The sequence below is a fragment of the Ochotona curzoniae genome, unplaced genomic scaffold (assembly GCF_017591425.1).
Source record: "Ochotona curzoniae isolate NIBS_2020 unplaced genomic scaffold, NIBS_Ocur_1.0 contig_4064, whole genome shotgun sequence".
NCBI lineage: Eukaryota > Metazoa > Chordata > Mammalia > Lagomorpha > Ochotonidae > Ochotona > Ochotona curzoniae.
The window spans coordinates 6091914-6230746 of NW_024466107.1; the positions used below are offsets into that span (position 1 = coordinate 6091914).

Sequence of the window (138833 nt, forward strand, 5' to 3'; positions counted from 1 at the left end):
AGGGTCAGCAGGTAGAAGGTGAGGACCACCATAAAGATGATGAGCTCCAGGCGGGGGCGGTCAGAGAAGCCCACCAGGATGAAGCCCTCGAAGGAGGATGTGTTGGTGCTCCCCATCAGCAATGAGCATGTGGTACCTGTGGAGAGAGAGATGAGCATCCCTGAAGGGCACAAATAACTCCATCAGAGTGGAGGGAAGCTTCCTTGTGAATACCGGATGCTTGATCCAAAATGTCAATGACTACTGATTAAATCGTCATGCGGTCTGAGAAGCACAGTGTTTGGAGAGTTAAAATCCCACTTCAGAGAATATGTCATCCACACTGGGAAGCCCAGAATCAAGTTCAAACCCAACTGGGAACTTAGCGACTGAACAATATTTTTGGAAGATGATTATCTCCTTGCTCCTTGTATCCACTCCTCTGATCCCATCATTTCCATTCACTCACTGGAGGTTGGTCCTGAGAGGCAGGTGTCAGAGACGACAGAGAAGCCCAGCCCAGGAAGAGACTTCTTTCACACTGCCAACGTGTGTCTTAACCCTAAGACTATGTGCCATTTCTAAAGTTGGGAATGTTTCAATATAAAGATGGAACAGACAGGAACAAAACAATTCCCAGGGCCCTCGCGCAATGGCCTAGCACTTTAAGTCCTTGCCTAGAACACACCAGGATCCCATATGGGCCCTGCTTCCCATCCAGCTCCCTGCTTGTGGCCTGGGAAAACAGTCGAGGATGGCCCAAAACCTTAGGACTCTGCACTTGCATGGGAGACCCAGAAGAGGTTCCTGGCTCTTGGCTTCGGATCGGCTCAGCTCCAGCTGTTGTAGCCACTTGGGGAGTGGTGAATCAACAGATGGAAGATCTTCCTCTCTGTATCTCTTCCTGTCTGTATATCTGCCTTTCAAATAAAAATAAATAGATCTTTTAAAGAAGGAAAGAAAAACAAATCCCAGACTAAATCTCAATGGATTAGAGTTCAGCACTCTTCTTTCTCCTCCCTCAATAATATTTTATTCTTAAAGAGAGCTCTACTGTTAGTAATCCTAGGATGACCGCTTTATTTATGGTTTTTATGATCCCATAGAACCAAGAGACTTTGCATCTAGTAAAATACTCAACATTTTCAATTCTTTGGGACTGATTCTAGGATAGATGCACTGTATAATGAAAGTTAACCAAAGGCAGAGCTACACTTATTCATGTTAATTCATATGAATAAGTAATTAATTAATAAAAGTAAGTCATTAATAAAAAGTAATGAAGTTGAGACTCACAACTAAAGTATGTGGTACAGTCTCCGGAAACGGCTTGAAGACTTTGAACTAAAACTTTGGCATGATTAGAAATTAAAGGATTGCCAAACTCATCACTTCGAGGGCTTCAACCAGTTTCTGTGTGGGTGAGAATAATATACCAAAGCAGCCAGAGAGCTTCTCGTGTAAAAGCCCAGGGCTGGTACTTACAATGAAGCCAGCTTTCCCACCACCTCTTGTGAGAGGAAAAACCTGCAACTGTATGATGCTTAAGAGCATGTAAGTGTGCATTTGTAAGTGAACTAGAAGGGTGGACGCCCATTGGATGGTAACAGGAGTGGAAGTTGGGATCAGAGGAGTGAACTTCCTCTATACTTACAATGCTTTATTTCTTTAAAAACAAAAGTAGCTGAAAGGAAGCATGACCATAAAGGAACAGGTATTTTGCATGGTAGCATGTATGCAGTTCCTCGTTGTCTTTATTTCTGTACAATTTCAATACCTCCTACTATAAAAGAGGAAATGAAAGCATGAGCTACAAATTATCCGGAAGTCAGCATCACTAACATTCTGTTCCTAGGAGTGAGGCATTAATGGTAGCTGCTTGAGGCAGTGTGCTCCACTTCACCCTAAAAGCAGCCCCTGGAGGTCAGGACTTTGGTTGCTGAACTTCTCACATCAAGCACTGAGTCTGCAGGAGTGAAGGAGCAGCCTGTCCAGACAATTAGTGCATGCCCTGCGGTTTCACTGCAAAGATCACCCGCTGTCATCAGAGCTCTCCCTGTGGATTGGACAGCACACACAGTAACCACATTAGGTCTGCATACAGAGAAGCTGAATAAGTTGTAAAACTGAGACTATGACCATATCTTGATTTGTGGTGCTGTCCTTGTTCCTATTGGCAAAAAAGTGTAAACAAAACAAACGAATACAATTTCTAATTTAGCAAATAAGAAGCACAGGGGGACACTGCCTACCACAATGTTAGCACCAAGGGCAGCGGACACATGGACTTCCAGAGTGTGCCATGCTTGTGCCAAACAGTTTGCATGGAAGTGCTGGAGGTTGTGGTTAACAGCATCTCAGCTCAGGTGGCCACACTCGGTTGTGACTGTCCCCCACTATACACAGAGCACAAACCAAGATCTTTTCCTTTCTGTCTTGCCTCTTGAATCACTGGGTGAACATTCTCCTCCAGAACTTTCACTCTGATTCGAATGTTTCAGGAGCATGGGTCATCTACTCACTGGCTGCCTTTCTTCTCAGCTTGCTACTCGTCATCTCCAAGGTTTCCCTTTGTGATCCCTGCAGCTCCTGCTTCTGGACTTTACAAAGCCGATAACTACTTCCTCTGTGTGCCGAGAATGTTTCTGAAACATGGAAGTGTGTCTGTCTTTATATGCTAAATACAGTGACACATTAATTATTTAACTACAGCATTTATAGACTGTGGAGTCTTGTTAAATTGTCCGTGATTTGGACAATTGTCTAAGTGTCTAAGGAAACAGATCATGGGTGAGTTTAGACAGCTCAGTCACATTTTTTCATACACAAGAGTATCAGCTTACCAAATTTGGCTGCAAAATTGGAAATGCCATCTTCATGACTCCTTCTCTGTCTTGGTACTTCGCTTGGAAATCCAAGTGGGGCAACCTGAAGGTAGATAAGGAAAAGAGAAAGAGGGCATTTAGGAGACCATAAGAAAGGACAAAGCACGGGCAATAGGTCCTAACAGAGCAGAATCCGCAGGAGCGAAAACTGTTGAAGAGCACATGACAGTCACATCCTCTGGGTGTGACTTGTAGGTCCATTGGAGAAGCCCATCTAAACCTCCAGAGGAGGGGAGAGCGGATGGGACCTCTGATGTGCACTGAGCAAGTTGAGAAACTTGGCTCAAGGTTGGGAAAGAAGAACTACTTATAGGTTTCAGAATTGCTCCACGACTAGACTTATGCTTTTCCATGTCACCCTGTGGAGTAAAATTTCTACTTCCAAAATTCCCTGAATTAATTATCTGTAACAAGGGCTGAGGGAGTGTGGTCTCAGAGGAAATGCTACTCCTCCCAACACATGCATGTGCACACACACTGCAGCTTTACTCAGAGGGAAAGAGAATTGAACGTAGTCAGCACTGAGCATCAGGTGTGGAAAGAGGCCACTCCCTGCTCAGTCCAGAACGGAACCAGGCACCAAGGAGAGATTGGATGAGCACAGATAAGTGCCTCAGTTTCCCCTTGTGTTACACATACTCCACTATCCACCTGGTGAATTGTGAATATATGTCACCATCTAAATGTCTGCACCATTTTGTTAAGACTCATTTCTAGGCAATTTTAAGCCATAATGATGTATCCATAACAATAAATCCTAATCTGAATGTTTTCCATTTAAGGTAGATATATTGAGAGAAGGAGGGCAAGTCTAAAAAGGTTGATTTTGACACTGACATTCATTTAAGCGTAGAAGCAAAAATAGTGGAACCAGCATGGTGGCTCAATTGGCTAATCCTCCATCTGCAAGTGCTGGCATTCCATATGGGTGCTGGTTCATATCCTGGTTGTTCTATTCCCCATCTAGCTTCCTGCTTGCAGCTTGGGAAAGCAGTAGAAGATGGCCTTTTCACCCCTACACCTGCATGGGAGACCCGAAAGAAGTTCCTAATTCCTGGTTTCAGAAGGCTCAGCTCCAGCTGTTGCAGCCACTTGGGGAGTGAATCAGCAGATGGAAGATCTTTCTCTCTGCTTCTCCTCTTGGTTAAAAAAAAAAAAAAAAAAAAGTCTGCCTTTCGACGCAGTTTGGGGGTGGACCAGGCTGAACCAGTTCACATCACCCACTGACGAATCTTAGCGCCAGAATAGTGTGTGGGTTGGACTGCACTTGGTCACAATGTTTACTAGTACACATAGGGCTGGAACTGGGTGCCAACTGGGTTGGGATTGGCTGTAACCCCAACTAGCATGAGCTGGAATTGGGGGTGAACCGGGCTGGGCCAGGCTGAGTACCCACTGGAAATGCAGAGGTGAGGGGGGGCCATGCCAGACTGGGCTGCAGGGCCCAATCAGCACGTGTGAGAATGGGCCGGGGGGAAGGAGACAAAGCAGGTAGGTGGAATGTGGAGGGCTCCCCTACTAGACCACCATTCCCACTGTAGAGCATGAGTTGGAATGGGGGCAGACCAGGCCAGGAAGGGCTACAACATCTGTGGACCTCATGTGAGCTAGATCAGGGAAAAGCCAGGCTGGGCTGACTGTTCCAAATAGTATCTGGACATTACTATGTAATGTATTGTATTATAAACATAAACATTGCTAAAGTTATATATTATAACCACCATCCACCATATTTGTACTGGTGGGCATGGAATATGTTAGCTAGAGACAGTGATAATATCATCTCCCTTAATTTATAACCAAATTATATAGTTTGTTCCTATTAATAGAGATGTTGAAATATGTAGATAGAAAGTCCAAATTGATCAATGTTAATTTTAGAATTCTTCCTGACAGTCAGATAAGCTATTCCTCTGAGTGTTAGTTCTTATAATTAGATCAAATTATTAGCTTGTCTTCTCTCTCTTAGCCTAATATTTTCTCATGAAAAGTGGAGAGAATACCTGGAAGGTTTGATGCTCTTCAGAATTTCCTATCTGGGATAATGAGCCCCACTGAGAAATCAAGGCGTTGAGATACTCAGGGGACAGTGAACTATGAAAAACGAAAAGTTGTTAGCCCAGGAGCATAAGCATCAATATTTGGCTTTTTGCCACCTCACTTCCACTCTTTTATTCACACTTGACTCATTAAAATTTCTAACTATATATAGGCACATTTATAAGTAACTGATGGAAATATCATAGCTGTGGAAGTTATTTCCTGTGAAAGAAGTTGTGATTGCAAGAACTGTTTTCCAGCATGCTTGCCATATGAATGAATGTACTGTGATTTGATGTCATTGAGTATCTTCAGAAAAGAAATGCACTTGACGTAAAAAAAATCTCTTCCATCAAATGCAATTACACTTAAATAAATCCTGTTTTGATTATTACATAATCTAATGATTGCTATAATTTTTGAAAATGTGAATAGACTTTTTACAATCATTTTTGTATGTATTCAGACATGTGACGTCAAATGCCCATCATTCCTTTGAAATAACCTGAAAGATTTGTGTTTCTTGACCTTGACTCTGTTTTCTTTCCATTGCTCTTGCTTTAGCCAGTACTTTAATAAACTCTCACCTTATTTCCTGCAAGGGACTACTCCTATGTTAATCTGTAGTGTCTCGCTCTACTTTCAATCATTTTTCACTTTGCTACCAACAGAACCTTTCTAAGATATAACTGTTGTCATGTCCCTTCTGAGAGTCCTGAAGTGATCTTCATTACACAGAGAAATATAAATATATATTCTTTCTTGCTAGTGTTGACTCTGGACCAACTCTTCTAAGAGTTCTCCCTTAGTTTATGCTTCAAATGCATTAAGTCGATGATTGTTTTCCATAAACATAACTTCTAAAATATTTAAGCTTAAATAAAGGAAAAGGAGATAAAACACCTCAACTCTGGCTCAGAAACAACAACTGCAAGCACAAAAGTGATTATCACTAGAGAGAAGTTGAGTTACTGTGAAAAGGTAAATAAGGCAAAATTTATATATATGTGTATATTTACATGCATGAATATTAAATTAATATTAAACATTTCTTACATACAGATCTGTGCCAACTGATGATATGATCTCCTAATGATATCTCCTTGCTTACCGTATTCTCTCAGAGGAAGGTGCTTGTCCTAAAATCATCAAGTCTGGTTGAAATATTCTTCTAGGACAGCATCCTCTATGCTTTCCCTGTGGTCACTGGTACTGGGCCTGGGAATAAGTGGGACATATCCAGGCTGCAGCACCCACATGAGCACCCTAAAACGGGGTGTGGTGCAGGCCAGGCCACACCAGCTCATACAAAGGTTGGGATGGACGGGGCAGTCCATGTTGGGTAAGGGCCAAGCACTCACTGGCGTGCGTGAGATCTGGGACTGAGAATGGCCCGGGTGGGGGAACCTAGGAAACACTCCAGGTGGGTCACAGCCCCTGCTGATGAGCATGTGGTCCAGGCCTGGATGTTGGGCAGGCTAGGCAGGGTAGCTGCATCTGTCAGCAAGTGTGTGAGTTAGTTTTGGAAGGCGGGGGTGGATCAGTCAGGGCCGAGCAAACTATAGTCCACGGTCAAGTGCATAAAAAAGGATGGAGTGCAGGTCATGCTGGGCTAGGCTGCCATACCTACTGGTTTGCACGAGCTGCCGATGAGAACAGACTTTGCAAGGTCAGGTCGCAGCACTCACCAGTGAGGATTAGGACCGGGGGCTGGCTGGGCCAGGGTAGGCTGCAGCATCCAAAGGCAAAGGCAAAGACAAGGGAGGGGCCATGCCAAGGCAGGTCAGAGCAACCACTGGCACACATAAGATATGAGGCTGGATTCAGGTCTGGCTGGAGAGCCAAGGGGACACCTGGCTGATTTGTGGGTCCCAATGATGAGTGCAGGGGCCAGAGGGAGGGCTGCATTCTGGTCTGGACATGGCTGCATTCTCCCTAGGCACAGGTGTGGACTGGGACTGGGCGCCCTTGACTGGGATAGATTCCAGCACCAACTGGTGCTCTGACGGATCAGGGTGGCATAGACCACGGGCTAGACTAGGTCTCTGCCCCTATTGAGCCATGAGTGAACTGAGTCTGGGAGTGGAACAGCTTTGGCTGGGCTGAAACATCCAATAGTAAAAACCGGAATGGATGAGGGTCAATGAGGAAAGGTCACTGTATGAAAGCTGAAAGGGATGTGGGACAAACAGGGCCTGGTGGGGGTTATTATGGGTTGCTGCAACTAGGCTTCAGCTCCCACTGGTTTGCTTGAGGGCCAAATGTGTGGTAGGCAGGATTGGGCTAGATTGCGTAGAAGACAGGGCTGGAGACAATTGACCCAGCAATTATAACTAATAGTGTGAGCATAGGCTGACTGAGTGACAGACTGTACCGGACTCTGTATTGGTAAGCACTCACAAGAATCAAGTCTGGGATCACCTCGGATGAAGTTTCTGTGGGAATCCGCCCAAATGAACCACTGGACTCAGAACTCCAACCATGATGAGAATTGCAGGTTCCATGGTCTGACCATGGAGTGCATGTGTCAGAGCTGGGCCTCCTCAGTGGCTTATACGGAACAGTGGACAGCATGTCCAGATGCACATGGAGGATATGGCAGTGCATTGGAACCTGCAGAGGACATCTGCTACCTTAAAAAGGATGGAGGACAGAATTGATTGACTACCCCAACGAAGAGTTGGGAGTGAATACCTAGGTAAACAGAGACTCTAAGGTAGACTATGTCAGCCAGTAGATTTTGGAGAGATTTCATTGTGCTTGGAATGGTGATATTGACAGTAATTCAGAACTGCTGAATCATGAAAACCTCATGAGCAGGACCCTCAGAGCATGCCCCACATTGGGGACCCTGGGGTGATTGGGAGGCTGGATGTGGTCTCTCCCCTTGTCTCTCCCCTCCCCCAGATACAGGAAGGAAAGAAGAGAATGTGAAAACAATGGCCTTACCCACTTTCCTCTAGCCCTAATCAAATATGTAAAAATTATTAAAAAAAAAAAACCTTACACAATACTTTTTAAAAAGAAAATAGGATACATGAACCAGGAGCCTAGCAGCTAAAGTCCTTGCCTCGAACATGTCCAGACCGCATATGGACGCCAGTTCTAATCCCATCCAGCTCCCTGTTTGTGGCCTGGGAAAGCAGTTGAGGACAGCCCAAAGCTTTGGGATCCTGCACCCATGTGGGAGACCTGGAGGAAGTTCGTGGCTCCTGGCTTCAGATCAGCGCAGCATCGGCCATTGTGGTCACTTTAGGAGTGAATCATCGGATGGAAGATCTTCCTCTCTGTTTCTCCTCCTCTCTGTATATCTGACTTTGCAATAAAAATAAATAAATCTTTACAAAAAAAAAGGGAATAATACATGAACCATTATTTACTACCAAGGTTACATCTGATAGCAGTAAGCATGTAAAAACATGTTCAACATCAGCTGCCATTAAGGATGTGCAACCAAAATCATAATATATCACTATGTATTTAGCAGAAGAGTCAAAACAGAGAGGAGTGATACAACCAAAACTAAAGAAAAGGCAGAGAAATGTTGCCTCTTGCCCTGCTGGTAGTAAAGCAAATGGCAGAACCACTCTGAAAAACATCTTTCTAAAAATTAAACATAGATATGCTTAAAAATACAGGATGCATTAATCATCTTTCTCTACATTTAGCCCAGAAAAAAACAGTGCAGCCTTTGGCATACACAAAATCTACACATTTTTGTTTATAGCATTTTCATCTGTGATACCAAAACACAGCAAAAACCTGAATTTCCTAAGCAGTCTGCTACATCTACATCACAGAACTCAACAATAAAAGAAAGAACAAACTACCAACACATGCCACAGCAAGGACAGATGTCAAAGGGGTTGAGCTCAGCGGGAGAAAGTCAAAGGCTACGTAGTATATGATTCCATTCACTGACATTCTTGTAACCAGTGATGGAACAGATGGAGAGGGTAGTGGCTTCTGGTAACTGGGATAAACATCAAAATCGTAAATGAATGTAACTACAGAGGAGAAACCCAGGGTCATCTGTGGTGATGGAGCAATTGTGTATCTTCATTGGTTACCAAAATCTGCATGGGACAGAGCAACATGGAAGTACACACATGTGTAGGTGAAAAAGCTAGTAAAAATTCACTCAGATCTATGGATTAAACAAAAGCCCATCTCCTAATTTTAATATTGTACTCTGGTGACCTAAGGTGTTCCATTGGATAAATCTTGGTGAACAATACATAGTAAATCTGCTTTTTTTTTTTTCAAAATAGAAAAAAATTTGTTCTTAATCTTTGAAAATAGAGTAAGCAGCCCTGGCTAGTGTAGGCATGTGGGAAATGAACCAGAAGATGGAAGATCTTTCATACTTTCTTTATGCTTTTCAAACAAAATAAGAATTATAAAAGAAAGAAAACAGAACAAGAAGGACCTGTACAAAACAATATAGAGTGATTTATTAGTTATATTAGTCAATGAAAAAAAAAGCAAAATGTATGAAGAAAAACAATCAAATTTTTGGTAAGAATCTATCATTTAGTGTCGGATGATCTGCACCAGTTTGTGAGGAAAAGAATAATCTTGTTCATGACCTTATCAAGCAGGATTGTCAAATAGGCAGCAGCAGAAACAACAGCCAGTACAGACATTTCAATTGGCTCAGCTGACACAATTATGATTGAAAAATTAAAGAGGAATAAGTTGCCTGCTCCATCAGTGCCAAAACCATGGTGTCTAGGTCAGCTGCAGGCAAGGGCAGAGCCTTCACAGGAAATTTCCAAGTGAGATCATGAGACTGAATCATTGCTCCAAAGCACTGGAACAGAAGATGAAACGTGGCTTGCCAGTACAATCCTGAAGACAATACACAGAGATGGAGATGGTCTGGTAGAAGCAGAAGCCACAGCAATAGTGTCTTGGAATGCTCGGGGCATTTCACTGGCTGAGTTCCTGGAGTGCCCCAGAATGATTGCACCTGCTTGCTATGAGAATGTTTTGAGAAACTCAAGGCTTTCCCAGAAAAATGGCCAGAAAAGCCTCAGCAGAGAGTCCTTCCCACCACAACAGCACTCCTGCTCACTCTTCTTAGTAAAGAAAGGGGAAAATCAAAACTGATCCACTTTCACATCAATATGCAAGATTGAGATGCCTTTCTTGATTTGGCTCTTCTCTCATTTCTTTTTTGTTTAAAGGACACCTGTTTTTATTCCATAATGATGTAAAAAGCACTTTATTGTCATGGCTAAATTCTCAGTTCCCCTGATATTTCAGGATGTACTCAACGGCTGGTATTATTGGCTACAAACTTGAAGGAGCTCCAATTGAGAAACAAAGTTCATATACTTTTTAGCGTTTAATTCTAGATTCCTGGACTCTTAGGATTCTTCTCATCTTACAAATGAGGAACATAACCAAGTTTTAAAAAGGTAAGGAAGAAAAAGTAACTTATTTCACTTTGAGAAAAGAGCATTTTTGACACTTCCGCTCAGCTCTCTATTTGTGGCCTGGAAAGATAACAGAAGAGAATGACCAAAGTCCTTGGGACCCTGTACCCACGTGGGAGATCCAGAAGAAGTTTGTGGCTCCTAGCTTTGGATTAGCTCAGCTCTGATCATTGTGGACATTTAGGGAGTGAACCAATGGATAAAAGACCTTATCTCTCTCTCTTTTTCTCTTTGTAAAATTATTTTTTAAATAAAAATAAGTAATTCTAGAGCCTGGCGTGGTAGCTTGGTGGATGAAGTCCTCGCTTTGCAAGCACCAGGATCCCATATGGGTACTGGTTTGTGTCCCAGGGACCCCAATTCCTATCCAGCTCCCTGCTTGTGGCCTGGGAAAGAATGACTCAAAGCCTTGGAATCCTGCACCCTTGTGGGAGACCCAGAAGAAACTCCTAGCTCCTGGCTTCAGATTGGTTTAGCTCTGGCCATTGCAGCCACTTGGGGAGTGAATCAATGGATAGAAAAATCTTTCTCTCTCTCTCTCTCTGTATATCTGATTTTCCAATAAAAATAAATAAATATTTTTAAAATAAACAAAAATAAATAATTCTTAAATAAATAAATATCCATGAGGTTATGCTAATTTAAATAAGTGATTGAGTGATGGCAATAAAGTTCCAATTAATAGAGAATGAGTCAAGGAAACAGAAAATTGATGTTACAGAAATAATTGGCACAGGCAAGAATTAGTGAGGAGTTGCAAGTGACAAAATATAGTAAGAAACAAGAAATTTAGAACTTCAAAGTATTCGTGCACAAGATAATTAACTAAAACAAAGTTGTTGTAAAATTTCAAAGTATTCTCTCACAAGGCTTGCTAACTACAAAAAGGAGAAAGCAGCGACTCTGTGGGGCTGGCACAGTGATGTAACAGGCTAATCCTCTACCTGTCAATACTAACACTCTATGTGGGTACCCGTTCCTATCCCAGCTGCTCCACTTCTGATGCACCTCCTGCTTATGGCCTGGGAGAGTAGCAGAGGATGGCTCAGGTCCTTGAGTCCTTGGACCCACATGTGAGAAGCTCCTGGCTCCTGGCTTTGGCTCGACCCAGCTCTGGACATTGCAGTCGTTTGGGGAGTGAACCAGCTGATGAAGACCTCTCTCTCTGTCCCTCTTGCTGTGTGACTCTGACTTTTTAAGTAAGATAAAATAAATCTTTTTAAAAAAAAAAAGAATGGCATCTCTGCCAGTGGACAAACATGGCAAAAAAAAAAATGTTTCTATGGCACAAACCAGTTAATACTACAATAAATAAATAAAATATCATACAGCTTGACATGATGCAAAGACAGCATTACCTCCATCTGCACAAAAAGTACACTACAGATAAATCCAGATTGAGGGCTTGTCCACAAATAACTGGCCAGCAGTCTTTTGTGGGGCCAAAACATCATGGAAGAGAAAGAGGGACTTAGGATGAATAGGAGGAGACACAACCCTGAATGCCCGTGGGTTCCAGCCATGGCCAGGAGCACCAAAACATCTCAGACAGAGAGTGGACAGAACTGCAATTTACAATGTATCGAGGACCACAGGCTGATCTTATGCACTGGTAATTGTACCGTGATTCTATAAGATGCAAACGTTAGGCAAAACTGGTTGAAGGACACGTAGAAACTGAATTACTTTAGCAACTTTGTTGGAAGTCTACAATGATTTCAAAATACAACCCTAATTTAAAAAGTTACATTCAGAACAACTCCTTTAAGGAATATCACACGCAAGCAAGTACGATCCAAATATCTGCGTGCATCTGTGTGTGCTCATCTATTATCTGTATGTAAGCTGAAAATGGAAGGTACTATTTTTAAAAACAAGCATTTAAGATGATCCACTTTTCCCTTTTCCTCAGTGGATCATTCCTTGACCTAGAAGCGCATGTCATTATTCCCAAACTCTGATGTCCTTCCATCTGGATTCACGTATTCCGTGCACCTGCTTCTGACACATCAAGTCTCTGGATTTGCTACAAAAGCAAAGAACCAGAGTTGCCTTCAGATGAACAAGCTGAAGAGTCTTCTTCCGCTTTGCTCCACAAAACGCATGCTTTTATGAATTAATTTATAGATGGATAAAAGCAGGGCACTTAATAGCTAATTTTTTTTCTCCAAAGTTGAAATAGTTCACTTAGTTAGCCATTCCCTGTGAGAGCTTTAACAAGTTGCTTTAAAAATGTAGTGGAATATAAAAAGCAATGTTATATGACAGTTCTGGGATCCAATTCGTTTCAGTGGACTCCGGTGAAGGTGTCCCTGACAAGTCAGCAGGTGTCAAGATGGTCAAACTGAAAAGGAACCGTCAAACCTTTTCCCCCTAAGACAGCATAAGCCAGTGCCAAAAATTAGAGCATTCCGCAAGGAACAGCATCAGGCAGAGAGCAGGAAGCTCAGCACGGAGGAGATCAGCTCATTGTCAAGGAGTGCTGGTGAAAAGGCTCCTCCTTCTGCAGACCTAGCAAGTAAAGAAGCGATGCAAGGGCTAGAAGAAGAAAAGCACCAAGTCAGGGTCGAGAAACAAGCCTTAGTCAAGTGGCCCATCCCCTACTCCACTTCCCAACAGGAGAGCAATGTAGACACGGTCAAGGGCAGCATAGTGACGCTCCGTTATCAGCCACAGGTTGCAGACAGCAGTCCTTTAGGACTATGAGGGAGCCAAGCAGTGGCTCGCTCCTGGCGACTTGTGTTCATTATAATGTTATAGGACAACGTGCTAAACATACACAATTATACAGCGCGTAATGGTTGATATGGTAATAAATGACTATGCTACTGACTTACGTATTTAGTATACCTGTCATTTTTTAGAGTGTATTCCTTCTATTTATTTAAAAAAAAATGTTTTACCGTGGATCAGTCTCTGTGTGATGGTTATGGAAGGCTTGTATACCCCCTAAAATCAAACGCCTGGTTGCATCAAGAGCCCACGGAGAGCGACCTTGGCACGCTGAAGTTGCCTGGGGATGCCTTGCTCCTTTGTGACGTGTGAGTGTACGTATGTGACGCTAGGGGGCAGCCCTGAACTCCAGTGGCCGCTCCCTCCGTGCAGCCGGCCTGGTGCTGACCGGCAGTGTCCTTCATGAAACCTGCCAGGGAGAGGGCATTGTGGATTTCCTCCTGGACCTGGACGAGTCAACAGAGCTGAGTGCTTTCTGGGTGCTCCGGAGGAGACTGCCTGTGCCTTCCCCGCTCTGCTTCAAAGGTGTAGGATTTTTCTCATTTATTTCAAAAACAGTATACCGAAGAGACAAAGAGAGAAATAAGTCTCCCATCTGCTGGGTCAGACCCTAAATAGCCACAAAGGCCAGAGCTGTACCAGGCCAAAGCAACCTGGGGCTCCATTGGATCTGCTACAGGACTGACAGGTGCACAAGGACCTGCACCACCTCCCTCTGCTTTGGCAGGATTCGAACCACAGCTGCATAATGGGACGTTGGCATTACAGGTAGCAGCTTAGCTTGTTGTATCAAGATGCTGACCTCCGTTTCTAGCTTCCTGGGCCCAATTACACTGCTTGGTCCATGGCCCCACCTTCCTTCTTAAAGCCAGCAGTCAGGATGCAAATCGCAACCTTTTGCCTTTCACTCTGGAAAGACTCAGTTACCTCCACCGCAGGACGTTTAAAAGTTTCACAGGTGACTGCTCCTCAGTTTTCCTACAAAAGATTTCTTACCATCTGCCAGACCACATTTCCTTGCCTTGGTGTCTAAGAAACCTGCAGCTTCTAAGGTCAGATACAAATATGTTCAAAAATGCCCCATGCAAGCACTTGCATCTCCAAGGCAGTGATACAACTCCAATACATCTCCCAAAAAAACATGAGGGTGTCAGCACCCCTTACAGGTGCAGCTTTGAGCCTTGGCTGCTCCACTTCTGAGTCAGCTCCCTGCTTGTAGCCTGGGAAGGCAACAGAGGTCAAGTCCTCCAGCTGCTGCATCCATGAGAAGACCCGAGGAAGCTCCAGGCTCCCTGCTTCAGTTCAGCTCAGCTCCAGTCAGTGAGGCAATTGGAAGACCAGCAAATGGAAAATATCTTTCTCTGTCTCTCCTTCTCTCTCTATGTGAATCAAACAAAAATAAAATATCTTTTTTTAAAAAAAAAAGCAGCAACAACATTCTTAGCAAGATAGGGTAGCAGACCGCATTTGGGATAAAATTGTCATACAGCAAACAGCTGAGAAAGGACTTGTAGCCAGGACATACATAAAAGTGTGATTACACATCAATTATCACAGATAATCCTATCTTAAGATTTATTTTATTTTCATTGGAAAGTGAAATATTCAGAGAGGAAGTTCTTGCGTCCATTGATTCACTGCCCAAGCTGCCGCAACAGCTGGAACTGAGCCTATCTGGAGCCAGGAGCCTGGAACCTCTTCCAGGTCTCCCACATGGGTGCAGGGTCCCAAGACTTTGGGCCATCCTCGGCTGCTTTCCCAGGCCACCAGCAGGGAGTTGGATGGGAAACAGGGCCACCAGGATACAACTCAGTACCTGTATGGGATCCCAGTGAGTGTAAGGCAAGGATTTTAGCTACTAGGCTACTGTACTGGGCCCATAATTCTATTTTTTTATGAAAAGATTTAAGCAGACACCAAGGAAGAATAAAGTCAATGATTATGAAGCAAGAGGAGACTGTATTAACTCATAATAAACAGTCTCTACAAACTCATCAGTTTACATAGAATTGAAAATACAATATCAGATGTTGGCAAGGATATAAAGCAGCCAGAACTCTCCAAACACAGGGTAATAAATATGGAAAAGTACTTATCCTTGGGAGGAAAATTATTTGGGAGATTTCTTTTTAAAGCAAGATTTTTAAAAGATTCATTTATTTATTTACTTGAAAGTCAGAGTACCAGAGAGGGAATGACACAGGAAAAAAAAGAAAAAAAGAAAAAAACAGCTGCTGGTTCACTCCTGATTATTCCTAATGCATAGGGCTGGACCAGGCCAAAGCCAGGATCCTCAAACTCCATCTAAGTCTCCCACACGGGTGGAAGGGGTCCCTGTGCTTGGACTGTCTCCTGCCGCTTTCCCAGGGGCATCAGCAGGAAGCTGGACTGGAAGTGCAACCACAGTGTCTCTTGTCTGCGATGACACTGTTGCAGGCCACCAATGAATCCTGCGAACCATGTCGGCTTCTGGAAGGTTCTTGTAGAGCAACATAAGTTGCTGTTTACACGAGAGGATGTAGGATATGTGTTCATAAAAGAGCTCTTGCAGCTTAACAAAAACCAGTTCTGAGAAAATCACTGTTCTTTCCCTTTTTTCTTTTTCTCTTTTTAACTCATTCATCAATATCGGGAAAATATTTCCAAGACATCGCTCAGGGCTAAATTCCACATTTTAACTGGAAATACATTGTTTCATCCAGTGAATGTATTAATTCAACACATTCTTTTCCTAAGGACTTACGCTTTTCTCCATTTGAAATCGTTTAAAATAGTCCTATAACCCACGATACTGTGGGTTAATGCTTGCCTTCTGCTGGTTTCCTTCCCATGGGGAAGTCGCTAGGGTGAGAGTGTGAGGTTGAAGCGATACATGTTGCTTCCCGGGAACTCTCTCCCTGCTTCTCTGCAGACTTCCCACGCATTCCACAGACACTGGTAAGATGGGAAGGACCTTTCTCTCCTTCTTCAGGAGCAATACAGTTATTTTGTTTCCACCCCAGCGAGTGTATTTTATCATTACATTACTATAGCCTTTCCTATTTGAAAATGTGATGATATCTGTAGGTCATTTGGATTTGCTGTTGTTTAAACGGCTAATTTATGGAATCTGTCATTTTCCTATGGGGTATTCGCAATTTTTCCCAAATTTGTTAAAACCTTGTACATTTGTTCATCAGTTTATGAACCCCAAATCATTTTTTTCATAGAATCATGTCTCCAGATGTATCCATCTAGAAAAAGAAATTGAAGCTGTCTTGCATATCATAGCATATGAAAGACTGAAGTCTGTTGTCTCCGGGTTTGGTTGAACACTGTGCTGTGACGGTTTTTAAGGTGGATGAGAGGCAGGGGACACACCCAGTCCTGCTCTGGATCCTCCCCGATAGCTTCACTTTGCATCAGTTTTATTTTCTTTTTAAGCTGTATTATATAAAGCTACCATAAACTGAGATGATGTTCTTAAGGTAAGTTAAAGGATGATCTGTTTTCTAGCATTGAAATCAAAGGTTTGCTGATTTTAGAAAATTGAAAAAGGGTAAAAGGATTGCTTCCTCGCAGAAGGAAGCAAATGGTTTTCCAGAACACACTGACCAGGCTATCGAAGACAACCAAACTCAGTTCAGTAGGACAACATCCTGTTTTCCCTGTGACCAGCTGGTCCGTCCTCATTGTCACTAAGAGCTCTTTCCCCAGGGAAAGGCTTTTGCCCAGTTAGTTGGTGATGAGAGAGGAGCTTGTTAGAAATCTCCTCCCTCCGTCCACTGAGCATGTGCGCCAACTTCTATAAAGCGTGCGAGAAGGAGCTTTGCAATGCAATGACTGAGGTCCCTGCCGGAGACCCCAGCGGACGCCGACAGGGACAGGGAAAATGACAGAAAATCTTTACAAATGCTCGCAGCATTTGATGTCCTAATTCCCAAGCAATGCTGTGCCAGTACCCTACTTTCTGTCGTTTGCAGTCCAACTGGCTCCTAGTGGAGATCCCACAACTTGCTATTTATTCACGGAATGGAGCGGACAGAAATTCAACGAATGTCATCAAACTGAGTGATGTCATGAGGAAGTCATCGTGCCTGTGAACCTGCAATCAGTCTTATCTGCATTCAAAGATCTTGCACATAAAGATCTACCTCTAATGCTTGAAGGTAAGTTGTGTGTACTTCTAAAAGATTACTGCATGAAACTGCATCAGTGGTGAATTTTGTCTGGATGTATTTGCAATCCCTATGGAAAACAGGAACTTTACAGTAAGCTGGTCTTTGGTTCAATCTTTAACTTACTTGCTCTAGAATCTTGGAAAAATAATTAAATGCCTCAGAGGACATAGATTCAAGTTTTTGTCTATAAACTTGACTTTTATGCACTGGATGTTGTTTTTGAAGAACTTCCTTGTATTGTTAAGACTATTTTCAAATTTACATTCAGCGCTTGCTTTGGCAGCACATATACTTAAATTGGAGCAAACTTACGTTTGTGAAAACCACCGTGTCTGGAACTCTATATTTTGGAACAAGAGATTCACAAGGACATTGAGATGCAAGAAGAAGCAGTTTTCATGATGAGAGGGGTACGCCAGCCTCGTGACATCACAGAAGATAAAACTGACCTCCGAGGCCGTTAACTGACTGGTCTGTTGTGCAATGACTTGCCGGAAGATTTGGGAATGACTCTTTGATTTTTCTTGTCTCAGTTTTCTCTCCGTGGTGCAGCTCTAAAAACACTCCAAGACTCTGCTGAACCTCATCATTCTGAAAGTTCAAGTTCAGACATGGAGCGAGCAAATTCCACAGGAAAATGACCCACGTCAGGTAAGCCAAAGCACAAGTGAAAGGGGGGGGGGCGGGTATAAGCAATATTCATTTAGGCGAGTATTATACACTTTGGGTCAGATACTCTAAGGTGATCACAGAGAAGCATTGTAAGGGTGCCAGCAGCGGCTTTTTGAAACGTCTCTTCTGTCAACTTTAGTTTAACCCAGAGGCCTTTCTGCCCTGCTCGGTATCTCACACAGTTCAAACGTTTCGCTTTGCTGAATGCCTGCTGTTGAAAATGAGGATCAGGTTATCTCGGAACGCCGGTAATGTAGTTTTCTTGAAAGCAGAGAATCCACTTGCTGCGTGGTTTTTAAGGAATTAGCCACAGTTTGGAGCAAGGAACCAGCAGCCAATCTGATGTAACTCAGATATGCAGATAAGGACATATGAGTTTTTGTTTTGCTTCCTAGTTGTTAACAAACATGTCCATTGCCGCAGTAGCAATATGAATTAGAATTCAAACTATTTAAGATGCAAAATGACAACACAGCTCCTGTATTTCAAGATTCACTGTCATGAGTGGATCAGTGTTTGGGGTTACTGTGTGTTTGGCAAATGGACACAAAGACTGAGTGAAGCAAGACTTGAGAATCTGGGACTCTGAAATCGGCCATCTCACCCTCATTGCTTTCCTGTCCCAGCACAGGTAGTCTGTTCTAGTGCTCCATGCTGGAGTGGGAAATCTTCGCCTTCCCCGAGTCCAGACAACACAATGTGAGAGGACGTGACATAACAGGAGACACTTAAACACAACAGCACGATACATTCCACTGGTGGAATAGAAGTTTATTTGCAAATACAAGTACCGAGTCAGAGTGAGGGCATCCACTGATGAAAGAATGTTAACTTTAATTCTTTCCCATTTCTGTGATCCTTAGCAGAAAGAACTCCTTGGACAGTCTTTGAGTCCTAAGCAGAGATGCCAGATGGAATGTCTGGCTTTGGAGGGGACAAAGCACCTCCAAATGTCCTCCATGGATGACAGACAGGCTGGGTAGTGGCACCAAGAGAGGCCTCAAAATTTACCCAAACAGCAACCCTGTCGGGTTGACAAGGATAAACTCACAGGTCTGAGTTAATGGAGGCCCTGCTGTCACCCGAGTGTGGGCTTGGAGGGTCTGTTCACACTGGAGCAGCTCACAGAGGCTCTGAAGCTGTGAGTCTCCACTCACGCCAATTGCCTGGTCCCTGCACTCTTCGGTTGTTATTTTTTTTTTTTTTTTGGCCCATTAGATGCAAAATGCTGCCACAATTCATCCTGCCAAGAAGTTCTTTGTGGATTCTGGCTGAACTTTTAGGAAGTATGTAGAACTGGAAAAATCTAAATCGTTCATTAATTCTCAGGCATTTTTTCAGTGTCTTGTAAAGATTTACAATTATATGAGGATCAAAGTTTCAACTAAAATAATGCTGATCTGAGGATAGAGTGCCCAGGCAAGATGGGAGAGTGGCATGATTTAAAAATGTATTACAAAACTAACGTCTGCCTATTGAAAAGTAGAACAAAAGACAAGTCAGTTTATGTCTGCTTTAATATTCCCCATTGCTGTTTCCTAAAAGCAAGGTTTTCTTCTGCAATGGGTAAAATAACATTTTTATTGACATATCACTATTATTATTACACATTATTTACATATTACATATATTACATATATATATAAAACACAGATTAGTAACATTCGGATGAGCATGCGTACAATGGGGAAATGCATATTTTGGTCATGATAAGATAATCCAGAGTGTTGCATTAGGCATCCTCTGGGATTGTAGCCGTGGACCCTACACCTGCTGGAAGTTTAGGGCTCTGCATGGCCTCTGCACCAAGTCACTGGGTTCTTGCTTCGCTGCTCCAGGTTCCTAGTTGTCTGTGCTTTCCTCTGCCAGGCACCGAGCCAAGGCAACCCCCAGGGAAGGTCTCATTCCTTCTTCACATCCCAAGGTAGCTGACTCTTCTGTTGTTGGGGTTGATGGTCTGAGGATGAAAGAGGGAAAAGCAAGCTGAGTTTCAAGAAACAGAGGCATGTCCATTGGTAGCCTGGGAAATGTAATGTCCCGGAAATCTTGAGTAAAATTCTTTTCTGAGCACCTTAGGCCTTGGATCACCGTGGTTGCTTTCACTGTCCTAGAGCCTGGATGGCATCCATGGATGAACGATTAGAATTTCACAAATGAGGAGCCTGAAGGCCATGGGCAGGAAACCTCAGGCAATGTAACCACTAAGAAAGGCAGGTATGCCAGCCCAGCCTGGTGACTCCGAGCAGCACACTGTGAAAGAATCCTATCCAAACTCTATGAGCTTCTAAAAGGGACAGGCCGTGTCTCCTGAACCGGTTCTTGATGACTTACCAGAGAGCTTTGCTGAGCTGGAGCTCTCAGGAGTTAAGAAAGAGAAATAGAACGTAAGCGGTTGTAACTGACTACTATAACCAGGAAATCTCCCTGGTGCCGAGGAGACACTGGGATCATTTCAAATAGCAGGAACGCTGCCTACATCTGCCTAACAAGAAAACATGCATTTGCAAAGCAAGCAAATGACAAAAGATAAATGCTGCCAATATAGAACCTGGGGATAGCTCTCAGAAATGTTGAAAATGAATCTGTTTACGCTGTTATAATTGAGCAGTTTGGAATATGTCTGTTTAATATTTGTATTTGGCAGCAAAACATTTTTCACATTTAAGATTAGGTGTTTATTTGAGAGGCAGAGGGTCCAACCTGGAGGGAGATGGATGGACGGGCAACTGTCAATCCTCCCCCGGAATGTTTGCTAAGGCTGAGCTCCACCAGATTGAAGCCAGAAGTCAGGAACGCAACCCAGGTCCCCCACATGGGTGACAGGCACCCAGGCTCCTGTGGAGTCACCTACATCAGCAGGGAGCTGCAGTTAAGAGCCGGAATGTGAGATCTGGGCTTCCCAACAGCTGACTTTAACAGCTGCACCGGAAGTCCACTCCATAGGAAGTCCACTCCATGGCTCAACCTTAAGTTCAAGCGAGTCACTAGGGGAAAAATGATTATAAGTAACTAACTTAGTACCTATATGTGTGTTAACTTACTGATGTTTTCTGTTTGAGGAAACCAAAAGTGAACCCACTGAACATGAATTGGGTCAACGAGAGCGCACCGCAAGAGTTCATTCTGTTGGGTTTCTCCGATCGACCATGGCTGGAATTGCCGCTGTTTGTGGTGTTTCTGGTCTCCTACATGCTGACTATCCTGGGCAACACGGCCATCATCATCCTCTCCCGCCTCGACTCCAGGCTCCACACCCCCATGTACTTCTTTCTCACCAACCTCTCGCTCTTGGATCTCTGCTACACCACCAGCACAGTCCCGCAGATGCTCGTGAACATTCGCAGCCCCCGCAAGGTCATCAGTTACGGCGGCTGCGTGGCCCAGCTCTTCATCTTCCTGGCACTGGGCTCCACCGAATGCCTGTTGCTGGGCGTCATGTCCCTGGACAGGTTTGTGGCTATTTGCCGGCCTCTTCACTACTCGGTCATCATGCACCGAAGGCTTTGCCTGCAGCTGGCCGCCGCATCCTGGGCGAGTGGCTTCAGCAATTCGGTGCTGCAGTCCACCTGGACCCTCCAGATGCCTCTGTGTGGTCACAAAGAAGTGGACCACTTCTTCTGTGAAGTGCCGGCACTGCTCCAGCTGTCCTGTGTGGACACCACCGCTAACGAGGCCGAGCTGTTCTTCATCAGCGTGCTTTTCCTTTTGATACCTGTGATGCTCATCCTCATATCCTATGCTTTTATTGTCCAAGCGGTGTTGAGGATCCAGTCTGCAGAAGGCCGGCGGAAGGCCTTCGGGACGTGTGGCTCCCATCTCATTGTGGTAACGCTGTTTTATGGGACGGCCATCTATATGTACCTGCAGCCACCGTCGCCTGCCTCCAAGGACCGGGGGAAGATGGTCTCCCTTTTCTACGGAATCATCACCCCCATGCTGAACCCCCTCATCTACACTCTCAGAAACAAGGAGGTCAAAGGTGCTTTTCAGAGGTTGGTTGCAAGGGTCTTAGCCAAGAAATAAGATGCCAGCACGAGTGATAGACCTTGTTAAAGACGCTGTTTGCTTTGTAGCATCATTTCATTCTCAGCAACTGGTTTCATTTGCATTGTTCTTAAAAAGAACCATGGGGGGGGAGGGGGCGATCTTCTTCAAATAACATGTCAATAAGATTCAAATAACATTTGTATCTGGTGCTGAAACATATTTGTGGCACAAGTCGTTCATGATCCCCCCCAAACAGCGTCCCCCTGAAATCATGAAGGTATCAAATTGTACTCCACTGCTTCGTGTATGTGGGGAAAAGTCTTCGTTTAGGAACTTTTTTTCTCAGAAAATCTTGATGCATGCACAGATGTGTCCATATTCTCTCTCTCTCTCTCTTTCACACACACATTTTTATAGCAGATAATCCAGTCTCCAAAAGAATCCGTAAAACCACCCTTGGCCCTCCCTTTTTGTTTATAGGTGTAAAGTCCACAGCTGGAATGTTCATATTCTTGCATAGAGCGTAGCATAAAGCACATGTCAGGGTTCTTTTTTTTTTTTGCATACTTCCACTCAGATCTTCCATTCTTTTGTCTCTGTAGTTCTAAGTGGGAGTTCTATTCCAGCCCTTCTTCCTCATAAAGCCATAGCTATGTTTTAGACCCGACTCAAACACATTTCTTGACCCTTTGAATGATTTCCTCACTATACATTTCATTCTGCATTATGAAGCACATCATATATTGGAGGCCCCTGCTTGCTGAATGCATTTTTCTCTTGCAAGGAAAGCTGATCAACTCTAGTCCGTCTGAGGCAACATAGGTCATGATTTATGCTTCTTTTGCTCTTCGTTCTGATAACGTGCAAGACTCAGAGGGCTGAAGAAAAACACTCAGACCCTGGGAATGGTTTTTTTGTTGTTGCTTGCTACACCACAGTTAACTAGTTCTTCAGCATCCTTCTTTTTCCTCAGTTTTTTTCTATCCAATACATCTTAAAAAAATAATAAGAAGAAGAAACAAAGAGTTGCAACTGAGAAATACAATCAAGAAATAATTCTTGGGGCTGAGGCAGCGGCATAAGAAGCTAACTCTCCAGCTGAGGTGCTCGCATCCCATCTGGGCACCTTTCAAGGGCCAACTGCTCCACTTCCAATCAGCTCCCTGCTGGGAAGGCAGTAGAGGACGGCCCAAGTCCTTGGGCCCCCTGCGCTCAAGTGAGAGACCTGAAGGTAACAGCTGGCTTCCAGCTTCAGAATAGCCCAGTTCTGGCCATTGTGGCCATTTGGGGAGTGAACCAGCGGACAGAGCGGCTCTCTTTCTCAGCCTCTCTCTGTAACTGACTTTCAAGTTAAAAAAAAAAAAAAAAACTTCAAAAATAGGAAAAAAACCACATCTGCTTAACTTAAAATTTCCCCAGAAAAGGATACATTTTGCTGCAGTATGATTCCAACACACCACGGTGAGGCAGAAAACTTGGAGCTACACAGTTACATTAGCATCCACCGGAGCCATTAGCACCAGAGCCCTGGTCTCCCTGCACCCTGCAGTGTCTAAGGCAGCAGGTGGGGTGGGGCTAGGGATCGACATTCCACCAGGGGAGGTTAGCACCGGGCTCTGGTCTCCCTGCACCCTGCAGTGTCTAAGGCAGCAGGTCGGGGTGCAGCCGGAGATCGGCATTTCTCTGAATTCCCAGAAAATGCTTTATCATCAAAAGAAGTGCTTTCCTGATTTCCTGTTCTTTTACGTCTACCGGTGAGAGAGCATTACAGGAAAAATAGGAGCAAAAGAATGAAAGAGTGTTTGAAACAGAGCATGCCCAATAATTGATGCTGAGTTAAGCAGACATTGATGTCATTCCAAAGTCAATGTCAATATCCTTTAAAGAAGTATCCATGGGCCTGACACAATGGCTCAATGGCTAAATCCTTGCTACTTACACACCACGATCCCATATGGGTGCTGGGTACGCCAAGTCCCATCCAGCTTCCTGGCCTGCAATAGCAGTAGAGGATGGCCCAAAGTCTTGAGACCTTGCGCACACATGGGAAACTCAGAAGATGTTTCTAGTTGCTGGCTTCAGATCAACTCAGCTCTAGTCGTTGTGGTCATTTGGGAGTGAACCAGTTGATGGACGATCTTTGTCTCTCCTTCTGTACGTAAATCTGCCATTCCAATAAAAATAAATAAATCTAAAAAAAGAAAAAGAATGATCCTTATAACAATGATGAAAATTAAGGTATTCCACATTAAAAAAAAAAAAAAAGATGGGTCAGGCACCCTAGTTTAGTAGGTTAAATCTCAGCCTGCAGGGCTATCATTTCATACAGGCACCAATTTCAGTCTCAGCTGCTCCTGTTTCTATCCAGCTCCCTGCTAACGTGCCTGGCAAAGCAGTGCCATTTGGGGAGAGAATCGGCAAGCAGATAGAAGATTCTATCTTTCTATTTCTATCTATTTATATTTCCTTCTTTCTATGTAACTGCATTTCAAATAAAAATATTTTTTTCTAGAAAAATGAGTCATTAATTGGTTTGATATATTTAAATTTTAAAGTGATTCATAATAACATTCTATTTATATGTTGCTTTTGTTTGTAAATCCATTTATTTATAGCCGTAAACTCATAATTGTCTTTGTCTAATGTAATGAGGGGGAGTTAAATATGTATAAAATATTTGGATTGTTTAGATTTTGCGATCATCTCTCATTACATAATATGGAGAAACAAAGATCAAGATTTTAACACAATTCTATTTGTTCTTATCTACTTGCAAAACATCACTGAAAAGGAGCTTGATAAAATACAGCCACGTTAGAAAGTGTCATTGTCACAGAACTTAAATGTTTTTACCCATTAGAGCACACACTTATCAACAGCTCTAAGGTGACGGCCTTCGTGAGTTAAAAATGACACTAAACTGAGAAAAACAATTTAGTTAGATGTCAGAAACAACATCTAAAAATAAAAATGATAGTTGACATTTAGCATAAATTAATAGAATTCTTTATATTATTTGCCTCAAAATAGTAGGAACACAATTGAGAGTAAATCCCATATCAATAGGGCACAAGTGCTGGTAAGAAAACACAGGTTTTTTGTTTTCGGTCTGGGATCTGCATCTTAAGAGACACATGCGGGGGCTAAAATACTTGTGCAGAGCAGTGACTAGGGAACTGGAGCAGAGCCCAGCGGCTCTGCAAGAATCGCTGGAGGCATCCATGTGTCCAACACAGAGCAGAAAAGGTTTTGTCTGGGCTGGTTGTGGTGCATCAGGTTAAACGGCTGGCAGCCCACATGCATGCCGATTGAGTCCACCTGTTGCCTTTCTTGGCCGACTCAGAAAGCGTCCCTAGCTTGACTCAGCCCTGCCTCTTGAGGTCATTGGAGGAGTGAAAGAGCGGATGAAAGATCCATTCCCCCCCCCCCACTCTCATTCTCTTCCTCTCTCTAACTCTGCCTTTCAAGTAAGCAAATTTTGTGTCACAGCAGGATGCAATAGCTCTCTGCACCTATTTATTTAAATTTATTTCTGCACCTGTTTAAAGAGCAGATGTGTACAGATTTTTTCTTTCTGGAAATGTTTCAATCCTTACCAATGTGTAAAGAAGCAGATTTTTAACGTGATGCAAGAAAATGCTCACAAGAAAATTGACACTGTAACAAATAGTTGACCATATCTGGCAGCGGGGAGAAGTGGAAATCTATATGGGGCGGAGATTGAATTAAGTAATATGTTTAATATCTTGCCTTTTTAAATCCTGCTTTAGGAATTTCTTCTCTTTAACAGCCGTTTCTGTTCACAACCCAAACCGGCAGAGAAAATGGAAGATGTGAACAAACCTTGGGGAAAATGTCTTGTGGAAGTTGATTCTTGTGACTTTCCAGAAAAGAGACAAGGAAAAGCTGTTGTTATTCAAGGCATGTGGAAATCAACACTGGAAACAGAAAGCGGTCTGAATTGATGAATGTCTATCTGGAGAATTCTCCAAACTGAAAGAAAACAGCAAGACAGGGCTTGTAAGGTTCCTTCCAATCCAAAAATCTATGTCTCTTATATACTTCCTTGTAATGGAAGTAGAGGAAGAATTTGGTTGGATATGAAATAATAATTTCCAGGTGCCAGCACTGTGGTGCAGCTGCCCAAGATGCTGCATCGCACGTGAACTCAAGTCAAACGACAACTAAACTCTTTTCCGTATGCAGCTGATCTCTCCCTTCCCTGGGGGTTGACGAATTTAACAACGTCCAAGCTGTTTTGGAGGATATTCTTGAACAATCTAACCTGCAATGTCTATTCTGAATCACACCCGGTTGAATTGTTATTCACACAGTGACGTTTCAAGAGCTGGCTCAGAAATCCAGAGGATGCAAGTGCTATGGGTAACTGGAAAGAGACACAGTGCAGATGCTGCTTGAGGGATCGGAGTTTTGGAGGAATTCAGTGTTTTGCGCATCGGGAACAGCAGGGAAGTGACAAGTGACGAAAGCTCACCCCAGGCTTTTGATGCCCACGAGGGCATTCCGGGTTTCAGCACGGCAGGACTAAGAACCCATGACCCCTCAGCTCCCTCCCAGCTTCCTTGGGTAAGGTGCCCTCTGTCTGGCTCACAATCCTCAGGGGGGCAGCTGGTTGAAGAGACTGAAGATAAAGAAGCTGGTGTCCACTGTGGGAGACCGCAGTGCCCAGCAGCCCAGTGTGTGGGAACTCCCTGTGCTGTCCGGCAGGTTCAACAGGCAGAGCAGAGGCGGCTGCTGGAAGGGAGTCCCCACGGAGTGGCCCTGCCTCTGGGGCTGGGCAGGTCCCAGCAGGTAACAGCAGGTAACATTCTCCACCTCCACAGTCAAGGTCAGAAGTTTTGAGAGTAAAACCAGCTTCACCGCCTTTCTTCATGGAAGTTAAGATTCACAGATGATGTGGTAATGCAACAAGATGGAAGAATCCACCATGGGAGGGTGGGGAAGCGGGGTTTGGGGAGGGGAGGGAGGAATCCCTGTAAAACTGTGTCTCATGATGCAATGTAATAAAAAAAAATAATAAATAGAGTCAAGATTTAAAAAAAAAAAAAAGATTCACAGATGAGTCCCCTAGCTTGCGGAAAACCAGAGGCCAAAGGTAGAAGGGGCTGAGAGAGAGGACTCCCAGGTTGAACAAAGTGCAATTTACTGGGAGACGGACTTTATGGATTTACCGGCAGGTGGACTGTGCCAGGAGAAGTCTGGCCTCCATCAGCAGTGACAGAGGTGTCCCTGAGGCCCAGGGCGGGAGAAGGAGGGTTTTGCAAAGAAAGGTGGCCCAAGGCTCGTTGGAGCACACCGGAACCTTTCTCAAGCAATACAAACATTCCAGAGACTAGATAAAGGACAGCTAACCAAGGCAGCAAAGCATAGAAGGGCCCATTGCAACTCCTACGGACCTCCCCCCACCCCCAGGCCCTCCTTCTGGGCACGCGGCGGGACCCTGGTTGGAGTGCGGTCCTTTTTCTCATCCAAATCCAGAAAGGTGAGGGCGTTTCTCATGCATGGCCACGTGGGGGGCGCAGCGCACCACGTTTTCAGGATCCGGTTGCTAAGAAGGGAAAGGTCAGTGAAGCAGCGACTAGGATAGTTGCGAAGGCATTTAGACAATCAGCCAAACGGAAACCTTCGTTAGCATTGGTGGTTCAGTGGTAGAATTCTCGCCTGCCACGCGGGAGGCCCGGGTTCGATTCCCGGCCAATGCACTAGCAACAAGTTCTTTTTTTCTCCGTGAAACACTTCCGAGTCATTCTTTTCTCCGGGTTTTGACCCATCCCTGCTTCCCTGCTTTTTTTTTTTTTTGGAGTTTTTTAGTCTTTCTGGCTGAAGGAGTACAAAGCAGGGATCGCCACTTGCAGAAGCTCGGCGCAGGCAGACGGCCTAACATAGCTAGGCGTCGATCGACTCGCAGGATATTTGAGGTCAGCGTTTCGGGAACTCATTTTCTTCGCTAAAGGCTTAAATGAAACTGATCGTCCTCAGGAAAACACGAGTTGTTTGAAATAGAAACCAAAAAGAAAGGTTGGAGTGAATTGTTTTAACAGGGTGATCTCAAACGGCCAACCTCGCGGTGCAGCAGAGTGGCGCAGCGGAAGCGTGCTGGGCCCATAACCCAGAGGTCGATGGATCGAAACCATCCTCTGCTATGTTTTTCTTTTTCTTCTTTTCTGGAGCAAGCACCATAAATGGAAATGTGTCTTGACCATAAAGCTTGTATCAAACCTGTCAGCTTAAGATCCTCTCCTCTGCTTCTGATGTTGAGAACCAGGATAAATCAGTCCACCCAAGGTATTTGGCTCAGCGCTAGTGTTCAAGACTTTGCTAAGTGCGTGAGGGAGCGACTTAACTCCCAGCCATCTCCACCTCTCCCCTTTTCCTCCTTAATTCTGTATGTAGCATGGAGTTCATTGTAGTTCTTCATTTAGTATTTTCGTCCCCAATGAAAAGAAAGTTCACAAGGACGGCGATTTTTATCTGGCTGCCGTGGTTGTCGGTATCCCTGGCGCTCAGTAGCTCCTAGGGATGTTGTGAATTTTTTGCTTTGTTTTGTTAAAAATCACAATTCCTCATTCACCAAACACGGGTGTTGGACATTCCTCACCTTCTTTTACATCTCTGTAAGTTACAGAAGAGTCCAAAAATCATGTTATTTTAACATCACATTGATTATAAATATTTTAAAACGTTATTTACTGTTAAAAATTTATTTTTTTTATTTCAAAAGCAGAATTACAAAGAGGGGGAGAGATAATGATCTTAAGATCTTACATCTGCTGGTTCACTACTCAAACAGCTGCCATGGTAGGAGCTGAGCCAGTTGGAAGCCAGAGGCCAGGAGCCTCCTCCAGGTGGTCCCTGTAGCCGCAGGAGCCTAAAGACCTGGACCATCTTCCACAGCTTTCCCAGGATGAAAGTGGGACTTGAGCTGAGCCCATATGGGGCTCTGGCACTGCTGCTTGGCCACTCCATGCCATGGCCCCTACAAATCTTTAATATATAAAAAAAAAAAAAAAAAAAAAGCAAAAAGAGCACACACATACACAAACACCCCGGCTAAATTCTCTGCAGTTTCGTCGCAGTCCTAGTCCACTGTCTTAGGGCAATCCTGCCGTGAATTTATGTCTGAAATGCATTTTAAAGCTGCATTTTTAGCAACTCCACAGATCACAAGGAAACACATGTCATTTCTACTAGAAAGATAAAAATCCCCCAAAACCACAGCACAACTTTCTATTTTTCCTGGGTCCTATTTAAAATACCGATTTTTCATTTTCCTTAGAATATTTTGTATTCAGAACTCCCTTTGTACGTGGAGAATTCGGGCTGGCTCTTAATACTTTACAAGGCAGAAATGCTTCTGTGTGACTTTCCAACGTCTGGCGAGCATTCAAGGGACAAGGGGAGTCACATGGATCTCTGGAAAAGAATTAGGACACTGGACACTGCAGGAACTGTTCTCACACCTTTTGTAGGGCAGGATTGCACTGTAGCCCCGCGGTGGAACGGGACACAGGCCGACCCACTCTCACTATGCATGAGGGGACCCTCGGACGGGGTGCTGCACGATGGTCCCGGGCCCGCCATCCCTCCCAGGAGAGGGCGAGGGGTGCAGGGCCGGACGGTCCCGCCTCGGGGTCCAGCAACCCTGCCGCCCGGGCAAAGCTAGGGGCAATGGAGCAAAGACCCGGGCTGGCCCTTAGGATACGAGCGGCAGCTTCCTGGCGGAAAGGCGTCCCCGGGGAAAGCGGAGACCGGAAAAAGCCAAGAATAGGCAGCTAGGAAGTAAACGCAAGTCGCTGGGGGTAGTGCTGCTGCAACAGAGCGACATACAGAAACCCACCTTCCCACCATCGGGCGTCATAGAACGCCAATAAAGCAGAGAGCCAAACACCGCGGGGTTCTCGAACACTCGTCCCTGCCAGAACAGGAAGGGGCGATTAGGAAACTGCCAACCTCACTTCAAGCCTACAACACCGACACATTCAACATCCCCAACCCCAGAGCTAAGTGCCAACAGCTCTTCCTCTGAAAGCGTGGTGGCTCTGAAAAGAGCCTTTGGGTCTGCAGCCGGCGTCTCCGGGTCTCCAGGAGCGTCTACTTGGAGCTGGTGTACTTGGTGACGGCCTTGGTGCCCTCGGACACGGCGTGCTTGGCCAGCTCGCCGGGCAGCAGCAGGCGCACGGCCGTCTGGATCTCGCGGGACGTGATGGTCGAGCGCTTGTTGTAGTGCGCCAGGCGCGACGCCTCGCCCGCGATGCGCTCGAAGATGTCGTTGACGAACGAGTTCATGATGCCCATGGCCTTGGACGAGATGCCCGTGTCCGGGTGCACCTGCTTCAGCACCTTGTACACGTACACCGAGTAGCTCTCCTTGCGGCTGCGCTTGCGCTTCTTGCCGTCCTTCTTCTGCGCCTTGGTCACCGCCTTCTTGGAGCCCTTCTTCGGGGCCGGGGCCGACTTCGCCGGTTCGGGCATGATGAGACACGCGCAGTTTGTCACAACACAAAACCGCGAGCCACCCGCTCCACGCCCGTTTTCATATAGCTTTCCTTATGCAAATAAGGTGCAGCGAGGGCGCTGTGTCTGATTGGCTGGTAGTCGCACATCAGTGTGGCCCAATCAGGACGCGGGAATGGCAACGTCGCGTTCCCATTGGTCCAAATGAAAAGGCGGCGGCAGCCAATGGGACGCCTTGTTTTTCGCGCCCCGCGGTGTGTATAAGGGCGGCTGTTGGCGGTTTGCTGCAGCACCGAGTGTGTGTCGTGCTGTTTCGTGGCGATGTCCGGACGCGGGAAGCAGGGCGGCAAGGCGCGCGCCAAGGCCAAGACTCGCTCCTCCAGGGCCGGGCTGCAGTTCCCCGTGGGCCGCGTGCACCGGCTGCTGCGCAAGGGCAACTACGCCGAGCGCGTGGGCGCCGGCGCGCCCGTCTACCTGGCGGCCGTGCTCGAGTACCTGACGGCCGAGATCCTCGAGCTGGCGGGCAACGCGGCGCGCGACAACAAGAAGACGCGCATCATCCCGCGACACCTGCAGCTCGCCATCCGCAACGACGAGGAGCTCAACAAGCTGCTGGGCAAGGTCACCATCGCGCAGGGCGGCGTGCTGCCCAACATCCAGGCCGTGCTGCTGCCCAAGAAGACCGAGAGCCACCACAAGGCCAAGGCCAAGTGAAGCGCACCTCCTACCGACCACCCCAAACCCAAAGGCTCTTTTCAGAGCCACCCACTGCTTCTGCGGGGGAACTGTGCACTGAACGAGAGGGCACAGCATAGCTTAGGGCACGCATTTCACATTAACAGTACACTTGAGTCGGCGTAGTGTCAATAGCTAACGGCGTCAGTTTTCTGACAGCCGGGCTGATATCAGACTTGTCAGGATTGTACACCGCTCACTTGCAGTCTAGTTAAACTCGAGTATGCCAGGATAGTATTACCCTTGAGTCAATCAACTTTCCTAAGCCACTCTTAACTCTGGGCAGGCTGGAAAGATGTCTACAGTGGGTAAGTAAACGTGGATTTTCATTTCAAAAGTGGAAACCAACCATGAAAGAAAGCACGAGAGTAATTATGTACAGACGAGGTAATTGGATGAGGTTTCTTATCGGGAAAGGATTCAGAGTAACCGAGTACATCAGCTACTTGAGTTACCGACGTGTAGACCGACCAAGACGCCGCACTCCCAGAGCCTGCGGCTCCCGTCCTCTGTGTGCGAGACCTGGGCTTTGCTTCTGCCGCTTGGCTGCAACCCAGCCTAGCTGCCGCTGTGGTAGGAACTGCAGGAGTAAACCAACGCAGGACAGCTCGCTCTGTTCTTTCTAGGTCTCTACCTCTCAAACACATTAAAAAAAAATTACAAATATAAACTTGTGGGGTGATAGTCTAAATTTCCCTTGCCAGCAAGGTTTGTTAAGAATGCGATGTTGAAAGTATTTTAGTTAAATGTAATAATCTATTTAATTGTAAAGCAGAATGGGAAGGAAGCATTTTTTAAAGTTATGTTTTATGACAGTTTCATAGGCTCTGGGCCTTCCCCCATCCCTCCATGCCCTCCCCCCATGTTGGATTCCTCCACATTGTTGCAAGGAAGCGTCTTTCAGCTAGGCCGGGGCCGGTCTATAGCTCAGAAACTCATCTGAGTCTCCCATGTGGGTTAAAGCCATGAAGTAATTTAGGATTTAGTCGGTCACCTTTGCAGGGGCATTGCCGGAAAACCGAAACAAAAAAAAAAGGCAGGAGCCAAGACGTGAACTGGCATTCTGATGTCTGATGTACCACTTCAATAATCACACTGCAACACTCATAATTAAATTGTTAATAATATTTTAAGTTTTAAGCAATAGTGTTTAACACTTAAGAAGGAAGCATACCAAGCTTGGGCTGTGATTAATATGGGGGCGAGCCAGGCTGTGGAGGAAGGCGAATAATTAAGCGTTTCAGGGTCTTTTGTCTTTTGTTTTCAATTCTCCTGTGTTCTGAAGTGAAGACTCCACTCCTTGCTGTCAAACGTACTTCTAAAATCCTTTTAGTGGGTCTTGGTACAGTCATTAAAGGCAAATAATAAAGCAGGTATGAGACCAAATTAATGAGACTAACGAGGGTGTTGCTGCAGTTCCCCTACAGTGAAAAGGCTCCGACGAAAATGCGTCTAAAGACGATTCGCGCCACTTTTCAAAATTCTCTGCGTGGGCGGGCGGAACTTGAACCCGATTGGCCGAAGGGTTCAAAGAAATTTAAAACCAGATGGGGCGGATAGGAGAGAAATACAGATTGGGTTCCGGGCCAATCCGGTGACGCCTGCCTGCAACCGCTCTAGCCAACCAGGCGCAGATGCTCAGTATAAATATTGGCCGCTGCGTTCGGCTCTCCACTCGCTCGAGTTAGCAAACAGCGTCAGCAATGGCTCGCACCAAGCAGACCGCTCGCAAGTCGACCGGCGGCAAGGCCCCGCGCAAGCAGCTGGCCACCAAGGCTGCCCGCAAGAGCGCGCCGGCCACGGGCGGCGTCAAGAAGCCGCACCGCTACCGGCCCGGCACGGTGGCGCTGCGCGAGATCCGGCGCTACCAGAAGTCGACGGAGCTGCTGATCCGCAAGCTGCCGTTCCAGCGGCTGGTGCGCGAGATCGCGCAGGACTTCAAGACGGACCTCCGGTTCCAGAGCTCGGCGGTGATGGCGCTGCAGGAGGCGTGCGAGGCGTACCTGGTGGGTCTGTTCGAGGACACGAACCTGTGCGCCATCCACGCCAAGCGCGTGACCATCATGCCCAAGGACATCCAGCTGGCGCGCCGCATCCGCGGCGAGAGGGCTTGAGCCCCGCGACTTTGTCACCGCTTCCCCCAAAGGCTCTTTTCAGAGCCGCCTTCATTTTCACAAAAGAGCCTGGTAACTACGTGGCATGTTCGTATTTCCCGGTTTAGGTGAGTAGTCAATTCCTGAGTCTCAGCTGCGCAAATGCGTTAATTGCCTTCAACCCCTAAGTGCCGCCACTCACCTGGGTCTACGAAGCCTGATTTACCAGGAAGGCCGACTTAACAGGAAGGGGAGCCTCAGTTTCTTTCGCTATTTCCGCGTCTCAAGTCTCCTTAAGGGCTAGGGCTGAGTTGACCCTTATCCAGGAACTTCCTGGTCTCGAGCGCAGGAACCCGAGGGACACCTGCTCTTCCAAGGAGCTGGAAGGAAAGTGGAGCTACTGGGACATAGGCACCTGTCCTGGATCCTAGTGCGTGGAAGGGGTTAACCAAGTGAGCCAGTGTGCCACGGCTGTTTGTAAGATTGTAAGTGGGGACGCAAGTGGACGGCAGCTATCCTAGAATAGCGCGCTAAGGGGAAAGGTCAAACGGGATTTTTGTAGTTGCAGTGCGTGTACAAGTCTTGCTACGGCACAACAGCAGGGTGGTTACTATTGGCAATTGCACTTCTAGAGAAATAACATCTCGAGCAGACAACACGGAAGTTGCCGAGATCAGCAGGCCCTCAAGCATGCCAGAGGCTCTGAGCCTTCCAAGGCCCTCACCTCAAATGACACCTTGCACAGTTCATGCTTGGTCCTATGGTTTGTTTTAGCTAATCCACATCACAACATCTAAATTATTTTCGTGTTTTTAAGTGAATCTGCAGCTTCTGTGTTCTAGGCAGGTCATGCATAACTGCTTAACTCTGAAAATATAGTGTTTTTTGTTTGTGTGTGTGTGTGTGTATGTGTGTGTTTTCAAATCATGGAGGCTGAAGTAAGTCAGCAGTTCACAGTTGAGAGTCCTTTGGGCAAGCTGGATGACGAGTTTGGGTGAGCCTTAAGCACCTGGAGAAAAGGAAGAAAAATAGTCATATGCATGTAATGTTTGGGTGTTACACACTGGTGAACCCTGCACGTTGGCAGCTGAAGTTAGCGGCTAGGAGAGAGGTCCCCAAGCTCTGACAGTCCCTTCAAAACGTGGAGTCCAGTTCTTTCCTTGAGCATTGACTAAATTCAGAAACTGCCTTCCAATTCACAGTAATCAAGTGACACAGAAGCCGACGGTGAGGGATTTTGGCGACCATGTCACACCAGGTCCTATGACCTGTTTCCCGGGAAGGGGCCGCTCTGGCAGCTCTGCCCGATGACAGTTAGCAGTAAGGGTCTAGTTTGTTTCAAAGCCATGATTTTACACTTAGAAACCATCTTGTAAATGCTACAAAATGACTGTACTCTCACACATATGAAGCTTGATATCTATAAATCGTAACTCCACGTTACTGAGTCGATCCGTTGAATCACAGTAATTGAAGTGAAACGTTGCACTTACTGTGTAATTTTAGAACTTACTAGCAAAGTTAGCTCCACTAATACTTGATACAGCTGGAACTGAGCAACTGAAACAAATGTGTGTGATGGAGACCAAACCCAGCATTCGGTTCATGCAGGTGTAGAGTGTTGTGCAGGCAGAGTCCTCCAGGGCTCTGCAGCAGGAGTAAAAGAGCTTTAAAACAGCCCAATTCCGTAATGGCTTAATTCTAGACCTGACTTTACATCGTTCTTAATTGTATTGATTTTGGACCTAATGTTTCCTGATTGACAGTGTGTTGGACTTGGGGGAGAATTCCAGCACTGGTTTTTGTTGTTTTTTACATAATTGAGGGAGATGCATGCCCCTTTGGGCCTCTGATTAAGGTGGAGAGGATCAGGCATGGGAGAAGGTGGGTGAGACAAGTATTTCAGATGTTTTTTTTCTCTTCTGTGTCCATGGGAGAGAAAGGCAAGAGGCCGTTCTTTGCTGTCAAACCACATCAGTTTCTGGTCATTTGATGACTTCTTAGAGACTTCAACGGGGGGAAAAATGTTCCGAGGGTGGTACTTACGTGATTTTGATAGTTCTGAGACGTTGTCAGCTTCATTGCACCAGGCTTGAGAAAGTCTTTCCAAGGTCTATCATTTGACAGTCTACCTTACTGCTTCCACAGACCCAGGAACAAGCTGTAAGACGTGGCCAGGAGTTTGGCTCTCCATCATCTGCCAAGACACTCGATGTCCTCTGCTGGCCTAGATGAACTAGCTGTCATGTCCCCCACATGCGTCTGGGCATGCTGTCCCCTGGTTTGGCATCAGCAACTGAGGAGGCACAGTCCTGACACATACACTCCAGAGTAGGACCACAAATCTTGTTATTTTTCCCCTGTGCCTGGAGTCTGAGTCCAGCAGTGTAACTGAGGAATCCTGCAAAAAATCCTTGCCTAGGGTGACCTCAGGTAGGCAACGCTTGTGTGTGCCAACCTGCAGAGGGTCAGGTTTGCTCTGCGTGCTGTGCCATGCAGCATATCCTGGTGGATTCCAGCAATGTTTTCAAGATTCAGGTCATGTAAAGCACCCCCATTCCTTCTTTGCATGGCACCCAATTGCAAAAGTATTTCAAGGAAAGGTTATTTTTTTCCCCCTTTAAACTGAAGCAGCTATTTCCTACTAAAAATGTATAACAGAAAATCATCAGGAGAGTTAAGGAAGGTTAAAACAATCATGTAAAAAACTCTCTTGAAGCAACTAGTCATTTTTCTCTGAAGTCTCTGGATTTGTGACTGTCATCAAAGAGTCACCCAGGAAAAGGGAAAAAACAGCAAGCAGCAAAACAGGGTTTTTGGGTCACAGTGTATGCCTGTAAGAGGAAAATCTGTTGTGAATGTGTTTACACTTTCATTTTTATGCCAACAGTATTTTTTAATAACTGCAAACTTTAGATCTGGAAGATGATTCATTTCATTGTTAGCTGTTCTTATGCTTGAAAGTAATTCCAGGCCAAAAAAAATAATAATAATTCATCTTCATAAAAAGATCTTTTTATGTCAATGTTTCAGTTCCACCCAACCATCCATCCATCCACCCATCCATCCATCCATCCATTTATTCATCCAGAAATTCAATGGAAAAATTTAGCCAATTAATTTACAATATTCAACTCTTCCTGCATTACCATGAGACATGTTTATTTTCATGAAGTTTCCTAAGCTTCTATTGATGTTTCTGGCTAACATAGAATAACCAAGCAGTTTGTAACTGAAGAGCTTTAAGAGTCCAAGATAATGAAATGACAAATGGCTGCAGTGTGGCCAGACACTGATCTAAAGTTAAGTGACACCAGTGCAAAACCCCAAAGTTTGTAAATGTTTGCGTGCCACAGGAGTAGACATCATTCAGGAAATGGCAAATGAAACATTGTCTCTCTGACTGGATGTTAGTACTGCTGAGAAACCTACACGGTCACCTTCAACTAAAACCTATGGGAAGAAAGTCTATTTGCTTTTCAATTGTCCACTCTGACCCATGCAGCTGGACGGAAGGCTGCAATATGATTCATTGAAGCTAACAGATAATTTTTACATTCCTATCTTTTTTTTTCTTTAAAGATTTATTTTTATTATTTTTTTATTGGAAAGGCGGATATACAGAGAGGAGAGACAGAGAGGAAGATCTTCCGTCTGATGATTCACTCCCCAAGTGAGCGCAACGGGTCGATACCTTTAACCACTTGCGCCACCGTGCCGGGCCCTACATTCCTATCTTTATAAGAGCTATATACTGGTATCTTTTTAGTAGTTTCTTTTTTTTTTTTTTTTTCTGTTTTTATTTGAAGAGTAGATTTACAGACAGGAGGAAACACAGAGAGATCTGGTTTACTCCACAAGTGGCCGCAATGGCTGGAGCTGAGCCCATCTGAAGCCAGGAGCCAGGAGCATCTTTCGGGTCTCCCAGCAGGTCCAGGGTCCCAGGGCTTTGGGCCGACCTCGACTGCTTTCCCGGGCCACAGGCAGGGAGCTGGATGGGAAGCGGGGCTGCTGGGATGTGAACAGGTGCTTATTTGGCAGAGGATTAGCATCTGCTGCCACCATGCAGACACCACTGCAGTATCTTTCTTTAATCAAAAGCAGAGTTTAAGCATTTTATCAAGTATATTTCTTTTGTAGGAGTTTGTGTCTTTAAACATATGTGATTGTACTGGCTACTTTTCCTGTTTAGAGGTAACTGCGGTAACAACTGCATGGCTCAAGTGATTTCCAACCATTCACTAGAAAAAGCAACAGCTTTTCAATCAGGTCAGAGCTAACAGAGTCACAACAAACTGCTGCCTATTTCCCATGTTTAAAATGTCAGCTCCCAGATCAGTGCCAGGAATCAGGAATCTTCACGATGCCAAGTGCTTTTCTCCCCAGAGAGCTGCTGGCTTCTGGAGCCTCAGCCTGCCTCCGGCCCAGTGCTGCCTCTCCTGAGGACAGCCGCAAGTGGGTGCTGCTCCACAGCGATGCCCTAAATATGCTTTCTTCAGTCCGCTCTGGGAGTGAGATAGATGCCCACAGATGCCTAGTCCCACCAACCAGGCCTTTCCACACTCCAGCGCAGCCTTGGGTGAGTACAGCCCCTTTGAGAGAGCATGGCCAGAGCCATATCAGGCAGCCACTCTAAAGGTCTGACCTCACAACCACGTGTGACATAGTACATTTGTTTAAACAAGCTGCTGGATTGCAGGGAAAATCGGATGTGCACCAGTTAACTAACATGAGCAAAAGAAAAATAAGTGGGGTGCCCTACAGACCCCACTGACCTAGAAGAGATAACCACACGCCCCAGCCCGACAGGGTGCTGTAGGGAAACCTGTGGCCGTGGAGAAAGCAGCAGGATTTATTTTTTTGGTGAGAGACACAGGAAATCACCTAGGAAAAGGATGCCACTAGTGAACTGACTAGTCAAGTTGTGCTTCTCCAGTATATCGGGACACGATCTCACTCCCTTTTTAATCCACCTGGCAGTAAGTCTCCATGGAAGCTCTGTCCAACCAAACAGATACCGATTCACAGACTAGCAGCTGCTCCCTGCCTGAGGCCTGCAAAAGCAGTCGAGGACAGGCCAAATCTTGGGATCCTGCACCCACATGGGAGACCAGGAAGAGGCTCCTGGTTCCTGGCTCCTGGCTTCGGATTGGCTCAGCTCCAGCATTTGTGCACCTGTGGAGTGAACCATTGGTCAGAAGATCTTCCTCTCTGACTCTCCTCTTCTCTGTATATCTGCTTTCCAATAAAAATAAATTTAAAAGATTATTTTAAAATTCCAAGTAAAATCGCTAACACACACGTGTAAAGGCTTTTCGCACTTATTATCAAGCATGATTAATTAAAAAAAATTGCGAGCCACGTGGAAACCGGAATGCTTAATAAGGGTCCACCTGTTGCACAAACAGGAATACCTGGCATAGGAACTTCGCAATTACTGCACAATGGGCAGGAGACAGGAGATGAATCCTTAATAAATTCTTGAAAAATTTTCCTACGTTTTCAAAGGTACCATCTCTAATACTCCCCCAACTCCACAGACAAGCACAACGCAGGTTAGACTCAGGAACTGCGCTGAGCCGAAGGCGCAGAAAACGCTCCAATCAGGAGGCTTCATGCTAAACAGGCGTATCAGCCCCGCCCCTTTCTTTCCCTGCCGCTGAAAGCAGAAGCTGAACAGGGAAAGGCGGCGCGCTGCTCTCAATCAGGTCCGCCGAGCGCTTATAAAGGCGCGGCTGGGCGCGAGGAAGGCCGTGTTGGCTGTGGGTGTGTGACTGTTGAAGATGTCTGGTCGTGGCAAAGGCGGCAAGGGCCTGGGCAAGGGCGGCGCCAAGCGCCACCGCAAGGTGCTGCGCGACAACATCCAGGGCATCACCAAGCCCGCCATCCGCCGCCTGGCGCGCCGCGGCGGCGTCAAGCGCATCTCGGGGCTCATCTACGAGGAGACGCGCGGCGTGCTCAAGGTCTTCCTGGAGAACGTCATCCGCGACGCCGTCACCTACACGGAGCACGCCAAGCGCAAGACGGTCACGGCCATGGACGTGGTCTACGCGCTCAAGCGCCAGGGACGCACGCTCTACGGCTTCGGCGGCTGAGCTGCTCCCTTCCTTCGCTGCCTTTAGAAGATTGTTCACAAAAAGGCCCTTTTCAGGGCCGCCCACCCACTCTTGGGAGAGCTAAACATTGTATGAATCCATGTTCTTGTATTGGCATTGTGAAATTCATGAGTTGGTTGTATTAGCAGGGCTCGCAGCTGAATCTTTATTTGAGAAGTCGCTTAAGGTTGCTTGGATATTCGAACTGCTGTATCAGCATTTTTAGCATCAGCAGTTTTTCCACGTTTAGTTTTCTAGGTTTTGACAACTTTGTCAACCACTAAAGCACAGAAGTCTGCTATGCAGCATCTTTTGTAAATGTGAACAAGCTAGCAGGCCCTTAACCCCCCAAGTAGGTTAAAAATCCTTATTTGCTGGAAACGATGACAGTTGAGATTATATCAGCCGCAGCGAGTCAGCCAAAACATTGTCATTCAAGAATTTGTGTTTGGGGACTTTGATCCTTGCTGGATGCTGACACCTGCCAAGCCAGATCCGACTCAGTGTGGTCCTGGTCACAGCCACGGCTGCCACAGCCAGTCCTGGGGTTTTGAGCAGCCACTGTGCCAATTGACGCCGGGCTCTAACCACAGGTGGTTTGCCAGCGAGCTCTGGGGCTTTGGGGTGTGGAACTGTCCGCTAGTGACATCCGTGGATAAGGTCATTGTGTGTGTAGGTAAGGAATAAGCCCTGAGGGACTCCCAATGACGGTCACTGTACTTGTAGGTAAGCGTGGGGACTGAGACCTGGTGGTTTGGAGGGGAGAGTCCGATACACCAGCCTACATGTGAGTCGTGAGTAACATTGCCGAGCACCACACGCCAGTCCTCATTAAAGCTAGGGCTGGGGCCTCTGTAGCAGGACTAGATCCTAGTACCTGACGGAAAGTCAACACAGGGACAGGTCACATCAGGCAGGGTCATGACACTAACCAGCGCATGAGAGAACCAGGCTCAGGGGTAGATTCCGTGGGAGATATGTGGGTCAAACCCTGTGGAAATGCAAGTCCCGCTCGTTAGTTCAAGAGATGAGCTGAGCTAGGTGTGACCATGAAATCTGCCATCACTCATGGGTACAGGAGCTAATAACAGTCCGAGTAAATCCAGGCTGCAGCACACACATGTGCGTCCTTAAGCAGGGTGTGTGTGTGGAGCCGGGCGTGTTGGGCCACCATGTTCACCAGCTCGTGCAAGGCCAAGATGGAAGGGCAGACAATGCTGGACAAGGCCCTAGCACCAGCTGGCATTTATGAGGCCTGGGTCTGGGAGTGGGTTGAGTGGCTGGGGGAATTAGACAAACTCCCCTAGGGGTCATAAACTCCCACAGGTGATCACATGGCCCAGGCCTGAGGGTCAGGCAAGCTGGGCAAAGTAGCTCTAACTATTGGCTAATGTGTGGGTTTGTTATGGAAGGGGGCACCCCAGGCAAGGTCGAGCAAACCTTAGCTCACCAGCAAGAACCGAAACCAGGCTGGAGCACAGGTCATGCTGAGCTAGGTTCTTAAACTACTGGTTTGCATGAGCCAAGGATGGTAATAGACTGAGCAGCGCCAGGTTCCATCACCAACCAGCGAGAATCGGGACTAGGGCAGTATGGGGGGGTGGGTAGAGGCAGGCCAGGTCAGACCAGGCTACAGCATCTAAGGCAAAGGCCAAGGCACAGGAGGGCCATGCCAAGCTGGGTCAGCCACTGGCACGCACAAGATCTATTATGGCTGGGGACCGAGCTGGTTGGGGAACTAAGAGGACACCCTGGCTGGGTTGAGGTTCACGCTGGTAAAAGCGGGGAGCTGTGTTCTGGTCTGGATATGGCTGCAGTCTCCCTCGGCACAAGTGTGGACTGAGGTTGGGAGCACCGAACTGGGCTAGAGTCCGCACCAATTGGTGCCCTGGAGAACCAGAGTGGGTGGAGGACAGGTTAGGCTAGGTCTCTGCCCCTATTGAGCCATGTGTGAGCTGTGTCTGGGTGTGGACGAGCCTTGGGCTGAAACATCCAACAGTAAGAACTGGAATGGAGTGAAGGTCAGTCAGGAAAGGCCATTGTTCCTGCCAGGACAGGAGGTGGACTAGGTAGGGCTGGCCCATGGACCCACAGGTATGCACATGATCTGGCACTGAGAGAGGTTCTGATGGAGGAGCTTGGGCAACTCCTCTGTTGGGACACAATCCCTGCAGGTGAGTGCAAGAACCACAATAGGGAGCAGTCCAGACCAGGCCAGGGAAAGGTACATCATACACTTGGCAGGGTCGGGGGTGGGAGGACCAGGCTGAACCAGTTCACATCACCCACTGGCGAATCAAGCACTAGAACAGAGTGTGGGTCATGCCAGGTTTGGACGCAACACATATCAGTGCACTTTACAGCTAGGACAGGGTGTCTTCTTGGCTGGGCTAGGTTGTGGTTGTCACCAGAATGAGCTGGAATTGGGGGTGGGCCAGGCAAGGCCAGGCTACAACACCCACTAGCAAGTGCTGAGGAGAGGCGGGCCATGCCAGACTGGGCCGCAGCACCCAACCTGCACACGTGAGAACAGAGGGAAGGGGGCAAAGCTGGTAGGGGAAATGTGGAGGTCTCCCCTGCTGGGCAGTCAGTCCCACTGGGGAGCATGAGTTGGAATGGGGGCAGATCAGACCAGGCAGGGGTATAACACCTACGTGCCTCATATGAGCCAGGTCAAGGAAGAGCCAGGCTGGGCTGACTGTTCTTCCTGGTGCAAACAAAAATTAGAGTGGGTGAGGGTTGTTTGGGCTTAGCTGCTCCCTGCTTATGGCCTGGGAAAGAGTAGGGGGGGCCCAAAGCCTTGGGACCCTGCACCCATGTCAGAGATCCAGAAATTCCTGACTCCTGTCTTTGGATCAGCTCAACTTCACCCATTGCTGCCACTTGAGCAATGAACCAGCAGATCTTTTTCTCTGCCTTTCCATCTCTCTGTAAATCTGCCTTTCCACCAAAAATAAATAAATCTTTTTAAAAAATTGGCCTCGGGCCCAGAGTGGTGGCCTAGCAGCTAAAGTCCTCATCTTGAATGTGCTGAGAGCCTATAATAGCCGCAGGTTCAAATCCCAGCAGCTCCACTTCTCATCCAGTTCCCTGCTTGCGGTTGGGGAAAGCAAGGGAGGATGGCCCAAGGCCTTGGGACCATGCACCCATGTGGGAGACCCAGAAGAGGCTACTGGCTCTTGGTTTCACATCAATGCAGCTCTGGCCATTGCGGCCGCTTGGCGTGTGAATCAACAAATGGAAGATCTCCTTCTCTGTCTCTTCTCCTCTCTGTATATATGACTTTCCAATAAAAATAAACCTTTTTTAAAAATCGACAAAGGCAGGCCCGGGGCAATAGCATAGTGGCTAAAGTCCTCGCCTTGAACGCACCCGGGATCCCATATGGGTGCCAGTTCTAATCCCGGCAGCTCCACTTCCCATCCAGCTCCCTGCTTGTGGCCTGGGAAAGCAGTCGAGGACAGCCCAAAGCCTTGGGATTCTACACCCACGTGGGAGGCCTGGAAAGAAGTTCCTGGCTTCAGATAGGTGCAGCACCGGCCATTGCAGCCACTTGGGGAGTGAATCATCAGATAGATGATCTTCCTCTCTGTCTCTCCTTCTCTCTGTACATCTGCCTTTCTAATAAAAATAAATGAATCTTAAACGAAAAAGTCGAAAAGGAAACATGTGGAGAGATGAGTCAGAGAACCAGGACAGTGCTGTCCAACAAGGAAGTGCCAAGGAGCCGGTGGAAAGGGCAGGCCCGGCGGGCACAGGCCTGCGAAGGGCAGCCGGGAAAAGCGCCTGTGGCTCAGACATTGCTAACTGGCAATAAGATATGGCAGGGTGGGAATTTTATACTTTTACTTTTTCCAGTTGTAAAAACTTAACAGGTTCTCTGTAGTCACTCATGGAATTGGGGAATGAGGCACAACAGGTTTTCCTCTGTGGGTGGATTCACCTGCCTTTGTAACTGCAGCCTAATCAGAGCAACCCACCAATAACCCTTGCCAGGCCTGCCCCCAGCCACGGTTGCTATGCTTGCCAGCATGTACAACAGACTGGTCCAGTCTGTCCCACATCCCATTCAGCTCTCATACATGTCAATGGGCATTGAAGCCTAGTTCAACCCAACCAGCCCTACTGTCCAGCCCACACTCATGCCTATGGGTCCCACCGTCTCTCTAGCCAGACCCTCCCGCAGTCCTGGTTCTCATGCTCACCAGTGGGAGTTGAAGCACATCAGGGAGGTGCCCACAGTTTCCCTTTCTGGGCCCACACCCAGTCCTTAATCTTGTACTCTCCAGATGGTTCTGCAGTCTAGCTTGACAGGATTTGACCCCTGTCCCAGCACTTGTTAGCTGATGCTGTGACAAGCCTGACCAGCCTGCGCTTACTTTGGCTCATGCATACACCAGTGGAGACAGTCGGTTCCTCTCCATAACCCAGTTCACATGCGAGCCAACAGGTGTTGCATCCCTGCCCAGACCTGGTCTGCACCCAGTGCAGTGGCCCAGCAGGAGAGCCAGTGCTGCCTCCCTACCAAGCTCACAGCCCTCCCACCCGGGTCTCATGTGCACTGGTGGGTGCTGCGGCCCAGTCTGGCATGGCCTCTCTCACCTCCGCATTTGCTGGTGGTGCTGTGGCCTGGCCCGGCGTATCCCCAGTTCCATTTCACACTGGTGGGAGCTGCAGCCTCACCAGGACCAGCCAGACCCCAGTCCCAGGCACAATGTGAACTGGCTGATGTTGCAGCCAGGCCTGTTTCGTCCTGCCCCCGTCCTGGTTCTCAGATCTGCCAGTGGGTGTTATGAACTGGCCCCTGGAACTGAGCCGCACATATGCCAGCAGGTAGTGTAACCTGGCCTGCTCCATACCTTCTTTCTTGTGCTCACTTGCAAGGAGTTAACTCTGTCCGAGATGCTGTCAAACATGACTGCACTCGCTGCAGAAATGTGACTGAAGCCAGGAGGAACATCCTTTCACCAGACTGGGCCTCTGAAATAACCCAAACGGCTGACTACTAACAATTTTGGTAATTAATACTTTTCCACTTAACATGTTAAGACACAAAACTTCTAAATGCTTTCTTTACACCACCTATCCAGCGCAGTAGCTTTTACCCACCACCTTGACTACGGAAAGCTACTGGGTCTGAATTAAAAAAACTTAAATAGCTAAGAGGTGGACCACATTAGGTCGCACCACAAGCCTGATAGCGAGCCCGACAGGAGAACTTTGGATCTGCCAACGTTAGCTGCAACAGACTGCTACAGGGAGGACCACGAGAATGGGAGCTGCACCAGACACTGCGCCTGTCTGGGCAGCAATGGAGCAGAGCAATAGAATGTGGGTCTGCCCCCTGACTTGACCCTCTCTTGCTCCACACTCGGAGGGGGTGAGCCACTGCTCGCCATGCAGCCTGCCGGGGCGCGACACTCAAGCGGCAGGGGAACTGTCAGGAAGGTATTTGAAAAACTTTGAGAAAGGAGTAGAACAAAGAACTTCAGGAAAGTTCTAAGGACCAATCACGACTAGGGTCAGAAATGTATGCACCCTACACATCAGCACAACTAAGGAAGCAACGTTCCATACACGGACGGAAATGGCCCTGGCAGATCAATGCGACCGAATGACCTATTTGCCATGGAGCAACAACAACCTAATCAGAAGGTTGTGGAGCCACAGAACTGACGTATGGCTTACAACCGCAGGGTTCCTACCAAAACAGTCGAAAAGAAGCAGTAACAAAGCAAGAACTTTCATGAAAAGCCCCAGTTAGAAGTGTGAACGGCTCTTTCACATGAAAACTTGGCAGGCCCTGAAAAGGGCCTTTGTGTGAACAATCTTCTAAAGGCAGTGAAGGAAGGGAGCAGCTCAGCCGCCGAAGCCGTAGAGCGTGCGTCCCTGGCGCTTGAGCGCGTAGACCACGTCCATGGCCGTGACCGTCTTGCGCTTGGCGTGCTCCGTGTAGGTGACGGCGTCGCGGATGACGTTCTCCAGGAAGACCTTGAGCACGCCGCGCGTCTCCTCGTAGATGAGCCCCGAGATGCGCTTGACGCCGCCGCGGCGCGCCAGGCGGCGGATGGCGGGCTTGGTGATGCCCTGGATGTTGTCGCGCAGCACCTTGCGGTGGCGCTTGGCGCCGCCCTTGCCCAGGCCCTTGCCGCCCTTGCCGCGACCAGACATCTTCAGCAGTCACACACCCACAGCCAACACGGCCTTCCTCGCGCCCAGCCGCGCCTTTATAAGCGCTCGGCGGACCTGAGTGAGAGCAGCACGGCGGACACGCCCCCAAGGGGCGGAGACAGCAGCAGGCGGGAGCGCCCAGCGCCGACCTCTCCCGCCTCGCTGGGAAGCTTGCTGGACCCGGGGGCGCTTCCCTCTCCTCATGCTGATCGCGTTCTGATCACTTCTGCTGCAGTCCTGAGTTTACGAGGTCATAGCACATGATACAATTTAACGCTTTCCTCATGGACCTACCAGATTTGCCCAACACTTCGTGTTTCCCCTGCTGAAGCACTGCCATTGCTTTTTAAATAACATTGTATCCTGGAAATCTATGTGTACAGTGTGGAAACAGAAAATAAAAATTGTGTGTATCCTCTAAGTCATTAAAAATCTTTGATGAAAAATCAACGAAATATATAACCGCAAGGCTTCACATTTTAACGACCAATTCACCCCGTCTTGCAGGAAACCCCACTGCTAGTTTGGTGAAACTACTGCAGTGCAACGGATACTTTCATATGTTAATACTTATACACTTTTACAAAAACAAACATCGAAGAGGCGATTAAATACAGAACTCAACCTGAGAAGTGTCTGGGAATCTTCAGCAATCCGCCTGTTCTGGACGGTTCCTTAATGCTGTCTCCCGTGAAGGGTTAGCACTAAATTCCTGGGGAAAACAGGGCTGCCAAGTAAAGCACCTTGGGCTTTTATTTCAACAGACAAAATATATCTGAAAACAGGACAACAAGAGAAAGGAAGTTCTATTGACGGCTTGACTAAATTCCCTGCTACCGTTATTGGACTACCTGTTAGCATTATTTATCCAACTTTTGCTCAGGGACATACGCAAAATAGAAACGAGTACATTTAAAACATTATGAAAGAATCACAACTCTTTTTGAGCGACATGTGGGTGGCTCTGAAAAGAGCCTTTGGGTTAGGGGTGGTCGGTAGGAGGTGCGCTTCACTTGGCCTTGGCCTTGTGGTGGCTCTCGGTCTTCTTGGGCAGCAGCACGGCCTGGATGTTGGGCAGCACGCCGCCCTGCGCGATGGTGACCTTGCCCAGCAGCTTGTTGAGCTCCTCGTCGTTGCGGATGGCGAGCTGCAGGTGTCGCGGGATGATGCGCGTCTTCTTGTTGTCGCGCGCCGCGTTGCCCGCCAGCTCGAGGATCTCGGCCGTCAGGTACTCGAGCACGGCCGCCAGGTAGACGGGCGCGCCGGCGCCCACGCGCTCGGCGTAGTTGCCCTTGCGCAGCAGCCGGTGCACGCGGCCCACGGGGAACTGCAGCCCGGCCCTGGAGGAGCGAGTCTTGGCCTTGGCGCGCGCCTTGCCGCCCTGCTTCCCGCGTCCGGACATCGCCACGAAACAGCACGACACACACTCGGTGCTGCAGCAAACCGCCAACAGCCGCCCTTATACACACCGCGGGGCGCGAAAAACAAGGCGTCCCATTGGCTGCCGCCGCCTTTTCATTTGGACCAATGGGAACGCGACGTTGCCATTCCCGCGTCCTGATTGGGCCACACTGATGTGCGACTACCAGCCAATCAGACACAGCGCCCTCGCTGCACCTTATTTGCATAAGGAAAGCTATATGAAAGCGGGCGTGAGGCAGGCGGCTCGCAGTCTTGTGTTGTGACGAACTGCGCGTGTCTCATCATGCCCGAACCGGCGAAGTCGGCCCCTGCCCCGAAGAAGGGCTCCAAGAAGGCGGTGACCAAGGCGCAGAAGAAGGACGGCAAGAAGCGCAAGCGCAGCCGCAAGGAGAGCTACTCGGTGTACGTGTACAAGGTGCTGAAGCAGGTGCACCCGGACACGGGCATCTCGTCCAAGGCCATGGGCATCATGAACTCGTTCGTCAACGACATCTTCGAGCGCATCGCGGGCGAGGCGTCGCGCCTGGCGCACTACAACAAGCGCTCGACCATCACGTCCCGCGAGATCCAGACGGCCGTGCGCCTGCTGCTGCCCGGCGAGCTGGCCAAGCACGCCGTGTCCGAGGGCACCAAGGCCGTCACCAAGTACACCAGCTCCAAGTAGACGCTCCTGGAGACCCGGAGACGCCGGCTGCAGACCCAAAGGCTCTTTTCAGAGCCACCACGCTTTCAGAGGAAGAGCTGTTGGCACTTAGCTCTGGGGTTGGGGATGTTGAATGTGTCGGTGTTGTCGGCTTGAAGTGAGGTTGGCAGTTTCCTAATCGCCCCTTACTGTTCTGGCAGGGATGAGTGTTCGAGAACCCCGAGGTGTCGGGCTCTGTTGCTTTGTTACCTAGCCGCGTTCTGTGCCGTCTGCTAGTGGAATGGGCAGGCGGTGTGCTATCCTGGACTAGCCCCTATGCCAGGCATTTGGGCTGCGGCTGCCTTGGGCGTTGGTGGTTATCAGCTAAATTGTAAAAACCGCTTTCGGTATTGCCGGAGCTGTTTTTCAGTTCCGGTTTGTTGGTTTTTTTTTTTTTTTTTTTAAGCGTTTGTGAATATTGCCGGCTTTCTGGGAATCTAGGCCTGTCAGTCGGCAGCGAACCTTCGCTTCCTGACACGGGAGTGCTGAAGAAGCCTGCGCTCGGCCAGCCGGACATTTGCTTTAGAGACTTAACAGCTTTTCAGAAGTAACGGGCGACGGGACGCTGTATGTTTGCGGCTACATGTTAAATATTAACAAGGTCTGCGGTGTTTTAGTCACAAAGATGCCCAGGCAATTCCTCAGAATCTTCCTCCGGTTTAGCGCCCGTTTCCCTGAATTCAGGCTTCCCTTGAATTCCCTAGCTGGGCGGGGCTGACAGAGACAGACGGGGAAACCAACCAATCAGAGCCGCACGCGCCGCTCGGGGTGCCCGCGAGTGGCCAATCGGGGCGCTCAACGCGGTTTGAAAACAGCCGGGCTTTTACCAAGAGAAAGCGCGCCTGACGGAAATGGAGGCGTTCTTTTGGGCGGCGCTGGTTCGTGCGCCTCCTGCAAACTCCTGCCCGGTCTCTTTCGGGGTCGCTTGCATTTAATCTTGGAAGAAACTTAAAAATCCAAACATACATATATATGTGTATGTGTATATATGTGATATATATATATTCTTTTCCCAGTGTCCTGTCAGTTCCACCACCTCAACTCTAAGCCTTTCGAAGGGGCGCGTTTAAAAATAATCATCTTGAGTCATTGTGAAACAGTTTTTCATAATGTGCTGTCCTGGATTTTTCTTTTCTTGCGGAGTGGTTGCTCTGAAAGGCACAGCTCCAGGTAGCCACAGCAGCCGGCGGCGAGCCGGGCTGAAGCCCAGAGCTTCCTCGGGGTCTCCCACGCGGGTGCGGGTCCCGAGCTCTTGGGTCATCCTCTACTGTCCCCTCAGGCCACAAGCAGGGTGCTGGAGCAGCTGAGTGACACGCAGAGTGGTCCCATCGCAGGTGGTGCCAGTACCCGCCGGGCCACAGTGCTGGCACACCCAGCACTGTGATATACATGGACTCCATTGTTGGTTTGGCTTTGTATTGATTTTTTGTTTTTCTTTTCTACCCGCCCATCCTTTCGGAGTCTCTCTTGCTTCACTAAAACTTCACTTCTTGCCCCGATTCTGTCAGGTCGCGTAAGCTGTGGACACCACGACACGACCCCAGACTCAGACCACCAGTTCTCCAGTAACACGGCTGGAGCTCAACCAGGTTCTCCTGTCCGAGCGATGAGTAAGAGGCCACCGTCGCGCCAGGCTCCTGTCTGTGTTCCTATCATCTCCGTCTTCCTTTCCAGACGGCAACCATGGACCTTAGGAAGTCCCTCTAGCTTCCCCAAGGGCGTTGACAAAAACGCCAGCCGCATTCCTGTGTGGCCACAACTCAGAATTCTGTCTCTGGCCCCTGTCTTCACGGCATCTTCAAGTCTCATACCTGCACTTAGGGTCTCTTATAAGTGTTTAGGCACAGTTGAGGCTTTCAGTTCCCAGGGGAGGAGAGTTTTTATCAGGAACTGTTGTCCCTAGTGTAAGTATGCCAGGAGGTTTCTAAGCAAAAATCCAGATATCTAGGGTTGGCTGCTGAATTCCCTCGTTTGCTGTCAATTCCGACAAACCACCTCTCCTCCAGAGAGGAAGAATAAAATCCTCAGGTTTTCAAGTTGAGCTAAGACCACCTTGGTCTCTTACCTACTGACTATATGGGATTCTTTAAATTTTTTTTAAAGATTTATTTTTTTTTTTCTTGCAAAGTCAGATTACAGAGAGGAGGAGTGACAGGAAGATCATCTGATGATTCACTCCCCAAGTGACCGCAACAGCTGGTGCTGCACAGATCCGAAGCCAGGAAGGAACTTCCTCCAGGTCTCCCACGTGGGTACAGGGTCCCGAGGCTTTGGGTCGTCCTCCACTGCTTTCCCAGGCCACAAACAGGGAGCTGGATAGGAAGCAGGGCCGCTGGGATTAGAACCGGAGCCCATATGAAATCCCGGTGTGTTCAAGGCAAGGACCTCAGCCGATAGGTCACCATGCCGGGCCCAACTTTGTTTTCATTGTTGTCTAGATAATTGAGGGGGATGCATGCCCATATGGGCCTCGGCTTAGAGTGCAGAGGGTCGAGGTTCAGATGGCCAGTGAGATAAATGTCTCAGGCTTCTTTCTCCTGTGTCCACACAGGAATGGGGAAGGCTGTGAAGGCAGCTTGTTGCTGTTAAACTACATCAGCACTGGGAGAGAAGGGGATGGTCATTTGATGATGCCTTTGAGCAAAGGATGTTCCCAGGTAAGAGGGTTCTTTAAGTCTGCACTCTCGGCTTACCATATTAGGCCCTCTCTAGACTGAAATGTTGGGCTCTTAAGCCAAGCTAACAGCATTGTGTCACCGCATTCTCCCTGGTGTCTAACTAACAGGATTATTAGGCAGTGAGTGGGCAGGCATATGTTTCAAAATATTCCTAAATCAAAGACATAGGGTCGTTAGGTAAGCTGGACATTGTAGGTTGTGCATGGAGGGAGAGGGGCTAGGCAGGGACACATGGGGCAGTGTGCAGTCTGTTTGACGAGTGTCACCTCCTGGAAAGCTCAGGATGGCAGCAGACATCCGCCGACCCTTTCCAGACTGAAGGCAACTTTAGGATGCCACAGCTGGTTCTTCTTCTTTGGCCCTGGGGCACCTTCCTGGGACATTCTCACCCTACTGAGATTCAGTGTAGGGGCTCCACAGCCCAAGGCTTGAATGATGATTCCAGAAAGGAAGGAGGCACCCACAATAGGCCGCCAGGACATCGAGCAGTACTTTGGCACTCAGACCTTGGTCTAAAGATTGATGCAGAGACATCCTAGAATTGAGTCTTGAGAAAATGACCTCTAGAAGCTGGAAAAGCTACCTTAATAATAAACTCAGTCTCTGGCCTTGAAACTTCAAAGTGGATACCTGGGACCCCTGGACTCCAACAAGACAGATAACTGACATATTTTCATAACCTAAAATCCGTCATCAATGGATTCTGTTGTGCTGGTAGAATGGCCAAAAGGGTTAAGTCCTACCCCTTGCTGCACCTGTTGTATTTGAAAAATAATTGTTCTGCCTGGTGACATGGCTCAATTGGCTAATTGTCTGCCTCCAAGGGTTGGGATGCCATATGAGCACAGGTTTGTTTCAGAGCTGCTCTGTTTCCCATCCAGTTCCCTGCTTGTGGCCTGGGAAAGCAGTAGAAGACAGCCCAAAGCCTTGGGACCCCGCACCCACATGGGAGACCCGGAAGAAGCTACTGGCTTCTGGCTTTGAATCTTCTCAGCTCTGCCCATTGTGATCACTGGAGGAGTAACCACAGATGGAAGATCTTTCTCCTTCACTCTGGAAATCTGCCTTTCCAATAAAAATAAATAAATCTTATCACCCCCCACCACCACCACCAAAAAAATAAAAAAGAAAGCAACAGAGAATAAGAAAGAAAAAAATAATTGTTTATGTTAGGGTCACTCTGCCTCTTTGCAATATGGATACATGAAGTCACTGCTTAATGTGTTCTGTCCACATATGTGTCACTGTTTACCAGTTAGAGCTGTATAAAAAAATTAAAGCATTGAATTCATAAAATCCTACCTATAGGAGCTTACATGCTGCTATAGGGAATCTATAATTTTGCATCAACCCAGATGGCTGTTGGCCCACATGGCTGTCATGGATCTTGGGTGATTTGCTTCAACTTGTTTTTTAGATGGATTAAGGTATGTGTTTGAAGATTAGGGAGTGTTATATTTACCTTATTAGCTAGTGAAAATTCTGAAAATGCAATCTGGGTCTAAAGATAAATAATTCAGATGAAGCTGAGGTATTCATTACCATCTCAATGTCTTAAGTCATTCAGATATGTTTGCACTTGTAATATCAAATATCTAACAATGGTAGACCTCCAACTTTCAGATCTGTTTTAAAAAACTATAAAATCTTATTTTAATAGGTGTTTAATTGGTGACTCTGAATTTTCTAACAAGCTCCAGTAAATTTCCAGTTCGGACACTTAAATTATTATAAGTTATGGGATGGATAATTTCATGAGCTAACTCTGAAATTCAAGATTTTAATTTCCCATCTTGGCAACTGACCAAGGAAACATGCCTTTTGCATTCTATAAAGGTCATCTTTCTACGTTTATCTCTTGCTAGAATCTAATTGCATAAAAACAGCTGGAGTTTAAGAGTTTGTTTGACTACCTACTTATTTTAAGTATTTGATCACCTTTTAACAAATTGGGTCTATGCTGTGTCCTGATGCTAGGGGATCTTATTTCAAACGGGTATTTTGAACCTTCTTGGCACCTTGAACAGGAATTCAGAAAGCCAACGTTCCAAATTTGATCTTTGATATTTCCAGCTAGGCTCCTAAGAATGTCGAGGGCTGTCTCGCAGCTTGTAGAGCTAATCACTACTTTGGCTATTTGGACTGTGCGGAAGTTACTGTCAACACGTGAAGGTAAAAGTTGTGCTAATATAAAATGTTGCTGGCACAAATATTCAAAAGTTACAGAAGTCTAATCACGTGTGTTGTTAATAGTCACAATGGTTATCTTAGCCCCAGAGGCCTAAGAGAGACAAGAGTGTCTAAGTCTCTTCTAGTTCTTTCTAAAACACCGTGTGGAGTAAGCAGGTGCCTCTTCTTGTGAAGTAAGTTTTATGGTTTTAACCATGGCTATTTAAAATGTTTCATCATTCACAGTTTTGTATTCTTCTTTAGAAACACGATTTATTACAAACAACTCTAACAAATTGTTTCTCAGCATAGGTTTTCTACTAACTTTAAAATTAGAGAACTAGATAAGAGATTTCAAAACTCTTCAAAACCTGCTCCTATGAATTAAAATACTGTTGGTTCTGTGTATCCATCTTTGATTGTTCCCTCTTCTAGGTTCCAAAGATGTTTGTTTGTTTGTTTTGTGACTTCCAGTGAATGTAATACTTTGAGACAACTTGGTAACAGTCTAAAGTTCAGCAATGGCGTACAGGTTCCAACTGAGAGCATATGGCCACTTCAGATTATTAACAGCAAGAAGTAATTCTAATCAACTGATGACAATTTTTAAAAGCAATTAAATATTTTAGAAAGTCGTTACCAAAACTGTTTTTATTGTTCTGCCTTGTAATGTAAGTTATGCATGTGTGTGTATGTTGTATTGTCTACATTCTGTGGTTGGTTGACCTATAGATTAAAAAAAAAAAGTACTCATATAAATTAAAACTATTAAGTTAACCAAAAAACTTTTTTTTTCATTCATGTAACTTAAATAAATATGATAGGTTGCTTTAAATCTGTTAGTAAAAAGAAATTAAAAATAGTTGTTTTTTAAGTCATTGACAGGTTTTTGCTTGAATTTTCTGATCAAGCAAATTGCATGTGTGTGGAATGTTGGTTATGGGTTGTAAAGACATTGCATTGTTCCAAAATATATATATATATATATAACGAGGTGCTAGAATACTCACTGCTTCCTACGAAGTCCAGTTTAACTTCCAGGATTCCTCATTGACAGACCATGACTTGAGACAATGGCCACACTTGTCCAATCTTTCTAGCCTGTTAGGTAAGTTAAGCCTAATTATTCAATAACAAGTTGGTAAATGTAAAAGATTGTTGCCAAGCGCATGCACTCTTGTCTTAAAATTTGCTGTAAGCTCTAGATCTTTCGGTTGTTGTTTTCGGAAGTGGCTGATATAGGACACTTGAAATGAGTAGGTTTCACTTGATGTTAGCAAGGAGAGTTAGTGACCTGCAGGTCGTGACTTGTTCCCTCGTTCTCCCTCAGTTTCAAGACAGGAAACTAATTCTACCCTGAAGGATTCTCAGGATGCACAGTTGTGTTTCCAGACCTCATAAAGGGGTTAATAATGTTATAAGAATGCCTGGCCACACCTAGAAGAAAAAATAGCATAGCCCAAAATGAAAGCTTAAATGATGACACAAATTCGCAGCTATGTTTGGACACAGTAGACATTTAAACCTCCCCTTTTTCAAGTCAAACTAAGGGAATAGTAAATATTTGTTAAAGACTTCAAAATGTATTTACGAGTTGAGTAAGGTGATTATGTTTCCTTTTACTTAGAAAAGACATGCCTTTCCTCGTGGACATGGTCTTACTCCCAGCAGAAACAACCAGAACATGCCTGTGACTTTAGATTTCTAGTGCAGGACACCAGTGATAAGGACTGAGACATCCTAAAGGCTGCCTCTGTGGTCTGCTTCAGCAGAGACCAGGGGAGAAAGAATGAGCAGAGCCACAAGCACAGGAAAGTACAGGTGGCAGGCCAACCCATAAGAGCCTTGAACGGTGATCTGTGGTCGCAGAGACTCAACGGGGACGCTCCACACTCAATGGAACTGGTTTTGCGGGTAGAAATCCAGAACGTTGGGCAAACAGCTGTCATGATTTCCAAGAATAGTGGGTCCTGCTAAGGAGCTGGGTCACTGCAAACACAACTGTCTTGGAATCAGAGACCTCCCAGGTCAGAGCTGCAGAACCTGTAGGCTCAAAGCTGAGAGACCCATCTCTGTGTCCCGCACTACTGGGGGGCACTGGACATTTCCTTTTAGAGATATCACCTATTCTATACTAACCTCCTTTTCAGGGAAGCCACATGATAGGAGTCAGTGGGATGTCTTTCCCAAGGAGATGCTCACACCTCCCTTACCGATTCCCTTCCGATACCCCATGCAAAGAGACTGACCGGCCTGGGCCTCACACACACACCAGGCCAGGCTGTGCCACCTACCTGATCCCCACCAAGCCCCACCTGTCAGTTTGTATTTGCCTCTCAAGGAAAAAGCTTTCTCTTGGTCTGGGTAATGTGTCTTTGCTAAGCTAACGATGACCCTGTCTTTCATTTCGGAGTTGGTGGACTTGCTCTGCTTGTGACATTTGGTTCCTTCACACTTGAAGCAAAGAGATTCTTTTCAGGTGGGCAGACACCTGAAAGCTCAGATGGCAACAATGGCTACACGCTATTATTGAGCCCCCTACCCCCCAAAAAAAACCACCTGCTGCTGGAGTCCTGGTCTGACTCAGGTTGATGAAACCAGAGCAGTCACCACACTAATTCCTATTGGCATCGGGGGCTTCATCAAGTAGAACAGGCTACAGAACAGAATGAGGGACCCCCAGAAAAAGAGCAGCTCAAACTGACTGCATTCCAGCAAGTACGCAATAAACAGAACAGGATGGAAGCCCTTGGCCAACAGGAAACTGCTTAAGTTTTAATTCAAACAAGTCAGAAAGGGCTCCATTACCACCGCATTGAATAAATCTTAATAAGTAGGCAAATAAATAAAATAAGGAGGCCAGTGGCATGGTGGAAGCATTTAAGACCTATGGCTATGGCACCCCGTATGGGCACGCGCTGGAGCTCTGGTTTTCTCTATTTTCCATCCAGCTCACTGCTAATGCACCCGGGAAAAGCAGCAGAAGGTAGGGGCAACTGAGAAGAGACTCCTGACTCCTGGCTGCAGATTGGCCCAGCTCTGGCCCTGGAGCCATTTGGAGACTGAACCAACAGATGGATGATCTCTTTCTCTGTCTCTCCTTCTCTCTGTAAGTCTGTCATTCCAATAAAAATACATAAATCTTTTAAAAGAAAACAGAAAAAGACTTCCCCTGCTTTCACAATAGCTAATGCATAACTCCTCCACTGGCTATTTGCAGACAACACGCTGAAGACGTACAAGGGCGCCTCGACAGAACTCGGTGACCTGATGTTCCCTCTCTACCAGCCCGCGGTTTGGAGTCTCTGTTTTTTACTGAGTAAAACTTCACTTCTACTTGCACCACTGTGTTGAGTCTTGTAATCCGTCACAGGCGCGAGCACAAAGCCGACTCACGTCACAAGTGATGATCTGCAAGAACAAATCTCTGAAGCTTCATGTGTGACTTCTCTTCAGAAAGCTAAAAAAAAATAACAACAATTCAAGTGCACAAAGGAATCTTTAAGAAATAGCTTCATAAAAATTCACAATATTATAAAGTGTCTCCTTTGGTGAGAACGACGGGAGGAAGGCTGGAAAAAAAAAAAAAAACAGGCAAATGTAGGTTACTTCTAATATTGCTTGTTGGGGTTAGATAACTGGTTATGGGTATTTTTGGTGTACTTGTCTCATACTTCAAGAGAGAATTAGAGGGCCCGGTGGAATAGCCTAGTGCCTGGAGTCCTTGTCTTGCATGCGCTTGGCATCCCCTATGGGCACCGGTTCTTGTCCGGGCTGTTCCACTTCCCTTCCAGCTCCCTGCTGGGAAAGTAGTCAAGGATGGCCCAAAGGCCTGGGACCCTGCACCCCCATGAGAGACTCAGAAAAAGCTCCTGGCTCCTGTTTTCAGACCTGCTCAGCTCTACCCATTGCGGCCACTGAGTGAGTGACCAGAAGATGGAAATTCTCTCTGTCTATTTCCTGTAAACCTGCCTTTCCAATAAAAATAAATAAATCTTTTTAAAAAAAAAAAGAGTGTGTTATAAATATTCTTTTTTTTTTTTTTAAGATTTATTTTTAAATTGGAAAGGCAGATATACAGAGAGGAGAGACAGAGAGGAAGATCTTCCATCCGATGATTCATCAAGTGAGTCCAATGGGCCGATACTATGCCGATCCGAAGCCAGGAGCCTCTTCCGGGTCTCCCACGCGGGTGCAGGGTCCCAAAGCTTTGGGCCGTCCTCGACTGCTTTCCCAGGCCACAGGCAGGGAGCTGGAAGGGAAGCGGGGCTGCCGGGATTAGAACCTGCGCCCATATGGGATCCCGGGCGTGCAAGGCGAGGACCTTTAACCACTTGCGCCACCGCACCGGGCCCTATATATTCTTTTTATGGATCAAATACTGTACTGGAAAATGAAAAGGAAGAATCCTCATATAAAACAGATTTGTCTTGTATATGATTTTTTTTTAAGATTTATTCGTTTTTATTGGAAAGCCGGATATACAGAGAGGAGGAGAGACAAAGAGAAAGATCTTCCGTCCAATGATTCACTCCCCAAGTGACGGCAATGGCTGGTACTCGCCTATTTGAAGCCAGGAGCTCTTCCAGGTCTCCCACGCCAGTACAGGGTCCCAAGGCTTTGGGCCATCCTTGACTGCTTTCCCAGGCCACAAGCAGGGAGCTGGATGGGAAGCGAGGCTGCCGGGATTAGAAGCAGCGTCCATTTGGGATCCCAGCTCGTGCAAGGCGAGGACCTTAACCACTACACTATCGCGCCGGGCCATTGTATATGATTTTCTTTTACAGGTTACAAAGAGAAGAAACCTGACAGACCTTTAAAAAAGACCAGGCCACTGGTAGAAATGGTTTTTGGCCATGGGGTTAAGGCAGAAGTTAAGATTCCCCTGTGCCATGGGCCCGGCAGAGTGACCTAGCGGCTAAAGTCCTTACCCTGAATGTGCCAGGATCCCATATGGATGCCGGTTCTAATGTCATTTCCAAACCACCAAAATCCATGCTACTTGTACAGGTGACCTGTCTTCATTCCACAATACCTTCCCCCTTTCCCACTCACAAAGATGGTACCTGCTGGGCAGTCACCAGGGGGAGCAGATGCGTGGGACCAAAACCCAGCATGAAGTAGACAGACTCAGAAAGATGTGTCCTAGCCAAGTTGAACACACAGAGAAAAGTATCCCTGGGAACCAGTGAAGGTGAAGAATTCAACTTAACAACAGTTTACAAAGGATCTCTACATGCAAAAAAATAAATAAATTAACATAAGGGGTGGGGCAGACTGTGAGGATAAATCCCACACGCTTCTGTGTAAGAATCCCCCACGAACACAGGGAAGAACAAAAAAAGAGGCTCAGCCAACGTTCTCCAGTTCCACTCCAAACATGGAGAAAATTAGGAAAAGCTGGAAGGAACTGGACAGAGCCTCGGAATGTCACACACAGCATCAGGAGGCGCAAGGCTGGAATCGGTGCCTCTGGGAGCTGCAGCCCTGCATTGGGTTCCGGGCCTGTTGACTTCCTGTTAGGTCAGCACTTCCATGCTCGGTCTTCATGGCTTCCAGGTACTTAGCCACGAAGAGCATGTGCCACTGGGTGCTGCAGGCTGGACCAGTCTGACACCTCCCAGGCCCAGCTCCCGTTAATGTGAGGTGAGTTGCAGGGTTCAGCCTGGTTCAATCTGTCACCACTCCCAGCTCTCTTTGTAAACCAGCAGGTGGGCCAAGCATGGTAGACTAGGGGCTAAAGTCCTTGCCTTGTATGCCTAGCATCCAATACGGTTAGCACCACAGCTGTGCTTCACTTCCAGCTTGCTGCCTGTAGCCTGCAAAAGCAGTAGAGGACGATCCAAAACCTTGGGACACTGCACCTACATGGGAGACCCAGAAAAGGCTCTGGGCTCCAGGCTTCCCATAGGCTTAGTTCTGGCTGTTGCAGCTACCTGGGAAGTGAAACAGCAGATGGAAAATCTTTCTCTGTCTCTCCTTCTCTATGTAACTTTCCAATAACAATTTTTAAAATCTTAAAAAAAAAAAAAAATCAGGTGTTGCAGTCCAACAGAGGCAAGCCCACAAGGCCCCCACAGACTCTGCCCCCAGACCCAGCCAGTTCTCTCACATTCTGGTGAATGCTGAGACCAAGCCTCATGTGGCACACCCCCTGCTCCGACACTGGTGGGAGAATACTGCCACCCAGCCCAGCCAGGCATGCCACCCAGCTTCAGCTTCTGTGTGCACCAGAATTGTGATGGAACCGACACCAAAACCAAGGTCCCCTTGATCGTGAACTCCTTAAAGTCTTTTCCCAACCAGCCTCGAAGTGACAGGCTAGACACCTAGTGGGCTTCTTCAGTAATGACAGGCAGCTATCACAGAAATTCACTCATCAGCTCCTTAGTGAATTTGACAAACAGGAAAATGAAACATTTGTTTAGTGACGTTATGAGTGACAGAATTAAATGACCAGGGAGAAAATGAAAACCATTTTCCAATCATTTATGGCATCTCTGTCAACATTCAAATGGCAGAGATTTACCAAGCATCCTTCCCGGACCAAGGCACAGAGGAGGAGCTGCGAGCCACGCGGGCATCAGCCCGGGGACCAGTGATCAGCATTTATGATTCAAAGACAAAACAACTTCAAACAGGACCGTATTCCTGGACGCCATTTCCCTGTGGATTTCTGGTTGCAATAAGATGACAAGTAAATATTAGGGAACCTTTCCACTTCACCTTTAGCTGAGCCCCCTCACTTTGTCGAACACGTCAGATCTCACTAGGGTATTGAAGATTTCTCTGCACACCCCTCCTAAAACTGTTCTGCACCTAAACTGTTGACATATGCCTTGTTAGAGTTATAAGCCAGTCTAGACTGCCCGAAAAACAGCCAGGTTCAGCAAAATTATGCCTCAGTGCTATAAAATGCTAAATACTATAATAAAAATAGACACAAAACAGCTGAATAGTAATCCATAACCATTTTAAGGTGTATAGAACCTGGTTGTATATAAACTAAAATTGAAATGTCAATGAAGAAGTCACAGGATGTAAAGAACTTGCATTTTTTTCTTTTAACATATTCATTACTCAATACTATGTCAATTAATTCTATAACATTATAAATTGTTGCTGATGTTATGTTGGGGCTTTTAATTGATCGGGATGATACTCTGCCGGCTCTACCTTCAGACCAGAGATGGTCTTCCCAAGAAGCCGTTGAACTTATCTGGATAATAAGATGCTGGACTCTATGCTTGGTATATGTTTGCAATGAAAGAATCTCAACTGAACTTGAACTGCGGTAATGCAACAAGGTGGAGGAATCCACCATGAGGGGGTTTGGGAAGGGAAGGGGGAAATCCTAGCACCTATAAAACTATGTCACATAATGCAATGTAATTAAAAAAAAAATACAGAACCCTCACCCCTTATTACCTGAGGAGGGTTATAAGAGGTCCTAAAAGAATCAAAATCCATTTTTACATAAAATAACATACTATTTGTTAAATATTTTTTAATTAAAAGAAATAAATTACAACAAGAAAAAAATAAATAAAAAGTATCCATCTCCAACCAAGACACAGTTTCCTGGAAACAAAGCTCTGCTCCACAGAAGAAACAAAGATGGCTTATGGGAAAAGATCTCTTCTCCAGGAAGCAGAAGATAGGCAGTAGCACAGAGAGCAACTTGCTGGCAGGATACAAACCATTGCTGGGGCTGGAGGAATGTGAACTGGTGAACATGGGATCTCTGTGTGTGGGATCAAGAGGTGTCCTCCTTACTCAGTAACTTTCAGATGACTTGCACAATAAAATCTTATTTTGGCAGAAAAAGAAAGAAAGAAAGAAAGAAAGAAAGAAAGAAAGAAAGAAAGAAAGAAAGAAAGAAAGAAAGAAAGAAAGAAAGAAAGAAAGAAAGAAAAAAACTGTGCAGTTATAGAAAAAAAATGAAGAAAAATGGAATTCTAGGAGCCAGCATCCATATGCACTGGCCACATGCCGTACCCAAAATGGCGCCGGCCAGAGAAGCCACACCTTCGTGCGTGGTGGAGAGTCACGTAGCTTTCGCGATACTGCGCAGGCGCCTAGCGCATGCGCAGTGAGCTGCGGCGTGGCCAGCGCATGAACACTGGGGACTGACGAATCCGGTCGCCCAGGACCCTGCTCTTATGTGCTGACCTATCATTGGCGGAGGTGGGGCCAGTCAGCACATAAGAGCAGACAGCCTGCCGGGGTTGGAGCCCTTTCCTCTTCCTCATCTTGGTACGCACAATAAATTTTACCGCAGAAGGTCGCGGCTGCCTCTTATTGCTGGGCGATAAGACACGTGGGCGCGACAACTGGTTCCAGAAACCCGGGACTTGGAGGGGGCCTCCCGTTTCGAACGGGACAAAGTCAGAACTGCGGCCATAAGACAGGTAAGGAGCTCTGAGAGGGAGAACTTTCGGGTGACTGGGAGCATAAATCGGAGGTATATGAGCCGCCGCTCCTGGTTATAGACATGGGCGCACAAGTCTCTCTGGTGAAATTTTTGCAGACGGTTTATGCCCTCCGTAAGGGAGCGGTCAGAGAGAGTGACAAAGCCCTTCAGTCTGCCCAGGATCGTCTCTCAGAAACAGAGCAGGAGAGGAGAACCGGTATGAAGCAAAAAAGAAAGGTGAAGCTAACCATGCATTCAGAGGAGTTGTCAGATAAGACCCCTCCTTACCCACTTCCAGATTTAGAGAAACTGAAAGTGGGATCTTCCTCATCAAGTTCGGAGACATCCGACGCGGAGGAAGGGTACAAGCGGAATAGGCGCTTAGAACGCAGACAACCCGCTGAAAACAGAGGAGGATCAGAAAAGGAGAAGAAAGATAATGGCGGTGCTACTGCGCCGGCCACGCTCGGCCCATGGCCTCAGGGCTCTGGAGCCATTTCACTAATGACTCCTCCTGCTGTGACGCCATCTGCCCCGCCCATGAGTTACGGTGCCGGCTCTTCCTTCATTGATCCAGCCACACGCCGGGAACTTCAAAATATGTTCCCCATCTTAGAAGAAGAAGGGGAAAGAGTTTACAGACAGGTAGATGCAGCATTAGTGCGAGAATTGGCCATGTCTGTAAAGCAATATGGTCTTCATGCCAATTACACTTTGTCCCTGTTAGAACGTATGGGGGGAATGAATATGACCCCCTCTGATTGGCAATTTGTGGTGAAGGCTGTTCTCCCTAATATGGGATCATATCTAAATTGGAAGGGATTATGGCAGGAGCTTTTGGCTGAGACCGCCCGCGCAAATCAACAGCGCGGCGGCGAAGCTTTGACGTGGACCTATAATATGCTTTCCGGACAAGGCCAATACGTTGATGATCAAAATAGCTACCCATGGCCAGTGTATTCCCAAATTTCTACCGCAGCTATAAAGGCGTGGAAGGCCCTTTCACTCAAAGGGCAAGAGAAATTGGACATTACACAGGTTAAACAGGAACCGGATGAGCCCTTTGCCGATTTTGTGGCACGTGTAATGCAGGCCGTGGAAAGGACTTTTGGAGAGGGAGATCAGAGCACCAGAATGGTAGAGCAAATAGTTTGGGAGCAGTGTAATGCAGAATGTAGAGCCCTACTTAAGGATCGTAAATCCAGGGGAATTGCAGATTGGCTTAAGATTTATAGGGATACAGGAGGCCCTTTAACAGCTCATGGGCTAGCAGCCGCCATTTTGAGGTCTAATCATAGGGAGAGAACATCACCCGTGTGCTTTCAGTGTGGCAAACCAGGACATATGAAAAGGGAATGCCGTGCAGGGCCTCGTAATAAGCCTCCTGGGATGTGCCCACGGTGCCGCAAAGGTAGACATTGGGCCAATGAATGCAAGTCAGTGAAGGATATAAAAGGACGCCCTCTCTCGAGCAAGGAGCCAAAACACCCCTTAAGCCAGGAGTCAAAAAACGGGAGATGGGGACCGAAGACCCAGGTCCCCTCGACCGACCGGGCACCCTTCCGTCATGCACAAAGGAACCCTCCCAAGAGCGACACCCCGCAAGCTCGGACCTCTGTGCCGCCACCGGAGTCCTCTTAAAACCAGAGGACGGCATTACGCCGGTACCGGTCATCTTAACAGACACGGTGCCACCTGGCGTGGTCGGGCTTGTGATAGGCCGAGCAGCCTTGAGCTCTCAAGGGTTTATTGTGACAACCGGAATTTTGCATCCGGAAGCTAGCTCATTTTCAGTGCTGTGCTCAGTCGCACGAGGTGCCTTTGCTGTCGCGCCAGGTGATCCTATAGCCCAACCAGCCTTGATTAGTGCAGATAAGAATGTCCAGGCCCAAGTAGAGGTTCCTTATATAAATTTAATGATGGATATGGTCGATAGACCCATGCTTGAGTTGCAAATGGAGAATAGACCGTTTATGGGGCTTTTAGACACGGGAGCTGATAAGAGCATCATAACCTCTAAGTATTGGCCGCATGATTGGCCTTTGATTCAAACTTCTCACAGCCTACGCGGCCTGGGGTTTGAACAAGCTCCATCCCAAAGTGCCAGAGCCCTACAGTGGAAGGATAAGGAAGGCAATTGCGGGACAGTCACAGCATATGTCCTGCACCTACCGGTTTGCCTTTGGGGAAGAGATATTCTTAAACAAATGGGGGTACGATTAGTCTCCGGTGCCTCTGGTTATTCTGAAGTCTCTCGAAAGCTGATGGATAAGAGTCATTCCTCTTCTTATCCATATCCTTGGCAGAATCCAGCCCTGCCGGTTACTGCCAACCCTTGGGACCATTGGCTCTTATGTGGCCTAAATGGCTCCTGCACAGATCTCCAGCCCTTTTCCATGTTATTGGGCAGTGCCGTGGGGACGACCCGTTTTCAGCGGGATGCTAATGATTTTGATTGGTCCATACACCAAAATGTTTCTGGTAAAATTATTCCCTTCTCCCCCACCCCGGTCTGTGTGACTAGCCCGTTTTTGTTTTTATTAGTGAAGGGGGTAAAGGATGTGAATAGAAAAGAAATTAATTGTTCACAAGATTATTGTGTGCTGGCGCAATGCTGGAATACCACTGAAGGTTGGGATTTAGCTGTTGTAACGGCCCTACCTAGATGGATACCTTGGCCTGTAGAAGCCCCCTCCGCTATGACGCTCTATCGCCAGAAGAGAGATTTTGGCATAACTGTGGCAATAGTGACTGCGGTTGCCATGGCACTTGCAGCATCAGCCACAGCAGCGGTGGCCCTGACCGCTGGCATTCAAACAGATACTACCTTGAACAACCTAAGTGCTTCTGTGGCTACAGCATTGCATGATCAGTCTTTCATAAATGGTCATCTCAAAGGAAGCTTGATGGTTCTCAATCAACGAGTTGATTTAGTTCAAGAGCAATTAGATATTCTGCTTGAAATAGACAGTTGGGTTGTCAATGGCATATGCAAGGTTTATGTGTTACTTCTATTCCTTTTCAAAATGTTTCAACGGCTACTAATCTTTCTCGCCAGCTTTCTTCCTATCTTTTAGGAAATTGGACGAGAGAATTTGATATTTTACAATCTGAGCTGAGAATTGCCATTGTTCAGATTAATTCTACACGGGTGGATCCTGTTGTTGCTGAAACCCTGGCCACTTGGATTTGGAACATCACTTCCCATATTAAGGAATGGGCTGGAGTGGTTGTGCTGATTCTGCTCTTGTGCGCAGGCTGTGCCCTATGCCTTTTTTGCCTGTGTTGTCTGAGACGCCGTGCTCAGTGAGATCGTGTGGCAATACATCAAGCTTTACTAGCCATGCAGAATGGTGACTCCCCCATGGTATGGTTGAGCATGCTTCAATAGGCTTAGTTAAGAGCATGGACATCATGGCTCCTGCACCTCAGGCCATTATGGCATTGCACTGAGTTTGAGCATGATGCACCCGACTAGCCCTTGCACCTCGCAGGACTTGTCCATTGCACGCGAGAGGGTAGTCACTCTTATAACTGCCTTGTCGAGACATTGCTCTTTACAACCGCCGTGGTTGTAGCCCATGACGGGTAAGATAGACCCAGACAATTATTGGTCTAAGACAGGGACTACGTCAAGCTACGCAGCCTCCCTATGACGGATCGTGCACCTTGAGTCTACAACCTAAGACAGGCCCATACCAGCTTATTTTTCTATTGTATAAGAAAGGGGGAGATGTTGCCAGCCGCATCCGTATGCACTGGCCACATGCCGTACCCAAAATGGCACTGGCCAGAAAAGCCACACCTTAGTGCCTGGTGGAGAGTCACGTAGCTTTCACGATACTGCGCAGGTGCCTAGCGCATGCGCAGTGAGCTGCAGCATGGCAGGTGCATGAACACTGGGGACTGACGAATCCGGTCGCCCAGGACCCTGCGTGATCATGACGCCGACCTATCCTCGCAGAGGTGGGGCCAGTCAGCACATAAGAGCAGACAGCCTGCCGGGGTCAGGGCCCTTTCCTCTTCCTCATCTTGGTGTGCACAATAAATTTTACCGCAGAAGACTTCACTCGCGTCTGCCTCTTATTGCTGGACGATAGGAGTCGTGGGCGCGACATGATGGCACTGGCATCCCACATGGGCACTGCTGATTGGAGTACTGAGCGCTCCACTTTCAGTCTAAGTTCCTAATAATGTACCTGGGAAAGCAAGGGGGAAATGGGCTTCTGCACCCACGTGGGAGAGCTGGATGAAGTTCCTGCCTTCTGCCTGGCCCTGCCCTGATTGTTGTATTCATCTGGAAAATTAACTCGTCGAATTAAGATCGCTCTCTTTTTCTGTCTCTCCCTCTCTTTCATTCAAATAAAATATATCTAAAAGAAGAAAGAAAAGCGGGCCAAACACAACTCACTGAGAAAAAATTCAACTCTCCAGCAAAAATATGAGATGCACATGCCCTCACAAGCCCTTGCCTTCCAATGGCCACACTCTCAATTTTTGTCCGTTTTAGGTATGAAATGATGACCAAGGCAATGTTGTACCATTTCAGATGAGGCCACTACCTGCAATGCCTGCATCCCAATTTTGAGTGCCATTCTGAATCCAGGCTACTCCCCTTACGATCTATCTCCCCATCTTTTGGTTGATGTTCCAGGGAAAGCAACAGAGGATGGCCCAAGTGCATGGGTCCCGAAAAAGGTGTTGGCCAGGGCCCAGATGATACCTCAATGGCTAAATCCTTACCTTGCACATGCTAATTTGGGCACTGGTTCATGTCTCAGCTGCTGCACTTCCAATCCAGCTTCCCGCTTATGGCTTGGGAAAGCAGTAGAGGACAGCCCAAAGCCTCGGAACCCTTCATGCATGTGAGAGACCTGGACGAAGCTCCTGACTCCTGGCTTCGAATAGGCTCAGATTCAACTGGTTTCAGCACTTGGGGAGTGACCAGCAGACAGATAATCTTTTTCTCTGTCTCTTTTTGGTTATCTGCTTTTCTAATAAAAATAGATGAACCTCAAAAGGAACGGAGGAAGGAAGGAAGAAGGATATGGGGGCAGAAAAGGGGCTCCTGGAACCCCACTGTCTCAGCCTATTGGAACTATCAACTTTGCACTCTCTTGTGGTCAGCAAGTTTGTTCTGTAGAACCTCCTGCCGGATGAGTGCCATGCTGAAATGAAGACAAGTTAAAAACCTGCGTCTCAGCTTGTCTACAGACCAGTGCCAAAACAGCAGCTTGCAGGACACCAGGGTACAGAAATACCCCAATCGTGTGTCTAAAAATTAGACCAGCTGGCCAACTAGCTACTGCTTGCTAAAAGCAGAAACTTCCCTATATGCAAAGCTGAAGTAATTTCTACAGCTCACATCTGGCTCTCACTCAATCAGCACTGAGTGTCCCCAAGCCAGAGTAGCACCACACATCCCTTCTTTGAGCGAGACCGTCCGGGGAGGGGCTGATGGGATGCTGAATCCCACAGTGTGCAAAGTCCAGGTGTGCTGGACTGAAGACTGGAAGATTTATGGGGAGGGGACACACTGTACACAAAGACTTTGAAATGTAGTCTTCAGAAATATTTATTCAAAAGAAGTAGAATTAGAGTCCAGCGCAGTAGCCTAGTGACTGATGTCCTCACCTTAAACGTGCCAGGATCCCATATGGACACAGGTTCTAATACGGGCACCCCTGCTAACCATCCAGCTCCCTGCTTATGACCGGGGAAAGCTGTCAAGGACAACGCAAAGCCTTGGAACCCTGTACCCATGTTGGAGACCCAGAAGAGCTCCTGGCTTTTGGCTTTGGACCAGCTCAGCTCTGGCCATTGCAGTCACTTAGGGAGTGAATAATTGGACAGAAGATCTTCCTCTCTGTCTCTCCTCCTCTCTTTTGAGTCTGGCGCAGCAGCCTTGCAGCTAAAGTGCTCGCCTTGCACACACCAGGATTCCATATGAATGAGGGTTCTTGTCATGCTTCCCCTCCAGCTCCCTGCCTGTGGCCTGGGAAAGCCTTGGGACCCTGCATCCACATGGGAGACCTGGAAGAATCTCCAGGCTCCTGGCTTCAGATTGGCTCAGCTCCAGCTGCTGTGCTCACTTGGGGAATGAATCATCGGATGGAAGATCTTTCTCTTTATCTCTCCGCCTCTCTGTATATCCACCTTTCCAATAAAAATAAATAAATCTTAAAAAAAAAAAAAAAAAAGTAGAATTAGAGAGAAACAGAATCCTCCATCCATTGGTTCAGTTAAATTCTGACGGCAACCACTGGGGCCGGTCCAGGCCAAAGCCAGGGGTGCTTTCCAGGTGCTCCAAGTGGGTGCTGAAACCCCTTGGGTCATCTTTTCCGGCCTTCCCTAAAAGCATTGACAGGGAGCTGGAGCAGAAGCGCATCAATGATCTTAACCTATGTCAACACTATCCCTGAATATAACTGGCTAATCTAACCTGTTTCTAAGTTTCCTTTTGTCTGCTTCACACTTCTAACAAAGAATTGGAAAAAATCCTAGTCCAAAGAAAGGAGCCGTCAGCCTCTGAAACCTGTGGGCTGTTCTCCAAGTAGCTCACACTCTGATGTAGCACACTGACACCTCCCGACAAAGGTGGCTGCCTGCTTCCGGAGTAAGAGAGCAGAGTGGAAACCATCCCAGGCAAGTCACTGATGCAATCTTGGAGGCACCATGGCGCCACCTCTGCCATCTAAGGGCAGGGACAGGGCAATGGAAAACGCAGTCAGAGAAAGAACTGAGTCCACAAGAACAACAGGGCACAGCCTGACTCGGTTCTCTCCTACCTGACATTTGGGTCGAAAGTCAGGGTGTTTGTCTTCGGGTTCTTACACCAACCTTGTGAGGAAGCCACGTCTCTGTCACCTCTGTTCTTCCCCCCTTTCTTCTGGGTATACATAGACCCGACCCACGCTGTCCACAGGGAGCTCACACGAAGGTACAATCCCACATGGACGGGTCATCTGGGAGGCTGCTTCCACAGTTAGTACACAACGGCTGGTTTGCCAGGCCTCTCACCACGGCAACTCTTGGGAAATTTTGACAACACCTGATTCCCAGCCTCTCCAACGTTGGTCAGTTCTCTCTGAATTTTCCAGTTTAGTGGTGGCCAAGCAAGTATGTTTCCTGTCCAACTTCTATTAGCAATTCTGATTAAAGCTGAGCATAAGATGAGAATGGAATAAAAAAAAATAAGGAAGGTAAGACTCAGACATAATGGAATAAGCTATTTGATTAGTGCTTAGTTAAACGGATAATGTACCACAAGAGAAATTGTCAGAGGTTTTACTCTCTTGGCTTGAGAGTGGATATGTAGCTTGAATCTAAAGAAAGCTCTGACCGAGAAGAGGATCAATGCGTCAAAAGGGCAGGTCTTGCCAAAGTTGAAGCATCTTATTACCAAATGCCCATGCTTGTGTGGTCCCTGGTGCCCCCAAATGGCAGTGAATTTGAAATGGGTGTTTCTCCCGTGAGCATTTGCTTAGTTCAGGAAGTTGTGGAAAAGGCTTTGCTGGGATAAAAGTTCCTGCTTCTAGAAGCAGGGGTCTGGTAGTGAGTGCGGGGCGAGGGGCGCGTGTAGTGTTTTTTTAAACATTTTTTAAATTTTATTTTTAATGAAAAGGTAAATTTACAACAGGAAACACAATGAGGAAGACATTTGCTTTGCTGCATCACTGCCCAAATGACTACAATGACCAGAGCTGAGCTGATTCGAAGCCAGGAGCCTGTTCTAGGTCTCCCCAAGCATGTATAGGATGCGAAGGCTTTGGGCCGTGTTCCGCTGCTTTCCCAGGCCACTAGCAAGGAGTTGGATGGGAAGTAGAGCAACTGGGACATGAACCTGCACCCATACAGGATCAAAGCAATTGCAAGTAGAGGATTAGCCAATTGAGCCAATTGCTCCAGTCCCCCCTTTAACAGGTTTAAGACGGAAAACACCCATATGGAGTGTCTTGTGTTTCTTCCCTTTGAAGACCCTTCCTGCCGCACCAGGCCACAGGTTGAAATGTATCAGTGCTGATCACACAAAACCCACAGCAACTGAAAGCATGGGTGCAGGGTGACACAACCCAATGTCATGATGATGTCGATGGAGGGCTCTTGTCTTACACCAAGAGATTACTAAGTGCAGACACACTGAGATGCACAAAGTGACAAGTGTATTACAAAAGTGAGACCATAAATAAACATACACACCTGAGCATAGCCTGTCCTGTGTTGAGAAATGCCAGTTATACGTGGACCAGGGGATTGCCCAGAGGGAATAAGGGGAGGGAGGGAGGGCACCCCCACAACACTGCCAGCTGTGGTCCCCAGGAAAAGGGGGAGGGGAGAAGGGCAGGGAGAGAGAAGAGGGAAAGAGGGAGACTGTTCTCTCTTGGTTGGTTTCTCTAGTGAGGCAGGGGCAGAGGCCTCTAGGGTGTGAAGCCAGCTGAGAGTGCTGTGGCACCTCCACATGTCCCACAGGAAACTTGGCCTACGTAGCCCACGTCTGTGTCCTAGCAGTCCCATGCCGGAGCTCTGCTCCTTGCTCTCTCATTGGAGCCACGTGGCGACTTTGCTAACCTTGGATCCTGCTAGCCCAGCAGCTTCCTTCCCACCCCGTCCACACACTAAGACCTTCACAGCCACTCAGGAGCTCTTGTTCATTTTTTCTTCTGCGTGTAATAAGGCCCACTCTGTCATATCCTCGTCTACAAAATTCTTTTCCTCAGTGAACATTCTCCGTGCAAAAGGAAAGCAAAAATGAACTTGAGAACAACTGTAACCAACACCTGTTCATGCTGGTGAGCAGACAGGGGCGCGTGAAACACCATAAACACCAAAATAGCAAGTTGTGAAAAATACAAGCGAAAAGGTGAATTAAATTTGGTACAATAGCAATTTCAAATGCAGGCCTGGCCCCAGAGCTAGTGGCTAATCTTCATCTTACATCTGCCTGGATCCCATAGGGGCGCCAATTTGTGTCCTGGCTGCTCCACTTCCCATCCAGCTCCCTGCTTGTGGTCTGGGCAAGCAGTCCAGGACTTTTCCAAAGCCTTGAGACCCTGCGTCAGCGTGGGAGACCCAGAAAAAGCTCTGGGCTCCTGACTTCAGAAGGGTTCAGCTCTGGCCTTCCAGCCACTTTGGGAGTGAAGAAGTAGGCAGAAGTTCTTTCTCTATGTATCTCCTTCTCTGTGGAAATCTGCCTTTCCAATTAAAAAAAAAATTTTTTTTAATATATCAAGCACATGTTTTTATTGTTATTTACAGATTATTTTATATCAGAAGTGTAGATTTGCAGAGGGAAAGAAGGAAAGATCTTCCACCCACTGGGTCACTCCCTAAATGGCGCAGTAATTGCAAAGGTGCCGGGTCTGAAGTTTTCCTTTCACGCTACACGCCTTCCCATCTCTGAAAACACCGTCTTTGGTTTAACATTCCCTTTTCTTACGAAAAACAGTAAAGGACGGAAAGGGAAATAGAACGTGGAGCTAACTCATAACAGCAGGTGTGGTCCACTTTAAATTCCTCTCGGCGAAAAATACCAACCACGTGAAAGGAAACACCACCCTTAAAGAAGTGAAAGATTAAAAGGAGAGGGAACAGGAGGCAAACTCTTTACATTGTAAGCCAGAGCCCCTCCACGGGAGGGGCGAGGGAGACCCCGGTCCCTCTGGACCGGCTGTGCAGGTAGGAAGGCATGGATGAGCCTCTGCACTAACCGGCACCCATCCTCGCTCAGTCTCTTCTCTTCCTAACTATTGAGAAAAGGCAGTTCTGGAGTGTTAACTCTGCTCTGCTGCTTTGTATCATCATCACTAAATTGCGCAGAGTAAAGCTACATGTTTATGATGCATAGCTTTGGAGCAGCCAGTGTCAGGGTGCACACGCTTCAGCACCTGGCACGCATGCACCCAACCGTCCTGCAGCTGAGTTTGGGTTTGCCCCAAGTGGTGGTCTCGGGGAAGCCTTTTGGAGGTGCTTGGGTAGACCGAGCTAAAGCTAGATGGAAACGTTAAAACCTAGCGGGAAGGTGGGCGGGGCCAAGAAGGGATATTTGCTGGAAGCTTGACAGATGTAGAACCGCCCTGACTTTCTGACGTATCCAGATGCTGGATACTTTGGTGAAGTTATGCATTCCGCCAATCACAAGTCCGGTCCTATATAACAGCGCTCCATTGGTGTAAACGAAAATCACGCAGGAGCCAATCTCACAGCTACCTTTACGCGGCGAGTAGAAAAAAGTATTTGTCCTTTAGACTGCGATTTACCTCTAGCTTGGCACGGGAGGCCAGGCCGCAAGGCTGGCACCAAGGGGACAAGACGCGCGCGTTGCGGGGTAGGCCGCAGTTCCACGCCGGCCACGTGCACCAGCTGATATGCAAGGGTAACTGCGCCAAACGCGCCGACGGGGGAGCGCACGTCTGCATGGCGGCCGTAAAACCTGGAGCCGGGGAAACCTTATCCTGTGCGACCCTGTAGCTGCCCTTTAACAGCTCAGCAAACCATGTTGCCAGCGTTTGGGCTGTAGAGACCCGCTCACTAGAAAACCGCCTTCACCTTGTTTTGCCTAGAGGTACTACCCCACCCACGGTCCTATTACGACGGTTACGCATTGACACATGTGGGCACTGTCTAAAATGCAGACTTGGGACAATGCACAGCTCCCTTCTGAGTTCTCTGGGTGGCTCTGAAAAGAGCCTTTGGGGTTTCGTCGGCTGCTGCACTGTGCACCAGCTTCCTACTTCTTCTTGGGAGCAGTCTTCTTGGCCTTCGTAGCTTTGGGCTTCGCTGCCTTAGGCTTGGCAGCTTTGGGCTTGGCCGCCTTCGGCTTCACCGCCTTGGGCTTGGCAGGACTCTTAGCCGCCTTTTTGGGCTTAGCCGCCGCTTTTGCCTTCTTGGGGCTCTTGGCCACCTTCTTGACGCCAGCCGAGGCGGGCTTCTTGGCCTTCTTGGGAGTCTTCTTCACCGCCTTCTTCGCACCCGTAGCCTTCTTGGGCTTCTTGGGAGTGGCGCCTGCAGGTTTCTTAGCTTTGGCTGCACCCGCCTTCTTGGTCTTGGGCTTGGCGTCGCCGGCAGCTGCCTTCTTGTTGAGCTTGAAAGAGCCAGAAGCGCCGGTGCCCTTGGTCTGAACCAGGGTGCCTTTGCTCACCAGGCTCTTGAGCCCCAGTTTGATGCGACTGTTGTTCTTCTCCACGTCGTAGCCGCCGGCAGCAAGAGCCTTCTTGAGCGCAGCCAGAGAAAGGCCATTGCGCTCCTTGGAGGCAGCGACAGCCTTGGTGATGAGCTCGGAGACCGGGGGTCCGGTAGCCTTGCGCTTGGCAGCGCCGGATCCGGCCGCCTTCTTGGTTGCCTTCTTCTTGGCAGGGGACTTCTCGGCGGGCGCCGGCGCGGCAGTCTCGGCGGGAGCGGTTTCCGACATAGCTGGCGACAGGAGACGCTGCTCTGTAAAACAAGGGCGAAACCCAAAGAACAAGTTTTGCGACGGCCCGAGCTCAGGCCAGGACTTATATAAGCCGATGCTGCCTTGTGATTGGTGGAGCGTCCAATCCGCCGCCCTCGGGACCTCCGCCGCCGCCGCCGCAGGCTGGCTTTCCTGATTTTGTGTTTGTTAGTCTCCCAACTTTGATGAAATGCAGACGAGTTGGGGACAGAATTTTCTGCTGACGAGTTAGAAAGAAAGAAAACACCCTCCGGGGTCTCAGACTTGTCTGTGTTTGGGGGGTTCTTGCGCAATTGGAAAAAGATATTTTGAAAACTGCGTTCATTTCTTTTCCGGGAAGACCCGGGGCAGAGGGCATCCTGCTACTTACTCGCAAGTTCCAAGAGATTTCCAGTAGATATCCAGCAAACATCATTTAAGGGGGCTGGTGCCTAGTATCCGCCTTTAATTCTTGCAAGAGGAGAAACACTGCGTTCCTCCGTTTTAGAGTAAACCTTGTTACTAACTATAGCAAGTAGCACAAGTATGGGACAGCTGGCTGCATTACAACCCCACGCCAGCCACAGCGACCTTGCTATAAAGACAGGGTCTCCCTCCGAGGAGTTAGCACGAACAAAGGTCTTCAGAGAGTGCAAGTTTCGGCTTGGAAAAGCTGGGTGAATTGGAGTAATTTGTTTCCCAGTACAATAGAGGTTAGAAAATCCCTTTACCTTCAGGATCCAATTATTGTAAACTCTGAACTTATTTATTGATTAAGGTGCTTTTTTTATATATGTAACTGCTGCTTTAAATAGGAGAGGTGCAAGTATTTAACAGAGCTTTCATCGCTAAAAAGCTTTCCAAAATATGACATGATTCACAGTAGAGGCTTTAGGGCGAATTCCGATTTCTGAGTGTTCATTCCAGTTGCAAGTTGCAAAAAAACCAGACCCTCCACCTTGCTTTCCAACAGCTTTGGACAATGCGCAGTTCACAAACACCCTTTTCTGTAACCAAAATACACTATTGTGGGTATTTTGCGCAGTTAGGGCTTAGAACAATGGGCTACCAACTGCTGAATGCTGAAGTAGTAATATTTAGAGAACGTTGTAATGACTCAGGAAGCATTGTTGAAAATAACTGAGACCATGAGGTTGGAATGAAGAGTGGAGTTTGTTCTCGGCTGAAAAGGGTGGGATGGCCAGCATTCCGACCTAGTATGCTGAAGAGCATCAATTCTTGTTCAATAAAAAAATCAATTTTCTGTTTGCCAGTGGAAAACTACAGGGATCTTTAAGGTAGTAAATACACTTTATCTTAAAAACTTCCTGCGGGTTTCCAAACCACAGACAAATTAGATACGCACATGCTTATTTGGCACAATTTTCATCTTCAAAAGCAAATAGCTTGCAAAGCTTTAACATTTACGAACTGAATGGTCTCACATGTTTCAAACCTCACAACTGCACATGCATGTTACAGTGCTCTTCAGGAGGGAAAATAACTATTTTAAGAAAATGTTTTCACTGTATAAAGGTAAGTCTTTTAGAAATAACTTTGAAGAACTCTGGATCCAACAGTAAGAGAACAAGTGAAAAAGCCCAGGAGTGATGGGGCAAGACCTAGTATTTGGGAGATCAGTAGTTTGGCCCAGGATTGTCTGCCATGGGCATTATCAAGAGCCCTGGCAGAAAAAGGCCTATGTATATACATAAACAGGGGATTTGTATGTACATAAACTTGAGTCACTAGGATTCCATAGATCCCCGTACAGGGCTCAGCTCTAAACAGTACCAACATCTGAGAAATCTGCGTTCCTGTTCACAGCGGCTTGACGAACATTAAGTATACAGCTCTGTTCCGGTGACAGCTGTGGTGGCTCTGAAAAGAGCCTTTGGGGGAAGCGGTGACAAAGTCGCGGGGTTCAAGCCCTCTCGCCGCGGATGCGGCGCGCCAGCTGGATGTCCTTGGGCATGATGGTCACGCGCTTGGCGTGGATGGCGCACAGGTTCGTGTCCTCGAACAGACCCACCAGGTACGCCTCGCACGCCTCCTGCAGCGCCATCACCGCCGAGCTCTGGAACCGAAGGTCCGTCTTGAAGTCCTGCGCGATCTCGCGCACCAGCCGCTGGAACGGCAGCTTGCGGATCAGCAGCTCCGTCGACTTCTGGTAGCGCCGGATCTCGCGCAGCGCCACCGTGCCGGGCCGGTAGCGGTGCGGCTTCTTGACGCCGCCCGTGGCCGGCGCGCTCTTGCGGGCAGCCTTGGTGGCCAGCTGCTTGCGCGGGGCCTTGCCGCCGGTGGACTTGCGAGCGGTCTGCTTGGTGCGAGCCATATCCGCTGGAGTATGTAAAACACAGTTGCCTAAGCAAAGAAGCACAATGAGCGAAAGGCCAACTCACCCAGCATTTATAGCAGACTTCGCGTGCTGATTGGATGCTGAACTATGCCCGGGATCAGAGCCGCCGCGGAATTGGTTCCTGGTTAATCCATTAACGAATGAATCACTTGGTGTGTGCGCAGTGCTTTTTTTCAAACTGAGACGCTTCCCGCCATGAACGTTGCTGGAAACAATAGCCAGACATTATTACCAATGTTTTTGTTTTACTTTCATTTTGTAAATCAATATACTTATTGCTTGAATTTTGATATTAGTAACTTTCCTTTTCTAAACGCGTTTTTTATGATACAGGTCCAAAGACCCAGAATTCCCCACTCCCCTACGCATTGCCCCTATTTTATTACATTTAGTCCAATACTAGTAGCTTTTATTAAAGTATGCGATGTTTTGTGTGTGGCCATCATCAGATACCTTCCATTTAAACCATCGTCTCCGGGGATTTTGTGTTATTACCCAAAAATCAGCTTCAGCCTGATACTGCCTTTTCACTGCTTAAGCTTTTTATTGAATGACACAGATACAGACGCATGAGCTTCTAACGTGGGATCTAATGGAATAAGGCAGAGGAGATAAAATGTATGTACATAGGAAAGGAAGATTTACAAAGAGGAGAAACAAAGGTCTCCCGTCCAGCAGCTTCCTTCAGGTCTCCCACGCGGGTGCAGGGTCCCAAGGCTTTGGGCTGTCCTCGACTGCTTCCCCAGGCCACAAACAGGGAGCTGGATGGGAAGCGAAGCAGCCAGGACACAAACCAGCGCCCATTCGGATCCCGGCGCGCGCGCACAAGCACGGCAACCACAAGGGAGGAGGAAACAAAAAGCCTCAGTTCGCTACTCATTCTTCCTTGCCTCCTGTGTTAATCTGGAATGCATCTAGTGTTGGGAATCCTTGCAATACTAAACACCACAGGTTTATCGCATAAGAACTCGGGGCGAGAATTCAGCGTTTACTAATACCATGTTTTTCAGAGATCTGTTTCCAAAGTTTATTCATCCTATACAACCCACGTGCCTGATACTACAGAGACTACCAGTTGCTAACCCTTTAACGGAAAGCTGGGGGGACAACCTGCCAGGATACAGAAGGGGAAGGGAAAACGTCAACGTATCATCTACAATAATGAAAGCAATGCGCGCTATGCTACCTAACTTATCCAAACATCTAAGAACACCGCTGGCAGTGTACAGTTCTATCAAGAACTTTGTGGGCGGCCCTGAAAAGGGCCTTTGTGTGATGGCGTCTGAAGCAGTGGAGGGAAGGGAGCAGCTCAGCCGCCGAAGCCGTAGAGCGTGCGTCCCTGGCGCTTGAGCGCGTAGACCACGTCCATGGCCGTGACCGTCTTGCGCTTGGCGTGCTCCGTGTAGGTGACGGCGTCGCGGATGACGTTCTCCAGGAAGACCTTGAGCACGCCGCGCGTCTCCTCGTAGATGAGCCCCGAGATGCGCTTGACGCCGCCGCGGCGCGCCAGGCGGCGGATGGCGGGCTTGGTGATGCCCTGGATGTTGTCGCGCAGCACCTTGCGGTGGCGCTTGGCGCCGCCCTTGCCCAGGCCCTTGCCGCCCTTGCCGCGACCAGACATCTTCAGCAGTCACACACCCACAGCCAACACGGCCTTCCTCGCGCCCAGCCGCGCCTTTATAAGCGCTCGGCGGACCTGAGTGAGAGCGGCTCGGCGGACACGCCCCCAAGGGGCGGAGACAGCAGCAGGCGGGAGCGCCCAGCGCCGACCTCTCCCGCCTCGCTGGGAAGCTTGCTGGACCCGGGGGCGCTTCCCTCTCCTCATGCTAATCGCGTTCTGATCACTTCTGCTGCAGTCCTGAGTCGAGGTCATAGCACATGATACAATTTAACGCTTTCCTCATGGACCTACCAGATTTGCCCAATACTTCGTGTTTCCCCTGCTGAAGCACTGCCATTTGCCCAACACTTCGTGTTTCCCCTGCTGAAGCACTGCCATTTTTTTAAAATAACATTCTCTTCCATTGTCCATTTGACTTATCCTGGAAATCTATGTGTACAGTACAGAAACTGTGAAAGTAAAAATTGTATCCTCTTAATAAGTCATACTCATCTTAATAACTTATACACAACACTTCATGTTTGCCCTGCTGAAGCATTGCCATTTTTAGCTGAATTCTTGGAAATAACATTTCGTTCTGTTCCGCAGTCCACTTCCCTCGTTGAGAAAAATCGTTTATAATCAAAACTGTAGAAAATTTCCACAAGGGGAAATTCCTTAAGTGTTTATATCTTCATGTAAAAAGGACTTCGGGCCGGGCGCGATGGCCTACCGTAGTGGTTAAATTCCTTGCCTTGAATGCACCGGGATCCCAAACGGGCGCTGGTTCTATCCCCTGCAGCTCCACTTCCCATCCTGCTTGTGGCCTGGGAAAGCACTCGAGGATGGCCCAAAGCCTTGGGACCCAGGACCCCACGTGGGAGACCTGGAGGAAGTTTCTGGCTTCTGGCTTCGGATGGCAGCAGCACCAGCCTTTGCACTCATGTCTTCTCATCTCTGTATGTCTATCTTTGCAATGAGAATAAATAAATCTTTATAAAATAAAGAAAGAAAATCACCTAAGGATTTCGTTGACATGGTTAGACTAACTCCGTTGTCTGTCAGTCAATTACTGCTTCTTTCCTAAAACATTGTGCACAGCTCACTTCATGGTCTCAGCCTATCATGGAAACACTCCCACAGAAGGTATGTAGTGTAAGATTCTCAATGATAGTTGCGTTTTCCTCCTCACGTTTAAGCTGACCATCACTGGGTGTTATGATTTTTACATTATGATCGGCATTCATTTACATTGCAGATGCCTGAGTGAGTAATAATTCAGTCCTTAGTTATCCAAGAATATTTGTGATAATGTCCAGCCAGAAGTGCTGATTCATTAGTTGATAAGAATTAATGCCTTAACTGTAAATAACCTATTTAGTAGGAAAAATTGTCCTATTGTTTCTGTTAAAAAAATAAAATAAATAAAAAAACGCTCTAGATACTGCCGTTTACATTAAGTTTAAGCACAAGACCAGCAACCTCTTCAAAATGTTGACAATAAGTGTTGAAGTCATTGGTTGGCTAATTACTTCCTTCCCCCTTGCTTTGTTTATGAGGGTGCCTTTCTTATTTGTGAGCCCCTTTATGAGGTAAACTGAACTTATTCTGAGAGGACGAGAGCCAGCGGAAGAGGACAAAGTGCATCCATCCAGAACTTAACGGCTGGACGGCCGTGTGCTGGGGAGAAGGCACGCACACGCTCTGCGCCAGGGATCCCTCCAGCGCTTGCAATGCTGCATTTCTTGTAAAATGAACCCGCGGGAAAACTGCCTGCAACATGCACCCCGAGTGGCTTGACCCGGAGTATAGGTTTCATCCGCGCACCCAAGAAGGCTGTGCAACTGCTCCCAAGAAGGCTTCCCGAGAAACACCTGAAGCTGGTTTTGAACATGAACCAATCAGCACTAAGTACTTCTCTGACCCTTTGCCAGAATAATTTGCATAGCGGACCTGAATGGGAACCCAGGCGGGAACTGGGTCTTGAACTGCGTTTCCCTTTGTTCTTGCTCAGCAATGCTTGTCTATCTGGAATTCCAAGCCAAGTGAATTGTAGTGAACTCATGCTAGGGACGAAATGAGATTTATGTGCGTGCATAGGGGTTAATAAAAAAGACAAATAACATTCCGAAATCAATCGCCTTGTTCTTCACAGTGAGGTAGAAGGGGAGACCTACACAGAGGCGCATTCGCTCAGCTCTCATGTGCCTGAAGACAAACATTCTCCACCCGGTGGAGATTTCTCCTCACCAGGTGATATTACCACAGGCCTTGAGGTGCAAGGTGCCCCTGGTAAGACTGTGGCCTAGGCTGAGGCCCATTCAGCTCTCCCAACTGTCGTTTTCGCAGTCACCTAAGCGAACGCCAGCCAGTGCCCAGGAAGAAAGGCACCCAGGATTCAGAACGTACTTTTTTTCCCGGAGATATCTGGCAGATCTGCCAGGCTTTAGGCTTTGGCTTGGCTGCGGTAGCTTTTGCCGTTTACGACTTTAACTCCTCTTCCTCATCAAATCAATGGTATTCACTGCACAGGAGTCTGTGGGGAATAGGGTGCTGTGGGATCCAGTGTTCAGGCCTGGTGTGGGTAAGCTTTCTCATCATCTAGCAACTACATTTGCTCTCTTGATATTCAAGTATTTGTTAACATCTTAAGTAGATTTTCATTCACTGAACAAAGCACCCGCAGAAGTTGTTTTCTATAACTTGCTATTATATTTGACAAAATATGCACCTGTTGTCACTGTCTTGCAGCGACGGACTTGGTGCACAGAACCTATAAAAACACGAGCGGATTATGACCAATGGTTGAAAACCAAAGTTTATTAGTGGCATCAGCCTTTATACACCAAGGGTCATATGTAATAAGGGAGGAGGCACTGAGCTTATCAAGAGAATGCCATCAATTCTTTCTATACTCTTGTTTGGAACTCTTTTGTGTTATATATCCCGCCAAGTGTTCTCATTCACATGTTATTCACTCAGCAGTTCTCATGCAAATTATATCATTTAGTTCCAGAAAAGGTATCTATCTGGCTGTTCACATACAAAGGACATCCCATCACACAAACGGCATCCATCTAGTTGTTCTCACACAAGCGTTATCCTATCAAATGTTTTCCCATCCTGTACTCCTTGACCTTCTAGGGTCACAATGTCCTTCTACAACCTGGAACTTTATTTGGAAACAGTTTATAAGCAGCATCCCAAACCTGAATGAAATAAGAACGTAATCACACTTAGCCCTTCCTTGGGGCATGGTCACCTAACATCTCCCCTCCACCCACACACAGATATTCAACAGGCACCACTACATCAGTAATGTTACCAGAAATGCCCGGTGGGTTCTTTCCTCAGCTTAGTATAGAAATAAAAAGCCGGGAATCTGTTGCAAACAGAAAAGTTTATTTGTGAAGGGACCAGGGAGCAGGGAAGGGAAGGAAGGGGAAGCACCTCCGGAAGAGAAGCCGGGAGGTGGGGTGCTCTCGAGAGAGGAGGGAGAGAGAGACACCAAAGGTTTGAGGAAGGGTCTAGGGGTTTTAAGCCTTCCTTGACCCCTCCTTGTTGGGCGGGGAACCTATAGGTGAGATGTTCCCCATTGGTGATCTCTTGATTAATTAGGAAATGGGTGGACAATGCTGGTGCCAGCCCACCTGAAGGTGTGGCCAAGACCTCAGAGGACCTGGATGGTCTCAGTCCCCCCTCTTGAAATCCCACATCCTACTTCTGTAGGGGGAAAAGGGGCGACGATGTCTTCTGGCTGCTTCCTGCTGAATCGGGACGACATTTGGGTAAGGGGCCCCTGAAGGTGTGGGATCCAGAGAGATGGTCCAGGTCATCCAAGTTGCCATGGCAGAAGTTGGTCTGGTTGTCACACAAGTTTGCATGTACAAGGCCACCTTGAGTCTGAAGACCCCTAATCAGGAAACAAGCATAAGACAGTTGAGAAGACAGTTGCATGCTCTATGTAGAGCAGGAACCAACACAGATGCAAAGAGCGTCCATAGGCTAACTTTTTAGAATAGTTTGTGTCCAGGAGTGAAATTCCGCTCCTGTTCCCTGCACTGTGCTAGACCTAGGCTTTTGTCTGATAACCTTAAGTTGACGAGTCTGCTCAACAATGGGCCTGATTCTATAAGCCTGCACTATAACGTTCTTAGTTAGGGCCCCATTTTGTTAGTTGCAATAACAGTATCAGGTGACAAGATGTGGGGGAGCATATAGGAAACACTTATCTGTTAGGTGCCTTTTTGAAAAGCAGCTTTAAATCCTCCAGTGCATCCCAGGTTGGTTCTATAGAATCTGGTTGACGGTTGACCTTAGACCATAGAGTCAGTATCTACCCCAGGAGGGAAAATGACTTTGTACATCAGGGCAAAGACTGAGCCTACAAGGACCCTTACCAATATCTCATCCCTAACAAAGGGACAGGTGTCAGAGGAATAACAAGTACAGAGTGGATAGAAGTGGAGATATCCCCAAGTACAAGCCCACGGCCAGAGATGTCCCATACAGTTACTTTGAACGGACCTCAGTCTAGGAGAGAAGGGCAAGGCAGAGAATCAAGCACCTGTGTCCAGCAAGAAAATGACCTTTTGAGAACTCACCATCAGGGAGACTTGAGGCTCCTCAGTATGAACTCAGATGGTGGGAGCCTAGATAGGAGTCCCTGGGATCCATCACTGGGGGGTCCTGGTTAGCAGACCCCTGCTCTCTCTGGAGCTGGGGGCAGCACGATTTCCAATGATCCCCTTTGCAGACGAGACATGGTCCCGGAGGAGACTCCTGGCCTGTGGTTCGAGGGCACTCCCTCTGAAAATGTCCTGGCTTCCCACAGTTGTAGCAGCACCTCATGGTCCTTTTCCCTGGGGTGGATGCACTCATAGCGGCCAGCATCTCACTGTGGCGCCTGTCCTTCTGCCTTTCCTTCTCTAAGTCTCGATTATAGTAAACAGCATTGGCTGCCTGGATCAACTGGTCCAAGGAAGACTTGTCAGGGTCTGCCATAAGCTTTTGGAGCTTTCTCCTGATATCTGGGGCAGACTGTACAAGGAACTTGTCCTTGAGGATCGCTCCACCCTCCACTGTATCTGGGTCTAAATTAGTGAACTTCACAATTGCCCCCTTGAGGCGTTCTAGAAAGGTCATTGGTGGCTCATTCTCCCCCTGATGGACAGCAGTGAGCTGGCTATAATTCAAAGGCTTAACTTTCGCCCTTCTTAATCCCTCTAGAATACAGTAAATGAAGTGATTTCGTTCCCACTCATGTCTTTCGTCCTGTGGGTCCCAGTTGGGATTCTTTGTGGGGATTGCCTCTGCTCCAATGGGGATGTTTGCCTTGTCTCTGATGCTTTTCCCCTGAGATGCATAATAATTGTTCCCAGCCTCATGAGCTTTTTCCAGCACCCTCTTTCTTTCTAAGGCATTTAGGGTGTCATCCAATAGTAACATTACATCCTTCCAAGCTAGGTCATATACCGACTGGAGTCGCTCAAAAGTTTGTACATATTGATCAGGGTTGTCGGTGTAACTGCCCAAATCATTCTTTATTTCCTTGAGTTCTCCAAGAGAGAAAGGCTTGTAACCAATTTGCACACCAAACTCTCCTACCCCCACAGCTTGAAGAGGAAGCATGGCTTCTCCTTTCACTGGAGGATAAGACCTAGAAGCCTTTTCCTTTGATGCCTGTGGATAAGGGGGGCAGGGCTCCTCCGGATAAGATAAGCAGGGACTAGGTCCCTGTGGAGGAGGGGCTGATGGAATCCCTTCAGGTGATTCCTTCAGTGAAGGAGGATCTTTATTCACTTGCAAATTACCTTCTTCCTTTGAGTCAGAAATGGCCAACTCCCCAGTTGTCTGAATTAGGTTTTTTTCTATTCTGCCATTCTTAAGATGATCCCGAAGATGGAGAAACATTCGAATATATGAAATTTCTACCCACCTTCCCCAACGTCTACAATAATTGTCCAGTTCTGAAATAGTATGGTAATTAAGACTCCCTGTGGGAGGCCAAGTTTCACCATTAGCAAGAGAGTATTTGGGCCAAGCCTTCATGCAGAAAAAGATCAAGTCCTTTTTGCTCACGATCCGGGAACCAAATATGTCCCAATGTTTAAGGATACAACCAAGAGGAGTTCGGGAGTCCACTCGCGAATGTTGAGATCCCATCTGAGCAATAAAGAGACAATGAACAGGCTAGAGAGAGACTTGCCCCCCTTCTCCCTTGTCTAGCCTATGCCCAAAGTGTATGTCAGAGCTGGGGGCAAGTCCAGTCTGACCCCGTGCGCAGTCATTACAGGAGTGGTCCTGCTGTCTGCCGGGACAGGATCCACGAGCTTGGGGACTACCACTATTACCCCTGCCTCGCCCCACCTGTCCGTGATCATGATCATTGTCCCATACCTTGTGCGCGGTCATTACAGGAGTGGTCCTGCTGTCCGCCGGGACAGGATCCACGAGCTTGGGGACTACCACTATTACCCCTGCCTCGCCCCACCTGTCCGTGACTATCTCAACCCCCTGTGGAGGCTCCGGAACCTTTGGTAACCACTTCTCCATGGTGATCCTTTTCCTGAAAATCTAAAGTAGCCCTATAGCCTAAAGGAACATAACTGCTAATGCTTATTGGTTGAACTTTCTCCTTGGCCTGATCAAAACAAAAGCCCATAGAAATGTGCACGATCTCAAAATGGCTGAAAGTTGGCAAGGCATGGAGCTGGCCTTAAAATAGGCTTGTCCCAAAACAAACTGGGAAATGAAAAGCAAACTGGAAAACAGCAAGGGCAAGTTTCTCAAATTGCCTTGGGCTAGCTGATTTGGAAGTTTCCCCAATCCCAAATGGTGGCTGTTAAGAATCACAATAGGAATGCAAATAGAACTTTGGTCCTAAATTCCTGAATGAGCATACTCCAAGACTGCCCCTCCCCTTTTCTATGGCTGGTTCTGGCTTCAAAGGTGATCAGGTTTCTACCTGGCTGCAGGTTCCCTGAATTCCTCAAAGACTCCCTGTGGCTATCGGAGCTTCAAGGGAAAAGTCTCCTAACAGCGCAGCTCCAAAAGCGCTCTCCCATTCTAAGGCTGTTTGGATTTCAGAGGCAGGAAGCTGCTTGGGTGATAGACCGGAGATGGGAGACAGAACAAAGGGACTGGCCTTTTCTCAACTCATCTGGGGAGTGTAGAGGGGGTCGTCCAAAGCTCCGCACGAGTCACTTTAAGGGATCAACCCAAGCCGCACACTCGTGGGGGTGGCCCGGAGTCTCACCCCTCCTCCACCGAGGAGAGACCAGCCCGAAACGTGGCTGGGAGCTTGGCACTAGGGTACCCATTCGGGCGGTCGGCGTTCAGAATCCACCTGGGGAGTTTCTAGTCACGCAGAAGTGTCGCCTCTGCCAGAGACTGTCAGTCCTCCTCCAGATTTCCTCCGAACACACGCACCCACGGCCTTGCTCCCGAAAGGAGAATGAAGGTGATAGGAAAGGGCGAAGAGGTGGTCAGAGATTAGGCCTCTGGAAGCCTAAACAGCCGTCCTTCCTTACACCACCCCCCTAATTATACAATCCCTCTGGAGGTTCGACCATAGCTAGACCGTGGCCGGGGGTCCTCCGTGTTCATGCAGAGCCATGGGGTGCCAAGGGTCACTTCCACGGGTGCAGTCCCACTTGAGGGAAGGCATACAGACCTTGTGAAGTCTTCTCTCAGTTGAGCTGGGCCACGTGGCTCCCGTCTAGTCTCTTTTTTCGAGCCCCACGTTGGGCGCCAGGGAAAATATGTTACCAGAAATGCCCGGTGGGTTCTTTCCTCAGCTTAGTATAGAAATAAAAAGCCGGGAATCTGTTGCAAACAGAAAAGTTTATTTGTGAAGGGACCAGGGAGCAGGGAAGGGAAGGAAGGGGAAGCACCTCCGGAAAAGAAGCCGGGAGGTGGGGTGCTCTCGAAAGAGGAGGGAGAGAGAGACACCAAAGGTTTGAGGAAGGGTCTAGGGGTTTTAAGCCTTCCTTGACCCCTCCTTGTTGGGCGGGGAACCTATAGGTGAGATGTTCCCCATTGGTGATCTCTTGATTAATTAGGAAATGGGTGGACAATGCTGGTACCGCCCACCTGAAGGTGTGGCCAAGACCTCAGAGGACCTGGATGGTCTCAAGTAAAATATATTTAACAAGTATGGTTAAAATCAAGTGATAGTAAAACAGTGAGGATACGAGAAAAGTTAGAAAAACAAGAATTCATGTCACAGGTCATCTCCAGTTTGGTCATACCTGTCTAAAAGCCTCCTGCAGGGGAGGAAAATTGTGTTTCTCTGTCCTAAGGGTTCCTGAAACAAGAGCATAACTATAGGAAAGTAAATGACTTACAAGTCTGATTCAGAGCAGCATCCAATAAGATCCAGTAGACATTTCAAAATTGACACATGGAAAAGGCCACGAATATCTCTGCTCAGCAAAGTGTGGAAAGGAAGAGGAGCAGCAACCAGGTGAGGACTGGATGAAACAGGCCGTTCTGACGCCCCTCGGGCCTCTGTTTTTCCTGTTGTTCCTGATGTTACACAAACAGAAGAAGTTCGGGGAGAGCTTCTTGTGTCTGCCTCTCAAATGTCCACAAGGAATTTTGAAACAAACAGCTGTATTTTGGGCTAGCATGTTCTGGCCTGCTTCTTCAGAAAACTTCTGTCTCTGGCTAAAAAGCATCACTCTCTTGAAGGGGACGCCAAGCATCTCCCTTATCCATGGCTCCTTGAGCAAGTGTGTGTCTCCCTCAACATGGGACAGCCCAAGTTCTTAAGTGTAAACCTGGTTGTTGCACATTTTGACTTGGAAAGACATCACAATCTCTCAAGCCCAAAGACTAAAAACTATATTTCTCTCTCTCACTTGAGCAACTTAGCCCTTGCTTCAGAGGAATCAGCTGACAGCAGGAGATGTTAGTCAATGTGTGTGGTTAACAAGCTCGGCACCCAATCAGCATGGAGATGTGGGCTCAGAACACACAAGGTGTTCTCTGCAGCAGAAAATGGAGACCAATGAAGAGACTGGCCTGATCACATCACGGGGCCTTCCAGGGTCCTCCAGCCAGGACTGCCCACCCTCAGTCCCTCAATGTCACCCAGGGCCACTTAGCACTTCTCCTAACTCTACACTTCCTTTCTGACCTCAGAGCGCATTCAAGCCAGAAAGCTGAATGGGTAAAGGAGACACTGCTGTCTCCCCTCTGGAAAGTAATTTGCTTTTTAAGATCTTATTTGAAAGGCTGATTAAAAAAAAAAAAAATAGGAGAGACAAAGAGATCATCTTTTCAAATAAAACTACAAATATGTAAAAAAAATAATAATAATAAACTAGGCTGACTCCTGAGTAAGAATGTCGGGCAAGTTTCCTTTGTAATGGCCTGAGTAGGAGGGAAGTCTTACACAGACAGGCCACCAAACACTGCCATAGAAAGGCTTGAAGTTAGGATGGGACGCTAATACAGCGTGGGAGTCCAGGGCTGCAAGCAAGCCAGGCTAACTCCATCTGCCTCCATCTCATAGCTCCCTGTAAGCACATGTGATGAACACAACAGGATGCAAGTACTGTGGTGACAGTATTTGCCAAGGGACGAGGAAGTCAGGATTGGGCACGGACTCAAAGAAAACTCGTGGAGAACCAATAGTTAATGTGCAAACAAGACATCTGCTCTTTGGGGATCACATACGTATCACTCCTAGACTGGGAATTTCAACTGTTCAAGGTGCTTCCCCAGATCCTCCCACAGTTGAGAGCTTCTACTTCCCACTCAAATGAAACCTCTTCTCGTCTCTTGGGTCCTGGGCACTAGCCCAAGTTTATCTCACTAGTTTCCGCACAGCAAGTATATAAGCAAATCTGCTTCACAAAGTGGCATCTATGTTTATTGCAGAAAGACTGAGGAACTACAGGGGAAGATTGGGACAAAATGTTTTCCATTTGGGGCATTGGAGAACCTGATAAAGGGGCACATCAGACCCCATAGGAGAGCAGTCCACTGTAACACCTACAACGAAAGGAATCTGAACACAGCCAGTCCCTTTTTAAGTATCCCACAATGCCATGCAGTTTCATGAGCTGCACATGAGACAGTGTGTGACAAGCCCTGGGTCAGAGCAGCTGGGGCAATGGGAGGGTTTTTGCCACAATAACGTGAAGCCTAAACTATGGGAGGCCAATCCCCGAATTCTGTTCTTCCACGAATCGATTCTCTCCAGGAGGTCAGGTACTGTACTGATTGATTAAAGCGACAAAAACCGCCCTTCAGATAGGTTAAAGATAATCCACAAGCAGTAAGGAGCCAAGGGTGTGTTGGAAGTCACATTTCCGACTCCTGACATGAAAAGCTGGACACGCGGGCAAACTGTTCTTACTGAACAAACAAGATTCAGAGGTCAACGTCCTTCACATCGGGCCCCCACAATCGATATCGATTCCTGAGTCACACAGCTGTCAGCAAGTACTTATGAAAAGCATTCAAATACACACACAATACATATACACACACGGAGTGGGTGTTAATAAACCTAGGTGAAATTGCTCTTTTCTGAGAACGTGGTTGGCTCTGAAAAGAGCCTTTGTGGGGGTTGGAAGAGCGGAGGCAGACTCCTGCACCTCACTTGGCGCTGGTGTACTTGGTGACGGCCTTGGTGCCCTCGGACACGGCGTGCTTGGCCAGCTCGCCGGGCAGCAGCAGGCGCACAGCCGTCTGGATCTCGCGGGACGTGATGGTCGAGCGCTTGTTGTAGTGCGCCAGGCGCGACGCCTCGCCCGCGATGCGCTCGAAGATGTCGTTGACGAACGAGTTCATGATGCCCATGGCCTTGGACGAGATGCCCGTGTCCGGGTGCACCTGCTTCAGCACCTTGTACACGTACACCGAGTAGCTCTCCTTGCGGCTGCGCTTGCGCTTCTTGCCGTCCTTCTTCTGAGCTTTTGTGATGGCTTTTTTGGAGCCTTTCTTCGGGGCAGGAGCGGACTTTGCAGGATCAGGCATGGCGAAGACTGGAAAGAGCCACAAAATCAAAAGACAACGGTTACCACACCGCCTTGCTCCCTTTATTTATAGGCAACTATGCAAATAAGGAGCAAAATGAACGCCTTGCGATTGGTGAATATGCGCATATGACGTCATAACATAGTTGTAGCCAAGCAAACGACGGATTCTACATACACATGTTCCATTGGCCGAAAGAAAAGTAACAAATTAACCAATCACAGAGCTACTTTTTCATGGTCAGTGGAGAATATAAAAGGCCTTACCAGCTAGTATTAGTAGTTATCGACTGTAACAGCTTGCAGTTATGTCCGGACGCGGGAAGCAGGGCGGCAAGGCGCGCGCCAAGGCCAAGACTCGCTCCTCCAGGGCCGGGCTGCAGTTCCCCGTGGGCCGCGTGCACCGGCTGCTGCGCAAGGGCAACTACGCCGAGCGCGTGGGCGCCGGCGCGCCCGTCTACCTGGCGGCCGTGCTCGAGTACCTGACGGCCGAGATCCTCGAGCTGGCGGGCAACGCGGCGCGCGACAACAAGAAGACGCGCATCATCCCGCGACACCTGCAGCTCGCCATCCGCAACGACGAGGAGCTCAACAAGCTGCTGGGCAAGGTCACCATCGCGCAGGGCGGCGTGCTGCCCAACATCCAGGCCGTGCTGCTACCCAAGAAGACCGAGAGCCACCACAAGGCCAAGTGAACACTCGGGCTGGGAAGTAGCCCAAGAACAACGGCTCTTTTCAGAGCCACCCACACAGTCAGAAAAGCAGCACTGTTCTGTGATACAACCAGGGCCTGCTGAATCCCCTTGATGTAAAAAGAGGGTTGCTTTCTGAACCTATTCTGGGGGAATAGGCTAACGTGCAAATAAACTGGAACTTTGGTCACATGGTGCCATGGACCAAGTCACTTGCTAGAAAGGCGGTAGTGTGGCGCACATCTATTAAGGCCTCAATTGTGATTAAAAGTTACTGCGTTTCATGAGCATACTTAGCCCTTAGAAAGCGGTCATTTCTATTGTAGTGTCCCCACTCTCCCAAGAAAGGATGAGTTTGCAAAGTCTGGTCCTTGTACATTTTTTACTTAATTCTGGATTAAGGCACTTTGGAAGTAAATATTTGTCCAAATGTCCATGCAGTGAACCAGGACTCATGTATGTGTCACTGTGTCCCTGAAATGCAACTTGAAATGGGTTTTATCTTACTTCGTGGTGCCAGCTACTTTCTGGTACGCTAGTTTTCTCCGGTCAGAAACCCCTATTTTGTGAGAATTGATTCTATTTGGCAAGTCCATGAATGGCCCGCCCTCCAGGTTAATGCCACATGGCACTATGTCATGAATACAAAGCCAGCAACACTGACGTGTGGACACCTGCCTTTGAAGGCCGCGTGACCCCACGTGGAGAACATAACTCCAAGGGTACCCACCTTCATGTGCTCAGAGATTTTTGTTTTGTGCCATTGAAACCGCTTAAGTTTGCCATCTCCGGAAACTACTAAACTGGCCTGTAGACTATTCTTTTTTTCCTCTTGTTTTGATTTCTAATGCACTTATTCTTTGGGAAAAAACGCTTTCACAATGAGGTGGCATGCATTACAATTCTAAGAAAACCAATAAAAATTGCTAGTGTAAGAGTTACAGAATAAAGCACAATGTAAGAATAAGCAAAAGGCATAGAAAAGTATCAGGGAAGCGTGAATGCTTGTGTCGCATTCGTGAAGGGGTGGTAAAGATTCAGGCAGGCTTGGGCGGTCTCAAAGACCTCAGCTAAGTTGCCAGATGTGGAATGTTGTCAGAGCCAACACGCTCCATGAAAGAAAATTGTGATCACAACCATAAAACTCAGAAGGATGTTGGATACATCTCCAGGAGATGGTGTCCCACCCCTTCAGCAAGTTGATGTAACAGCTGTCAGGTTACCACTCAGAATGAAGCAATGCAGTGGGAACACACCCCAAAACCCCATTCTTCAGCAGTCGATCCCCAAGCCCACCACCACCAGGCGATCCTTGCAGCATTGTTTCTGCCAGAAATGGTGAAATAAAGTGGCCTGGGATAGCAACAGAGGATGGCTCTGGTTCATAGCTTACAATCAGCCCAGCTCTGGCTATTGTGGCCACGTGGGGAGTGAACCAGGACATGGCAGATAACTGTCTCTCCCTCTCTGTAAACCTATCCTTCAAATAAAAGTAAATAATAGAACACAATTAAGTTAAAAAAAAAATTTAATAATAGGAATTTTTCAATCTTTCTAAATTCCAAATTGTACAAATCATATAGGTTCTACATTCCATGAATCTAAAGAGTTAATTGACATGAACAGACTGCATCAGCTGCAGTGGATTTGTGCATGTAACAATACCCATATTCAAAATAAACTCAGTTCTGATAGCCGAGTAACATAAACAGCCAAATGAAACATTGCAGAGGATACAGACCGATTTTTAAAGCTCCATGTGCCTACGTAACTATCCTAAAGTAGGTTAAAACAATAATAAAGCTCCATGTAGCAGCCAACATTCGATGTAGTGTAATATTAAATCATCTCTTAGGATTCCCCAGCTTAACATGCTCGAGTGGGGACCACGGCCCCTCTGATCTGCCTTCCAGCTAAAGTACACCTTTAAGGACCCTTGCCACTCACGTGGGGGACCCCAAAGGGTTCTGGCTCCTGGTTTGGGTCTCTTTTAGCAGGCCTTTGTCAGATGACCCAGTACATACAACTTGTCTGCGCTCCAAAGAAATCCAAGGAAATTCTACATTTACACCTATGGGGGTGACAAATTTAGAGCGTATAGGACTCCCAAACACACCAGTCTGCCAGGGAGTCTGATGGAATGCCTGGACGGTAAGAATGGAAGACAGAACCGATTACACACATGGGAGTCCAGAGTGCATTGGGTTCCCCCATATTCTCCCTAAAGACAATTCTACGCAAAAGTTTTCACTTTAATTTTGCTGAAGACTCATTTCCTACACATGCATTTCCTAGACGCAGGAAGTAAAATTCTGGGCAATATCCAAACTATCCCATTCCATTTAAAGGACTCAGACAAGTAACACTTGGAGAACCAGCATAATGGTCCACAAAACCTCCATTCTAAATCAGACAGGGAACTTAACTGCTGCCAACGCCCGCAAGTAACATTACCTATAACTCAGAAGAGCCTTGCATCGAGAGCTTACTAAGCTGCCCTTGAGACAATTGGCTACTGATCACGCGGCTGAGCACATGTACCTAATTTTTCGGATAGCCGAAGTGGTTAAGTTTAAAACTTCCCGGTTACCCTACACCAAACTGCACTAACAAATGCAAAACCGAAACCCCAGCATTACAGTTCTGCCGAAAACCATTTGAGTGGCTCTGAAAAGAGCCTTTGGGGGAAGCGGTGACAAAGTCGCGGGGCTCAAGCCCTCTCGCCGCGGATGCGGCGCGCCAGCTGGATGTCCTTGGGCATGATGGTCACGCGCTTGGCGTGGATGGCGCACAGGTTCGTGTCCTCGAACAGACCCACCAGGTACGCCTCGCACGCCTCCTGCAGCGCCATCACCGCCGAGCTCTGGAACCGGAGGTCCGTCTTGAAGTCCTGCGCGATCTCGCGCACCAGCCGCTGGAACGGCAGCTTGCGGATCAGCAGCTCCGTCGACTTCTGGTAGCGCCGGATCTCGCGCAGCGCCACCGTGCCGGGCCGGTAGCGGTGCGGCTTCTTGACGCCGCCCGTGGCCGGCGCGCTCTTGCGGGCCGCCTTGGTGGCCAGCTGCTTGCGCGGGGCCTTGCCGCCGGTGGACTTGCGAGCCGTCTGCTTAGTGCGAGCCATTGCTGGAGACTGCAAGCCAGACGATAGCAAGAAAAACCCTGTGAGCTCTTATTTATAGTCAGAGTCGGAAGCTGATTGGACGAAAGTCAGCCCACCCCGCTGTAACCGGATTGGCCTTTTCTGTTATTCTTCAAATCTTCACAAGTTCAGGGCGCCTAAAACCATTTTTTTCTTCTGTTTCTCCGTATTGCTCTCTACATGAGAGTGCTTTCCAGTAGAAATAAATGCAAGTGCTGCATGCTCAGTCAAAAGTTCTAAGGCGCCACAAAGCATAAATCAGGCTTTATGTGTGTTTGCATTATCCAGTGTATCCAGTATATTTAACATGCGCTCAATATGAAGTTTGTTGTTTCAGAGCATATTGATTGTTGGCTTTCCTTTATAGATGTATTATCTCTGAATGCACACGGCCGGACAGACCATTGCAACCTCTGGGCAAGGCGCTCGAGAAGGCCAGTGGCTCTGCGAACCAGCGTGATCGCGGCGAGACCTGGACTTCAGCTGACTGGGCGCTCAGCCTGGGTCTGGACGCCTGGTGGACAATCCTACCGCCCAGAAATGGAGATTCTTGACTCCATTTAAAGACTGCTGCGTCTCCGGGTTCACAGTGCCATCTTTACCGCACTGGGGAAGCCACCATCTGCATAAAGCTGTAGGGACAAAGGAACACAAAAGTTCAAGCGACACGTTCCCTGTAAGGACTTATTCCAATATCCCACCCTGGACCCTGCGCCATTTCTTCTTCCTCACAGCTCACGAAATTCGCGCCAGTCCGGCCATGCACCAATCAGATGTAACCAGGCATTCCACCCGAGAATCCCACCCCCAATCTCCCAGCCCCTTCCCTAACCCCGCCTACTCACCAATCATCCCCAGGCACCAATCCCCTGGGTCCTGCCCTCAAACCCTCCCAATCCCCGCCCCACACACCTGGCAGACAAAAAAGGCCCCCAGGTGTGGCTCTTTTTCTCTACTTTGCTCTTCTCTCTCTTCCTTCTGGCCTCCCCTTCCCCTCTTCCCTTCCCCCTGTTCCTGCCCGGCTGGAATAAACCTCCCAAGATACCTTGTTGCGTCTGGTTTTTTTCAGCTCACGGTAAAGAACCAGGTTGCGGGAATTAGCTGAGCGTAAAATATCGTAATATCGTATGAATATGAACTACAACTCGAATCTTTTTAAATAACTAACATTTCCGAACGGGAGAGGTTAGCGGCCAGGACTCCCTTCGCTATTCCTGGAACCGCACTAACATGGAGTCTGTAATAATTGCGAGAAGCCCAAGAGAGAGAAATTCCATAAAGTGTGAGTACATAAGGACCCAGGCAACGCTGCAATGCGGACACTTCCTGGCTGTGGCAGAAGCGTCCCAGTCGAGGGAACCACCTTTTATTAATGATCATGTCCTGGGACAGGATTAAGATCTGACTCCCTCTGTGGAACTCCTACACTGTACAAAGTGATGTGCCCGACCCGAACTCTGCAGAACTTCCTGGCTTCAACATATTTACAATACTCTACTCACATACTTTTTCCCCCAAAAGAATTAAAATCACTTTTGTGAAAACATAAGCTTTCCTAGTGTGTCTTTTCCAAAGTTAATCATGAAAACTGCTGTTTTTCCCATAAGAATTCACTCAGGAAATTGACTGGCGTGTGCTCAGGACTAAAGGGAGAGGACATTTTGTTTATTCTTTTATTTTTATCTCCTTTTTAAAATTATTTTTATTTTTGATGATTTTTATACATAGTTGGTCTGGGTGATTAGGGTCAAGGGCTAGAGGAAGCTGGGTGAGATCATCATTTCCCACATTCTCTATTTTTCCTTCTTGTATCTTGGGGAAAGGGGGAGACAAGGAGAGAAGCCACACTAAGCCTCCCAAACATGGCTGCACCCTGGGATGGAGGACAGCCACCTGACACCACCACAAAAGTCCCCGATGTGGGGCACGCTCTGAGGGTCCTGCTCATGAGGCTTTGATAGTTCAACAGTTCTGAATTACTGCCGATCTCACCACTCCAAGCACGGTGAAATGTCTCCAGACTCCGCTGGTTGACATAGTCCACATTACAGTCTGTTTGCCCGGTTATTCACTGTCAACATTTGGCTGGGGTAATTGATCAGCTTATTCTGTCCTCCAACCTCTATTATGGTACCAGGTAGCCTCTGTAGACTCCAACATACTGCCATATCCTCCATGTGCATCAAGACATGTTGTCCACTGCTCTAAGCCACTGAGGAGGCCCAACTATGACACATGCACTCGACAAACAGACCATGGCACCTGCAATTCTCTCCATGGTTGGGGTTCAGTTGAGGGAGGTCCCCATAGGAATTTCATTTGAGGTGATCCCACACCTGATTCTTGTGTGTGCTTGCAAGTACAGGGTCCGGTACAGTCCGTCACCCCTAAATTAACTTATCCACACACTGGTAGTCGCAATTGCTGGGTCAGTTCTGTCTTCAGTCCTGTCTTTCACACAAACCATTGGGTGTTGCAGTCCAGCCTGATCCTAACCATCACACTTAGCCTTCACAGACACTAACGGGAGCTACATACAGCCCAGTCAGAGCGACCCACAATAACTACCATCAGGCCTACCTCCTGTCCTGGTTTCCATGCTTGCCAGTATTTACAGCAGATTGGTCCAGTCTGCCCCACATCCCTTTGAGCTCTCATATCAATGGCATTGAAGCCTATTACAACCCAAATAGCCCCACTTTCCAGCCCACACACATGCCAGCAGGTGCCACTTTCTGCCTCATCATGCCTGTCCCAGTCCTGGTTCTCACGCTCACCAGTAAGAGTGGCAACCCAAGAGGGAGTTACCCACTGTTTCCCTCCTGGGCCCACTCCCACTACCCGATCTTGCACTACCCAGGTGGTTCTGCAGTTTAACTTGACAGAATTTGCCCCCATCCCCCTCCCCCATGCCAGCATCTGCCAGCTGATGCTGTGGAAAAGTTCAGCCAACCCACATTCACTCTGACTTATGCACCAGTAAGAACAGTCGACTCAACCTGGATGCTGTAGCCTGGCTGGGCCCAGTTCACTCCCAATTCCAACTCATTCTGGTGGGGGCTGCAGCCTAGCCCAGTCCAGCCACCCCCACCACCCCGTCCTGGCCTTCATATGAATTGGTTTGTGTTGTGGCCCAAGCGGCCCAACCCACACTCCATTCTAGTGCTTGAATTCTCCAGCAAGTGATATGAACTGGCCCAGCCTGGTTCACCCCTGACCTGCACCAAATGTAGACCGGAGGATACCATTACCTGGCCTGGTCCAGGATGCTCCCTACAATGACAGATCTTGCACACACCAGTGGGTCCATGGGCCAGCCCTACTTACTCCACCTCCTGTCCTAGCAGGAAGAGTGGCCTTTCCTCACCAGACTTCACCCATCCTGGTTTTTATTGTTGGGTGTTACAGCGCAGCCAAGCCTGGTCCACACCCACACCCAGCACACATATGGCTCAGCAGGGGCAGAGATCTAGCCTATCCCATCCTGGTTCTCACAAGCACCAGTGGGTGCTGGAGTCTGGTTCACTCTGCAACACCCCAGATCCAGTCCTTATCTATGCCAAGGAACACTGCAACCATATCCAGACCAGACTGCTGCCCCTACTCTGGCCCTCACACTCACCAGTAGGATCCACAACCCAACCAGGCCATCGCCTTAGTTCCCCAACAAAGCCTGCTCCCAGCCACGGATTTCACGCATGCCAGCGGTTGCTCTGACCCAACTTAGCATAGCCCCTCACCTGTCTTGGCCTTTGACTTTAGTGCTGTATTCTGACCTGACCCAACCTGCCTCTAGTCCCAATTCTTGCAGTGGGTGCTGGAACCTTGCCCTTTTCAGTCTGCTCCCATCCCTGACTCATGCAAACCAATAGGTGTGACAACCAAACCCAGCATGACCTGTGCTCCATCCTGGTTTCTGCACTTGCCAGTAAACTAAGGCTTGCTTGGCCCTGCTCAGTCCACCCTCTTCCAAAACCAGCCCACACATTAGCCATCAGTTGGAGTTGCTTTGCTCAGACTGCCCAACTCCTGAACCAAGTGCTCACCAGCCGGAGCTATGACCCCCTAAGGGAGTTTCCTAACTCCCCCACTCCCACTGCCAGTGGGTGCTAGCCCTTGCCTGGTACAGCCTGCAAGAACATTTTAAACCCTTAGTGGCTTTCCCATCAGTATCTAGTGTTTCTTAGCCAAATGCTATTGGATTTTAATAAAAAAAAAAATTTTTTTTTGAAAGTCAGCTATACAGAGAGTAGGAGAGACAAACAGGAAGATCTCCCATCCATTGATTCACTGCCCAAAAGGCAACAATGGCCAGTGCTGCGCCAATCTGAAGCCAGAAAACTGAAATCTCTTCCAGGTCTCCAACGTGGTGCAGGGTCCCAAAGCTTTGGGCTGTCCTCCACTGCTTTCCCAAGCCACAAGCAAGGAGCTGGATGGGAAGCAGGGCAGCCGAGGTTAGAACGAGCACCCATACAGGAATCCCAGCACGTGCAAGGTGAGGACTTCGGCCGCTAGGGCACGGCACTGGACCCATGTTGTTGGATTCTTTTTTCATTAAGCCCAAATACAAACCAACATACATATTCAGTTTCAAATCTTAAAATGTAGAGATATATTTTAAAAACATTTGACATAGCTTTGTGCTTTTATTTGGATATATTACTTAGATTTAAAGTAAAGCATTTGATTTATGTTCTAAAGAAAATCAAGGGCCTGGCACAATGACTCTATGGCTAAAGCCTCATGCTTCATGCGCCAGGATTCCGTGTGGACTCCAATTTGGGAAGCTGCTTTGCTTCCCATCCAGCTCCCTGCTTGTGACCTGGGAAAGGAAGGCCCAAAATTTTGGGACCCTGCAACCATGTGGGAGGCCCGGAAGAGGCTCCAGGATTCCTGGCTTTGGATCGGCTCAGCTCCAACCATTAAGGCCATTTGGGGAGAGAATTAGTAGAAAGAAGATCTTTCTGTCTTTCCACTCTGTCTGACTGTCCAATAAAAATGAATCTTTACCAAAAAAAAAAAAAAAGAGCAAAGGCAAATTACCCAATCAACAGAAATAATTTCCTACTTTGTAAATTTGTTTAGTTGGGCCTGTCATTTTACCTTCTATTATTTAAGGGCACTATTTGGAAATTGCAAAATGCAACAGATCATATATATTTTAAGACTTTGATCTAAAATTGAAAAAAAAAGTGATCCAATTTTCTCCAATTACTAAAGTTGGCTGCTGCCTACCATATTGGACAGCGTGGCTGAATATCTACCCTCAATGTTTTATTTTCATCTAAATATTAACACACTCTCACCGAGAAAACCTGATCTGCTCATAACATGAGGCCATTTGAAAAATATTCTTATCGTGGAGCATATAAAAACAATCCCAGTTATTCATATTCCTTTCTCCTTAGAAAAGTTATCACATCAATGCCCCAAGATTTAACTTATTCCTGATTGAAACAAGGGTGACGATACTTCTAAAGATAGATGCCTGTTTTAACCGTTATGTGAACGAAGAAAAGCTCATAAAATACTTCAGGTGAAACCAGTGGAATTACCTGGCAACACGTAACCCAAGTAACCTCAATGTTCAGATTCATTAAAATTCCTTAACTAGTAATGTGAAGCTGAAACGCTCATTGAGCTCGAGCTCAGAAGTTCACAGGCTGACTGGGATTCACCTGGCAGGCATAAGGGGCTTAAGCAACTGGCTAACCCAAACTGCGTGTTATCAGGAAGGCCAATTAGCTGGAATGCACTTGCTCAAACTGATATGGGGTGAGGTTCAAAGGGAACTCGTGTTTAGAGATCGTCCATTTGCTGGGTCACCTTAGAAAGGGTTCAACTGTATTTGAACTTGCCCTAATACCACAGAACTTCCTACGCTCTGCCTTTACAGGTTATGAAGCAAAAATGGAAAAGCCGAGAAGACAAACAGGAAGGCAAATCCATTGAAACTCAGTGCACAGTTCCCCCGCAGAAGCAGTGGGTGGCTCTGAAAAGAGCCTTTGGGTTTGGGGTGGTCGGTAGGAGGTGCGCTTCACTTGGCCTTGGCCTTGTGGTGGCTCTCGGTCTTCTTGGGCAGCAGCACGGCCTGGATGTTGGGCAGCACGCCGCCCTGCGCGATGGTGACCTTGCCCAGCAGCTTGTTGAGCTCCTCGTCGTTGCGGATGGCGAGCTGCAGGTGTCGCGGGATGATGCGCGTCTTCTTGTTGTCGCGCGCCGCGTTGCCCGCCAGCTCGAGGATCTCGGCCGTCAGGTACTCGAGCACGGCCGCCAGGTAGACGGGCGCGCCGGCGCCCACGCGCTCGGCGTAGTTGCCCTTGCGCAGCAGCCGGTGCACGCGGCCCACGGGGAACTGCAGCCCGGCCCTGGAGGAGCGAGTCTTGGCCTTGGCGCGTGCCTTGCCGCCCTGCTTCCCGCGTCCGGACATGGCAGTGGAAAAGCCTTCACTATCAGCTGCAGAGGTACCGGAGTCGCACTTCTTATAGTCATCACAAGGCGCGAAAAGGAAACGTCGCCATTGGTTACAAGAACAGTTTCACTTTAACCAATGAGAGCGCGGTTTTGAAAAAACCTCCTGTTCATTGGATAAGGTTGACAAATGATGCTCAGCACCAATCACAAACATTTGTCAGCCACCTCGTTTGCATAAACCGCTAATAAATAAGGAGGCCTGGCCTTGTATCGTCTCACATTTTTCCTCCTCCTCTTTGTCGTGTCATCTTCTTCCGCAATGCCCGAACCGGCGAAGTCGGCCCCTGCCCCGAAGAAGGGCTCCAAGAAGGCGGTGACCAAGGCGCAGAAGAAGGACGGCAAGAAGCGCAAGCGCAGCCGCAAGGAGAGCTACTCGGTGTACGTGTACAAGGTGCTGAAGCAGGTGCACCCGGACACGGGCATCTCGTCCAAGGCCATGGGCATCATGAACTCGTTCGTCAACGACATCTTCGAGCGCATCGCGGGCGAGGCGTCGCGCCTGGCGCACTACAACAAGCGCTCGACCATCACGTCCCGCGAGATCCAGACGGCCGTGCGCCTGCTGCTGCCCGGCGAGCTGGCCAAGCACGCCGTGTCCGAGGGCACCAAGGCCGTCACCAAGTACACCAGCTCCAAGTAGACGCTCCTGGAGACCCGGAGACGCCAGCTGCAGACCCAAAGGCTCTTTTCAGAGCCACCACGCTTTCAGAGGAAGAGCTGTTGGCATTTTTTTTCTGTTTCAAAGTTGCTCCCTCCAAAACCTACCTGCCCCTTTTTTAATCAATCGCCAGTGTGGTCCTGAACTGCAAAGATATCTTTGAAGGTAACCAGTTGTGATTGAGAATGTGCTCTTGAAAGCTTATTGTAAATGCGAGTATAAACTGCCTTGTGTGGTCGCATCAGTGTCTGACTGCTCGTCTATTTTCGGGGATCTACGTAGAGCCATGGCAGCTATCGCTATCTGCCCCAGCAGCTACAAGTCAGCTGTAGCACCGTTGTCGCTGCAGCCGTTCCAGGCACTAACTACAAAGGCTCTTGAGAGCCGCCCACTACCCAAGCGTGTTGGTGCGCTGTTTCCCAGGTCTGTAAGTTAAGTTACAGGGAGGGCAGGGCAAGATGGATCAGAAGTCAGCTAAATTGTTTATGACAATGAGCTGCCTGTGGTGTAGATTTTGTTCTGGGCGCTTGGGTGGAACCTAAATAAATTGCGCTCTGCAATGGCGTCTTCTCCAAGGCGGGTGCACCCCACGGTCTGCTGAGACCCGAACAGGCGCCGGCTAGTCAGCATGTTCAGGTATACGTAGCACATCCTTTGTCCATGATGACCCTCCCCACTTTTACGAGTGACCAGGAACAATAACCGGCCTTTTGTTAATTCTTCACCGAGCTGCTCGTTAGGGGGCGGACGCTGCAGGCTGATGATCTTCCGGCCGTCGCTCCGCCTCCTGCCTCTGCTCCAGACAAAGGGATGCAGACCTCAGCCACGCAGGATCTCCGTGAAGCTGTGAGGCTGCCCAGTTCATGACATGGCGCTGGAGGGTCGGAGAGGAAGTGCTGCGCTTGCTGTCCAAGGCACGGACGTGCTGTATGCGAGCCCACAGCGCAGGCTCCCGTCTTAAGGCTTCACTACCTGTGTTTAAAGGCAAAAGCTTTGGCTTTTGGCTGTCTATTTTGCCCGGTACCATTGCTTATTCAAACGTTCAAGGTGCTGATCATGTAGGCTGTCTCAGCAAGGTATGCAACCTGTGGGTTTTCTGAACAGTGTGAATCGCTACAAGGTAACAAGGGCAAATGGAAGGAGTTTAATTCACTTTTGTGGTTTTTTTTCCTTTTTCCCAGGATGTATCAGAATCACATAATATATGTGAATAAAGCGAACAGTAAATTTTTAGAAAGTGGATAAATAAAATTAACAACCTGCCTTCTATTATTACTTGTAAGTTACATGCAAAGTAGGTTGTTGGATGCTGTGCTTGCCAGCTGTATTTCCTAACCTGTCTGCTATCTAGTGAACTACCGTTTTATTCAGATTCTACTCTTGGCTTCTACTAGTCACCAATCGTTAATGTGCTGGAGTAGGACTGCAAGATGTTGTGTAGGTCTCTCTGATTTTAATTTCCCATCCCGGCTGGTGGCCTGACAAAGTAGAAGGGCTTTCATGAAATAACGTGTGATACCGGCAAAGAAGAATTTGCAAAAAAAAAAAAAAAAATCACTACTTTCTTTTTTCTTAAAATTTATTTATTTTTATTGTAAAGTTAGATATATAGAAAGAGGAGGAGAGAGAAATATCTTCTGTCCAATGATTCACCCCCCAAGTGACTGCAACAGCTGATGATTCACCTATCCAAAGCCAGAAACCAGGAGCTTCTTCTGGGTCTCCCACGCGGGTCCAGAGTCCCAAGGTTTTGGGCTGTTCTCAACTGCTTTCCCAGGCCACAAGCAGGGAGCTGGATGGGAAGCAGGGCTGCCGGGATTAGAACCAGTGCACATATGGGATCCCAGCACATTCAAGGTGAGAACTTTAGCCACTAGGCCATGGCACTGGGCCCAACTACTTTCTGAAAATAAATATTTTTTAAAGTTAATTTTTAAAATAGATCAAGTGGCATGTACAGGGTATGGGAAGCATAGTTCTAGAATAAAAGAGTACAGCCCATCACAGTAAGTGTGTGGACAGCAGTAAGTGACAATTCAGCATTCTATATGGTGATGGCAGCAGAGAAATTGTTTCACTATAATGTGTTGCTTATTAGATGCTAGGTAATGTCCCCTAAAATTCTTTATACACATTAAATCATTTTGTTTCCATAGTGAGCGGATGAGATGGTTACTGCTGTCAAACCTCTTTTACGGATCGTAAGACGAAGGCTCACGGTGGTTAAGTAAACAATTCAGAACCAGACACCAACTTCAGAATCCACATACCTTTTTATTTCATTTCTTTAAGGATTCCATGCATTTATTTCAAAGGCAGATAACAGAATTAATCATCCATCAGTTCCCTCCCCTGAATAGTCCAGGCTGAAGCCATCAATCAATATCTTAATCCAGATCACGCAGGTGGCAGGTGGCACCTGGGTCCCTTCCACTTCTCTCCCAGGAAAATCCACAGGATCCGAGGCAGAGCGGCCAGGAGTGGGGCTGCAGGCGTAGTGGTGGCTGATGTTGGGGGCGGTGACCTTACACATTGTATGGGGGCTGCAGGCGTAGTGGTGGCTGATGTTGGGGGCGGTGACCTTACACATTGTATCTGTCACCAGAATCTGCATTTGTAACTATCATACACCACAAAGTCTTTCTAGAAATCACTGGGTGATGTTCTCTAAAATGTACTGTGAAGTGCAAAATGCAAGGTAAGAAGATGTGGTAGAATTGTGTGGACAAGGATACTTGTGAAAGTTTGCAGAAGATGGAAATAACATATAATTTCCATGTTTCATGATCTTGCTGGAGGTGCTTGGGGTTGCTTGGTACAGCGTCAGGTGGCCCAGAGAGGGCCCAAGGCAAGCTGCTAATGGTAGATCCCTCAGGAACAGGAAACGGGTGGTCCAGGGAAGGGATGCAGGGAGGATCTTTTCCTTAAAGCCTTTTCATCATTTTTGAGTTTTGAATCATCAGTGTGTCAACAGATGGGATGTAGAAGCTTTGCACCCAACTGTCCCTAAGATGCACATGCCAACCTCCAGCGCCTCAGGACTAGTGTGTGTGGGAGGGCTCGGGAGCACCATGGGCACTGTCACTTGGTGGGGTGGGGGCATGCAGACCAGTGCAACAGACCGGGGAAGGCAGGTGCAGGCTCTTCCAAGGACTTCCCCTGTGTTATGAATGGGCTGCCCAGAACAGCGACAGGACTTCGGGAGGAAACAGTAGACAGAGTTATAAAGATCTATCAGAGAAGACTGAACAATCTCCATGTCAGTGTGACATCCTGCAGTTATTTAAATCAAGTTGCCTTGAGTTATTTATAAGCTAATGTTGTAGAATTGTCTTTGTTCCTCTGAACATGGGGGAGAAAAAGAAAGTAACATTAGTTCCTTTGCTAACTAGTAGAAGAGTCTTAAAGATACTCATTACCTGATGAAAGACATACTCCAATACTGCATCATTCAGAATGCCAGGGGTATTGATTCAGAATCCCAGTTTCTGTATGAGCAGGAAGACCAGTGAGTGGTTCAGCACTTTTGGCGATTTTGCCATTCTTAAGAACCGAGGGGCAGGGAGAAAAGAAAAGAGACAGGACCAGCTGTCAACCAGCAGGTGAGTCTGCCCTCCCATTCAGAGGCCTGCTGATCTTCCTGTCCCTCCCGTGCAGTGAGGGTCAGAGCTAAACCTTTCAGATGTTGCCTCCTTGGTGAAGACAGAGGTGGTCTGGGCCCCAGGAGAGAACCAGGCAGCAGAGCAGGGTCTGCATCTCCAGCAGAACTCTGGGAAGCAATGGATGGATAAAATAAAACAAGAAACCAGACGCTGGACACAGGCACGCAAGTGGACCCATCACCACTAAGAAACTCGGCCAGCTGGGCCACCTTGCAGGCAAGTATTTGAAATAGTTGTCATCCAGAAACCAAGAGAGGAAAGGTCGTCCAGTTTTGCTGAGATGTGTAGAAATTGGGAAATACACATTAAGTGCTCTGTGTTAGAAAGTCACAGAGAGGATGGCAATGTTAGGTCGAGCACTGGAGAACCTTGAAGAGGCACCATCAGCTTTAACCTCTGGGTGAGCCAATCACGCACCTTAAAGGAAACTGCCGAATGAATCAGCAAGTTTTGATTGAGTACGCAGCTACAACGAGTCCTATGCTAGCACTGAAGACACGTGGTGCAGACAACCTGCTCATGTCCCTGTTCTTGTGCCTGGAGATGGAGAGTGAGCCAGACCGGATGAGAAGTTAGGAATTGCCCTAACAGGCTAGCACCTCAATGTGGAGTTTGGATAGAGGTACAGCAAGAAAAGCGGTGAGAAGGGCTTGTGACTCGTTTGTTTGTTTATTTAAAAGGTGAGGAGGCACATGGGGCAAGTTCGGGGGGGGAGTGGGTTTGGAAGGGAAAGCTGGGAGAGAGGGCAATGTTTCTGCTTTCCATTCCATCTCTGCAGGAAGAGAATGGACACCCCCTCCGTGTGTCCAGGTCCCACCCTCCATTCTGCCCCCAGCTCCCCAACTCCAGCTCTCTGGTGCCCACCGAGAAGGTCCACAGTTGCAACTCTGCCCACGTCAACAGCCCCCAGAAGCTGCCCACCCAGGACCAAGGAGCCCTGCGGCTGGGTGGTAGCAGTCCCTTCTCCTCCCCCCAGCTTACAGTTCCAACGATACAGAAGAGGCAACAGTGCTGGCACACTGGAACAGTTAACACAGCGTTAACATGAACCAGGCCGAGTGCCTGCTGGCTGCCAGCTGCTTTTCCCCCAGCTGTGTCCCACTTGCCTAGCTAGAAGGCAACCTGGGTAGTTCCCACAGGTGGGGAGGGCTTGTCACTTTCCAGGCGTCAGTGGCATCCGGCCACTCCAGGCAGAAAGAACTGGAAGTGCAGAATCACCAGGTCAGGTCTCTGGTTAAGTATCTGGAGAGAAGGGGTTGAGAGTCTTAGGGTTTCATTTGACAGACACCCCACCCCTCCTACCCCCATTCCTCACCCCAGAGCCTGCCAAGCTTCAGGAATAGCTACCAGGAAAAACTTCACCACCAAAGAAGAAAAGATGGGACGGTGCTGCCTCTGCTGAGTCGAGATGTGGGAAAGCGAATGAGGTTCTTACAAAGTTGTTCCTAAAGGGGTCAGTTCTCACCAAGGACTGTGCTCTCAGCTGGACTCTAGCACCAAGCAAGGCCAGCGCCAGGAAGGCAAACTGAGCAAACCGCACAGCAAACATCCTTTTACTGCCTCACTCCAACAACAGCTTGCAGATCGTGTATAAGGGGGGGGGGGGGTGAGGGTCCAATCCTAAGCATTTTTTAACTATTGTTTTGATGCCTCACTCCCCCTTCCATTCTTGCAGACCCCTGGGTCAAAAATTTGATTAAAAAAAATTGTTTTTGTAGTTGTACGATTAACTCTCAGAGTCCTAATGAGAAACACTTAGCCCTGTGGTGTTCACTAAAGCAGTATTTATGCTGTCCTTTTGGGCAACGTTGAGACACGTGGGTAAAATTCCTCTCTTTTGCAGTTTGTTCTTGACATCATTATCACGTACAGAGCCTGCGCGGAAAAATAAATAAATAAATAAATAACGTAGCGGCGTGAAACGAGCATGTTGTATGTGCGCGCCTTCTGTGTTGGGGTACCTGGCGGGAACTGGTGTGGGGTGATCGTGGCCTGTCCCTTACGGTGAGGGGCCCCAGAGGGCTCAGCCTGGCCAAGTGCAAGGTCGGGATTGTCTCCCAAGACCATCCAACCCAAAGCTATCCTTTCCCATTGCAGAGGAAGTTCCAGGGGAGCTCCCTGTTTGCAAAATTTACCCTTCCCAGAAAATCCAGGGTTCTGCAAAATCCTGCATTCCTAAGTGTGCCTCTTCAGCACCCGCAGATCTCCCAGGTCAACGCAGGCCGGGTCAAATGCCGTCAAGCGTGACCCAGGCAAAATCAGCACCCAGACGTCTCCAGGTGCCCTCGAGGAGACGCCGCTGTTTCAAGTAAGAAAAATCCCTCGGTGGGAAATTTAGCCTGAAAGGCAGGTTGGCGCTGCGGAGGTGGAATTCGTCACAAAAGACGTTTCCGAGGAATCTACTTCCGTAGGCCCCATGGTGTAATGGTTAGCACTCTGGACTTTGAATCCAGCGATCCGAGTTCAAATCTCGGTGGGACCTTCGCTTCGGTTTTTGGTTCTCTTTTCTCCTCCCAGCAGGTGTTTTCCGAAGATCCCGCCCACCCCTGGCAGCGAGGTCTGCTCTTCTGCCCCAACCATCCGGCATTCCCTCCCCGGGAGGGAGCGCACCTGCTGCGTCCTTCGCCTCGCAACTTGCTCTCTTGCGAGCCGGGATTGGCTCCTACAAAGAAGAAACAGGAAAACACGATCGCGCATGAGAAGGAAATTTCTGATTTTCACAGTACGGCCACGTTTTCCTCGGGCTAACCGGAGGTCCCTGACCTGGGGCCGGCGCGAAGCTGGCGCGTTCCCACGAAGGCTCGCGGCGAGCAAGGAGACGGCAACCACACGGGAGAGAGGGGAGCAGGCCCGGGGCGGCGGTGGATCCTCTCCAAGCGGCGTTTCCTGTAAAGCGCCCGCGCTTGGCGTGCACGCAGGTGGCAGCCCTGGCGGCTGCGTGGAAGTGGGGGAAGCTGAGGACGCTCTCAGACTTCTCCAGGCTCCGCTGAGAGCAACTTGTGACCGTATGGCCTCACTATTCTAACCCTCACCCCTCTCAGGCCCTGGGCGCCAATCACGTGCGATGATTTCCACTCTCCCATTTCTTCCTACTTCTACCTGGAAAACGCTTTTGCGCATTTCTTCCACACCTTCATCCTGAGGCTTAACCTGGACTCCCCATTTTTGGGTGCAAGGTGCCCAATTGTGTGTGCTCAGCGCCCCAGACGCCCTTTCTGATGCCAACTCCTGCACATAGTCTCATTGCTTGTCTAATATGCTCATTTGCTTGTCAATATGCTGATACTGCTTGTTACGTGTGATCATTTGCATTTGCTTCGCTGGTACAGTGAACTCCAGGGGCACGTCCACCGCTGTGGTCCTGTCCCTCCATGCCTGGCTCAAGGGAGGGGTTCACCAACACTTGCTGTGCCCATGACCTTCAGCCGCCATGGCCCAGGCACTCAAGGACTGGAATAGCCTGCCCACTTTGGGCTCCTGATCTTTCTGCTCTGCTTCTCTCCAGATTTCTATCCAAAGGTTTTCCTTCACAAATCCAAAGTGTCCACCTGCGAGAACAAGTCAAGCCGTGAACGAGACAGAAGTCTGTCTCTGGAGTTGAGCTTCATGGCTCACTCCCCAAAGGGCGCAACAGTGGAGCTGGGCTGGTCCCAAGCCAGGAGCCAGGAGCTTCTCCTGGGTCTCCTGCCTTCGTCGGCTGCATCATCACAGCTAAGCAAGGGGAAGAGACGGCTGTGAAGGAGCTGCTGCGTATCTGACGTTTTTGAATGAGAAACCCTTCCAAAAAGAACACATGCTTTCACGACATTCCAGGTGAGCGGCGTTGCCATGGGCCTGTTGCGGGTTACCTACCCTGGCTGACAGTACTGACATTCACAGGATGTGGAAGATGCTTTGTGTCGCTCCACAGAAAGCTAAGCATTCAGGAATATCCGGGTCATCTCCGAACCTTACATCTAGGCCACCCTGGTCGGTGAGTTCTACCACAGCTGTTGTCAATTTGCAGGCAGAGTTACAGAATTAGAATCTTGTTACTTTTTCGCGGTTGTGACGCACAGGGGCAGGGCTTTATCAAAGTTCGCCAGAGGGCGCGCGATGCTTGCGAATCAACTCTGAAATGCAGTCCCCCCCATCCACAAACCACGAACTTAAAACTGACACTGCGCAGGTAGTGCTCGCACTGGAGCGGCTGAGACCTGCTTGGTTCACGTCTCTCTGCGGCCTCGCAGACGCCTGGGCTCGAGCTAGGGAGGCGCGGTCCCGGCGCGGAGCGAAAGGAGAGGACTCAGGCGCGGCTCGCGACCCTGGCCTGCAGAGGACACCCACCGGCCGGTGCACCGGTGGCGGCGAGCCTCGTAGGACACCGGCATGGAAAACGCGGGTGGCAACGCCTGGCGCGCAGTGAGGGCTCGGGTTTCTTCAACGCCTCCCCTTGCCTCCCAGGGAAGACGTGGTGGCCGGAACGCGCCAAGTACCTGAACCTCTAGGGAGAGAGGTAGGATGTTGGGAACGTCCTGCAGTTAGGAAGCCAGTGTTCTCCTAAATTAAAGCTGTAGATTAAAGGATGTGTGCGCAGGCGCGCAGATTTTGACTGATTTCTAGAATAAAAGCAGGGGAAGGGAGGAGCAGGGATGGGGGGAAGTGCCTTCAGAAAGGAGAGCTTGATTATCCAACAAGCCAAGATTGCCATTTCAGCTTGGTTCCATGGTGTAATGGTCAGCACTCTGGACTCTGAATCCAGCGATCCGAGTTCAAGTCTCGGTGGGACCTTGGCAGATGCTTTTTGGAATTGCATACCACTGTACGCGTGCCTTCCCCTAGGAGTCACTAGGAGTGTTTATCAGCAGCTGCAGGAGATGACAGGAACCAGAAAAGAAGATCTACTCCCTCCCTCCTCTCCCCCCTTTTTTTCCCTTTAGGTCTCCAGGTAACTGCCCCTTTCATTAAATGATCTTCAGCTCCATTTTATTTTTCAAATGTTGTAAAAGCACTTACCAGAAACTACATATTTACTTTGTATTGATTGCACTAGCTCTCCATTTTTGTGCAATTGTTTCAGTAAGTATGACAGGGTAGTCAGTTAGTCTTTAGGTGTCAAGCGTGTAGTATTGAAATAAATTTTTACATTTTAAGATTGATTTTTAGGGCCCGATGTGACTAAAGGGCCTTGCATGCGCCAGGATCCCATATGAATGCCGATTCTAATCCAGCTCCCTGCTTGTGGCCTGGGGAAACAGCCAACGATGGCCCAAACCCTTAGGACCCTGCACCCACGTGGGAGATCTGAGAGAAGCTCCTGGCTCCTGGCTTCGGATTGGCTCAGCTCTGGCCGTTGTGACCACTTGGGGATGGAAGATCTTCCTCTCGGTATATCTGACTTCCCAATAAATAAATTTTTTTAAAAGGGATTGATTTATATTATTTTTGTCAGAGAAAAGGAGAAATAGAAAGATAGAATAGAAAGAAATAGAAAGATAGAATAGAAAGAAATAGAAAGATAGAATAGAAAGAATAGAAAGATCTTCCATCTGCTGGTTAACTCCCAAAGTGGCTGCAACAGCCAGAGCTGAGCTTATGAAAAACCAGGACCCAGGAGCTTCTTCTGGGTTTCCCAAGTGAGTGCAGGGTCCCAAGGCTTTGGGCCGCCCTTGACTGCTTTCCCAGGCGACAAACAGGGAGCTGGATCAGAAAAAGGAACAGCCGGGACATAAACTGGAGTCCACATAGAATCCTGGCACTTGCAAGATAATAATTAATCAATTGAGCCATCATGCCAGCACACCTTCCTTCCTTCCTTCCTTCTTTCCTTCTTTTCTTTCTTCCCTGCTTTCCTTCTTTTGGTTTTGTTTGGTTTGGTTTTTGTTTTTCCACTCAGGCAGGCACTACAACAAAATTTGGACTGTGAGGACACAATCTACTTGTGAAGCCCCCACCGCGCCACCAATTACAAATAGGCAATTAAGAAAGTCGGAGGCAAACTCTCAGAAACTCAGTTCTTATTCTCTGGCCCAGTGGACTGCCCTGTTCCACCACAAGTAGAAGAGGGGGCAGCCCCAGTCAGCCGTGTTCAGGAGTTCTTAAGCAATGATTACCCAATAATCTCAGAGAGAACTGGCACGCGATGTGAATCACTCAATCAACCGCGCTTACATCAGTGCACGATACACAACCAATTGTAGTGGTGTGGAACAGAGACACCAGTTTAGGCAGCATACATTTAAACTATCAGATCAGTAAGAGCGAACAGCAGAACCAGAAAACAGTTTGGGACGATCAGCTTACTGCCGGAGCTGTGAAACAAAGGCAAGACGTCATCCTGGAATGAGACACACCACCTGTGATGAGCACCCCCACTTCCTTTTGGGACTTTCCCAGAACCCAGGGTTATGGCAAAGATCAGGTCATGGACATGTCCCAGAAGTGTTTCAGAAGACTTAGCTTTACTGCCCCACATCAGGGACCTGGGACGGGCGGGCGGCTGGGTGGGGCTTCTCCCTTTATCCTCCCCTTGCTTGGTGGCCAAGTGGTTAAGGCGATGGACCCCAGATACAGAAAAAAGAATAATAATGTGGAAACATTGGTCTTACCCACTTTCCTGTAGCCCTTGATCCTTTGTGCCCTAATCAACTATGTAAAGATTATTTTAAAAAAAAAAGAATAAAAATTTTAAAATAAAATAAGCCATGCATAGGAATAAACAAAAGACTTGTGCCCCATCCCTTACTGTCATCACAGGTCTCAGGTGAGCAGCAGTTTTTTCTCTGAGTGTAATAAAATATAAGATCATATTCTGCCTAGGGCACAATTGTTATTTTTATTTATTTTTAAAGATTTATTTTTCTTGGACATGCAGATTAACAGGGAGAAGGAGAGACAGCGGGAGAGAAATCTTCCATCCGCCGGTTCACTCCCCAAAGGGGCTGCAGCAGCCAGAGCTGAGCCAACCAAAAGCCAGGGTCAGGAACTTCTTCCCGATGGCCCACACAGGTACAGGGTCCCAAGGACTTTGGACCATCCTCCCAGTCCACAAGCAGGGAGTTGGATGGGAAGAGAGCAGCATATTCAAGGAATTCCGCTGTTACAGGTAGATAATTAGCCTGCTGAGCCATCTTGCCAGCCCCACAATTGTATTTTTGAATGCTGCTGGGAAATGGAACCAAAAGTTCATTTTGCTGCAAAAAATAAATAAATGAATGTATAAATAAATAAATAGCAACTTTTTTCTGAAATCCAAGTATACAAAATGTATCAGGAGAGAACTGTGCATGTGTTTCAAAGAAAAATCGATGTCAAATACACTTTTGAATTCTGTTTTTTCACAAACGTTTCGAGATGGATATATCCTTGGGTGTTCTGTTCACTGACAGATAGATATATGGCTAAATTGTTGGAATTATAACTTCCTTTTCCCAAGAAAACTTTGCCTCTTTTTGAGGGCAAAAGGGAGATTTAAAAAAAAAAAAAAAAAGTGCTAAGTACTACCTAAGGGCCGAATCCGTCAGGGTCCAAATACATTTTTTGTTTTCTGAAAAACCGAGGAATAACAACGTCCTTGTTTGGCAATTTGACCAGTGGTTTTCAAAAAAGCATATAGCAGGGTGGAAGGCTGGGTGTGGCTTCTCCCTTATCTCCCCCTTTACCCCAGATACAGAAAAATAAAATGTGGAAATAATAGTCTTACCCACTTTCCTGCAGCCCTTGAAACTTTTGTGCTCTAACTATATAAAGATTGTCAAACTTTAAGAAAAAGAAAATGCTACTAGCAGAGGATGGTTTCGATCCATCGACCTCTGGGTTATGGGCCCAGCACGCTTCCGCTGCGCCACTCTGCTTGTGGTTGCCAGTGGTTGTTTTTCTTCTTTATGAGAAAGACCAGGCTTTCTGTTCTCTGTTTATCTTCGTCCTCTGCGTTCGCTCCGTTTTTCCGGCTTCTGAGCGATTGGCTCTCTCGGACACGGCCCTCCCGGAGCTGTGCCAAGCTGCCCAGGACGCTCCAGCTTCCGCCTTCTGCTCCTGCAGCGCGATTCCGAGCTCCGCGGGCGCCAGGACCCGGCTCCGCATCGGGCCGGGGAGAGGGCCTGGGGTCAGCCCACGTGCATGGATGACTGTGATGGGGCGCCTGCCGCCCACTGGGGACCCGAGTGGGGCTCCCAGCCCCCAGCTGTGCTTGGTCCTACCAGCGTTTGGAGAGTGGGCCGGTGAGCAGGAGCTTCGCTTGCCTTTGCTCTCTCTCTCTCACCCACTGTACCTGTGTCTGTCATTTGGCCTTTCAAACATCTTTTTTTAAAAAAAAAAAAAAAGTGAAAATAGAAAAAGGTCCCTTCTGTCCGGAATTTATATATCTGATTATACCTTGTGAGTCGGACCATCAGGCCACTATTGTTTCCTCTGAGAGCAGCTGTGGGCACTCGTACCCTCCCACCTGGCTCATGCCGCATCCAGTGCGACTCTGGAATCCACAGACTGCGAAGGGCAGGACCTTGTACTCGGAGAGGATGAGATGCAATAAGGAGGCACAGTGCTGAGGTCACTGCCAGGGTCACGCTGAGGGCTGCTACCCAGCCCAGGGAGCTCTGGGCAAGGGCAGCCTCCACGGGGGCGGAGAGAGCGCAGAAATCCAACCCCCGGACTGCCACCTCCACTACCCTCTCCTGCTCAGCCCACGTGGGGTCAGCCGGCTTGCCCACCATGCTCTGTCCTCACTGGCTGCAGGCTCTTCCCAGGAAACACCGCAAGTGGCCACTCCACCCTGGCTCCAAACTGCCTAACCCATGTAGAATCTTCACTAAACTGATCCCGCCAGCTGGGTCACTCCCCAAATGGCCACAACAGCCACAGCTGAACTGATGTGAAACCAGGAGCCAGGAGACTCTTCCGAGTCTCCTAAATGGAGACAGGGTCCTAAGGACTTGAGCCTTCATCCTCTGCTCTGTGAGGCCACAAGCAGAAGTGGAGGAGCTGGGACATGAACTAGCACCCTTATAGGATCCCGGCGCTGCAAAGAGAAGCTTAGCTTATTGTACCAGGTCACTGGCCCTAGCACCTGGGTGGGAGAGGGGCTGCGGGGCAGGGAGGGTGGAGAGTATCTTTATTTCTCACTGTCTGTTGGGAGGCAGCCATTCTGTGAGGCCCTGGATGATGTTTCGGTCTGATCACCTAGCTGCAAATCAAGATGGGTTAGAGATTGCAGACTCCTCTCACCTGTGCTTTTAAGATATATGGGAGGTGGACAGTAGACACCAGCACACCAGCAGACAGGATCTGCACACCTGCCCACAAGAGTGTGTGGGACCCAGGCAGGTGGGCAGGGCCCCCGAATGGCATGGCATACTACCAGAGAACCCGGCTTGGGGACCTACACATCCATGGGCTTGGGGGTTGTGGGCTGCTCAGGGAAGTGGGTCTGGAGATACGTGGGAGGGAAGACTGCTAAAGGAGAGCGTGACAGGGGTGGAGTGGTTTCTAGGAGACTTCCAGCAACTAGGCTACCGCACTTGCTGATAAATGAGCGGGCTGAGACCGGGTGGTTTAAAGGAAGGAATTCAGAGGGAGCTGAGCTTCTTGGTATCAAGCATTACCTACCAGCACACATGAAAACCATGGCCATGGGGCCAGCCCAGCAAGGCTCCACCACAGTATCTGTCAGTGAGTGTCAGGATAGGGTATAGACCGTGTTATGCTGGCCATGACACTAACCAGCTTGCAAGAGAACTGGATCTGAGAGCAGGTTCTGTGAGCGGTCATGGGCTCGCTCATCTGAAACTGCCATACCTGCCGGTTTGCTCAAAGGCTGGGATTGATGACAGGCCAAGCTAGGCATGATCATGGAACTCACCAACGCTCATGGGTACTGGGTTGGGAATAGGCTAGGCTGGCCCAGGCTGTGGCACCGAGGGGTGTACCTAAGAATTTGATGTGAGGCAGGCTGGACCGCAACATTCATCAGCACACACAAAAGCTGAGACAGTGGGGGCAGACTGTGCTGGGTGAGGGCCTAGCACCACTTCCAGCATGAGGTCTGGGTCTTGTAGTGGACCTGGAGGGTGGGCCTAGTGGGCCGTAGCTTCTGCTGGTGAACACACGGGTGTGAGGAATGGGTATTGGTCAAGCCAGGAAGGACTACTTCACTTGTCAACAGGTATATGGGCTGCCTCGGGATGGGAGTGGTGGGAAAGCCAGACAGGGTCAGACCAAACCATAGCACTCTGGCATGCATAGGAGCCAGGATGGGGTGTGGGCCACGCTGGGCTAAGCTGTCATACATCTACTGGTTTGCATGAAGGCAAGGGATGGGAGGGGGCTGGGCATGGCTAGGCTGCAGCACCCAACAGTGAGAGTTGAGACTGAGGGTGGGCCAGGCCAGGCTGCAACATCCAATGGTAAAGGTGAAGCTGGATAATGGGTTCTGCCAGACTGGGTCAGAACAACCAGTGGCAAGTGCCAGGTCTATGGCTGGGAGCGAGCCTGGTCAGGGAGCTAAGGGGATGCCCCTGCTGGGCTGTGGTTCCCACTGGTGAGCACGGGTGCCAGAATGGGAGTGGTCCACTGGGCTGGACACATTGCAGCATCCCCCTGCACCGATGTGGATTGGGTCTGGGATGTGCCAGACTGGCCAGGCTCTAGTATCTGCTGGTACTCCTAAGAGCCAGACTAAGTGGAAGACAGGCTGAGCTAGGTCTGAACTTGTGCTGAACCATGCGAGAGCTGGGCCTGAGGGTGCATCAGGCATGGTTAAGTTGTAGCACCCAACAGCAAGAGCCAGAATGGGTGTGAGTCAGTTAGGCAAGGCTGCTATACCTCCCAGGACAGGAAGAGGGCCAAATCAGGCTGGGTCAAGAACCCACTGGCATACATGTTGGTCAAGTCTGTGTGTAAGCCAAGCTGGGCCAGTTCCTAGCACCCACTGGCAGGTATGATGGCCAGGATGGAAGGCAGGACGGGCGGCTGGGCTGCAACACCAGCCAGTTCACATTAGGGCCAGGACTGGGGGTAATCCAGGCTGAGCTACGCTGTAGCACAAGCCAGCATGAGCTGGAACTGGAAGCAGACTGATCAAGCCAGGATGCAGAACCCACTGATGAATGCCAAGTTGAGGTGAGCCATGCCAGTCTAGGCCACAGCTCCCACCAGCACTCTTAAGACCTGGGCTGGCCGGCAAGGATAGTAGGGGCGTTGCAGGGGCTCCCCTGCTGGGCCACTAATCCCACTGGTGAGCTTGAGAGCCTGGACTTGGGGCAGACCAGGCTGAGCGGTGCTACAACATCCATTGGCCTGCATGTGAGCTGGGTTGGGGGAGAGCCAGGCTGCACTGAGTGATCACACCCATGCATGCATGAGCCAGAGTAAGTACAGGCTTGTCAGGCCTTGCTGTGGCATCAGCTGGTAAGTACCAAGACTGGGTACAAGTCATGTCAGACTGAATTTTTTTTTAATATTTATTTTATTTTTATTGGAATGTCAGATATCCAGGGAGGAGAGACAGAGAGGAAGATCTTCACTCCCCAAGTGACTGCAATGACCGGAGCTGAGCCAGTCCAAAGCCAGAAGCCAGAGCCTCTTCCTGGTCTCCCACGTGGGTGCAGGGTCCCAAGTCTTTGGGCCATTCTCAACTGCTTTCCCAGGCCACAAGCAGGGAGCTGGATGAGAAGTGAGGCCACTGGGATTATAACTGGCACCCATATGGGATGCTGTGCAAGGTGAGGACTTTAGCTACTAGGCTACTGCACTGGACCCAGACTGGATTTTTTTTCCCCAAGAGTTATTTATTTATTTTTTTTTAAGTCAGATTTACAGAGAGAAGGAGACACAGAAAGTTCTTCCGTCCACTGGTTCACTCCCCAAAGTGGCAGCAACAGCCGGAACTGAGCCAGTCCAAAGCCAGAGGCTGGAGCCTCTTCCAGGTCTCCCATGTGGATGAAGGGTTCCAAGGCTTTGAGCCGTCCTCGACTGCTTCCCCAGGTAGCTGGATGGGAAGTGGAACAGTTGGGACATATGAGATCGTGGGCCATGCAAGGGAAGGATTCAGCCACTAGGCTATTGCGCCGGGCCTGGACACTCTTCCTTGAGGAGTGAGGAGGGGAATCAGGGCTGGTTGTAGACCTGGCCGGACAGGTGGTAGCGCCCACCGGCATAGATGTGGGCTGGATAGTGGGGTTGGTTGGACTGACCTAGGCTGCTGCATTTTGGTGTATAACAGAGCCGAATGAGATGCAGGATGGACCCAGTGCAGGAACTGGGGCTTGGGACAGGCCTGGTGGGAGTTACTGGGCTTGTTGTCGTCCACAACCCAAAATCGATCAAAAGATTGAAGCATAAGCTCTGATGCCATAAGGCCCTTAGAAGAAACACTGGGGGAACTCTCTGTGACAATGCCATTTGGAATCGATATTTTAGATATGTCATATCTAAATGACAATGAAAGAAGAAATCGGTAAATGTAGATTTCATGATATTAAAAACTTCTGTGACTCAACAGACACTACCCAGAGAGATGAGAATGTAGGGAGAGAGCAGGCGTTACGGAGAGGAACAGGACGAGCTGCAGTACAGGAGAAGCTATCCGTTCATCACATATCTGATCAAGGATTCACACCCAGAAACACAGCAGACTCAAACACAACCGCCTCCACCTCAGCCTACAAATGATCGACGGAATTCCATAGACAATTCTACAGAAAACATATCAGCACTTACTACTCAGGAAACACAATTAAGGCCACAGAGAGGTGCCATTTTAAAAACTTGAAAAATGGCTGCTAGGAGAAGAGGTGAAGGAAGGAAAGAAGGAAGGAAGGAAGGAAGGAAGGAAGGAAGGAAGGAAGGAAGGAAGGAAGGAAGGAAGGAAAGAAGGAAGGAAGGAAGGCAGGAAAGAAGGAAGGAAGGAAGGATGGAAGGAAGGAAGAAATGAGAGGAGGATGAAGGAAAGAAAGAGATAAACTGCAATGGTTAGGGGGATATGCAAAAAAAAAAAAAAAAGCCTTTTGCTCCTTGCAGGTGGGAGCATAAACAATATGGTCACTTTGAAGTCAGTTTGACGATTCTTCACTTTTTTTTTTTTAGTTTGACGTCTAATATTATGTAATCAAAATGTTCAGACAAAACGCTGTTTTCTTCACATTGTAATCATTTGCATGAAGTGCAAAACTCTCGCAACACTTAAAAATATACTGAACAGATTTTAAGTGAGAGAGCAATTGTTAGAATCATGGAAAAACACATTAAACGGTTTGCTTGTCACAGCTTCTCTGTGTTAAGTTACCCCAAAACATATTAGTCGCCCAGAGCTAAGTACTAGAACATAGTTTTGCAAACGGATCATTAGTATTTTAAAAGGTAAACAATGGTTGGAAGTTGTCGCGCCCACGTGTCTTATCGCCCAGCAATAAGACGCAGATGCGAGTGAAGTCTTCTGCAGTAAAATTTATTGCGCGCACCAAGATGAGGAAAGGGGCTCCGACCCCGGCAGGCTGTCTGCTCTTATGTGCTGACTGGCCCCGCCTCCGCCGATGACAGGTTGGCGTCATGATCACACAGGGTCCTGGGCGACCAGATTCATCAGTCCCCAGTGTTCATGCGCCGGCCATGCCTCAGCTCACTGCGCATGCGCTAGGCACCTGTGCAGTACCTCGAAAGCTACGTAACTCTCCACCAGGTGCCAAGATGTGGCTTCTCCGGCCAGTGTCATTTTGGGTACGGCATGTGGCCAGTACATACGGATGTGGCTGGCAACATCTCCCCCTTTCTTATACAATAGAAAAAATAAGCTGGTATGGGCCTGTCTTAGGTTGTAGACTCAAGGCGCACGATCCGTCATAGGGAGGCTGCGTAGCTTGACGTAGTCCCTGTCTTAGACCGATAATTGTCTGGGTCTATCTTACCCGTCATGGGCTACAACCACGGCGGTTGTAAAGAGCAATGTCTCGACAAGGCAGTTATAAGAGTGACTACCCTCTCGCGTGCAATGGACAAGTCCTGCGAGGTGCAAGGGTTAGTCAGGTACATCATGCTCGAACTCAGTGCAATGCCATAATGGCCTGAGGTGCAGGAGCCATGATGTCCATGCTCTTAACTAAGCCTGTTGAAGCATGCTCAACCATACCATGGGGGAGTTACCATTCTGCATGGCTAGTAGGGCTTGATGTATTGCCACACGATCTCACTGAGCACGGCGTCTCAGACGACACAGGAAAAAAGGCATAGGGCACAGCCTGCACACAAGAGCAGAATCAGCACAACCATTCCCGCCCATTCCTTAATATGGGAAGTGATGTTCCAAATCCAAGTGGCCAGGGTTTCAGCAACAACAGGATCCACCCGTGTAGAATTAATCTGGACAATGGCAATTCTCAAGTCAGACTGTAGAATATCAAATTCTCTCGTCCAGTTTCCTAAAAGGTAAGAAGAAAGCTGGCAGGAAAGATTAGCAGCCGTTGCCTCGTGCAAGCGTTCCAGTGGTTGCAGAAACGTCAGAAGGCGGTGATGGACAGGAACGAGTCAATCGAGCTGGAACCCAAACCGGAACTGGGGCGTCCTGTGGAAACACACAAATGGCTCCTCGAGCCTGCCTAATAACTGGGTCTGGACCCTTCCATTTGGACTCCAGAACATCCTTCCACTTGACCCAAGATTGCTCTTGCGCCATGTTGAGGGAATGACGATCTGCAGCACTGAGGCCTTGCTCATCCAGCTGTAAAAAATTGATGGTGAAGAGAGCCAGGGCTAGAGTGGCCCGAGGGCTCTGACTGGCGAGGCCAAGAGATTCCCAGGTGGTTTTTTGTTTTTGCAACAATTCCTTAATAGAGCGATGAGCATGTTCGATTATTCCCTGACCTTGTGGATTATAAGGAATGCCAGTCACTAATTTAACGCCCATCTTCATGCAAAAATCGCAAAATTTGGCTGAAGTATAGGCGGGGCCATTATCAGTCTTAATACACTCAGGTTTACCCCACGCGGCCCATGCCTCCAAGCAGTGTTGGATTACATGGATGGCCTTCTCCCCGGTTAGAACTGATGCAAAGAGCACACCAGAAAAGGAGTCCACGGATACATGAACAAATTGGTTCCTCCCAAAGGATGGGACGTGTGTCACATCCATCTGCCACAATTGATTGGGTCTCAATCCCCTAGGATTGACCCCCTCATGTGAAGCAGGTCTAAATTTGCAGCAGGCAGGGCAATCAAGAACTATCTGGCATGCTTCCTTTCTAGTGATCCCAAATCGGAGTCTGAGGGTCTGGGCTGAAACATGAAATTGTGAATGAAACTGGCGGGCTTTCTCCCCTGAGGATGGTGGAGACACCATCATAATCATGATTTGGGTTCTGGTGGTGGCATCGGCAAGAGCATTCCCTCGAGCTAATGGCCCTGGTAAACCTGAATGAGCTCGGATATGGGTTATATAAAAGGGGTGGCTTCTACGCCAGATGGCCTGTTGAATTTGTTTAAAGAGATCCGCCACTGGGCCGGACCCTGAAATAGAGCCAGCGGCCTCCAAAACATTCACTGCATTAACTACATATTGAGAATCAGAAACAATATTCAAAGGTTCTAGAAAGATTTGTAAGGCAAAAAGCACCATATGGCATTCTACCCTCTGAGGAGAGACCGTCGCAAAGGTCTTTTTTATTACAGTATCTCCGGCAACTAAGGCTCCGGCTCCTGTCGAGGAACCGTCAGTAAAAATTGTAAGAGCGCCAGGGAGAGGACAGGCACTGGTTCTTATCGGAAAAACCACAGGATGTCGCTGTAAAAATTGTAGTAATGGATGCCTTGGAAAATGATTATCAAAAATTCCCTGATAGATAAACATTAAGATGGACCACTCATTGCTACACCCACTCAGCACTTGTAATTGCTGGACAGTATAGGGGACTATTATGCGGTCTGGATGACGCCCAAAATGAATCAAGGCTAATTTTAATCCTTTAAACACTATTGACGCGACCGCAGATGGATACCATTGAATAGACTTAATCTGAGAAACCTGAGAATGAATCCAAAGTAACGGGCCCTGTTGCCATAATACAGCAGTGGGGAAAACTTCTGTAGGCAATACACATAGCTCAAAAGGCTGATTTTGATCTAGGCGTACTAATTGAGCCTTTTCAATAGCTTCCTGGACTTTTATTATGACCTGTTGTGCCTCATGGGTGAGGGTTCGCCTGGAAGCGAGATCAGAATCGCCTTCAAGCAGAGCAAACAAAGGCCGTAACTCTTGAGAAGAGATCTTAAGGAAGGGTCGCAACCAATTAATATCCCCCACTAATTTCTGAAAATCATTCAAAGTTCGCAAATGAGAAATCTTGAGGCTTATCTTTTGAGGCTTAATATATGTTTCTGTAATTAAAGACCCTAAGAAGGCTTTCACCTGCTGCATTTGAACCTTCTCGGATGAAATTATAAGGCCATAATCCTGTAGAGCCCGCTTCAGATCAACATAAATCTGTAACAACTGATCTTGCTCTTGAGCACAAATTAAAATATCGTCCATATAATGGACGACGCGGGCCGCTGGAAAACGATCTCGCAGTGGTTGTAACACTTGGGCAACATAAAGTTGACACATGGTAGGACTGTTAGCCATCCTCTGGGACAAAACTTTCCATTGATATCGCTTATCCGGCTCTTCATGATTAATGGAGGGAATAGTAAAAGCAAACCTCTCCCTATCCTTCAATGCTAATGGTATAGAAAAAAAGCAATCCTTCAAATCAATCACTAATAACGGCCATTGCTTAGGGAGGGATGACAAAACTGGAAGGCCACGTTGAACGGGACCAAAGCACTGCATCTGTGCATTTACAGCTCTTAAATCATGTAGGAGGTGCCACTTTCCTGATTTCTTTCTGATAACAAAGATAGGAGTATTCCAAGGAGAAACAGAGGGCTCCAGATGTCCCAAATGTAGCTGTTCCTGAACTAATTGTTGAGCAGCTTGGCATTTTTCAAGAGAAAGCGGCCATTGGGGAACCCAAACCGGCTCCGCTGTTTTCCAAGGTATGGGCAGCTGCGTGCCAATGGCCGCTACTAAAAACCCAGACCTTTACTGCCTGGATTTCCCCGGGGTTCAATTGGCTGGACAATACCTTGACTCTGTTTACCTAAACCCTTTCCTTGAACATAGCCCATTTTATCCATCAACTTTTAAGAGACTTCAGAATAACCGGAGGCATTGGAGACTAGTCATATCCTCATCTGTTGAAGAATATCTCTTCCCCAAAGGCAAACCGGTAGGTTCAGGACATATGGTATGACTGTCCCGCAATTGCCTTCCTTATCCTTCCACTGTAGGGCTCTGGCACTTTGGGATGGAGCTTGTTCAAACCCCAGACCGTGTAGGCTGTGAGAAGTTTGAATCAAAGGCCAATCACGCGGCCAATACTTGGAGGTTATGATGCTCTTATCAGCTCCTGTGTCTAAAAGTCCCATAAACGGTCTATTCTCCATTTGCAACTCAAGCATGGGTCTATCGATCATATCCATCATTAAATTTATATAAAGAACCTCTACTTGGGTCTGGACAGTCTTATCTGCACTAATTAAAGCTGGTAAAAATATGAGTTGGGCTATAGGATCACCTGGCGTGACAGCAAAAGCACCTCGTGCGACTGAGCACAGCACTGAAAATGAGCTAGCTTCCGAATGTAAAATTCCAGGTGTTACAATAAACCCTTGAGAGCTCAAGGCTGCTCGGCCTATCACAAACCCGACCGCACCAGGTGGTACCGTGTCTGTTAAGATGACCGGTACCGGCGTAATGCCGTCCTCTGGTTTTAAGAGGACTCCGTTGGCGGCACAGAGGTCCGAGCTTGCGGGGTGTCGCTCTTGGCAGGGTTCCTTTGTGCATGACGGAAGGGTGCCCGGTCAGTCGAGGGGACCTGGGTCTTCGGTCCCCATCTCCCGTTTTTTGACTCCTGGCTTAAGGGGTGTTTTGGCTCCTGGCTCGAGAGAGGGCGTCCTTTTATATCCTTCACTGACTTGCACTCATTGGCCCAATGTCTACCTTTGTGGCACCGTGGGCACATCCCAGGAGGCTTATTACGAGGCCCTGCACGGCATTCCCTTTTCATATGTCCTGGTTTGCCACACTGAAAGCACACGGGTGATGTTCTCTCCCTATGATTAGACCTCAAAATGGTGGCTGCTAGCCCATGAGCTGTTAAAGGGCCTCCTGTATCCCTATAAATCTTAAGCCAATCTGAAATTCCCTTGGACTTACGATCCTTGAGTAGGGCTCTACATTCTGCATTACACTGCTCCCAAATTATCTGCTCTACCATTCTAGTGTTCTGATCTCCCTCTCCAAAAGTCCTTTCCACGGCCTGCATTACGCGTGCCACAAAATCAGCAAAGGGCTCATCCGGCTCCTGCTTAACCTGTGTAATGCCCAGTTTCTCTTGCCCTTTAAGTGAAAGGGCCTTCCATGCCTTTATAGCTGCAGTAGAAATTTGAGTATATACTGGCCATGGGTATCTATTTTGATCATCAGAGTACTGGCCTTGTCCGGAAAGCATATTATAAGTCCACGTCAAAGCTTCGCCACCGCGCTGTTGATTTGCGCGGGCGGTCTCAGCCAAAAGCTCCTGCCATAGGTCCTTCCAATTTAGATATGATCCCATATTAGGGAGAACAGCCTTCACCACAAATTGCCAATCAGAGGGGGTCATATTCATTCCCCCCATACATTCTAACAGGGACAAAGTGTAATTGGCATGAAGACCATATTGCTTTACAGACATGGCCAATTCTCGCACTAATAATGCATCTACCTGTCTGTAAACTCTTTCCCTTTCTTCTTCTAAGATGGGGAACATATTTTGAAGTTCCCGGCGTGTGGCTGGATCAATGAGGGAAGAGCCGGCACCATAACTCATGGGCGGGGCAGATGGCGTCACAGGAGGAGGAGTCATTGGTGAAATGGCTCCAGAGTCCTGAGGCCACGGGCCGAGCGTGGCCGGCACAGTAGCACCGCCATTCTCTTTCTTCTCCTTTTCTGATCCTCCTCTGTTTCCTGCGGGTTTTTTGCGTTCTAAGCGCCTATCCCACTTGTACCCTTCCTCAGCATCGGACGTCTCCGAACTTGATGAGGAAGATCCCGCTTTCAATTTCACCTTTATTTTTTGCTTCAAACCGGTTCTCCTCTCCTGCTCTGTTTCTGAGAGACTATCCTGGGCAGACTGAAGGGCTTCGTCACTCTCTCTGACCGCTCCCTTAAGGAGGGCATAAACCGTCTGCAAAAATTTCACCAGAGAGATCCGTGCGCCCATGTCTATAACCAGGAGCGGTGGCTCATATACCTCCGATTTATGCTCCTAGTCACCCGAAAGTTCTCCCTCTCAGAGCTCCTTACCTGTCTTTTGGCCGCAGTTCTGACTTCGTCCCGTTCGAAACGGGAGGCCCCCTCCAGGTCCCGGGTTTCCAGCACCAGTTGTCGCGCCCACGTGTCTTACCGCCCAGCAATAAGACGCAGACGCGAGTGAAGCCTCCTGCGGTAAAATTTATTGCGCACACCAAGATGAGGAAGAGGAAAGGGCTCCGACCCCGGCAGGCTTTCTGCTCTTATGTGCTGACTGGCCCCGCCTCCGCCGAGGATAGGTCGGTGTCATGATCACGCAGGGTCCTGGGCGACCAGATTCATCAGTCCCCAGTGTTCATGCGCCGGCCACGCCTCAGCTCACTGCGCATGCGCTAGGCGCCTGCGCAGTACCGCGAAAGCTACGTAACTCTCCACCAGGTGCCAAGATGTGGCTTTTCCGGCCGGCGCCATTTTGGGTACGGCATGTGGCCAGTACATGCAGATGCGGCTGGCAACAGGAAGTACCTCTAAATAACACGGAAGAGCCTAAAATTACGTCCGTAGATTCGTGCGTTTCAAGTAAGAATTGAGTTCCACCCGTAATTCAACGCAGAATTTTATAACTAGGAAAAAAAAATTTTTTTTTCTAAAGAAGGGCGGTTGTTCAGTAATATGCATCATTTTAAAGTACATCATTGAATAACAAGTCGGAAACATTAGGAAACTAAGCCCAGAGGTTTCCAAAAGGGAGAGGGAGGAACCCCTTGCACCACAGGGTTTCCGTAGTGTAGTGGTTATCACGTTCGCCTAACACGCGAAAGGTCCCCGGTTCGAAACCGGGCGGAAACATGTTCAGATTTTTGCGCTCCATATTTTTGAGAGAGCTTGGTTCCGAGATACCCTGAATCCTTGTAATTCTTTAGCGCTCAGCAAACGCAGCCCCGCAATCCTTATCAACCCTCACGCTGTCGCTGCGTCCTCATTCCCGCACCTGGCGCGGCCGCCCTTGGGGCAAGCAGGCTGCAAGCGCAGGCAGCTCTTCCTCCTTTTACGTGAAGCTGGGAGGCCGGAAGCACCCTCTGCTTTGCGGAGCGGTCTCATCTGCGCCCGGGCATGCCCAGGACGTCCCCGATGGGGCCGATCGGGGCGGGACGCCGAGCAGCGGGGACAGACAGGGTGACCCGGTTCGGCCTAAGGCCTCGGCTTTCTCCTCCAGGAACCGAGCTAGAAAGACCCTGGGCAGACAGGCGGCGCCACAGAGGGCGTCGGTAGGGCAGGGTCGACCGGTAAGGACCTGGGCTGCAGCCAATGTCTTCCTCCAGGAATGAAAATTCACATTCAGCTGCAAGCTGTGATTCGGATGATGAGATGGGACTTGGAACAGAACTGATCCAACAACTGCAACCACCAGCATGTGTGTAGATTGAGGTGGGTGACAGACTGAGTCAGCCTAGGAGTTCCTTACACAGCTTATGTAGCAATCCTTTATCAGACCTATGATGACAAATATCTGCTCACGTTCTGTGGGTTGTGTTTTTAGTTCATGATAGTGTCCTTCACACACAAGAATTTAATTAGATACCAGTCTTGTACATTGCTGGTCCAAATTCAAAGCAGTTCAGCCACTGCAGCACTGTATGGAAATTCTTCAAAAACTATATATATAATTGGGCCTGGTACATTGGCCTAGTGGCTAAATCGCATCTTGCAAGTGCTCAGATCCAATATGGGCACCTATCCAGCTCCCTGCTTATGGCCTGGGAAAGCAGGGACGATGGCCTTGGGACTCTGCATCCATGTGTGAGACCCAGAAGAAGCTCCTAGCTTCGGATCAGCTCAGCTCTGGCTGTTGTAACCACCTGGAGAGTGAACCAGCAGACGAAAGATGTTTCTCCATCTCTCTGTAAGTCTACTTTTTCAATAAAAATAAATAAATCTTTTAAAATATATGTTATTACTATATACATAGCAACTTCACTTCTAGGGTATCTGAAGAATCAATAATTGATCCCAACTGATATTTACATGACATTGTCCCTTACAGTCAAAAGATAGAATTACTTCCAACATCTTTCAGCACATAAATACAATACAGAATATCATACACACTGTTTAACCATAGAAGGAAGTGAAATTCGGATACAAGCTATAGCTTGAATATACCTTCAGGGTATGATGAAATAAGGCAAAATTAAAGAATAACAATCGTACGAAGTGTAGAACAATAAAATTCTGAGATGCAAAGTGTGTTTGCCAACGGGGAATCTGAGAGATCCCCTCTGTGTCTGGCAGGGGAGGGGGAAAGAACCATTCTGGAATATACAGGAGTGTCTGCTCCTATCAAGGTCTGTCCTCAGCAAAGGCCGATTAATTAAGGCCCACCTGCACCCAACAGACTCGGATGGGGAGGGGCCACTACCCAACCTTGGCCCCGGCAGTCCACCTGATGCGAAGGAGGATGCTAAGAAGCACGTGAGACGTTCAGTCCAGAGGCCCAGGGAAACCGAGAAGCTGGGACCTAGTCATAGGACCAGAGGATACATTCCCTCCACCCACAGCTCTTCATCTAGCTAATGTTTGTAGCAAGGGGTTCTTTCTGTCCAGTTCCTCATGTCTGGCTATCAAGAAAGAACAAATAAGATACATTAATAAAATACATTAAAAGAGGGGGGGAAACCACGTAGCTTTGTAGAAGGACATTGTGGCTCTAGAAAGACAGCAAACATAGGATAACAAATGATAGGATGACATTTGTGTGAGAACAACCGATTGGATATCATCTGTTATGAGAACAACTGAATGGATACCATTTGAATGAGAACACTTGGTGGGATATACAAAACAAAAGAATTCCAAACAAGAGTGTGGAAACAATTGATGGGTTCCATAGATAAGCTCCATGCCTACTCCCTTATCCTATGTGACCCCCAGTCTACAAAAATCTGATGCCACTAATAAACTGTGGCTATTGACCATCAGTCAGTAGTCCTTGTGTGTTATTCTCAGGCTCCATGCTCCAAGTCCATCCTTGCAGGACAGCGAACATAGTTTAAGAGAGAGCAATGTCAGACCCAGATTCAGAAATGGCAAGGGTTTTGGAATCATCAGCTCTAAAAGTTGGAACAACTGTGATTAAGAAGCTAAGAGTTCCATTGGATGAGGCTGGAGTCACGTGGCACAGCTGACAAAAACAGAGCAGTGAGGACTCTGGGAAAAGCCAGCAAGTGCTAAAGACTTAAACATACACATACACGACCTGTGCCATTGAGGGGATGCAGAGACAAGCCACAGCCTGGAGAGAATAACGACAGGAGATGCATTTGGTAAGAGTCTTGTAATCCACAACACACAACTCCTAAAAACACAAGAACATAAATAACCCACTTGGAAAAATAAAAATGGACCTAAAGGCTGAGCAGACAGATCTTGAAAGGTACACATGTGGCAAATAAGCGAAATGAAAGATATCCCAGACTAGAAAAACGTAAGTTAAAACACACCTATCCAGAGGTCCAAAGTTTAGAACACAGATGATACCAGATTGGGCAAAGCTACAAACAAGGGCCATCTTTCAATGACCACGGCTTGGGAAATGGCATGGCCACTTCGGAAGATGGTTTGATGGTTTCTTTTCTTTTTCCTTTTTTTAAAATATTAATTATTATATTATTTTGGGGGGGGAGGCAGGTTTACAGAAAGATCTTTCATCCACTGGTTCACTCCCCAACTGACTGCGATGCTGGAGCTGAGCTGATCCGAAGCCAGGAGCCTGAGCTTTTTCTGGGTCTCCCATGAGGGTGCAGAGTACCAAAGCCATTCTCACAAGCTGGGAGCTGGATGGAAGTGGAACAGCTGGGACATGAACTTGCATACACATGGGATCCTGGAGCTTGAAGAAGGAGGATTAACCAATTGTGCCATTGTGCTGGGTTCAGTAGTTCTTTAAACACTTGCGTTTCACAGGATTCATGTGCTTCTTGACATTTGTGCCAAAAGAGTGGAAGAAATGCCCGCAGAAACATTCACACACAGATGCTTATGGCGCTTTGATTCAGAATCGCCCACGTCTAGGTTGTTGCATAGAAGTATGTGAATGGATAAATAAACTGTAACATATCCAGATGGAAGGTTATCAGGTGGAAAACAGGAGAACTACCAAGCCACGAAAAGGCACGGACCAACCCAGATACACATTGCTAACTACAAGACTCATTTGACACAGCTCCATCCTGTGTGACTGTATCCATGTGACTTCTGGGAAAGACAGGACCAGGAAGTAAGTAGCATCAGTGGTTGGATGATAGGTCGGCGCTCAGAGGATGCTTAGCGGGGAGCCCCTCTGCCTAGTGTATAATGGCAGGAATGCATCATCACACACAGATCCTGGAACTCTGGGCCTGCTGCAGATGCTGGTGCACCCCTGGGGCAACCGGCTGTCAGAAAACCTTGGGGAGACCTGCACAAGCCGGGGTCTGTGCTCCAGCAGTGTCACCTTGACCAGGGCTTGGCGAAAACACAGCCCACTGCCTCCTCTTCTAAACAATGAGAACAACAATGTGTCTCAGGGGTCACAAGCATGAGCCTGAAACAGGAACACACCTGGACTTAGAGAGGTGCAGCACACCACAGCAGGTGACATCTAAGGGGCCCTGAGAGTAGCTGGGGAAAGAATAACTCGAATTGTTTCAGTTGGAGAGAAGACTCAGGCGTAAGTTTAAGAATTCTTACAGTGTGGCGTTTTCCTGTACAAAATCTTTAAGTCTTCATGCCTTTTAGCAGTTCTTAGTATCATTCATACTTAGTGTCATTGGCTTTGAGTTTCACCCCGTGTTAAGAAAACCCATTTTTGACAAATAATGGCACCTCCAGGCAGAGGCAATGTCATGCGCAGGAAGCCTGTGCAGCACCTGAATGCTCAGCGACTGTTGGTTTGCGATTCATGGTTAAGACCATTCTCATCTTGCAACAGCAAGGAGGGGCGGACACACAGATGGGACCCACACTGAAAAAGGAGAACACCAACAAGGGTCGGACAAGTGATTCCATTCTTTTTCAACCTGGTCTGGACTTCCTGTCCTCTTGGCTCTGTGTGTGTGTGTGTGAGAGAGAGAGAGAGACCTAGGAATATTTCCTAACTGATCATCTTTCTCATCCTCTGAAGAGGTCATCATGACAAAATACTTGGAATCCCTGAAGGCCTTGCTGGGATTTGAACCCAGGATCTCCTGTTTACTAGACAGGCGCTTTAACCAGCTAAGCCACAAAGCCCCATGTGGTTCCTTTCCTGTGATACATTATTTTACACATCTCAATCTGTCACCATTTATATAATAAAAATGGTTTACCTGAATTGTAGGTAAAACAAACAAAAAAATCTCCCAGGTAGAAAAGACTCCGCATCAGCTCTGTGCACACTCCTGTCCGGTGAAACAAGAGCAGAAGGAGTGGGCCCTGGCTCGCCCCCAGGATGCAGGGTGTCGGGTTCCGATGCTCAGGGTCCTGCCCCCTGTGTCGAGAGGGGCACACTCAGCCGCCTGCCCTCTCAGGAAGGACATGCCAGCAAGCTGAGCGGTTTTCTCAGCTTCCTTTCGTTCGGGGCTGTCTGAGGCCCCTTTGCCTCTACATATCCAACGTGCAAACACTAGGATTTTCTCATGATCTTGTGAACGTTGCCGGAGTTTATTTCTTTAGACCAGAGTTGGCAGACCATGGTCTCCGAGCCAAACCTTGGCCAAATGCTCGTCTCTGTAAAGATTTGTTGGCGCACGGCCGCAGTCACTGGTTCACTGGGAGACACTGCTGTGCCGTGCCACGCTGTGTGGTCTGCTGCTGTGTTGTGTTGTGGCTTCGTGGGTTTCAACTCCCAGCAGCTGGGCGTGCGCAATGCCTGCATAACTGACCGCTCTGTATCCAGTTTTGCCAACGTAATGGTGGCAAATATGGCATCGTTCTACTTTATTTGTGTGAATGCTAAAAACTTTGCATAGTTCTTGTTAGTCTTCACACATTTCTCTCATCTCGTTGACTGCCCTAGCCTTTGTCTGTTTCCTTTTAATCTTGGTGTCCTGATCTTGCAAGTTTTAGTGGTTTCTTGTTACTACATTATATCTAACATATATTCAATATATATTATTTATCTAAGATTCTGTATAATTTTGCCATGTATACATATGATTATATTATTTAGAATATGTAAATATCTATATAATACACTTAATTTGTATTATCTAACATAATTTTATGTGTATGTGCTGGGGTCTGTGCAATGGATGTGGGGGGACATGAAGGTGTGAAGAGAATTGTTCCATTGCAGGCAGGGCCGCGAGGAATTTCCCGCTGTATGGCAGGGAACGGCGGATATGTCTGCAACCACCTGAAGGCAGCTCCGCCTCCCTTTGCATGGACACCGGGCCATCCCGCTGCTGACAAATAGCTGAGGTGGTTGATTGACTTGTTCTGTCTTTTCTTGGTTAGGGATCTGAGTCCAGCATTTCGATTGCAGAGATCCCCAAAGAAATTTTGAGGTGTTCCCAGCCCAGATTCTTGTGTGTTCTAGCAAGCACAGGGCCCGGCACAGTCCATCGCCCCGATCAGCTGGTGGTTGCAGTTGCCTGGTTGATTCTGCATGCAATCCATGTCTTCTACTGAAACCAATGGCTGTTTGCAGTCCAGCCTGGTTCTGCCCAGCACACACTCGGTCCTCACACAAACCAGTGGGAGCTGCAGCCTAGTCGGAGAGACCCACAATAACCCCAGCCAGGCCCACCGGCTATCCTGGTTCGCCAGTATGTATGGCAGACTAGTCCAGTCAGTCCCACATTTCCTTCTGCTCTCATACATGTCAACAGGTATTGTAACCTAATCCCATCTAACCAGCTCAACTATCCAGCCTTCAAGGCTGTTGTTGGGTGTCTGTCTAGCCACCCAGCCCTGTCCTAGTTTTCGTGCCGTCCAGTGAGGGGTGGAAACCCAAGAGGGTTGGACCTAACTTTTTGGACAGACTACATAAAATGTTAGTTCTGGCCCGTACGGGGATCGAACCCGCGACCTTGGCGTTATTAGCACCACGCTCTAACCAACTGAGCTAACCGGCCAACACACACATACACACACACACACACACACACACCCACCCACCCACCCACACACACACACACACACACACACACACCCACCCACACACACACACACCCACCCTCCTCCTCTTTGCAACAGAAAACGACAAATGCCACAAGCTCGGATTTTCCGGAGAAAACAAACCCCAAGTACACCCGACAATTAAATAAAACAGATCCCGTCTCCCTGTGCAGCGCGGGACTCGCTTGCAGACCCAAACCCCGCACCCTGGCGCCAGAAAGGCCATGGCCGCGGGAGGCCCATGCTCTTTCATACCCTCTCGCTCCCTTTAAACATATCTAAGACGTCTTCCAATGAAGAATTCAAACATAGAATTAACATATAATTTCATTTTGCAGTAAAAGAACCAACCATTTAGATCTATGCATGAGAGGGATCTTCAGATGTTCATGCTGTGTTAAGACAAAACCATCCTAGACCCTGGAGTTTTTACCACCACTAGCTTTGTGTAGTTCTACTTCCTTAAACCTTACTTTGTAAACCTTAAATGCAACCTGGTGTCTGGACCAATAGTCCCTCTCTGAGGCTCTCTCTAAATGTCAAGAGCGTTGTAGATGTGAAGGCATTTAGAACAACCTGCTTTTCCTAGTGTTGCTGACCAACACTCCAAACTGGTTGGAGGCTTTAGAATAGAATCCCCAAACGGAGTCTGCTGGCCTGACATGCACAGAGCCAATCACCAACATCAGGGTGATGGAAGAAGGGAAGTGTTTATTGCAAAGCACAGAGCGAGGATCCCGGCAGCCCTGGCTTAATTCCCAGGCTCCCCCAGGAGTTAGGGCTGAAAGGTCTTACCTACCAAGAAGAAAATGACTGCAGGGGAGTCACTCCCTTCGGTCTGTGAGTTCCTTGTGCTCAAAGGCAGGCAAAGACACCTTGTGCTGGGGAGACAGACCAGGATTCCCCAGGATTGGAGAAGGGCCTGAGTCTGGGCCGTGTTTCTTATCCAGGGTTTGGCTTCATTGGGTCCCAAGAAGTCTACAGTCTGAGTTCCTCTCTTCCGTGCTCTAAGGGTTCTGGCTTTGGATGTGTCTGTGTTCACTTCCTCCCATTTGTGAGGGCTTTCTAACTTCTATGCTTTTTAGCAACACACCCTGGAATGTTCTCATCTCTTGTGTATGGTTGCAGGAGTGCTGTGTGTGTGTGTGTGTGTGTGTGTGTGTGTGTGTGTGTATGTATCAGTTTGGCACCTGCTGCCTAGGTCCAGTTCCTCAACCCAGCCTCCTGTCTATCAGATTGATGGACAACTGCTCATCAGCTTCCTCTCAGGCCTGCGCTAGCACAGCTAGCATTTCTTCTGCTGTCGAGAGAATGAGTCACCGTGATGCATTTTCCATAAGGTTGACCTTCTGGCCTGTTACGTGTGCCTTCCAATTACACAAGTCAGAGGAGGTGAGTGGCATCACCAAGGAAGGGGAAACATTCCCTCCCACCCCCAGTTTGAGAACTTGCCTGCATTTCTCAGTGGAAGGGTAGCTTATGCTAGGAGCCAAACCATTCCCATGGATGGAATAACAGAGTGTGTGTCTGGTGAGGAGGTAGGAGGTGGTGGAAGTTACAGATTCTCAGAGGTAAGAGCCAGGACTCCATTGCCAGAGGTTTTCAGCGGTAGTCTCCCCGACAGACCACCTTCATGGCCAGGAGGTCCTCAGATCCCGAGAGGTGCTCTTCCCTGGCTAATCTTGCTGCTTTTTTGTTTTGTTTTGTTTTAATCTATTCATTCATTTTCATTGAAAGTCAGGTTTACAGAGAGAGACAGAAAGACTTTCCATCCTCTGGTTCATTCCCTAAATGGCCACAAGCCAGGGGCTGATTTTAAGCCGGGAACCAGGAGCTTCTTCCTGGTCTCCCACACAAGTGCAGCATCCCGAAGACCAGGGCCATCTTCCACTGCTTTCCCAGACCACAAGCATGGAACTGGATGGGAAGTGGAGCAGCTAGGACATGAGTAGACATCCATGTGGGATGCCAGCGCCACAGGGCGAAGGATTAGTGTATTGTGCTAAAGCACCCCCTCTCCACCTCCTTCTTTTTAAAAACAGATTTGCTTATTTCGATGACAGAGTTACAGAGAGACAGACACACAGAGCTCCTGTCCATTGGTTCACTCCTCAAATGGCCGCAATGGCTGAAGCTGAGCCAGGAGCTTCACAAGGAAGACAGAAGGCAAACACTTGGGCGATCTACCCCAGCCATGTTAGCAGGGTGCTGGATCAGCAGTGGAACAGCCAGGGCTCCAACAGGCCCTCAAATAGATGTTTGTCGCTGTCCCGCAGCGAAGGACTTGGTGCACGGAGCCGATAATAACATGCGTGGACCCTGACTGATGGTCAAAGCCGAAGTTTATCAGGGGCATCAGACTTTATACACTGAGAGTCCGTACTGTTTCCCTCTCTTGATTGGAATTCCTTTTGTTTTGTATATTACCCTAGGTGTTCTCATTTACATGCTGTTTATACCAAAGGTAGCCATTTGGTTGTTGTCATACTGTCCAATGAACTGCAAACCTGTGCTCGCTGACCTTCCAGGGTCACAATGTCCTCCTTCAGATGCTACGCGGTGCCACACGGTTCAAGCTCTGCTTACCTAAAATATGAAATTCCTTCGTATTTTCTACCTCCTCCTGGCAGAAATGGCTAAAGTTGGAAATAATCATATCAAACCTGTAACACACGGAAGGACGGGGCCAAATTGTTCAGAGCACTTTCTTCGTGTGTCTGGGTAAAGGTTGTCCCTGTCAATCATGATTGGTTCCTCTCCTGGCTTTCACTTTCAGCAATTCACAGACCCTTAGGAAACTGGCAGTCCCAAGTAAGGAACGCCTTGATATGTGGGGATGAGATAGAAAGGCTAAATAGGAATAGGGGTGCTGGAGTCAGCCGCTCGGCCTGCCTCACTTGTCATTCCAGGAGCCTAATTTCCCACAATGCACCTGTGTCTCATTCAGGAGCAAGAATGAGGACAGCAGTGATGGGAACATGAAAGTTAAACTCCGTGTGGAGATTGCAGGAAACGTCCAGAAAGCCTCAGGCTTCTAGTATTCAGTCAGGGCACCACACCCTGTCCCGTGAAGAGGTGTGAACAGGAGAGGGGCTCTGCTTTAGCTGCTGCGTCTGTCCCATGCTGTCGGGAACTTCCGCATAGGTAGCTCTGACCCACTCTCCAAGTGGGGTGGTTCCCAGGCACGCAGCAGCGGCTGCTCACTCCCTCTGCCTCTCGCATAAATCAGGATCTGCCCTGGGCACGGCACTGATGTCTCTGCTTTGAGTTCTTCACTCTGAGGGGGGCAAGAATCTAGAGTGACGATGAAGGCATCGGGATTACTAGTGTTACAGGGAATGGGCGCAAAGTCCCAAAATGACCTTGGTTTTGTCTCACTTGAAGGAAGACTTTCCACCACAATCCAGTGAGCAAAGTTAGAGTTATTAAAAAGTCAGAAACCTTCTGCCACAACAGCAAACAGGGGGCAAAAGAAGCAGACATGAAAATCAGGTTCAAAGCGGAGTGGGGCAGCAGCTAACGATCAGAGGATGGGGACAAAGGGTGAGAATTGTAACTCTGCCTTGCTTGCTCAAAACAAAACAAAAAGTCCATGGTCACTGTCTCTCTTGAGAAACTAGAAACCCAAGAACCGGGTTTTTCCTCAATGAGCTGGAACTAAACTCACAACACTGGGGACGAGAAGGTCAAAATGCCAAATGTGATATGGCCCGTACGGGGATCGAACCCGCGACCTTGGCGTTATTAGCACCACGCTCTAACCAACTGAGCTAACCGGCCAACACACATAAACAAATACACACACACACACACACACACACACACACACACACACACACACAAACACACCATCCCCCTCCCCCACCCCCTCCTCTTTGCAACAGAAAACGACAAATGCCACAAGTTCGGATTTCCCGGAGAAAACAAAACCCCAAGTACACCCGACAATTAAATAAAACAGATCGCGTCTCCCAGTGCAGCGCGGGACTCGCTTGCAGACCCAAACCCCGCACCCTGGCGCCAGAAAGGCCATGGCCGCGGGAGGCCCACGCTCCTTCATACCCTCTCGCTCCCTTTAAACATATCGAAGGCTTCTTCCAGGAGACAGAAAACATGGAATTAAAAAATAATTGTATTTTGCATCTTCCCACCAACTCTTGGGAGTTCTCTCTATTATGAGGTCTTCTTTGTGCATGCGTCTTGCAAACATACAATAAATTCGGTCTCCTGAGGTTCACAACTCTTTCTTAATTTTAATCTTTTCTGCTGTTTCTAGATTATCCACCATCTACTTACTATGTTTTGCAGTTTGCAGAGGTGCGAGCGCCTACTCAAATGAAACCTTGTGGGGGCCGCTCTGCTCTATGTCCTCATAGGGAACCCCAGTGGGTAGGGGACTTAAGTGGAGTGGCCCTGTTGAGAAAAAGGGGCAGAGCAGAGGAGAAGCAGTGCAAAGGGACAGCCCAATCGAATTTATTATTATCAAAGAGAACTGAAACCACAGCCGGTGGCCAATTGTCAGCAGGTACAGGAAGTGAATACAGGTGGCTACCCAGACCACCTGCAGGCCACTTCTTTTACAGAGCGCGTGTTAGCGTGTTTGGAGCTGGGGCAGTTTGCAGAGATGGAGGACTGGGCAGAACTGAGGTAGTTTTTCCTGAGCTGTCAACACCTGGCGGACTTTTCCTCTCTGGGGACTAGGTCGGTGGAAAAGAATGCAGCGGCTGGGGTCGGGAACAATACCGGGTACAGGATAGGCTAGGGTTTTGCAGTGCGGGAGCCAGACCCTAGGGACCTGGACTCCAGGAGCAGCTCAGAGCTTTGTGGCTGAGGTTTGGATTCTTGCCCCATTAACTCCCACTCTGTCACTCCCTCTGTCTCCCAAATAAATCCTGAGCATTTGTGCCCTCTACACCTCTGTCTTGCTTGCCTCCCTTGAGGGGGCAAGAACCTGGAATGAAGATTAAGATACACAGACCCGTAGTACTTTGATTCGGAGGCGTGCTAGATGGAAGTGGGTACAGGTAGTCCCCTTGTCGTTTCCGAGGGTGTCAGCAATGGGGTCAGCCAGGCAGCAAGACCTCCCATGCCAGCCACAGTGTACAGCTTTCCCCTGGACCAGAGGCCACAGGCCGGCACTTCGCTTTCTGTGGGCATCCAGGTCCAAGGTTGCGAACAAGCCCAGCTGACTTCGTCCCGTAGGTGCCATAGGCCTCAAGCTGTCCTCATAGGAAACTGTACTCCCGACAACTAAAACGAAAAGCGTGAAAACAACAATCCTAAGGAACTTGCTCCCGGAGAAGACTATTGTAGAAGGTTTCTGAGCACGTCAGTTTGTATAGGAAGAGAAAGAGGTGGCCCCTTCCTGGTAATACCTCAAAACCAGTTCAGGCTGTTTTCCTGCAGCTTGAACTGCTCCTCCGAGAGCAAAACTGCCAGACACAGTCTTCTAGAACAATCCTTAGAGAACAAGTCTGCTCAGATTCACTGCCTATGACACAGCCTCCCTAAGTGGCTAGGTTCTGCACTCTTGGTTAATTTTCATGATTGTCTCTGGACAAAGCAACCTAATACTCCATCCTTTAACTCTAAAAAGGACGTGGTTTGTTGTTGTTTCTTTGGTTTGGGTTTTGTTTTTACAGTGCAGACAGTAACAAAGAACCAAGGCTTGGCTTGTTGGCGGTAGAAACATAGCTGTAGCCCATACAGGAATTGAACCTGCAACCCTTGCATTATTAGCACCATGCTCTAAATAAATGAAGCAACATCCCCACTTCCTCTTCTGTTAGGAAGAAATATAAGACAAATGCCACTGGTTCTGATTTCTCTGGGAAAACAGAATTTCAAACAAATAGACAATTTAAAAACAAACAATTCCCCACATTTTCTCTATTTAACTCTACTGAGAGAGGACTCTCCCCTCCTGGAGACTGGAACCCCGCACCCAGCACCTCAAGAGTCAAAGGGGCTACACCCCTCCTTCATATCCTCTGGCTCTGTTTAAACGTATCTGAGACCTCTTCCACAAATCAGAGGGAAAGCACGGAGTTAAAAGATAAGTTTATTTTGCAGCCAAAAAAACATTCAAAGCACAAGAAGAATCCTCCTAAGTTGAGCCAGCGTTAGGACAAAGCCATCGTAGATCCCAGAGTTCTGCACCATCATAAGTTTCGTTCAGTTCTACTTCCCACAAACTTTTGGGAGTTCTCTCAGTTTTGAGCTCTTCCTTGTGGCTACGTCCTATGAGCATATGTTAGGTTTGGTACTTGATATTCACAACTTTTCCTCTTGAAATGATGAGGATGATGTCACCCTCTGGCTAGCCAAATTTGCTGTTGATTTTCTAACATTCTCATCCAATTCATAATGCCATAATTTGTTAAGCACCCTCCTACGCTTCTGCACATTGTTTGAGCCACCTCCTCTGTGTCTTCGTTCATCTTATTCTGCGATGAAAATGTTGAGAATGCAGAACAAGATATCACTACTTGTATTGTTGTTTCATTAGGTTACTGTGGGGAAAGGTGTCTGAAGGCCTGAGCACCATGGCTGTGACTTTGATCCAGAGAAACCAGAGCAGAAATCATCACTTCTTTGTGGCTGTGGAGCAGATTGGTGTCTTGGGAATCATGTGGACAGGGAGAACTGTACACAGGTGTCTCTCAACAGGAACACCCAGGAGAGGGCGGAGGCAGAACTCAGGTGAGCTGTGGCCTTTGCAACAGCAGTCCCTCCGACAGGTCCTGAGGTCAGGGGAGGTGAGCTGCTCCAGGGCTGCGGTGTCAGGCAGAGCCAAGTACCTCCTACAGTGGTACCCAGAGAGGGACGGTTGTGACCCCTGAGGACGAATGACATGTGCCTCAGGATGGCTTTTACAAGTGCACCACACCTCATATTCTTATGGCAACAGTGTCAGACCAGTGACCCATGCTTCTTCACACACAATCCCTAGGGCTCCACAAAACCTGGCCCCTAGAGCTGAAACTCAGTTTGTGTTGAAGGTGATGGGACAGTTTTTCAATGGGAGACAAGCCATTGCAGACTGGACCTTGCAGTCATGAAAACTTTTGTTTGCTTTTGATCTCTTTTCCTTTTTTTTTTTTTTTTTTTCTTCAGATTATTGGAGAACTAATTACTATGGTTCTTACAGTTTGCAGAGGTGTGAGTCCTATTCCAATGATGGTTAATTATACAATCCCTTGTTCTTGGCTCTGTGGCTTAGTTGGTTAAAGCGCCTGTCTAGTAAACAGGAGATCCTGGGTTCAAATCCCAGCAGGGCCTTATCATAACTTTTGTGATTTCACACGAATCATCACTCTGTACCAACTTGCAAGGTTTCAGCTTTGCAACTACCTTGGAAAGGAGTGCAGAGACAAGAATTGGGTCTTTGTCAAGATGCCACTCCACGTATCCCTGCCAGAAAGCATTTATCTTAACATGAGGTTAACCATGGGCGGATATCCAAACTTGTGACAGACAAGCAAAGACATAGGCCCTGCACTCTCAGGAGAACCCACCAAAGGAAACCAAGAAATGAAAGTGTTTTGGAAGACAATGAATGGGTAGTGAAAGGATGGATAAAAAGATCCGAGATTCGCAACAGAGTGTCCGGAAAGAGGTTCACAGAAACATAGGTATTGGAGTCCAAAGCCATACAGCGCAGCCAGATCTGGACTCTACCAGAACGAATGAGCATTCATATACAAACATAATAAAAATAAAGCCAAACACAGACCTTCAGAAATAATCAATTCAAGATGGATCATACACCTAAAAGCTCAATCCATGAAATAAAAAAGTGAAAATGTAAAACATCTGCTCACTCGAATATAACGGCAAGGATATGAGAAGACAAACCACAGAACTCACACACAAATACTTCCAGGAGACACCTCTGACAGAGAATCAACAGTGCTTTAAGAACTCTTAAAAGACAAACAGGTGGTAAATATGAGAAGTGTGGTAAATAAAGAAGAAGTTCATTGGACAAAACCAATAGGTGGGCTTCGGTCACAGAAGTTAGTCATTCAGAATCCCCACACCCCAAGTGAGAACGCCCCGTTCCACTCCCAGTTTTACTCCCTGCTGACCACCCCCCGGGACCAGCTAAGTACTTGAGTTCTTACACTCTATGTTGAGTTTCAGGCTCCTGGGTTTGACTTGACCTTGCTCCAGCTGCTGCTGAAGAGTAAATCAAAGATGGGATAATTCTGCCCCTGTCTGTCTTTCAAATAAATGAGTGATTACATAGTTAATTTAAAAATTAACAGAGAAATGCTGTGGGTTTCAAAAAATTTGATACCAGAATAAACTTATATATTTGAGTTCTATTTTCCATGCATTTTTTGAGGCCCTCTCATAAGCAGGCTTACACGGTGTGTCATTAAGGAGACATCTGTCAGGAGGAGCAACATTAAGAGCATTGACAGTGTCCAGTGCTGACGAGGACAGACAACGGAGCAGCAGGAACTGTCACCTAATGCTGCTGGAAGTAAAAAATTTCAGCAACCCCTTAGGAAAGCAGTCCGGCTGTTTCTTATAAGGATAAGCACAGCTGTGCCATAGGTTACAGCGATGGCAGCCCCTAGCTTCCACATCTTCATAAAAGCCTGCACATCATGTTTTCGTAATTCCCCAAAATTGCAAGCAATCAACACGTGCTTCAGTACATAAATAAACCGCACAAATAAACCGTGGCAGTCAGGCTGTGGAACATTATTTAGCGCTTAAAAGAATAAGCTGTCGATCCATGAAAAGGCATGGAGAAAACATACATGTAAATTCCTAAATGGAATATGGTCACAGGAATTGGTACCCTAAAGTCAACTGTAGGAGGCCTTGTAAGAAGCAGGGTGCGTTAAAAAAAAACTACTTGTTTGCTGAGATGAACGCTGGGAAGACCAGAGCAGTACGCAGGATGTTGGAAATCTTGGCAAAGTGCATGCAGGACTGTTAACGGGCATGACAGGTGGTAGAGACTGGTGGTGTTCGTGGGAGGTCTCTTCTGATTGTGTGAATTTTCTCAGAGAGGTGGGGAGGCAACATCGGTAATTGGACCCATGCATTGCAAAGAAGTGGCTCTCACGTGCCCTGGGTTAAGAAAGAAGAGGGCGCGAAGCGAGCCAAGAATGGTGATGGGGACTGGTCAACCCAACAGGTGTTTTGCTTGTACATCCATGACATCTCCTAAGCAGCAAATAAGTTCCCAATGCATGGAGTGCCAAGATCAAGATTTCGTCACAGCTCAAGGAGCTTCCGGTTGAAATGGGGAGAGCAGCAGAGAAATGAAAAGTGGCAAGGCCGGAGGTTCTGCTGCAAGAAGCTCAAGGCTGGAGAGAAGGGGCAGGTGCTGATACCTGGGCGCTCCTTAGCAACTCGCGATGCCACCATCAACTCCCCAGAACCGGGTACAGAGTAGGAGGGCAAACCACCGTGAGTTCTGGAGACCCGCTTCTCCAGCCCCCACGCCCGTTGCCCGTTGCCCGTTGCTTGGGGTGGAGTGAGGCAGGGGAGGCCAGGGATGGACTGTCGGGGTCAGGGCTACATACAGATTCAAAGATGTGGGCAGCACCCAAAAACATATTACACATCTGTGGCTGTGATGGCCGAGTGGTTAAGGCGTTGGACTCGAAATCCAATGGGGTCTCCCCGCGCAGGTTCGAATCCTGCTCACAGCGTGGAATTTTGCTGAGCTTTTATTCGTGCCAGCCGTAATTCTAATCCCCACTCCCAAGATTTTCAAGTTTTGTGTTTGCTACTAAATGAGTTCTAAGTCTGTAAGTTTCTGTATGAAAGGAGATTCTAAAATATCTCCAGTACTTTCACTAAATTATTCTTACCTGCTTTTTGTTTATTTTAAATCTTTGAGTGTCTTTATCTGTATCACTGAATTGGAATACTGTTTTATAGCAAATTTCACCACAGGGATTTTTCTTTAATTCCTTTTTGGGCAAGGAGAAAGAAACTGTAACTAACATCTCCAGAAACATATTTCAAAGCTATTTATTTATTTATTTATTTATTTATTTAAGTATCTAAATTTAAGATAACACCAAATTTAAGATAACATACACCACCAGTGTCCAGGGTAAGTTGGCAGGGGGAGCAATTCAGGTGCAAGCAGATTGGACAGAAAAAAAAAAAAAAAAGTCAAGAAGAGCTGAAAACTGCACATAAACTCACACAGGAATAAGTACTGCTCCGAGGAAAACTTTACAATTGATGTGAGTGATAGTTGCAAAGATCAAAGTGGTCGTTATCGTCCATAAAGACAAGCAGGTTAAAATATAGAGTGCAGAGAAACCGTGCTGACGCAAAACGAGTGCCGGTTTGGGATTCTGATTCCGTCTACGCAAAGAAAACGGCATTTCTTCCGAGCTTGGCCGTGCCGTGCAGAAATGAAGGGGTTAATAGCATGACGTGGCGTGCAGGTGCGGGCCAGTGGCGCAATGGATAACGCGTCTGACTACGGATCAGAAGATTCTAGGTTCGACTCCTGGCTGGCTCGTCAAGCACCTTAGTTTTTGAAGTTAAAAACAAACAAACCCTCATTGATCTTAAGTCCAGATCCCGGGGAGTTCTAGGGTT

General features: G+C 48.0%; 14 protein-coding genes, 12 non-coding genes and 1 pseudogene across 27 annotated transcripts in view; 15 read left to right on the forward strand and 12 right to left on the reverse strand.

The window, feature by feature from the left end:
• The window catches only part of LOC121158977 (putative olfactory receptor 2W6), a 951-nt gene extending 829 nt beyond the window's left edge, over positions 1-122 (reverse strand). The window contains exon 1 of the mRNA XM_040983961.1: positions 1-122. This exon is cut by the window's left edge and continues 829 nt beyond it. Coding sequence (XP_040839895.1) covers positions 1-116 — 116 coding nt within the window. The 5' untranslated portion in view covers positions 117-122.
• Positions 123-20985: 20863 nt separating this feature from the next.
• LOC121159002 (olfactory receptor 2B2) lies at positions 20986-21933 on the forward strand. The gene has a single exon (XM_040983981.1). The coding sequence runs from the start codon at positions 20995-20997 to the stop codon at positions 21931-21933; it is 939 nt and encodes a 312-aa protein (XP_040839915.1). The 5' UTR covers positions 20986-20994.
• Positions 21934-27549: 5616 nt separating this feature from the next.
• TRNAG-GCC lies at positions 27550-27620 on the forward strand. Its single transcript has one exon. It is a non-coding gene; the product is annotated as a tRNA-Gly (tRNA).
• A 369-nt stretch (positions 27621-27989) lies between these two features.
• TRNAM-CAU lies at positions 27990-28061 on the forward strand. The gene has a single exon. It is a non-coding gene; the product is annotated as a tRNA-Met (tRNA).
• A 1947-nt stretch (positions 28062-30008) lies between these two features.
• LOC121159003 (histone H2B type 1-C/E/F/G/I) lies at positions 30009-30416 on the reverse strand. Its single transcript, XM_040983982.1, has one exon. It carries the CDS (start codon positions 30388-30390, stop codon positions 30010-30012), a length of 381 nt encoding a protein of 126 aa, XP_040839916.1. The 5' UTR covers positions 30391-30416; the 3' UTR covers position 30009.
• Positions 30417-30674: 258 nt separating this feature from the next.
• On the forward strand, positions 30675-31108 carry LOC121159004 (histone H2A type 1-H-like). Its single transcript, XM_040983983.1, has one exon. It carries the CDS (start codon positions 30694-30696, stop codon positions 31084-31086), a length of 393 nt encoding a protein of 130 aa, XP_040839917.1. The 5' UTR covers positions 30675-30693; the 3' UTR covers positions 31087-31108.
• A 1702-nt stretch (positions 31109-32810) lies between these two features.
• On the forward strand, positions 32811-39413 carry LOC121159070 (histone H3.1-like). The gene is made up of 2 exons (XM_040984114.1): positions 32811-33161; positions 38984-39413. Exons 1-2 carry the CDS (start codon positions 32811-32813, stop codon positions 39293-39295), a joined length of 663 nt encoding a protein of 220 aa, XP_040840048.1. The 3' UTR covers positions 39296-39413.
• Positions 39414-45043: 5630 nt separating this feature from the next.
• Positions 45044-76242, reverse strand: LOC121158978. The gene is made up of 4 exons (XM_040983962.1): positions 75908-76242; positions 74244-74634; positions 63583-63598; positions 45044-45466 (listed from the first exon to the last, which is right to left on the reverse strand). Exons 1-4 carry the CDS (start codon positions 76215-76217, stop codon positions 45155-45157), a joined length of 1029 nt encoding a protein of 342 aa, XP_040839896.1. The 5' UTR covers positions 76218-76242; the 3' UTR covers positions 45044-45154.
• On the reverse strand, positions 46454-46887 carry LOC121159073 (histone H2A type 1-H-like). The gene has a single exon (XM_040984118.1). It carries the CDS (start codon positions 46866-46868, stop codon positions 46476-46478), a length of 393 nt encoding a protein of 130 aa, XP_040840052.1. The 5' UTR covers positions 46869-46887; the 3' UTR covers positions 46454-46475.
• Positions 47143-47553, forward strand: LOC121159076 (histone H2B type 1-C/E/F/G/I). Its single transcript, XM_040984121.1, has one exon. The coding sequence runs from the start codon at positions 47172-47174 to the stop codon at positions 47550-47552; it is 381 nt and encodes a 126-aa protein (XP_040840055.1). The 5' UTR covers positions 47143-47171; the 3' UTR covers position 47553.
• On the forward strand, positions 58619-59236 carry LOC121158963 (annotated as a pseudogene).
• On the reverse strand, positions 71487-72290 carry H1-5 (H1.5 linker histone, cluster member). The gene has a single exon (XM_040984115.1). The coding sequence runs from the start codon at positions 72235-72237 to the stop codon at positions 71557-71559; it is 681 nt and encodes a 226-aa protein (XP_040840049.1). The 5' UTR covers positions 72238-72290; the 3' UTR covers positions 71487-71556.
• Positions 76243-86781: 10539 nt separating the features above from the next.
• LOC121159075 (histone H2B type 1-H-like) lies at positions 86782-87203 on the reverse strand. The gene has a single exon (XM_040984120.1). It carries the CDS (start codon positions 87186-87188, stop codon positions 86808-86810), a length of 381 nt encoding a protein of 126 aa, XP_040840054.1. The 5' UTR covers positions 87189-87203; the 3' UTR covers positions 86782-86807.
• Positions 87204-87476: 273 nt separating this feature from the next.
• Positions 87477-87953, forward strand: LOC121159074 (histone H2A type 1-H). The gene has a single exon (XM_040984119.1). The coding sequence runs from the start codon at positions 87496-87498 to the stop codon at positions 87880-87882; it is 387 nt and encodes a 128-aa protein (XP_040840053.1). The 5' UTR covers positions 87477-87495; the 3' UTR covers positions 87883-87953.
• Positions 87954-90359: 2406 nt separating this feature from the next.
• On the reverse strand, positions 90360-91009 carry LOC121159072 (histone H3.1). The gene has a single exon (XM_040984117.1). It carries the CDS (start codon positions 90998-91000, stop codon positions 90590-90592), a length of 411 nt encoding a protein of 136 aa, XP_040840051.1. The 5' UTR covers positions 91001-91009; the 3' UTR covers positions 90360-90589.
• A 6024-nt stretch (positions 91010-97033) lies between these two features.
• LOC121159005 (histone H2A type 1-H-like) lies at positions 97034-97459 on the reverse strand. Of its 2 annotated transcripts, XM_040983985.1 has the most exons (2): positions 97368-97448; positions 97034-97262 (listed from the first exon to the last, which is right to left on the reverse strand). In XM_040983985.1, exons 1-2 carry the CDS (start codon positions 97446-97448, stop codon positions 97056-97058), a joined length of 288 nt encoding a protein of 95 aa, XP_040839919.1. In that variant the 3' UTR covers positions 97034-97055. The 2 variants fall into 2 exon arrangements, with proteins under 2 accessions (XP_040839919.1, XP_040839918.1); XM_040983984.1 differs by having other exon boundaries at positions 97034-97459.
• A 241-nt stretch (positions 97460-97700) lies between these two features.
• LOC121159077 (histone H2B type 1-C/E/F/G/I) lies at positions 97701-98133 on the forward strand. Its single transcript, XM_040984122.1, has one exon. The coding sequence runs from the start codon at positions 97752-97754 to the stop codon at positions 98130-98132; it is 381 nt and encodes a 126-aa protein (XP_040840056.1). The 5' UTR covers positions 97701-97751; the 3' UTR covers position 98133.
• Positions 98134-104222: 6089 nt separating this feature from the next.
• Positions 104223-104294, forward strand: TRNAQ-UUG. The gene has a single exon. It is a non-coding gene; the product is annotated as a tRNA-Gln (tRNA).
• Positions 104295-106510: 2216 nt separating this feature from the next.
• On the forward strand, positions 106511-106582 carry TRNAQ-CUG. Its single transcript has one exon. It is a non-coding gene; the product is annotated as a tRNA-Gln (tRNA).
• Positions 106583-109572: 2990 nt separating this feature from the next.
• TRNAM-CAU lies at positions 109573-109644 on the reverse strand. The gene has a single exon. It is a non-coding gene; the product is annotated as a tRNA-Met (tRNA).
• Positions 109645-121885: 12241 nt separating this feature from the next.
• Positions 121886-121958, forward strand: TRNAV-AAC. The gene has a single exon. It is a non-coding gene; the product is annotated as a tRNA-Val (tRNA).
• Positions 121959-126303: 4345 nt separating this feature from the next.
• On the reverse strand, positions 126304-126377 carry TRNAT-AGU. The gene has a single exon. It is a non-coding gene; the product is annotated as a tRNA-Thr (tRNA).
• Positions 126378-128129: 1752 nt separating this feature from the next.
• Positions 128130-128203, reverse strand: TRNAI-AAU. Its single transcript has one exon. It is a non-coding gene; the product is annotated as a tRNA-Ile (tRNA).
• A 3749-nt stretch (positions 128204-131952) lies between these two features.
• Positions 131953-132026, reverse strand: TRNAI-AAU. The gene has a single exon. It is a non-coding gene; the product is annotated as a tRNA-Ile (tRNA).
• A 3427-nt stretch (positions 132027-135453) lies between these two features.
• TRNAT-AGU lies at positions 135454-135527 on the forward strand. The gene has a single exon. It is a non-coding gene; the product is annotated as a tRNA-Thr (tRNA).
• A 2314-nt stretch (positions 135528-137841) lies between these two features.
• Positions 137842-137923, forward strand: TRNAS-CGA. Its single transcript has one exon. It is a non-coding gene; the product is annotated as a tRNA-Ser (tRNA).
• Positions 137924-138680: 757 nt separating this feature from the next.
• TRNAR-ACG lies at positions 138681-138753 on the forward strand. The gene has a single exon. It is a non-coding gene; the product is annotated as a tRNA-Arg (tRNA).
• The last annotated feature ends 80 nt before the right edge of the window (positions 138754-138833 follow it).

Bases quoted from the DNA above. Each gene is read 5' to 3' on its own strand.
- LOC121159002 (XM_040983981.1), top strand. From the start codon at position 20,995: ATGAATTGGGTCAACGAGAGCGCACCGCAAGAGTTCATTCTGTTGGGT.
- LOC121159003 (XM_040983982.1), bottom strand. From the start codon at position 30,390: ATGCCCGAACCGGCGAAGTCGGCCCCGGCCCCGAAGAAGGGCTCCAAG.
- LOC121159004 (XM_040983983.1), top strand. From the start codon at position 30,694: ATGTCCGGACGCGGGAAGCAGGGCGGCAAGGCGCGCGCCAAGGCCAAG.
- LOC121159070 (XM_040984114.1), top strand. From the start codon at position 32,811: ATGGCTCGCACCAAGCAGACCGCTCGCAAGTCGACCGGCGGCAAGGCC. The intron at 33,162-38,983 runs GTGACCATCATG...TGACTGTTGAAG, and splicing joins GCGCCATCCACGCCAAGCGC to ATGTCTGGTCGTGGCAAAGG.
- LOC121159073 (XM_040984118.1), bottom strand. From the start codon at position 46,868: ATGTCCGGACGCGGGAAGCAGGGCGGCAAGGCGCGCGCCAAGGCCAAG.
- LOC121159076 (XM_040984121.1), top strand. From the start codon at position 47,172: ATGCCCGAACCGGCGAAGTCGGCCCCTGCCCCGAAGAAGGGCTCCAAG.
- H1-5 (XM_040984115.1), bottom strand. From the start codon at position 72,237: ATGTCGGAAACCGCTCCCGCCGAGACTGCCGCGCCGGCGCCCGCCGAG.
- LOC121158978 (XM_040983962.1), bottom strand. From the start codon at position 76,217: ATGTCTGGTCGCGGCAAGGGCGGCAAGGGCCTGGGCAAGGGCGGCGCC. The intron at 74,635-75,907 runs GAGCTGCTCCCT...ATGCTGGGTGAG, and splicing joins GCTCTACGGCTTCGGCGGCT to TTGGCCTTTCGCTCATTGTG.
- LOC121159075 (XM_040984120.1), bottom strand. From the start codon at position 87,188: ATGCCTGATCCTGCAAAGTCCGCTCCTGCCCCGAAGAAAGGCTCCAAA.
- LOC121159074 (XM_040984119.1), top strand. From the start codon at position 87,496: ATGTCCGGACGCGGGAAGCAGGGCGGCAAGGCGCGCGCCAAGGCCAAG.
- LOC121159072 (XM_040984117.1), bottom strand. From the start codon at position 91,000: ATGGCTCGCACTAAGCAGACGGCTCGCAAGTCCACCGGCGGCAAGGCC.
- LOC121159005 (XM_040983984.1), bottom strand. From the start codon at position 97,448: ATGTCCGGACGCGGGAAGCAGGGCGGCAAGGCACGCGCCAAGGCCAAG.
- LOC121159077 (XM_040984122.1), top strand. From the start codon at position 97,752: ATGCCCGAACCGGCGAAGTCGGCCCCTGCCCCGAAGAAGGGCTCCAAG.